The 143,677-nt window shown below is 44.1% G+C and overlaps 5 protein-coding genes across 19 annotated transcripts in view; 3 read left to right on the forward strand and 2 right to left on the reverse strand.

Moving 5' to 3' along the window:
- The first annotated feature begins 2,408 nt into the window (after nucleotides 1–2,408).
- IL4 (interleukin 4) lies at nucleotides 2,409–11,426 on the forward strand. Of its 2 annotated transcripts, XM_010359988.2 has the most exons (4): nucleotides 2,409–2,767; nucleotides 3,040–3,087; nucleotides 8,614–8,790; nucleotides 11,234–11,423. In XM_010359988.2, the coding sequence occupies exons 1-4, from the start codon at nucleotides 2,633–2,635 to the stop codon at nucleotides 11,333–11,335; spliced, it is 462 nt and encodes a 153-aa protein (XP_010358290.1). In that variant the 5' UTR covers nucleotides 2,409–2,632; the 3' UTR covers nucleotides 11,336–11,423. The 2 variants fall into 2 exon arrangements, with proteins under 2 accessions (XP_010358290.1, XP_010358291.1); XM_010359989.2 differs by lacking the exon at nucleotides 3,040–3,087 and having other exon boundaries at nucleotides 11,234–11,426.
- Nucleotides 8,195–65,390, reverse strand: KIF3A (kinesin family member 3A). 8 transcript variants are annotated; one of them, XM_010359984.2, is made up of 19 exons: nucleotides 65,166–65,390; nucleotides 61,982–62,255; nucleotides 53,423–53,567; nucleotides 53,197–53,281; nucleotides 49,576–49,681; nucleotides 45,689–45,828; nucleotides 45,091–45,288; nucleotides 44,600–44,774; nucleotides 39,516–39,614; nucleotides 37,472–37,543; nucleotides 35,037–35,045; nucleotides 32,036–32,192; nucleotides 31,454–31,634; nucleotides 31,128–31,238; nucleotides 30,654–30,779; nucleotides 29,166–29,219; nucleotides 28,745–28,813; nucleotides 27,726–27,850; nucleotides 23,585–24,286 (listed from the first exon to the last, which is right to left on the reverse strand). In XM_010359984.2, the coding sequence occupies exons 1-19, from the start codon at nucleotides 65,169–65,171 to the stop codon at nucleotides 24,238–24,240; spliced, it is 2,181 nt and encodes a 726-aa protein (XP_010358286.1). In that variant the 5' UTR covers nucleotides 65,172–65,390; the 3' UTR covers nucleotides 23,585–24,237. The 8 variants fall into 8 exon arrangements, with proteins under 8 accessions (XP_030783407.1, XP_030783410.1, XP_030783412.1 ...); XM_030927547.1 differs by lacking the exons at nucleotides 23,585–24,286; nucleotides 37,472–37,543 and adding an exon at nucleotides 8,195–8,524; XM_030927552.1 differs by lacking the exons at nucleotides 23,585–24,286; nucleotides 37,472–37,543 and adding an exon at nucleotides 15,945–16,526.
- An 8,982-nt stretch (nucleotides 65,391–74,372) lies between these two features.
- On the forward strand, nucleotides 74,373–78,998 carry CCNI2 (cyclin I family member 2). Its single transcript, XM_030927035.1, has 4 exons — nucleotides 74,373–74,954; nucleotides 75,371–75,502; nucleotides 76,383–76,457; nucleotides 78,205–78,998. The coding sequence occupies exons 1-4, from the start codon at nucleotides 74,526–74,528 to the stop codon at nucleotides 78,415–78,417; spliced, it is 849 nt and encodes a 282-aa protein (XP_030782895.1). The 5' UTR covers nucleotides 74,373–74,525; the 3' UTR covers nucleotides 78,418–78,998.
- SEPTIN8 (septin 8) lies at nucleotides 78,165–105,545 on the reverse strand. Of its 7 annotated transcripts, none has more exons than XM_030927029.1 (10): nucleotides 104,857–105,545; nucleotides 93,328–93,448; nucleotides 92,145–92,340; nucleotides 91,626–91,806; nucleotides 90,397–90,558; nucleotides 89,713–89,809; nucleotides 89,366–89,534; nucleotides 89,046–89,178; nucleotides 88,712–88,902; nucleotides 78,165–79,532 (listed from the first exon to the last, which is right to left on the reverse strand). In XM_030927029.1, exons 1-10 carry the CDS (start codon nucleotides 104,884–104,886, stop codon nucleotides 79,367–79,369), a joined length of 1,446 nt encoding a protein of 481 aa, XP_030782889.1. In that variant the 5' UTR covers nucleotides 104,887–105,545; the 3' UTR covers nucleotides 78,165–79,366. The 7 variants fall into 7 exon arrangements, with proteins under 7 accessions (XP_030782889.1, XP_030782888.1, XP_030782887.1 ...); XM_030927028.1 differs by having other exon boundaries at nucleotides 78,165–79,529; nucleotides 91,626–91,812; XM_030927027.1 differs by having other exon boundaries at nucleotides 91,626–91,812; nucleotides 104,857–105,544.
- A 36,590-nt stretch (nucleotides 105,546–142,135) lies between these two features.
- SOWAHA (sosondowah ankyrin repeat domain family member A) overlaps nucleotides 142,136–143,677 on the forward strand; it is a 1,995-nt gene continuing 453 nt past the window's right edge. The window contains exon 1 of the mRNA XM_010359981.2: nucleotides 142,136–143,677. This exon is cut by the window's right edge and continues 453 nt beyond it. Within this exon, the coding sequence (XP_010358283.1) occupies nucleotides 142,428–143,677 (1,250 nt within the window). The 5' untranslated portion in view covers nucleotides 142,136–142,427.

Consider the following 143,677-nt stretch of genomic DNA (forward strand, 5'->3'; position numbering starts at 1 on the left):
GTACAACATGGTGATAACAGTTGATAACAATGTCTTGTATACTTAAAAATCATGAAGAGGGGCCAGGCGCAGTGGCTCACCCTTGTAATCCCAGCACTTTGGGAGGCCGAGGCGGGTAGATCACCTGAGGTCAGGAGTTCGAGACCAGCCTGGCCAACATGGTGAAACCCTGTCTCTATTAAAAATACAAAAATTAGCTGGGTGTGTTGGCAGGCACCTGTAATCCCAGCTACTCGGGAGGCTGAGGCAGGAGAATCGCTCGAACCCAGGAGGCAGAGGTTGCAGTGAGCCGAGATTGCGCCATTACACTCCAGTCTGGGCAACAGAGTGAAACTCCATCTCAAAATAAATAAATACATAAATCACAAAGAGAGTAGATTTTAAATGTTCTTACCAACAATAAATATGTGAAGTACTGTATAATTAGCTTGATGTAGCAATTCCATAACATATGCACATTTTAAAACATTGTATCATACAGCTTAAATATATAGGCAATATTTATTTGTCAATTTAATAATAATAGTGAGGGAAGAAAAGATCCAAAACAGAGGCAAAACCTTGTCCAGGCATGGTGGTTCACGCCTATAATCCCAGCACTTTGGGAGGCTGAGGTGAGTGGATCATTTTGAGGCCAGGAGTTTGACACCATCCTGCCCAACATGGTGAAAACCGGTCTCTACGAAAAAAGAAAAAAAAAAATACAGATATTGGCCAGGCGTGGTGGCATATGCCTGTAATCCCAGCTACTTGGGAAGCTGAGGCTGGAGGATGCCTTGAGCCCAGGAGTTCAAGGCTGCAGTAAGCTATGATCACCACTGCACTCCAGCCTGGGTGACAGAGTGTGGGGGCCCAGGGAGTGGGGGGGGTCGGGGGGGGTGGAAGAGAGGCAAAACCTTAGCAACACACATTTTTAGATGATCCTCCAGAAGAAAGTCATAGGGAGGCCCAGGCACAGTGGCTCATGCCTGTAATCCCAGCACTTTGGGAGACCGAGGCGGGCGGATCACAAGGTCAGGAGATCGAGACCACCCTGGCTAACACGGTGAAACCCCATCTCTACTAAAAATACAAAAAATTAGCCGGGCTTGGTGGCGGGCGCCTGTAGTCCCAGCAACTCGGGAGGCTGAGGCAGGAGAACCGTGTGAACCCGGGAGGCGGAGCTTGGAGTGAGCCGAGATCGCACCACTGCACTTCAGCCTGGGTGACAGAGCGAGACTCTGTCTCAAAAAAAAAAAAAAAAAGGAAATTCATAGTGAAAAGAAGGTCAGAGACCAAGGGAAGGGAAGGTTCCGGGAGAAAAGCAGGGGGCAGGCAGGGCCCAATAATCCTGCTGCCCATGAGCCCTTACTGGGAGGCTAGGTGGGCTGTGCACAGGGCCCAGGCACCTGAGTGAATGGCGGGGTCCTTACGTTCATGGCTGGGGTGAGGCAATGAGCACCTTATTGTGTCCACATGAATTCAATAAAAAACAAGCAGAGCGGGTGGTGGGGCACTGACAAGGAGAGCTGATTTGTAGGTTGGTAAGACTGTAGCTCTTTTTCCTAATTAGCTGAGGATGTGTTTAGGTTCCATTCAAAAAGTGGGCATTCCTGGCCAGGCATGGTGGCTCACACCTGTAATCTCAGAGCTTGGGGAGACCGAGGTAGGAGGATCACTTGAGCCCAGGAATTTGAGATGAGCCTAGGCAACATAGTGAGACTCTTATCTCTACCAAAAAATAAAAATAAAAATTAGCCAGGCATGGTGCGGTGGCACGCACCTGCTACTCAAGGGGCTGAGGTGGGAGGATCACTTGAGCCTGGGAGGTCAAGGCTGCAGTGAGCCCTGATCACAACACTGCATTCCAGCCTGGGTGACAAAGTGAGACCCTGTCTCAGAAAAAAAAAAAAAAAAAAAGTTATTCCTGAAACCTCAGAATAGACTTACCTTGCCAAGGGCTTCCTTATGGGTAAGGACCTTATGGACCTGCTGGGACCCAAACTAGGCCTCACCTGATGTGACCTGTCCTTCTCTAAACACCTAAACTTGGAAGAACATTGTGCCCCAGTGCTGGGGCAGGAGAGTCTGCCTGTTATTCTCCCTCTACGCAGAGAAAGAGCCCCAGATCAGCTTTTCCACGACAGGACAGTTTCCAAGATGCCACCTGTACTTGGAAGAAGCCAGGTTAAAATATTTTTCAAGTCAAACTTTCTTGATATTACTCTATCTTTCCCCAGGAGGACTGCATTACAACAAATTCGGACACCTGTGGCCTCTCCCTTCTATGCAAAGCAAAAAGCCAGCAGCAGCCCCAAGCTGATAAGATTAATCTAAAGAGCAAATTATGGTGTAATTTCCTATGCTGAAACTTTGTAGTTAATTTTTTTAAAAGGTTTCATTTTCCTATTGGTCTGATTTCACAGGAACATTTTACCTGTTTGTGAGGCATTTTTTCTCCTGGAAGAGAGGTGCTGATTGGCCCCAAGTGACTGACAATCTGGTGTAACGAAAATTTCCAATGTAAACTCATTTTCCCTCGGTTTCAGCAATTTTAAATCTATATATAGAGATATCTCTGTCAGCATTGCATCGTTAGCTTCTCCTGATAAACTAATTGTCTCACATTGTCACTGCAAATTGACACCTATTAATGGGTCTCACCTCCCAACTGCTTCCCCCTCTGTTCTTCCTGCTAGCATGTGCCGGCAACTTTGTCCACGGACACAACTGCCATAACGCCTTACGGGAGATCATCGAAACTTTGAACAGCCTCACAGAGCAGAAGGTGAGTACCTATCTGGCGCCATCTCTCCAGATGTTCTGGTGATGCTGTCAGTATTTCTAGGCCATGAAAACGTTAACAGTTGCTAGAGAAGTTGGAACTGGTGGTTGGTGACAGCCCAGGGCACACAGCGAGGCTTCCCCTGCCACTCTTTTTTCTGAGGGTTTGTAGGAAGTTTCCTCAGTTGGAGGGAGTGAGAGATGCTCATCAAGGACTGCTCTGTCCAGTTGGAGGTTAACTCTGTCTCTTGCTCTCTCGTTTCTGCCTGGACCAAGACTCTGTGCACCGAGTTGACCGTAACGGACATCCTTGCTGCCTCCAAGGTAAGAAGCCGTCCCACGTTCTGTTTTAGCAAATGGGGAGATCCATCCCCAAGTGTCTGAATAAGAAACTTGTCTACTGGAAAACGAGCGGGCCCAAATTAACTCTAAGGTGTTAGATGTTTTCAAAGAACGAGAAGTCTGATTTTTACTCTTAAGCATGTTTTGGTCTTTCTGGTTTCACTTGATTTAGAAGATGTGTAATAGAAAGCTTACATGCTATAGTCCTGACTCAGATCCTGGTCAAAGAAAAGCCCTCTTGGGTTTTACTTAGCTTTGGCATAGTGCCTGGAACGTAGGAGGCACTCAATAAATGCCTGTTGAATGGGAGAATTTTTCTGGCCCATACATTTCTGAAAAACCAAATACTCTCACAGAAACATATTGAGATGACAGGTTGAGGGAGCTTTCATTTTGTCTAAGAGACTTCCTATGGCAACAGAAAAGGTATCACCAGAGCCCCTCCTCTTCCACAGCCTGGCCACCTAACAGCCCTCTGGGTTCCAGGGCTGGCGGTCCAGGGCCCCTCAGCTTGCTCTGGTGGGCCGAATTCCCCTCCAGCTCGGTCCGGAACCATCGTGCTGGGCAGCATCCAGCACATCCCTGCTTCCGGCTGCCGGGGCACCTCGCCTCTCTGCCACCTGTGCTGCCTCACCCCCACCCCTCTATCTGTAGTGGGAGGAGATAGATTTGACAGCTGATAGTGCATTTTCTCTGACAAACACATGACTACAGCCATATCAATAGTTTTGTGCATTTCAGTTCCTGTTTTCATGGAAACACACGGCTGAGAATGAAAGCCCCAAAGCCTCAATTTCACAGTGGTCTCCTAACTACTGCTTTCCATGCAAACTAGGGGGATGATTTGGCCAGGAGTGAAGCCCTGTGTGTTGGGCAGGGTCACACCCTGGCACCCAGGCCATAGAACAGGGCCCATCCTGCTTCATGAGGGAAACTGCTCTTCGGGCCTTTATCTGGACTATCTCATTTCATTAAAGGTTATCCCAGGAGTTCAATACAGGATGATATTCCTGAAGGGCAAATCCACACTTTGTTTTTTTTTTTCTTTTGAGATAGGGTCTTGCTCTGTCACCCAGGCTAGAGTGCAGTGGTGCGATTTCAGCTCAGAGCAGCCTCCACCTCCCAGGCTCAAGCTATCCTCCCACCTCAGCCTCCCAAGTAACTGGGATGACAGGTCTGTGCCACCACGCCTGGCTAATTTTTGTATTTTTGTTGTAGAGATGGGGTCTTGCCATTTCATTTTGTCCAGGCTTATCTCGAACTTCTGAGCTCAAGCAATCCATCCGCCTCGGCCTCCCAAAGTGCTGGGATTAGCCACTGCACCTGGACAACAGTTTATGTGTGTGTGTATGGGGGTGTGTATATACACACATATATATATATATGTATATACACACACAAATTTTCTAAGCCCTTCCAACCGAGATGGCTCCTACTAGAAGCCAAGAGTCCACTGGGTTGAGCACTGGGTCTCTGGAGGCCTGTGGCACTGCTGAGAAGGCTCTAACAAAGCCAAGGGAAGGACCACCTCACTAGAAGCCAGGCCTGGAGGAAGGGTGAGGGTTGAGGGCCTGGAGGTGAGACTGCCTATGGTTTTAGACCCAGCTCTGCCACTGACTAGCTGTGTGGCTGGCCTTCGGCACATCTTCACACCTCTCTGCACCTCAGTTTCCACATGTGAAGATACGAAAGTGATTCTGAAGGTGATTGCAAGGTTGATTGGAATCCAGTTCTTGAGTTAGTGGAAAGTGTTATTGTGAGATGATATAACCCTGATTAAAAGCAAGGACACGTTGCAGAGAAGCGATGATTCTAAGAAGGAGGTGCCCAGGTTGGAAAGGATCAAACCCTCCAGGATGCCAAGCCTGGGGCTATCCATCTGGGCTGTTTCTGGAAGACCTCCAGGCACAGGCCAGGACACCACTGCCCTCCTGTCCTTAACTCCCCTCTTCACTCAGTCCTCACTCACCTCCCTCTCACACACACAGACATCTAGAACAATCCCCACTGCCTGCCTTTACTCTTACCTGTCTCATTTGCCTTCCCCGAACTTCATCCTCCTGGAGTTCTCAATCTCACTCTTCTACTCTTTTCTTCCCCTCGAAGATTCAGCACTGCTTACTTACATGTTAAGATATTTCAGAACAGTGAAATGTTGCTATTTTCAAAAACCTACACAGGTGGTATGCAGAGGGAAAGGTACTTCTTTGTGTTCCCAAAGAAAACATCTTTCCAAAATCCAGCCTATTGATTTTATTTATTTGGGGGAACAAGAATGTTCGTATCTCTAAGTTGGGTAGCATTCTACTCTTGGCAGTTGCTGGAAAGAAGGCACTGATCTAGGTCCTGGGCTTCATAGGTTACACCTGTTGGGGTGTCTATGAAGTCAAGGCTGTCTGAGGAATAGCAAAGTGGGAAGAAGCAAGCTGGCTGGTCGATGAAGGGTTTCTTGGGTGGACGAGTAGATGGAGCTATTTCCTACTTACCAAAGAGAGCTAAAGTTCATAATTCTACAGAGAGTTCCATAATGAACCTCAAATATCTCTGTTTTTTGAAGGAGTTTCTCATATAAAGCACCAGCTGACTACCCTGGGCAGGACGGGAGATAATGAATGCGGTGCCAGTCAGGCTGGATTTGTATGGTCCTCAAGTGAGGTTGGTCAAGAACCAAGTTAGAACTCTCACAGAGTCACTGCCACAGAAGAAATCTCCCAAGTGGCTGTTTCCTGACATTCCCGGGAGGGACAGACTTCCTTCTCAGTCACTCCCTAAGCAGTTCTCAATGGTGAGGTCAGCCAGGCTGTCAAAGTGCACTCCCTGAGCCACTGGCAGACACACTCAGCAGCCGGAGCTAGACAGGCAGGTGGAAGGAGTCCGGGGTCACGGCAGGGACGGAGTGTCGCCCCCTCGCTGTGATACTAGAGCAACTAAAACGTAAAGGCCTCGCACTAAAGCTGCCCTTAGGCTGTATTCTTTTAAAATTTTTCCATTTAATGCAGACTCTTTTCAATTCTTATTTTATCCTTGTTTCCTTTAGAAAGTCCTTTGAAAAATATCTTCAGAGGATTTTTTCCTATACTATGTGGCCATATATGGGTCAAAATTAAGTTTAATTTCCAGGTTCCAAGCCAGCATTTCAGAAAAATCTCACCAAGGTTTGTGGGAAAAGAAGCAAAGGTTTTTCGGCCTTCTTGAATCTCACTGTTCCCTCTGCAGCAGCGTTCCCTCTGCAGCAGCATGCATGTCTGCCCACCTCCAGACACTCAGGTAGCATCTGCCGCCCCCCACCAGCTCCTGTGTCCCTCCACCTCGACTCGCCCACAAAGCCCAGAGAGGTCTGTTTCTTGGCTCCAAGAGCCCAAAAATACTGACACACTCTTATATTTCCAACTAGAATCAGGAACCAGGAGTGACTCTCAGTCAGTTCATTAAGTAAATGTCTTTCCAACCGCTCTGCCCATGGGACGTCACACCCCACAAAGGAAAGGGGAAGCTTCCGTAGCCTGGGATTCTGGTGCCTCAATCTGGGTCTAGATCTTCCTGAAAAAAACGTTAAAATATGAACTGCATTCCTAGAATTTAGCCTATATAAATAAGAGATGAACACAAAGATTTATATAGTTTACTCACTGCCACTTATTTACAGAAACAAAAAGCTGCTGTAAATAAGGCAAATTACAATTGTAAAGGGGCCTGACAAATGACAGCACCACTATGCAATGCGTTTCTATGCAGCTCTCAAACCCATGTTCTCAAATACCACTGAAGGGCTTAGGAAATGCTTATAGTATATATAAAGAGTAAAAAAGTTACAAAACAGTATCAACAGTTGATCCCTATTTTAAAAAGTGTTTTTTAAAGTGTGATGATATTTACCAAAATATTAACAGCAGTAGTTACCTCTGGCTGATGGGATGAGTGAATGTACTTTTGTTGAATATATATTACTTTTTTTTTTTTTTTTTTTTTGAGACGGAGTCTCGCTCTGTCGCCCAGGCTGGAGTGCAGTGGTGCAATCTTGGCTCACTGCAAGCTCCGCATCCCGGGCTCCCGCCATTCTCCTGCCTCAGCCTCCCGAGTAGCTGGGACTACAGGCGCCGCCACCTCACCCGGCTAGTTTTTTTTTTTTTGTATTTTTCTTAGTAGAGACGGGGTTTCACCGTGTTAGCCAGGATGGTCTCGATCTCCTGACCTCGTGATCCGCCCGTCTCGGCCTCCCAAAGTGCTGGGATTACAGGCTTGAGCCACCGCGCCCGGCCGAATATATATTACCTTTATAGTAAATACATGTTACCTTGATCATCAGAAAAAAAAATGTAACTATAAGAACTTGAAAGTTGCTTGGACAGTGCTGCTGATAGAAATCCCTGAGGATCTTGTCACTGTTCTGATTCAGAGGGTCTGGGTGGGGCATGGGTGGTCTGAGATTCTGTATTTCTAAGAAGCTCCCAGTGATGTCCATGCTTCTGGTCATGGACCACACTTTGAGTAGCAAGGGACCAGAGCATGTCAGGGAAGAGGCTGGGGATAGCTTTATCTGAACTGGATAAAGGAACTAGGCTCAAGCTAAGAACCCTCTCCAAGTTCTGCATCTTTGTTCTTCACTGAAAAATGAGAGGACAGACCAGTTCAGACCTAGACAAAATCCCTCTCCTGGGTTCCCAATGACTTGTCTCCCTGCGTGTCCATTCCCTTCTCTAAGGTTAAGGGCCCCAGGAAGAGCCATGTGGTCAGACCCTCACAGTTGCCAGCATTCCAGGGAGATTCTCACTCCACACCATTTGGGGCCAAAAGGCCCCTTACAGAAACTCTGCCCAATGCTCAGCTCAATGGCACCTGCTCCCAGAGCCTCTCCCGATCTCCCAGGACACCTATCCCCAATCTGTACACTTATATCTTGCTGCCTGGGGTAATGTCTTAGCTCCTCACTTGGACCATGTGCTGCTCTCATCTCCCACGGGGAGGGCCAAACGGATAGTGCTGCCCAAAGCAGCAGAGTCCAGGCCAAAGGATGTGAACTCATTTATTCAACAGGTATGCAGGATTTCCAGGGAAAGCTGCATTTTAAAACCTTTGGGAACGAGAGCAGAACCTGACTGAGAGCTCATGTGGGCACTGTCCATAGCAGAATAGCTCGTGGGATATAGAGATACGAACGCGGAACGTGGGCTGTAGCGACAGATGGTCCTGGATTCTAGTCCCCACTGTGCCCTTTCCTTGTGGGGTGGCTTTATTCAGGTACCCTTTCAGCAAAATCCTCCGAGAGAAAGGAAACTGGGAGGTTCTGGGGAGACGGCTGCTGCGTTTGCAATTGGGAGAGGTTGTTGACAGAGGTTTATGTCTGTGGCAAGCAGCCTTCCTTCAGTGGAATACTTGAAGACAGGTCTGTAGTTGAGCAAACTCACCTCCGTTTGTCCCCCTGGAAAGAAGAAATCAAGAGGAAAAAATCTCTCTCCCATCCTCCAAATGGAGCTGGCACATGGCTATCTGTGGCATTTGTCTTTCCAGAACACAACTGAGAAGGAAACCTTCTGCAGGGCTGCGACTGTGCTCCGGCAGTTCTACAGCCACCATGAGAAGGACACTCGCTGCCTGGGTGCGACTGCACAGCAGTTCCACAGGCACAAGCAGCTGATCCGATTCCTGAAACGGCTGGACAGGAACCTCTGGGGCCTGGCAGGCTTGGTAAGCTGCACTGTATTCCTAGCAAGCTGGCAGCTTGGCTCCTGGTGGACAGCAGCCTCACTTCTAAACACTCCTCCTTAGGAGCTGCAGCACCCTTGGTCAACCCATTCATTCATTCACTCATTCACTAAGTATTTGCTGAAGTTCCATAAGTGCTGGGTGCGGTTCTAGGTGCTGAGGACGTGTCACTAAAGACACGCAGGCCAAGTCCCTGTTCTCGTGGAATGTTCTAGTGGGAGAGTTAGAAAAACAAACATGTAAAATGATGCCCAGTAGTGATACATGCTACAAAGAAAAACACAGGAATAAAGAACATAAGGGTCATGGGGGAGGGGCTGACTTAGGAGCTGGTGACATTATCTGAGCAGATATTTGAATTAAGTGAGGGAGCAGGCCACATGACTAACTGGGGAGAGGCCATTCCAGGCAGAAGGAGGAGCTATGCAAAGGCCTTAGGATGGAAATGAACTTCCTGTATTCAAAGACCAGTAGGAAGGCCAGTGTGGCTGGATCACAGTGAGTGAGGGGGAGTTTCTAGGACAGCAGATCACACAAGGCCTTGAGATTCCACCACGAGTATGGCAGGGAACACCTGCAGAGCTTTGGGCAGGGCAAAGACTGTACGATCTGATTTACGTGATTTAAAAGGGTCAGTCTGGCTACTGTGTGGTAAATAGGCTGAAAGGGGGAAGCATAGAAGCAAGATGGTCTGTTGGGAGGCTACCACAGTAAACCAGGCTAGAGATGATGGTGGCATGGACAGGATGGGAACAGTGAATAGATTTGGGATATGACTAAAAATAAAACCAGGATTTGCTGACAGATCAGTTGTAAGGGGTAAGATACAGGGGAGGAAAGGATGACCTCTTCGTTCCTGCCTAAACCCCTCTGGCGATGGTTAGTACTGTTTACAGAGAGATGGAAGACTAGGGGCAAGGCAGGGCTGGAGGTTAAGCAGAAGATCAAGAGTTCAATTTTGTACATTGTACATGTAAGGTGGCTGTTGGACAGCCAAATGAAGGTGTTGAGAAGATGGTTAGAAAAGTCTGGAACTTAGGGGAGAGGTCAGAACTTGCAGTACAAAAAGGAGAGTCCTTAGATAGATGCTATTGAAAGTCTGAATGACAGAAAGGGAGAGATCAAAGGACTGAGCCTGAGATCAACACATGGAGGTCAGGAGAGGAGGATCCAGTAAAGGGGCCTGAGGAGTAGACCAGTAAGGCAGGAGAACACTGGAGAGTGGGCAGTATCCCAGGAGGCCGGTGAGGACACTCACAGAGGGAGGGTCGACTGTTTCAAATGTACTGAAAGGTCAGGTCAGGTGAGGACTGAGAAAGGCCCCTGGGTTTGACTGACGGAGGTCATGGGTGAGGCTGATGTAAATGGAGAAGCAGGAAGGAAAGTCCAGCTGGAATGGGCTTACCGAGGATGGGGCAGTGACAGAAGCCAAAGAAGGAACAGTGAGGGCAGAATACTCTTTGAAGGTGTTTAGCTATAAGGCTGCAGAGAAACTGAACCATGGCTGCAGGGCGGTTATGGAGTGAGGGAAGCTCTTTTAAGGTGGAGGGTATACCCAGCATGCTAATGCACCTGGGGGAACGGTCTGGTGGAGTAGGGAGAACTGAAGAGAGGAGAAAGAGGAGGAATCATTAGAGGGCAGAAGTCCTTGTGGCCCAGAGCGGATGTTATCTAATATCGAGTGGAGGAATTAATTGGCTTTAGAAGAGAACAAGGACATGTATCCCTTCTTTGGGCCTATCACCTTGTAGACAATGGGATAGGTCATGGGATAGGAACTTGGCACAACACATATTCTCTTTTAATTCTCTCCATTATCTTATGAAGCAGGCAAGTAGGCAAACAATTGTCCCGACTTTACAAAATAAACTGAAGCTTTTATAAATTAAGTAGTATGTTCTCAGCAATACAATAAATAAATGGTAGAGCTGAGATTCAAACTGAAGCAGTGGCCTGGGGGTAGCATCTGGAATCCTTCCCACCTTTAGGGCTGCTGTGCTGCAGTGCTGCTGTTTAATGACAGAAGGGCCACATGACTGAATCTCTCTCAGCAGTCCAGGCAGCCATGCAGAAGGCCCAGTAGAGCACGGGCAGGTCTGAGTGAGCACCTTCTAGTTCCACCCTCTGAGCAAGCACCTAGCTGTGACACACCTCTCCAGAGACTGCACTCCCCGCCGCCCTGCCTACCCCAAAAGCAGATAGGTTATGGTATACAGTAACCATTTCTAGAAGTGTAAGTAGTAATGCACCCAAAACAGGCAAAACCTGCTGGCCTAGTGATAGAGACTCCCCCCAGTCAGGCTAGACTGGAGGCCTTGGTTTGGTAAGTGTTCAGGTGGCAAGTGCCAAAGTAGGCTTGATCAAGTAGACAGGCAGGCAAGACAAATGCTTAACAATGCAAGCTAATTAAATGTTTCTTTTGTAGAACTCCTGTCCTGTGAAGGAAGCCAGCCAGAGTACGTTGGAAGACTTCTTGGAAAGGCTAAAGACGATCATGAAAGAGAAATATTCAAAGTGTCGGAGCTGAATATTTTAATTTATGAGTTTTTAATAGCTTTATTTTTAAAATATTTATATATTTATAACTCATCATAAAATAAAGTATATATAGAATCTAACAGCAATGGCATTTAAGGTATTGGCTATGTTTACTCGACAAACAAAATCATGGTTTGCAACTGTTAGGGAAATCAATTTAATTTACCAAGAAACTATAAATGCTGTGGGAGCAAAACAGGAAAGACCACTTCCCCCTCAAGGAGTTCCCTCTCGAGTTAGGGATATAACGCACAAGATAATTAAAGAATACAAGGCCACACAAGATGTAAATAAGACACTGTGGGTCCATGAGTGCTACGGATTACCATATATTTCTGAACAGAAAAGGTATCAACTGGATGTCTAAAATGTTCTTCCCCCATTGGCACAAGGATTGTTACACTGGGTCTACAGAAGAAAAGAAGTAATCCTCAGTACACCACATGGCTCTACAGTGAATGATATTTAAAGTCGTAATAATGTAAATTATCTTGACTCTCAAGTCTTAGAACCAACCAATAGACAAAGCACAGAAGACGTGATGATGATTAGAGAACAGACTATAAATCGCTATCCACGGAACAATATAAGAGCTATAGCTGGAAAAGGCTGGGAGGTGAAAGCAGAAGAAAAGAAAGAGAGGTGGGCACTGCTATCTCCAGCTTGCAAGGAGAAGGGGGAGTTAAATAACACTGTCTACGGTGGATGGAACAAGAACACAAGGTTTAGGGATTTATCAGAATGACAAAGGTAATAGAAGAATGAAAAATAATTTACTATAAAAATTTGGAAGAGGTAGAATAAATTAGGTAAATTCTCTTTCTTCAATAGGGAAATAAATATATGATATCTAACATTGATAAAGCAAAAAAACAGTTGGTAAAAATGGTCATAGATTGACAGTTGTTGCAGCTGGGGATGTGTACAGGGGGTTGATTATACTATTCTGCTTTTATACATAATTGAAAGTTTTCATAACAAAAAGAAGAAAAAATAATAATGAATGAATCAAGAAATCTTTGGAATTATAATGATAGTCATGGAAAAACTAAAAACAAAAAGGAAGATGGTTTGCTGGGAATGGGACTTGGACTAAGGAGGGGTGAAACAGGGCTGGAGACTTTTGGCTTTCCATTGTAAGTGTGTGTGTGTGTTACCACGTGCATAAATGAAGTTTTTTCATTAAAAAAGAAATAACATTTAAAAGACAGTAAGTGTTGGTGAAAACGCAGAAAAATTGGAGCCCTCCTACATTGCTGGAGTGATTGAAAAATGGTGTAGTCACTTTGGAAAACAATTGGCAGTTCCTCAAAAGGATAAAGTAGTTTATGACCCAGCAATTCCAATCCTAGGTATATACCCAAGGGAACTAGGAACACATGTCCACACAAAAACCTCTCCACAAATGTTCATAGCAACATTATTCATAATAGCAAAAAAGTAGAAGTGGCTGGGCACAGTGGCTCATGCCTGTAATCCCAGCACTTTGGGAGGCCAAGGCGGGAGGATCACCTGAGGCCAGGAGTTCAAGACCAGCCTGGGCAACATGGAAAAACCCTGTCTCTACAAAAAACTAGCTTAGCATGGTGGCACATGCCTGTAGTCCCAGCTGCTGGAGAGGCTGAGGCGGGAGGATGGCTCACGCCTGGGAGGTTGAGGCTACAATGAGCTATGACTGCACCACTATACACCAGCCTGGGCAACAGAAGAAGACTCTGTCTCAAAGAAAAAAAAAAAAGTAGAAGCAACCAAAATGTCAATCAACTGATGGATAAACAAAATGTGGCATATCCATACAATGCAATATTATTTGTCAATAAAAAGAAACAAAGTACTGACACAGGCCACAACTCAGATGAACCTTGGAAACAGTATGTGATGGGAAAGAAACCGAATGTGGAAGACCACGTATGGTATGATTCTACTAACACGAATTATTCAGAACAGGAGAATGAATCCATGGAGGCAAAAATAGAATATTGATTGCTACAGGCTGTGGGCAGGGGGCGGGTGTGGAGGCAAGGGGAGTGACTGATAATGGGGGTGGGGTTTCTTTCAGGGGTGATGAAAATATTCTGATATTAGATAATGGTGATGGTTGCACAATTCTATGAATACACTAAAAACCACTGAATCGTACACTTTAAAAGGATAAAGTTGGTAGTAGGTGAATTCTATCTCAATAAAGCTGTCATTTAAAAAAAATTAAAAGGGGAAAAAACCCAAGCATCATCAAAACTTGCCTTTTGAAGACTGGTTCTCTGCAAGAATATGGATCTAGTAACAGTGATTGAGCACTCTCTTTTCATCCTCGCTTACAGAGATGTGACAGAATTAATACGAGTACTAAAATTACACCAAAACATGTAACATCTTTTTAACCCTTTCAAAATAAGGGAACAAATCAAAAGCTTCAAGTCTCACCCTGACCACAGCCAGTTTCACCCTGCCCACATAAAATACCAGCATGCCAAGGGCAGTAAGTAGCTATGAGAGTCATGGAGGCTTCTCAGGCCAATCAGAGAAGACATATATTGTAAATTTTAATTTCCTTTCTTCTTTGATTGAGGTTCATTTGCATTCAATGGCTAATGTGAGCTGTAGTCTGCCACAGGATATGGGTAGTGGGTTACAGTTTGTATATGAGGACAGGATGGTAAAGGAAAGTAGGAAGATTTAGAACAGGCCATGGAAAGGACACATGCTGACTCTAGGCAGGTCTGTCGCCACATAAGCTTCATTAGGCAAGATGCAACTCACATTCCCATTTACTCCCAGTCAGGCAGTCCTGGACTCTGGATGCAAACACGCAACAACAACAATCCTTTGAATTTCCGAAGAGAATGAGAACACAAATTGAGGCGGATACTTATAAAAACAGTGGGTGAAAAACCTTCAGGATTAAGTGAAAGTTAAGATGCTTGTCATGTGAGCACATTTATATAGCAAACTCAGCCACAGCCCGTGCCTGCTTCATGGGACACGCCTTTTGTCTGCGTGTGGAATATGACATCCACAGCAAGACTGAACCTTTCCCTCCTGGCTATCAATCAGCTACCTCTACCTTTTGCCAATGAATAAACTATCTGTAACTGGCATCTAGGGCGTAATAATTATTTATTGGATAAATGAATCAAAAAATGATTCAGCTCAAATCTATGGCTTTTATTGAAACATTGTTGGGCTACAGTTACAAAGGGTCACCTCTGTTACAAATGCCACAGGGGCTCTGCTTGTTGCTGTCCATGTCATTGACCCTGCTCTTGGTTTTTCTCTGCCCTCCTCCACATAACCTCAGGGTGCCCACATCATCTAAGGATGGGAACTTCAAGGCTAAGTACAACACAGAGCTTTCTTATGAAGCTAGGCACAGACTGGCCTATGACACACAGGGCTGGCTTCTCAGTTCCTAGCAGCTTCCACTAGGAGCAAAGCAGGCACTTTCTCTAGTCTTGGAGCTGATTTCTAGATTTAATTTATTAGCTCAAGTTGAAGTTCCATTCCCAGGTGGAGTACTAAAATCCCCAGTTAGCTGTCATGCCCAGTGTTTCCTCAACTGGGCTTTTGCCCTAAGTACCCAGACACCCTCTCCTTGGCTCTCTAAAGTGCCTTTTTTTTTTTTTTTTTTTTTTAAATGAGACAGTCTTGCTTTGTCACCCAGGCTGGAGTGCAGTGGGGAGATCTTGGCTCACTGCAATCTCCACCTCCCAGCTTCAAGCAATTCTGCCTCAGCCTCCTGAGTAGCTGGGATTACAGGTGCCTGCCACCATGCCTGGCTCATTTTTTTGTATTATTAGTAGAGATGTGGTTTCACTGTGTTGACCAGGCTGGTCTTGAACTCCTGAGCTCAGGTGATCCACCCACCTCGGCCTCCCAAAGTGCTGAGATTACAGGCATGAGCCACCGCACCCAGCCTAAAGTGGCTACTTCTAATCCAACCTGTCAACTTCTTCCTACTCCAACTTTCAGTCTCTAAGCTGTCTACTCCTTCTAGTTTCTGATTAGCCAGTTAAGCCAAAAAAAATTTGTTTTGATGTTTTGTCTGCTCACCGCACACCCAGGCAACGTGAATAAGGGGACACATTTGCTCCCTCAGTTTATACCAATCAGGAGTGCAGGCAGAACAGCTGAGAAGAGAGGGCGGTTACTCCTCTGGCTGATGACCCTTTCCACCTCCGGGACACAGGTGTGTATAACATCTGTTCTCCCAACCACCATCCGTGACTTGCTCCCTCTAATCCTTCACAATCTCTCCAGCAGTTGTTTCTCTCTTTTCTTTTTTCTCTTTTTTTTCTTTTTGAGATGGAATCTCACTGTCACCAGGCTGGAGTGCAGTGGCGTGATCTTGGCTCCCTGCAACCTCTGCCTCCCAGGTTTAAGTGATCCTCCTGTCTCAGCCTCCTGAGTAGCTGGGACTACGAGTGCATGCCACCACACCCAGCTATTTTTTCTGTATTTTTAGTAGAGACGGGGTTTCACCATGTTGGCCAGGATGGTCTTGATCTCTTGACCTCATGATCCACCAGCCTCAGCCTCCCAAAGTGCCAGGATTACAGGCGTGAGCCACCGTGCCTGGTCCAGAAGTTGTTTTTCTAAAACACAAATAGGCCGGGTGCATAGTTTGAGTAACCTATGATTGTGACACTACACTCCAACCTGGGTGACAGAGTGAGACCCTGTCTCTAAAAATAAAAAACAAAACAGGCTACCTGGTGAGTAGCATAACTCATGGTGGGGTAGAAATCAAGGCCAACATAGTATTTCTGTAATGACTCTGCTGCTTTTAGGTTGGGTTAGGCAATATCCTCTTGCTAAGATTAGTATCGACTCTGAGAAACACTTTATTCAGTTGTAAAGTCCCAGTTAAATTCCTTTGCACAACTGGAGAAATAAAGCCTTTGATTAAAAACTAAAATTTCCCCAGCCCTCTAAAAAGGGATGGGGGAGGGGAGCAGGTGGAGAGGAATGTGTGATCTGTCATATTCTTTAGTCAGAGCCATAAACGTGTTTGGGTAAGACAATCTGATGTTCTGATAACGTTGATAAAAGTCACTTGAAGATTGGGTCACAGGAAGCCCAAGATAAATGCTGAGAGGAAACAGGTTCTTTTTGAAGTAGCCTCTTCGTAATCATTTTCCCACACATTCGTTCAACTTCCGAAAAAGGACTGAATACCTGATCTGCTTTGCAAATGAAACAGTTTAAGAAAGAGAAATTGAGATAATAATTAATAAATGTGTTTGGAAGGCTCCTCCAGCTTGCTTTAAGTTCAGGCTGTGGCTTCAGAACTGTGTTAACTTCTCCTATAAAGGCACAGGCTAACGCTGGTCTTTCGTGATTTTTACTCTACCTTGTTTTAAAAATGGATTCAAAGTGATTTATTGGAAAAGATTAAGACAGAAAATAACATTATTAGGATGAAAGAAGAAAGGGAGTAGGAGGAAATGATGATCCAGAGAAAAATAAGACTATAAGCAGGTCATCAGATATTATAGTCCTATCAGCGAAAGCACAGTGGAAAATGCATATTTTACCTCACTCTTTTTATACATACAGGGAGAAAATAGTCTGATATAATTATCTGGTACTTAGCTTTAAAAGAAAGTTTTCTTGGCCGGGTGCGGTGGCTCAAGCCTGTAATCCCAGCACTTTGGGAGGCCGAGACGGGCGGATCACGAGGTCAGGAGATCGAGACCATCCTGGCTAACACGGTGAAACCCCGTCTCTACTAAAAAAAATACAAAAAGCTAGCCGGGCGAGGTGGCGGGCATCTGTAGTCCCAGCTACTCGGGAGGCTGAGGCAGGAGAATGGCGTAAACCCGGGAGGCGGAGCGTGCAGTGAGCTGAGATCCGGCCACTGCACTCCAGCCCAGGCGACAGAGCAAGACTCCGTCTCAAAAAAAAAAAAAAAAAAAAAAAAAAAAAAAAAAAAAAGTTTTTTCTTGAGAGTCTTCACAAGATGATAGGATGGACAATGTCTTCAGCAGCATCCCGACAACACAGGCAGTAACAGGTTTTGTAAGGCAGTGGCTCAATGGTATTGCTTGATGAAACTGGATACCATAGCTCCAGAACTCAATTGGAGAAGAGGGGCAAAGGGGGCAAAGGCAGCGCAATTTATTATCTTGTACATGCCAGGGCAGGCCTTTAATTCTGTCTTCATGTTCTACACACAGGTGAGAGTTTTACATAAGCTGGAAGTGGTGGAGAGGAAGACCCCTGGAACGGCCAGAGGAGTTTCCGCCCCTACAAAAAACACATTTTTAAAAAGTCACTTGACGCCAGGTGCAGTGGCTCACGCCTGTTATTCCAGCGCTTTGGGAAGCCGAGGTGGACAGATCACGAGGTCAGGAGTCCAAAACCAGCCTGGCCAATATGGTGAAACCCCATCTCTACTGAAAATACAGAATTAGCCGGGCGTGGTGGTGCGTCTGTAATACCAGCTACTTGGGAGGCTGAGGCAGGAGAATCGCTTGAACTTGGGAGGCGGTGGTTGCAGTGAGCTGAGATTGCGCCACTGCACTCCAGCCTGGGTGACAGAGTGAGACTCTGTCTCAAAAAATAAGAAGTAAAAATAAAAAATTAGCCAGGTATGGGGGCATGCACCTAGTTACTCAGGAGGCTGAAGCAGAAGGATTACTTGAGCCCAGGAGTTGAACACACCACTGCACTCAAGCCTGGGCAATAGAGCAAAACCCTGTCTTTAAAAACAAAGTCATTTGAGACACAAAATTACGGCTAGATAGGTCTAGTGTTTTTACAGCACTGTAGAATGACTATTCAAATAGCTAGAAAATACTGAGTATTCACAACACAAGCAAATAATGTCTGAGAAGATGTACATACTAACTACCCTGATCTGATCATCATATATTGTATCAAAACATCACAATGTACCTCATAATATAATTATGTGTCAATTAAAAAATAAAAATTTTAGGCCGGGCGAGGTGGCTCACGCCTGTAATCCCAGCACTTTGGGAGGCCGAGGCAGGTGGATCACGAGGTCAGGAGATCAAGACCATCTTGGCTAACACCGTAAAACCCCGTCTCAACTAAAAATACAAAAAAATTAGCCAGGCATGGTGGTGGGTACCTATGGTCCCAGCTACTCGGGAGGCTGAGGCAGAAGAATGGCATGAACCCAGGAGACGGAGCTTGCAGTGAGCCGAGATCGCACCACTGCACTCTAGCCTGGGTGACAGAGCAAGACTCTGTCTAAAAAAAAAAAAAAAAAAAATTTAAGTCCTTTGAAACTTGTTGACAAATCAAAATTTCTTGTTTTCTACTTTGAATTTCTTAAGCCTGCCAATCACAGTGCCTGGTAAACAATGTTTGTCAAAAGAACATGATTAACAAAACCTCAATTGTTACTGGGTTGGAGATACTTTAAGCTTCTGAATGAGATCATGGCACTGTTACCACTAAGTAATGGTACCTTTCATAGAATACATTCTACATACACACTTCCTTAAGTTAAGACCTGAGAATTGGTTTCTGTTCTCAAACACCTAATGAAAAGGATAACAAAACTCAGAAGCATTTTTGGGGCCAGGCATGGTGGCTCACACCTGTAATCCCAGCACTTTGGGAGGCCAAGGTGGGTGGATCACCTGAGGTTGGGAGTTCGAGCCCAGCCTGACCAACATGGAGAAACACTGTCTCCACTAAAAATACAAAATTAGCCAGGCATGACGGCGCATGCCTATAGTCCCAACTACTCTGAAGGGTGAGGCAGGAGAATCACTTGAACCTGGGGGGCGGAGGTTGCAGTGAGCTGAGATCGTGCCATTGCACTCCAGCGTGGGCAACAAGAGCAAAACTCCATCTCAAAAAAAAAAAAAAAAAGGTGTTTTTGGTGAAAAATACATTTTATCAATGAGAAGAAGTGTATTTAAAAACGTTTGTCCAGCTGGGCACAGTGGCTCAGGCCTGTAATCCCAGCACTTTAGGAGGCTGAGGTGGGTGGATCGCCTGAGGTCAGGAGTTCGAGACCAGCCTTAACAACATGGTGAAATTTCATCTTTACTAAAAATACAAAATTAGCTGGGTGTGGTGGTGCATGCCTGTAAACCCAGCTACTCAGGAGGTTGAGGCAGGAGAATCGCTTGAATCCGGGAGGTGGAGGTTGCAATGAGCTAAGACTGTGCCATTGCACTCCAGCCTGGGCAACAAGAGTGGAACTCTGTCTCAAAAACTAAACTAAACTAAACTAAACTAAAATTAAATTAAATTAAAAGAACATATTTCTCTAAGGAATCAACCTAAATGTCCATCAATGACAGACTGGATGAAGAAAATGTGGTACATATACACCATGGAATATTATGCAGCCATAAAAAAGAATGAGATCATGTCTTTTGTGGGAACATGGATAGAGCTAGAGGCTATTACCCTTAGCAAACTAACACAGGAACGGAAAACCAAATACTGCATGTTGTCACTTATAAGTGGGAGCTAAATGATAAGATCTTATGAACATGAAGAAGGAAACAACAGACACTGGGGTCTACTTGAGGGGAGAGGATGAGAGGAGGGAGAAGAGCAGAAAAGATAACTATTGGGTATCGGGCTTAATACCTGGGTGATGAAATAATCTGCACAACAAAATCCCATGACATGTGTTTATCTATGTAACAAACCTTCACATGTACTGCCAAACCTAAAAGTTTAAAGAAGTAAATAGCATCTCTCCCAGATTTGCTTCATGATTTCTGCTTAAAAGACCCAAAACATTAAGCATTTCTGGGTGTGAAATTACACAGGCCTCTTTTAACCACAAATTGAGATGCCAAGCACAAAGAACATGCTCATTAATATCAGGGTGGAAGTAAACACAAAGATAGTTGAGAAAAGCAGCAGATCACTACTACAGGCATTAGGTAAAAGATTTTTATTCTTATTTAACCATGCTGCATGTATACATACAATATCAATATATACAACTTGAACAAATATAATTTATACATAAAATACAATGAAAGCGTGGCTCTTGAAACTAATGCAACCAACTGTACAATTTGTAATTCTGGCCAGTATACAGTATTATAGTAATGCTACTTAAGTTATTCATTATTTAAATTAGACTGCAGTATAAGTTCAAAGGCACTAGAAACATCTATGTTTTCTTCTAGTATTTTTAAGAACAAAAAATAAAAACAAACAAATCTATACACTAGGGAATTGGGCAGACATTGGTATACTTAAATGTAAACGTTACCCATTCCTTAATTCACAGCCCTGTAGGAAAGAAGAAGACTTTCCTTAAGAGTGAAGGGGAAGGATATTAAAATCAGACTAAAAAGAAACAAAACAAAAAACAACCAAAAACCATAATCATAGTTTTAAAAACATGTTACAGAGGAAGTAGCACCACCCCCTCCCCCAAAACAACCTTAAATGTTTGCTGCAAAAAGAAAAAAACAACAACAACAACAACAAAAACAACTCCCTTTCTCCAGAAAGGAAATGAAATGGCTTGTCAAATGGATTCTATTCATGGGGCAAACATGGAGATGCAACCCTCCCCTTGATTACTCATCTCATGCTTTATAAGAATCTAAACACAAATAGGAAACACTATGATAATTTTAACATCCTATTAGTATACGTAATTGTAAGGATTATTAAAGAAGATGCTATAAACCAATAATTCTACCAATGCTCCTTTTAATAAATAAATGTTACTTTTTAAATTAAAGGGAAAAGAGAATACCCATTCAATAACCTATTTATATGTATGTGCCACTCATTTTAAATCTGCATATTTATTTCAAAAAATGAGCAAGTATGTTCATCTATATTGTCTCATGAAATTAACACTGACCGTACAAAATATTTCATTTATGGACAAAGACACAGTAAATGTGAGGAAACTATAGAATTGCTATGACTGGAGCTAAATGAATAGCTCTGAAGTCAGTGTCCCATATTTGCATATAGATATTCAGACCAGGCTTGAGGCCAGGTGTGGTGGCTCACACCTGTAATCCCAGCACTTTGGGAGGCTGAGGCGGGTAGATCACAAGGTCAGCAGTTCGAGACCAGCCTGGCCAACATGGTGAAACCTGGTCTCTACTAAAAAAATACAAAAATTAGCAGGGCGTGGTGGTGCCCGCCTATAATCCCAGCTACTCAGGAGGCTAAGGCAGGAGAATCACTTGAACTCAGGAGGCGGAGGTTGCAATGAGCCAAGATCGCGCCACTGCACTCCAGCCTGGGCGACAGAGTGAGACTCTGTCTCAAAAAAAAAAAAAAAAATTCAGGCCAGGCTTAAATATCAAATTTTTGGTATTTCTGAGATGGATATTTAATGTCCATCTGGTATAATCAGTTTTAACATAATGTTTTTTTAAAAAACCTGCTATAGTAGGTGGGGTGTGGTGGCTCAAGGCCTATAATCACGCCTGTAATCCCAGCACTTTGGGAGGCTGAGGCAGGTAGATCACTTAAGCTCTAGGAGTTAGAGACCAGCCTGGGCAACATGGCAAAACCCCCTCTCTACAAAAAAATACAAACATTAGCCAAGCATGGAGGCATACAGCTGTAGTTCCAGCAACTCAGGAGGCTGAAGAGACAGAGGTTGCAGTGAGCCGAGATCATCCCACTGCACTCCAGCCTAGGTAATAGAGCAAGACTCTGTCTCCAAACAAACACCCCTGCTATAGTAGCCTGCTTTAAGAAATTCTCAATTGACTTTCTATAGATCGGCTTTTTATTTAGACTTTTTATAGATTTCTTTTTATTATTATGGTAGGGTAGGATAGAAAAAATATCTAACATACTGGCTTAAATTTCCATGTTTTAAAGCTTGATTTAAAAGTTACTCCTTTCCTATTAACTGAATTGTAAAGGTTAGAAACATGAACTTTTAAAAAGAAGCATTTTTTTTTTAAACTGGTAAAATTAAGACATCTTTAGAGTAATTACTAACAGAGTTAAATGTGTATCATCAAAAACATTTTATAATTACCAAAATATTCTGATTACACAAAGCTTTTACAAGACACATATTTACCTCAACTCTTCACAGTATTTAAACAATGCCCCACAGAGTTAAGTAATAAACTTCTAGCTATCTTACATACCACAAATAAATGCTGCCAGTGAAATGCAATTCTAATCACCTAGAAAATGTTCACCACACACAGAACATTCAGTATTCCAATTATGGAATGGACTTTAAATTTATGGATACATTTTTATTACCACCTCACCAGTACTCCACCTTCACTCACCCCTAATCTATACACAGCTTTGTCATTTAAACTAGGATTTAACAAAACTTATTAAAATAACATTAATTTAATAAATACTTAACTTATAAAGTCTCAAAATATTTTCAACCAATGTGTTTCAGGGCTGATTACATAATTTTGAAAACCACAAAACATGTATTAAGTGGTTTAGGAGTAGCATAACTTTACTTTTATTTTATTTTTATTTTTTGAGGTGGAGTCTTGCCCTATCACCCAGGCTGGAGTGCAGTGATGCCATCTTGGCTCACTGCAACCTCTGCCTCCCAGGTTCAAGTGATTCTCCTGCCTCAGTCTCCCAAGTAGCTGGGATTACAGGCGTGTGTCACCACACCCAGCTAATTATTGTATTTGTACTAGAGACAGGGTTTCATCATGTTGGCCAGGCTGGTCTCGAACTCCTGACCTCAAGTGATCCACCTGCCTCAGCCTCCCAAAGTGCTGGGATTATAGGCGTGAGCCACTGTGCCCAGCCAGGAGTAGCATAACTTTAAAAAAAAAATAAAAATTTCATAAGCAGCCAACAACAGAAAAAAATAATTCTATTACAGCTTACTTTACTATGAAATCAACATAGTTTTTATTTGTAGAGGAATATGGTCTAACTGGATTACTCAATAGAAGAAATTCAGAAAATAATATTTTATTTTTAAAACAGAAAAACAAAATAAAAAGTGTTTTAAAGGCAAAGTATTTAAAAGATATTTTTCTTGCTTAGCTGTATTTTCTGGAAAATGGAGACCCTTCTCAACTGGGAGATATAAAGTAATTCCCACCAAAATTTAGAACTCAAAGAAAAGCATCCGTAAGTTACACTTCAGAGTGAATTTTTAAAAATACACATGCAGGCAAAGATAACTGAACAGTACTTAGCTTCTTAATTCTCTGCAACAGTAGATCCTTTATATTTACGTACAATTCAATATTTCAAGAGAACATGAAACCAGAACATAAGATGTATTTGATTTGAACTCAAACTGGCAAAAAAAAGTTAGGAAAGGTTCAGATGAAACATTTTCAACTTTTTAAAAAACATGTATACTCGCAAAGATTGTTAAATTATAAAATTTTCTACAGAACATCAATAAGATCAGTCATCTCATACTTAAAATGCAACAAATGTTAGACATTAGAATGTGTTTAAACAGGCTGGATGGGTTAGTGTTAGGACGGAATCATTTCTTAGATGTACAGTCCAAACATTCATATATAACAGTGTAACATAGGACAATCTGATCTGCTTCTTTCTATGTGCAAAACAGGACACAGTTTTTTTTTTCTATTTTGAAATTCTAGTTACCTAAATATACAGTAGTTGGATAAATAACTAATCGATTTACACACACATCTAAACTGTAACTCTCTATAGTATGAACTGCTCCCCCAACTTCCCTGCACAGTACAATTGAAGAGCAGTAGTACGACAATTTGAACAATCACCAGTTGTACAATTTTAATGTTATATTAATATATGTAGACTAAAAGTTATTACGCAAATTATTATTTCCAGTCTTATTCATTGATCTACAGTTTCCATCAACTGAAATTATAGAGAAGTCTTCACTGTTTTAATTAAAGATTTTGTACAGGCATGAGAATATCACTAATTTTTATTCTGACTTTAAGTCTGTAACATTTACTGTAGTAAAGAGTCAATTACAGTTTCAGGCTTTGCAGAACGCTTTCTGTTTGGAGAAGAAAAAAAGCAAGCATGAATGCTTTCCTAAAAGACTGAAATGCAAACATTTTACATTATATAGAAAATATGGGGTGGCCTGTATAGAGTCTGGAAACAAGCCAAAATTTGACACATTTGACCATGGTTTAAGTGTTCAGTTAATGCTCACCTTTTCAGGCTACAGGAAGCTGACTTAGAGTAAATGCAAGAAGATGGCAGCCCACTCCATTATGCCAGATAGTGAGGGATAGGACAGGTGAGATAATTTCCAAGACTGGACTAGGTCATGTGGCCAGGCCAAGTGAGCTGCATGCTTGCCAGATTTGAACCCCCTGATTATCTCTTCTGAGGTACTCGAAAGGTACAAGTGCATTCAGAGGAAATCAGAAACAAATCATCTCAGGCAACACCTCACAGATGCGTATGTAGGGACTTACAGAAATGCTACATTAATGTATTATATTTATTGTAATTTTGACCAACCCATCTAACTATGTGTTTCTAATGAGGAACATCACATTGAACATATCACATAATGTAATATAACATCAATAAACCATTTAATGCATGTATTCATCCATGTTTATGGCTATCATTTTCTTAGGGTTTCCATGGTTATAGCAGGCCAATTCTAGTAAACAGAGATGGTGAGTTTGGCTCATATAATATTGGGCTACACGATCTTTTTAATGTTAAACTAAAAAAATGACATATCTTAAAATGGGTGTTCTGGAAAATGTATTCAAATATCTTATCATATTATTTATTCGTTTGCTTTAGGGTCCGTATAGTTAAAAAAAAAAAAAGTAAAACCGAGAGATCTCAAGTAAATAATTCCAATTTCTGGCTCTTCCTTAGAAAAGAGAAGATCCAGGCCAAGCACGGTGGCTCATGCCTGTAATCCTAACACTTTGGGAGGCTGAGGTGGGCAGATCACCTGAAGTCAGGGGTTCGAGACCAGCCTGGCCAACATGGCAAAACCCCATCTCTAGTAAAAATACTGAAATTAGCCGGGTGCAGTGGCAGGTGCCAGTAATCCCAGCTACTCAGGGCACTCCAGCCTGGCAACAGAGTGAGACTGCATCTCAAAAAAAAAAAATGAAAAGAGAAGATCCAGAAACAATGAGCCCTCTATTTCCATAGATAACTAGGAAGCCACTCACTTAAGACAGGACTGCTCACCACTGCCAATTTTTCTCCTACGCTGAGGACAAATGTCTTACCAATTATCATCACACTTGCATTGTCATTTTATTAAAAATGGAAAAGTAGGCCGGGCGCGGTGGCTCAAGCCTGTAATCCCAGCACTTTGGGAGGCCGAGACGGGCAGATCACGAGGTCAGGAGATCAAGACCATCCTGGCTAACACGGTGAAACCCCGTCTCTACTAAAAAATACAAAAAACTAGCTGGGCGAGGTGGCAGGCGCCTGTAGTCCCAGCTACTCGGGAGGCTGAGGCAGGAGAATGGCATAAACCCGGGAGGCGGAGCTTGCAGTGAGCTGAGAACCGGCCACTGCACTCCAGCCTGAGCGACAGAGCGAGACTCCGTCTCAAAAAAAAAAAAAAAAAAAAAAAAAGGAAAAGTAAAAGATACATCTAAAGGGACTCGTGTTTCTTAGAACTGATTTGCAGGCCGGGCGCGGTGGCTCAAGTCTGTAATCCCAGCAGTTTGGGAGACCGAGACGGGTGGATCACGAGGTCAGGAGATGAAGACCATCCTGGCTAACACGGTGAAACCCCGTCTCTACTAAAAAAAATACAAAAAACTAGCCGGGCGTGGTGGCGGGCGCCTGTTGTCTCAGCTACTTGGGAGGCTGAGGCAGGAGAATGGCTTAAACCCGGGAGGCAGAGCGTGCAGTGAGCTGAGATCCGGCCACTGCACTCCAGCCCGGGCGACAGAGCGAGACTCCGTCTCAAAAAAAAAAAAAAAAAAAAAAAAAAGAACTGATTTGCTTCACTCATAATATGCATGGCATGTGTTGGTATAGGAAAGTTTTTAACCCCTCACCTAAACGCTAAAGAATGTAAACATTTGTACATTTTTAATATTCAACTGTTTGCCCAACCCTGAGTTCAACCTTCCCAAATCTGTGTTAAGTCATGTCTATGAGATTATGTAACACAAAAATATCAAAACCATACAACTTCATCCCACATGTAACTTGTTCCCTACTCAAAGTAGGGAACAAAGCAGCTTATTATTTTCTACATTTCAGGAGCCCCAGAGTCTTAAAATCAGCTTAAATAAACTGAACAGTCCTTGATGTAGGAAAGGGAAAGGAAAAAATAAGCTCCAGCCCAGGACTCCCATATCCTGATTTCCCTGAGCTTATGTGATGATACATGCAGGCTACCCAACAGTCAAAACCAGTGCCCAAAGGAGAGGGGAAAATGTCCAAGGAAGTTCTCCTTAGCTGGTGACTGAGGAAATCAAGGTTCTTGGGGTACTGTGACAGAAAAATTAACCAGCTGAATATAATACCTTGGGAGACCAAACAGGCAAATTAATTAGCATTGCATAAGAAGAATTAGTCTAAGAATTAAGGAATTAAACCCATTATACATTTTGGAAATAATAGAGTGCATTAAAAACAAATTCTATTTTTTTTTATTTTTTATTTTATTTTATTTTATTTTTTTTGAGACAGAGTCTGGCTCTGTCACCCAGGCTGGAGTGCAGTGGCCGGATCTCAGCTCACTGCAAGCTCTGCCTCCCGGGTTCACGCCATTCTCCTGCCTCAGCCTCCTGAGTAGCTGGGACTACAGGCGCCCGCCACCTCGCCCAGCTAGTTTTTTGTATTTTTTTTAGTAGAGATGGGGTTTCACCGTGTTAGCCAGGATGGTCTCGATCTCCTGACCTCGTTATCCACCCGTCTCGGCCTCCCAAAGTGCTGGGATTACAGGCTTGAGCCACCACGCCCAGCAAAAATAAATTCTATTACTCAGTAACCTAAGAAGTTGGAAGACCTTAATTCTTTGGCCAGATTTTATTTACTCAAATTCTAATACACAAGGAATTTGATTTTTTTTTTTTTTTTTTTTTTGAGATCAAGTCTTGCTCTGCCACCCAGGCTGAAGTTCAGTGGCATGATCTTGGCTAACTACAACCTAGATTCAAGTGATTCTCCTGCCTCAGCCTTCCGAGTAGCTGGGATTACAGGCACGAGCCACCATGCCTGGTTAATTTTTGTATTTTTAGTAGAGACGGGGGTTTCACCATGTTAGCCAGGCTGGTCTCAAATTCCTGACCTCAAATGATCTGCCTGCCTCGGCCTCCCAAAGTGCTGGGATTACAGGCCACCGCACCTGGCCGGGAATTTGATTTTTAATAAATCAGCTAAAATATGTATTATGTTTTAACTAAATAAATGTTAACTTCCTGTACATGTATCTAATTAGAATACCTCAATGCCTTCATTACATCAGATTCAAGGACAGTCCTTACCTTCTCCCTGTCTTTGGCCTTGCTTTCCCCTTTGAAGTTCGTGGTCTTTCTAGTTTCATCAAAGACTGACGTAGACTCTCCTCAGTATAGGCAAGATACACATGAGAAAGGTCCACTTCAAAGGGCTAAAAGAAACAAACAAAAAGCACTCTTAAGGGAAAGAGTTAAGCCAGATTTGAGGGAAGATTTAAAATATTGAATAAACTCCTCAAAAAAACCTGCAGAAACTAAAACCAAAGAAATGTCTAATGACATCATCTTCTAATTCCGGTATCTAAAACGTACTCACCAAATGTTGGTGAGTAAGAAGCCCTGACACACTATAAATTTCCTTCCACACAAAGAAAAACTGCTGCTGTTTTTCTTAAAGCTGCTCCCTCTTCTTTTTTTTGAGACAGAGTCTCGCTCTGTCGCTCAGGCTGGAGTGCAGTGGCGCAATCTCAGCTCACTGCAAGCTCCGACTCCCGGGTTCACGCCATTCTCCTTCCTCAGCCTCCAGAGTAGCTGGGACTACAGGCGCCCGCCACTATGCCCGGCTAATTTTTTTTGTATTTTTTTAGTAGAGATGGGGTTTCACCATGTTAGCCAGGATGGTCTCGATCTCCTGACCTTGTGATCCACCCGCCTCGGTCTCCCAAAGTGCTGGGATCACAGGCATGAGCCACCGCGCCCGGCCTGCTCCCTCCTCTTCTTGACCTATGACTAGAACTAGCTTTGAAGAGAAAGAAAGACACATTCTAGTCTCTACCCATAACCCTACGACCCAGAGTGGTAGTGAAAAGAGGACTCCAAAGAGTGACTCCATGCCCTCTTATGGTGGGAACAAGCCTGAAATCAAGACTGATGGTAAACAGAACGGTCCTCCTCATCACCCCATCCTAGAGCCTTTATTCCCAAAAGATCAGCCCGTTTTTCAGCGCAGCTGATTAACACATATCAGGTTGATAATACAATTTAATGACTCATATTCCTATAAAGAAACAACTGTAGTTTTGTGTTTTTTAAAGAAGTACTCTTACATCTTTCTCCTTTTTATCAGGTACTGGGGTTTGCTTCCTCATGTTATTTCCTGTATAGGCAACACATTTCTCAAAAAAAGAAAAGGGGGAGAGAGAGAAATGTCTTAATTAGTAATCAATACTGTGAGTTAGGCAACTAACTGAGAAATCCTAATATTACACTAGTAAAATATGATTTGAATGCTGGAGCAGAAAGGGCCCCAGAGGTCACTTAGTCCCACATAGCCCCTGACCCTGACCATTTCCACCCAGACCATGATCTGTATGTTACAATTAATTACACAGAATTAGAAAAATATTTTATCTGCCCTACTGGATTCTCATCTGATTCATCCACTGGACCACGTTCCTCCCTGTTGTAGCCAGTACAATATCTAGACCATAGGAAGTACTCTCATGAAAGAATTAAGGTAATACTCACTAGCTGCCATTCTCCTATGTCTTCATTCCAATGGACATAGTTTTCAATCATTTCCTTTTAAAAGGGTGAAAGAAAGCCTATTTTTAATATTTAATAACATTTAAAATATTGAAGTCATAAAACTAAAATCTTAATAACATTGAGTAATAAAAGTCTCAAAACATTATATACTGATATAACCTTTTTATAAATTCTAAAATATATATTTCTTAGGAATGGATGTAGATGCAATAAAACTAAACAAAAATGAAAAAATAACAGAATGAGAAACTCTGGAATCAAGATAATGATTACCTTGGGTTGGAAGAGGCAAAGGAATGAAATAAGGGAGGGGGAAACTGTTTGGTTAGAAGTAGGTTATTACCAGGGTCCTAGCTTTTGTTTTGGGTGATGAGTTCATTACAACATTACAAAAATAACTAAATAAAAGCAGGCCATCCAAGGACCAATAAGGAGAATAGACCATGGACCCAGGATTAATTCCATGTACCTAAGGTCCAAAAAAAAAAGACTAAGACTTATTTTCAGACAAATTTCTTAAAGTTGTATTGAGATTCAAAACAGATTTTTAAAAAAATTGGCCAGGCATGGTGGTTCACACCTAGTAATCCCAACACTTTGGGAAGCCAAAACGAGCAGATCACCTGAGATCAGGAATTCAAGACCAGCCTGGCCAACATGGCTAAACCCCATCTCTACTAAATATACAAAAATTAGCTGGGTGTGGTGGTGCACACCTGTAATCCCAGCTACTCAGGAGGCTAAGGCATGAGAATCGCTTGAACCCTGGAGGCAAAGGTTGCAGTGAGCCAAGATCGCACCACTGTACTCCAGCCTAGGCAACAGGGTGACTCTGTCTCCCTGACAAAAAAAAAAAAAAAAAAAAAAAAAATCATAATGTTAAAGTTTACCAAAATGTACTGGAAAGACAAATTTTGGATTAAAAAAAAATAGAGGCTGAGATTTTAAAATTATACTAGTACTAAGAATTAGCATCCATCTGGAGATGAATGATGGTGCAGGTTGCACAACAATGTGAATGTCCTAAATGCCATTGAACTGCACACTTAAAATAGCTAAGATGGTAAATTTCATGTTATCTACATTTTACCACATACACACACACACACAAAAGAATCAGCATCCACAGCAGGGAGAAAAAGGTAGCATAGGGGTTCCATTTATTCTTACTTGTACGATACTGGGCGCTGAATGTAGGAATGGGACTTACACCTTGATTCTGATTGCATATACATGAATCTGAGTTCATCTAAAAGGCTAAAAAATTCTCAATGAGATCCTTAGATACTCAAACACAGATTATGTATTAAGAAAAGTTAACAACTAAAGTGAAAAGTGATGGCATTTGTTCAAAATATTGTACATTCAATAACTGAAGTATTCAGTATTTACCATCAATTAAATTAGAAATCCTTGTTCCTTAACCCCAGTCAAGTGACTATCTGGGGCAGAGAACTTCCTTTTTACCTGATAATCCCGAGGTATAAAGTTATCAATAATAAGCATCTGAAGTCGAAGCTCCCGGCTAAGTTGCCGAATATTCTCCAGTAGGCCTTCAATTTCCCTCTGATGCTCTTGTTGAAGATCAGCCATCTACCAGAAAATCCATAAAAATATTATGAACAAACAAGACTTTAACTACAAAACAGCACCATCTCACATAGGACGCTTGTGTAAGAGACCTTGTGAGAGCTTACCTAGTTCTTTTATAAAAGTGATAAACAGCGTGACACTATCAGCATCTATTCTACACTATTCGTTAAGGTTGAAAAGAAACAACTTAGTCTAATAGATAAAATTTAAAATTGCACATAAAGGATAAATATTTTATTTCTTTTAAATTATAAGCTCACATTATGATTACTTATAAATTCTTAATCAAACAACTCCTTTTTAAAGAATTCAGAACTGCATTAGTAAGTAATTTCTAAGAGAACCAACCTCTGATTTTGCAGCCATCAGCATAGTCCAAACTTTCTTTAACTTCTTGGTCTTTCCCTGTGCTTCCTCTTGCAAGCTGGTATATTTTTCTTCAATATCCAAGCGTTCTTGCTATGACAAAAATTAGTAAACTTCAGAATTTTCTTTGTAAAATCAAATATCTAATTCTTTAACAAATGACATAAATGATCTTAGCAACTCTGATCTTCAAAGCAATCCATAAACATGCTTTAAAATTTCAATACGATTATAGATATTTAGCTTTCCACTAGAAAAGTTAAATCTCTCCGGCAAAATACCGAACTAAAAACAGAAAGTCACCTTACCTCTTTTTCCTCAAGTTCTCTCCGAAGTTGCTCTGCTCTTTTCCTCCTTTCTTCCAGTTCCATGTTAGATTCTTCAAGAAGTTTCTCTTGTTCCTCAGCTTTGGCCAACAAATCAACCCCACCAACAATTACCTTCTTTTCCAGGGCAGATAATTTTTCCAGCAAAGACTGATGCTCTTGTCTGTTGATTAGAATGAGGATACTCTATATTCACGGATCATCTATTATTCTACTAATATCATTTCCCAAAATTTAACAAAAATTTGGATATACAATTTCAAAATACAAATATAATTATGTAACATCTCTATCAAATTATACAACTGTGTAGTATCAATTTCTAATTTAAAGTGTAACTCATTCTAATTCATTGATATGTTCTCCTATCACGCGGAAATAAAATAATCAAAACAGATCTAGTTTTTAGAAATACACTATATACAATAGACCCTTCTATCCAAAAATAGTTACACTGGAGACAAAAATGAAGCTTTTAATTACTATTCAATTTTCCTATTTTATATATCCTATGAAAAAACAGAAATTTAAATCATGAATTCATCTCAATCCAATAATACTCACTGGGCTTTAAGAAGATCTTTTTCTCGTTTCTCTAATTCAGCTCTAGCCTTGTTTCTTTCTTCTTCTTCCATGTCGAGCTTTGTTTCCAGTGCTTTTCTCTCCTCATCAATTTTTGCTTGCATTTCAATCATCTTGTCTGGGGATACTTTCTTTTTTCCTATTTGAATCATTTAATTCCAACAATCACTAAAATGAGTCAATGTTTCAGACTTATATAAATTACCTCCTTCAATGTAGAAATGCCTACACTCCTCAATAATACAAAACCAATTATCAATATTTTAAGGAAATCAAACCAATAATACCATGCATTTCCATTTATTATGTTCCTAGAAGAACTTTATAACTCATTACTAAATTCAAACTGTTGTCCAATTGTACAATGATAACTAAGAACAAAAGTAAAAGAGAAGCAAAATAGATGAGCTAAGTAATAGGAAAAGAAAGATTAACAGGAAAGCCAAATTTAAAAAAAAAATTTATGTCCCCAGATAACAAATACAGGTTTAAAAAAAAGCAACATGATTCTTCAGTTACTTTTTCTTGATAACCAAGTACAAAATCAAGCGACTCCTTAAAATATCTTTCCCAATTTCACATAAAACAAGTGAATAAAAGCCATATATAGGTATAAAACGCACAGATAAAAATATCAAGCAGAATTTATATCAAGTAGTTTTAATATATTTTTCAGAGTTTTTCTAAAATTTTTGTTAAATAACATTAAAGTATTTTATTTCACAGCATACTTTCAAAGGAAAAAATTCTATGCTATGTAATTATGTAACAGTTACATACACAGTAATTAACCAAGCATTTCACTCCTCAGCTGAGCTGTCAAGATATATCATCATACACTAAAGGAACAACTAAAATAGCTTGCTATTATGTCAAACTCAAGACTCGAAGACTCCCTAAGTCAGAGTAACCATGCCAAGTGTCAAATGTAAGTAGAAATGCTACCAAATAATAAAGCTGGAATACGGCTTCCAATTGATTATTTTTGCTAATAATGTCTAATAAAGTATTTTACATACATGTAATAGGTGCTCAAAGAAAGTTTATTAATGAATTTCAAAATCATAAAATCCAAATAAAAAAAGAGAAAATAAAACTAGCTTATTAAACTGGTTATGAAACTGAATCAAAGACAATTCATTTCTGGTCATACAGTTTCTTAGAAATATACATTCCTTCAGAAAACCAATAAAATTTTTCATAGAATTGGTCTGAGGCTCTCCTAGAACCTTTCTGTCATTCTTAACTTCCTTCCCAAAGAACTACAGAAGAAGAGGGTAAATCATAAGAGTTTATAAATTGTTAATGTCTCCACCCAAAAGCTAACCCCCCACCACCTAACAAGGTAAAAGAACTGAAAAACAATTATGATGGAGATATATAACTGAGTATATTCTTTCAGGAACTATGAAATGAAGAATCATTAATAGGCTTTAACTCTTCAGGACAAAATTATGTAAAAAACTCAAGGGTTCAAAATACATTACTTCTGTAGAACTCTAAGTCCAAAGCAAACCTAAGGCACGAGACAAATGAAACAAAAGAGTAAATAAAAGCACTGATCCAAATTCATGCTTTGGTGTGGTGTGATTAATTGCATTCCAAAAGTCAGGATGTAGACTGATTCTATTTACTGTCTTGTTTGGCACCATCATCCGTATTGAATCTTACGAATTAGCTATTAAAAAATAACTTTAAAATAATTTAACTACTATTCCCATAGTACTTCCCATTAGTTATACTATGTCTTAGAAATTTGAAGCTACAAAGTATCAGTTCAGGTATATAGTAAGTATACACATTTTAAAAAGTGTAACTTGCTTTCCACCTCAGAATTATAAGTATTTAAAGACAAAATGGGACATACATTAAGATAAAAATAATAAATGCATGAAGACAGTGATGCTAACAGTATAGAGGAAATGATCTAATCAACTTATGAACAGTAGTATGTACAGGCTTCAAGGGTTCTAATTGTTTTAATAGTTAAAAACAGTTTCAAAACCCATTAAGAAGCAGTAAAATAAAAAGATTTTTTTAATAAAAAGATTTTATATGTAGAAATACAAAGACACATAACTGTTCATGAATTAATACATTACATTAGTAATTTAAAACCTTTCAGGTATGTTTCCAAACTGATACTTTAGTAGTAAAAGTCTTATTGTGGTCTTGTAACACTTTCATAAAGACAATCAAAGAGATATAGCCAGGGTTAGTTTCAAAAGCCTAATATTTAAGTAACATATTACTTTAGCCAGAATCACTCTGATAAATCATTGTATTTCTTCACAAATAATATTTTAAGCTAAATGTGAATATGAATATGTACTAACTCTCCTAACCAGGTATTTAAAAATGTGACATCACTAAAAGTCAGTTTTACATGTATTTTTTAAAAGACTTTTTTTTAAAAAAAACCTTATTAAACAAACCAAACAAAAAAGAAATCTATTTCTAACAATGCATGATAAAATTCAGCACAAAATTTCAGGCAAATAAATATTTTTAAAACTTAATGCCATAAACAGTATTTAATTAAACCAGACATAAGTAGCAACATTTTTTTATTGCCCTTTGCCATGTGCTCTAATATTGTGAAGGTAAACTGGCCAGGGTAAGTTAAAGGGGAAGAACTTCAGGGCAGTCCTAACTGAATTAATTTCATTTTTATTACATAAGCACCCACGGCATAACCAGGCATCTGATTCTTGGCTTTTTTAAAAAAGGAGAAAAATGTTTGAATGTGAACTAATTTACACTTGTATTTCCAAAATTTGGCTTAACGGGTGTTTAAGGATTTAGGAAAAAAAATGAAGTTATTTTTAAAAGCTAAAGTTGAAAGATTGTTAAAAATACAAAAGACAGATACTTACCTGGCAAAAAAAACTATTAAATTTTAAAAATTTAATGTATTTAAATAACATAGTTCTTTATAGGATAAATAATTGTACCATGTGGAGTGCAAATCAATCACACCAACCTGCTTGATCTTGCAATAAGAAGTAGTAAGCAAATCGCAGACAGGAAGCATATGCACAGAGATGAGGAGGAAAAAAAGGAAAACATTATTTCTCTTGTAAAACAAAGAAAAATACATAACAGCATTCAAGTGTAGAAGTAAAAATCAAATCGTTACCAAAACTGAAATAGAGCCCATGTAAAAAGAAAGCATATTCAACATAATGAGAGATGTCATTTAAGGAAGAATATTAAAGTTAACTTAGTCTTAGATTATAACTCAAGCCAATCTCAAGAGCTCACACTGATTCCCCAAGTCCTGCAAAGGTCACAATTCAACACCATGTGATTATGCTAACAGTAGACACAAAATTAGGAACCTGCTAAGATCTGGGAAGTAATCTAAAAGAGCAAAACAGAAAATTAAGCCAATTTTAACAACTAGTATGTTTAAAGTGACAAAATTCACACTGTCCATATCAAAAATGTCCCAATTCAATATTTCTTTTTGTATATGGATCTATTACAGGCATGCTTCACTTTAAGAAAATCTAACACAAAAACCTGAACCAAACAGATAAATTAGATTACAGTAATTTCCCGATTATTTGATTAACAGAAAGGTCTAATGAAGAATTTTTAAAGACAGCAAGTTCTCCCAATACATCCGATTTCCCAACCAGATTAAGGGCTTTTTTTTTTTTTTTCCAGAAAATAAAATTATTACGTAAAATGAAGTACACCTGTACAGTAACAAACTTACATTCCTTCTATTGGTAGACTGCTAAGGGTAATTATAAACAATGATTCTATAGGAGTCAGTGTCAATGATTCAAGCAAGAAACACCTTTTAAAAAGGCCATTCAGATATTTAAAAGGGAGGGTACACACAATTTACACACAGCAACCACATGCTAAGACAACCACCTCTCCACTTTACCAACACGCCCACATTACAACAAAAAAATTATGTGCTAGATATGCAAATAGGAATTAAAACTTCTTAAACAAAGTACAACTCATTTCATAATATACTTTCATATAACTACTCTTTAATAATTAAGTTTTAAAACAGAAAACTAAATTGCAATGCCTCCCACTCAAATATTTTCTCATATTTCACAGTTTATTATACAAAGTAATACCTCTATGTGGTTTCTAATGCAATTCCAAATATTTTACAAATTATCCTTTGAAATGAATTGTTTTGGTAACTTGCCTATGAATTGTCAATAGAGAAAGAAATTTCTAATATTTTTGGAATTCTTCTTCTAGAAAGCTAAAAGCATAAGAACAACAAGCAATTATTTTTGTCATTCGTTTTGAAAGGGTAAGTATACAGATAATGCTTTAAAAGACAGTAAGCTGCAGGCTGGTACAAGAAAGCAACACTACTCCCCTTTCTTCTGAAAATAAAATATAAATAAATTAAGTAATACTTTTCAACTTAATTAAACTAGGTTTTAACAAAAGCCTTTAAGTTTGAAATAAGTCTAGATGGATCCTGCATAAACTTCTCGTGATTCTGCATTCGCTAATCATACCTTAGAAAATTTCTTAAAATCAGCTGGGCGCGGTGGCTCAGGCCTGTAATCCCAGTACTTTGGGAGGCCGAGGCGGGCAAATCACGAGGTCAGGAGGTCAAGACCATCCTGGCTAACATGGTGAAACCCCGTCTCTACTAAAAATACAAAAAGGAGCCAGGTGTGGTGGCAGGTGCCTGTGGTCCTAGCTACTCAGGAGGCTGAGGCAGGAGAATGGTGTGAACCCGGGGGGCAGAGCTTGCAGTGAGCCAAGACTGCACCACTGTACTCCAGCCTAGGCAACAGAGGGAGACTCCGTCTCAAAAAAAAAAAAAAAAATTTTCTTAAAATCTATCAGGTAATTTAGAAATATGGATAAATGTCCATTTGAAACAAAACGCTATTCATTTTTACTTGCTTCAAGCTTTACATTTTTCTTTATTTGGGAGCCTTTAATCTTAAGCTACCAATAAGAATAGGACACCAAAGTGTAAAAACTTGCAACTTTACGACATGTTATAATGGGCATTGGTGTACTTCAAATATAATTTGTACTTTTAGATATATAAGATTTGATGTTACACGTCCATTATTCTGAGCAGGATTAGAAATGGGTCATGAAGCCTAAAAAAGAACCATAAGAATTATTCTTTTATACAGCTTACTAGCTCTCTTTACATTATCTCAATTGCAAAAGCATGAATCTCTCTTCCATTGTCTCAAACATAAGCTAAAGCATATGTTTTAACAATTATGATTAACTGGAAGCAATGAAAGGGGGAGGAGGAATCATCACATGCTTTGTTCTACTGAGGAATCCAACATGTATTCTTCAGGTAATGTCAGGGAGTGGTGCAGCAGCATTGCTCAAATGAAGCCCATGGGTTATGGAAAAGCCAAAGCTCTGTTAGAGAATATAAGAGCTACCACTCACTAGGCAAGAACTTATCCAGAGGTTTCTCTATGACAGAACATGTGGAGTCTGAACTACTGCTGCTGCTACTGCCTGGAAAACAAAGAAATGAGCCCAACGGGAACCAAAGAAAGAGGAAACAAGAAAATGAACACATACACAGAGAAAAATTCAGTTTTGAGAAAAAAAATTTTAAAGGACAATCAAGCTCTGTATTAAAGAACCAAAATTTACTTTCCTAAAAAACCAGTCTTGGTAGTTTATCCAATATTCTCTACTTTACAAAGCCATACAGAGGAATTAGAAAGTGTACTGCTTTAAGCAACTACTGTCGGCAAATTATACTGGTCACCTAAAGCCTAATCATTCAAAGGGTTGAAATGAGAAGAATAAAAAATAAATAAGTCATTTGGTGAGATTTTAGTCTATTGAAACTGTTTAGGTTGATAAGCTAGAGGAATGGAGTTTTAAAACTTAAAGTCATACGAAATATTATAGGAGTGATATATTAGCCTTCATAATAGGTTGGTCTGTCTCCACTTTCAGTCTCTCCCCACCAAAATATCAAACTATCAAATATGTTTAAGGTTGAATAGCAAAACTTTCAAAAGGCTCATTGAAAATTTTTAAATTTCTAAGCCTGGAAGGAAGATATATTACTGTTAAATATTTTAACATATTAAACAGTGGCATTTTTCTTTTTAATTTTATTTTTAACAAATCTGTTATCAGCTTCTGCTTTGAAAATAATCTACTCTGTGAAAAACTAGGTGTGAACAAAAAAAATTTCTCTAAGTCAGACAAACATTTTCTGCAGAAGGACAGATAAGTGTTTGAGACTCTACAGGCCATACAGCTTCGTGCGAAAGCAGCCATAGAGCATAGGTAAATAAATGAGCATGGCTGTTTCAATAAAATTTTATTTACAAAAACAGGTGGTCAGCTGGATTTAGCCAGCAGATATTTTGCCAAATTTTGCTATAAATCATTATTTTTCTGTCTTTTGAAGTTACAAAATCTTTACATAGTTTTTAAATTTGGGACTTCTAATCGAGCAGTGATGGGTTTATTTTCAGCACGATCATTTTAGTAAGACAAACAAAATATGCACCAGCTTGAAAACAATGACCACATTAATGGAAGAGAGTTCTGAAATAAATATTTATGGTAAAAAGGTTTGAAATGTAGGCCATTATGTCTATTTCATTTGCATATTATCTATATTCTTATCATAATAAACAGTCTTAATTCACACTTGGCAACAAATCCTCCAACAAGGTGAGAATGAGAATACATTTTATAAAGAAAAAGAACTAAATTTAAAAATGGAATTCCTCATACAAATTTACTATTTAAAAATTCAGTGACTTTTAAAGACTAATCTTGTTTGCAGAAAAACTCCACATTATCCTAATTTCCTTAAAAAACTTAGGTTTCAGCCAGGCATGGTGGCTCACTCCTGTAATCCTAGCACTTTGGGAGAACGAGGCAGACAGATCACGAGGTCAGGAGATTAAGACCAGCCTGGCCAACACGGTGAAACCCTGTCTTTACTAAAAATACAAAAAATTAGCCGGGCGTGGTGGCATGAGCCTGTAGTCCCAGCTACTCGGGAGGCTGAGGCAGGAGAATCGCTTGAACCCAGGAGGTGGAGGTTGCAGTGAGCCGAGATCACGCCACTGCACTCCAGCCTGGGCGACAAATGAGACTCTGTCTCAAAACAAACAAACAAAAAAACTTAGGTTCCTAACACAGATATAAGTCCCTACATAAAACTAAAACCCACAGGAAATTTTAAAATGGCATACCCACTATTATAGAGTCTTACAATTCTAAATTCTAAAAAACAGAACATATTTTCAAAGTCAGCTATAAACGGATCAATACAGGAGAATAAATGCAAAGTTAACCAGGTAAATGGCATACACCTTCTAATTGTTATAATAACAACTAGATAATTGTTATCTAATATATTAAACAGATAACGGCAAAATAAAAGTCATGCACTCTACCATCTTGTGAAACCACCTAATTTCTACAAATTAGAATACTAATCAGAACTTACCCCTTCTTTTTTTCCTTTTCTCTCCATCTTCTCCAATCTCACCCTCTTCATCATCATCTTCCTCTGACCCACTGATATCAGAGCCTGATATTTCTTCTCCTTGGACAGAAATTTAATAGGATGTTTTTTATCCTGTACCAAGTCATTAGCTATTTAGGATATACCTATATCAACTTTCTTCCTTAGGTTTTTGTTACTGCAAACAACAAATTTAAATACTATTTAAATGCTCCTAGAGAGTATAACAGATATGCCAATCTCAGACATAGATAAGATGTACAAAAAGACTTTATTTTTAAAGTCTCTAAAGAGAAATTAAATTCTGACCCAATTAAAATTTCAAATCATTCTGGCTAGGCAAGGTGGCACACACCTGTAATCCCAGCACTTTAGGAAGCTGAGGCAGGCAGATCACTTGAGGCCAAGAGTTTGAGATCAGCCTGGTCAACATGGCAAAACCCCATCTCTACTAAAAATACAAAAATTAGCTGGCCGTGGTTGGCGCACCTGTAATCCCTGCTACTTGGGAGGCTGAGGCAGGAGAATCACTTGAACCTGGGAGGCAGAGGTTTCAGTGAGCCAAGATGGTGCCACTGCACTCCAGCCTCGACAACAGAGTGAGACTCTGCCTCAAAAAAATAAATAAATAAAAATATTCAAATCATTTAGTTATGTATAATTTTAAATATATACATAAATTATGTGATAGAGTTACTAATTCAGTCTTTTTTTTTTTTTTTTTTTTTTGAGACGGAGTCTTGCTCTGTCACCCAGGCTGGAGTGCAGTGGCCGGATCTCAGCTCACTGCAAGCTCCACCTCCCGGGTTCACGCCATTCTCCTGCCTCAGCCTCCCGAGTAGCTGGGACTACAGGCGCCCGCCACCTCGCCCGGCTAGTTTTTTGTATTTTTAGTAGAGACGGGGTTTCACCGTGTTAGCCAGGATAGTCTCGATCTCCTGACCTCGTGATCCGCCCGTCTCGGCCTCCCAAAGTGCTGGGATTACAGGCTTGAGCCACCGCGCCCGGCCTACTAATTCAGTCTTTAAAAATGTGATCACTTTTGAGGGGCAATTTCTTCTAAAACAGCTTCCTGTGTAAGATTTCAAGAAAGTCACTCAATCTGTATTTTTAAGAGACACAGAACTGTCACGTAACAGTGATCCCACTATTAGGACTGTATCACAAGATATTTTCAAAAAACGAAATGCTTATTTGCACAAAGATAGTGCTAACTACTCATTAACTTAAAGATAAAAAACAATAAAAAAGGAATGATTAAGCCAAGAAAACAGATCAGCACTGTATCATCTTCACATTAGCTATTTTTAAATGCCACTGTTTACATATGAAATGTCTAACAAAATAAAAGAGGAGAAAAAAGTAAAATATACCCTAATCACAACCAGGTAATAATTGTACCTGTAAGTACAAGATGGAAAGGAACACAGAGTATTGGAAGAAGGAATCACTGAAAAATATTTTGTTCTTTGGGCTTAGAAACAATGACATCTTGATAGTAATGAGCATAGCTAGTGCCCAAAACTGGGTTTCTAAATACCACTCTCCTATTAAAGGGACCAGAGAGAAGTTAATGATTTTAAGGTTGGGCAAGGAAGACACAAGATAAACCTTTTGTAGTGCCAAAAAGTAACCAAATGCTCAAAACAACTGAAGAGCACATGCTGAAAGAATACAGGAACTACTCTGAAGGATTTCCTAATAGCCAAAGCTGGGACAATTCAAGAAACAAAATAAACAATGATAATACTGGATTATAATCCATGATCTAAGTAAGATAAATACTTGAATAAATAAATAAATGGGAATGAAGGGGCTGTTCTTCCTCACAATAGAATCCTAAACACTAACCAAGAAGAAATGATGAGAACAGAAAATAACATCAAGCAAATGCCACAGGATTATTGTTGCAGGCAAGAACTATTGATGAATACTAAAAATAGTAGGAGAAAGTATGACAAGAAACAGGACCTTTGCAGTCTCAAAGTATCCCCAGTGAGATATTATTAATTACAAATGGAAAAAAAACAAAACAATAGATTTGCAGTTGAGAAACTTTGCAGGGTCATTATAAAAGAAAAGTAGACAAGCCCAAATTAATGAACATTCAACAAATATATGACCAGTACTCTTCAAAAATGTCAAGATCAAGAAAGACCGGGGAATTATAAGAGACTGAAGAACAAGTATGCTAGACATCGTCATTAAGAAGGCATGACAGGGCCGGGCGTGGTGGCTCATGCCTGTAGTCCCAGCACTTTCAGAGGCCGAGGCGGGCAGATCATGAGGTCTGAGGATAAAGAACATCCTGGCAAACATGGTGAAACCCTGTCTGTACTAAAAATACAAAAATTAGCTGGGCATGGTGGCACATGCCTGTACTCCCAGCTACTCAGGAGGCTGAGGCAGGAGAATCACTTGAACAGGGAGGCAGAGGTTGCAGTGAGCTGAGATTGCGCCACTGCATTCCAGCCTGGCGACAGACAAGACTCTGTCTCAAAAAAAAAAAAAAAAGAATGAAAGAAAGCATGTCAAATAAATGCAATGTGTGATCGTGGATTGTATCCTGGACCAGGAAAAAAAAGGCACTGGAAGGAAAACTGGCCAAATTTGAATAAAGTCCACAGATTAGTAAGACTGTATCAATGTAAATTTCCTGGTTTCAATAACTGTTGTATGCTTATATAAGATGTTAACATGAGGTGAAGCTGGGTAAAGGGTAGATAGGAACTCTCCATATCATGTTTGCAAGTTGTATTTAAGCCTAAAATAATTTTTAAGTTTAAAAATTATTCTTTTAATGCTATGCTTTTTTATTGTTGATATTATCAACTCCATTAACCAGATTATAAAAAGAAATGTCATAAGAGCAAAAATAAAGTGAAATGTATTAAAAACAGTATTATCATAGAATCCAGCAATTCCATTGCTGGGTACATACCCAAAAAATGGTAAAACAAGAATCTGAACAGGTATTTGTATACCCACGTTCATAGCAGCATTATTCACAAAAGCCAAAAGGTGGAAGGAACCAACTGTCCATTGGTGGGTGAATGGGTAACAAAATGTAGTATATACACAATGGAATATTATTCAGAATTAAAAAGAAGTCCTAACACATGCTACAACACAGATGACCCTTGAAGGCATTATACTAAATGAAATAAGCCAGTCACAAAAAGACAAATGCTGTGTGATTCCACTTTCTTTTTTTTTTTTTTTTTTTGAGATGGGAGTCTCACTCTGCCACTCAGGCTGGAATGCAGTGGCATGATCTCGGCTCACTGCCACCTCCACCTTCCAGGTTCAAGTGATCCTCCTGCTTCAGCCTCCCAAGTAGCTGAGATTACAGGCGAGAGCTACCACGCCCAGCTAATTTTTGTATTTTCAGTAGAGATGGGGTTTCTCTATGTTGGCCAGGCTGGTCTCAAACTCCTGACCTCAAGTGATCCACCCGCCTCGGCCTCTCAAAGTGCTGGGATTACAGGCGTGAGCCACTGCGCCCTGCCAATTCCACTTTCATAAGATACCCAGAGCAGTCAAATTCACAGACAAAGCTGAATGGTTTTTGGCCAGGATCTAGGGGAAGGGAGGAATGGATAGATACTGTTTAACGAGTACAAAGTTTCAATTTTGCAAGAAGAAAACTGGAGACGGATAACTGCAGAACGATGTGAACATAACACCACAGAAACGTAGACTTAAATGTGATTAAAATGGTAAACTTTATGTTGTGCAAGTTTTGCCACAATTTTTTAAAAAGGAAAAAATGCAGGCACTTGCTATAATATGGATGAACCTTCAATGTTCTGTTAAGTGAAATAAGCCAGTCACAAGAAGACACTCTGATTTTACTTATATGAGGTACCTAGAATAGTCAAATTTATAGAGACAGAAAGTAGAATAGTGGTTACCAGAGACTAGGGGGAGAAGAGAATAGGAAGTTACTACTTAATGGGCACAGCGTTTCTGTTTGGGATGATGAAAAAGTTCTAGAAATGAAGAGTGGTGACAGTTGCACAACAATGTGAATATACTTGATGCCATTAACTGTACACTTAACAATGGTTAAAATGATAAATTTTATGTCATGTATATTTTACCACAACAAAAAAATGTAAAACATAAATTCAGCAAAATAAAAGTATGCACTCACCATTAACATCGCTAAGAAATTAAAAATCTTTAAAACATACTGGCTATAAATACCACCTAGTGGTCACATTTAAAATACCAAATTTCATTATCTAACAGTTCTCTTACTGCTTTTCCTCAATAACTTTACTTGTTTACTAAATAAGTACCTTCTCTAAACGTTTGTGGTGCTGGCATCTCTGAATTTCACCTCTGATCTAGTCAGTCTCCTCACAGATTACAAAGGTGCTTTGAAACCAAAGCCCTCTGTTTACCTGGTTCGCGAAGGAGCTCTGTACCTATCAGAAAGGATCTGTTTCTTCCATTAAGGTGCAAGGAATCACTGAGCACTTAATGCCTGGGAAGCATCTCACTCTCATAAATAAGATCTTCAAATTTTCCAACTTTCTAGCATCATGATGTTAGAAAAAAATTTCCAAAATAGAATCTCATGTTCAAATTTAGGTATGAAAGGATATTGTAAAGGTGACCTCATGCAATGCATTTTTCCTTATAGCAAACTTGGTTTACTCACGACTGTCTAACATCTTTCTTTATCTCAAACAATAGTGAGCTCATATTGACTGCAATGCCAGAATTCTGGTCATTTTCACCTAAATACATACATGGCAGAATTTGCTCTTATCCAGAGACAAATAAACACTCATTCTTTAACAAGTGGTCATATGAAATCTATAAAACATCATGGGAATGTTTAAAAACCATATACACAAATATTATGTAATTTTACTTAAGCTTAATATGAAAATGCAAAAGTATATAAGTACCAAGTCACTTTCCAGAAATATTCATTTAACTACCAATGTTAGAGGCTCAAAAAAGGTTTAATAGAGGGCTTTTGTTACAACACTTAGTGGTTCAACAACATATTTTTAGCCAACATAAAGATTAATATTTTGAGAAAAAGTTACCTTCTTCAAGTTTCTTTTTCAGTTCTTCTATTTCTTTCTGGAACTGACGCAGCAAAGCATCTTTTGGATCTTCATTAATTCTAGCTTTATTTTTAATATTCTTAGCACGATTGGCATACCGTAATGTACTGATCGTTTCATCATAATTGTAATCTGCTGGCCCAATATTTGCACACTATTGAATTAGAAATATCAAACAAATCATTTTACACTTGACACAGTTAAAATTAACACTACCATTACAAATACGTCAAAAGCTGTTTAAAGCACATATGCATCCTTGGCCTTCTTGAAAATAAGAGTGACAACCACATGGGTTTCCAAACGACACTATTATGGGCTAATACACATGCGTATACCACAGAAAGGACAACCACAAGTCAAAAAAAGGAAAATGATCAAGTTTAAAAAATGTGATACATATCAATTATTGGCATAAATTAGAATCTTAAATTTGCCTGATGTTAACGATATCACCAATTGAGTCTTACCATCATGGTTTTTGAATTTCCTCCTAAGGAATCCTGAAGAAGACGAGTCAATTTAGAGTTACGATAAGGCACGTGAGTGCTTTTTCCATCAACCAAGGCAGAAATTACATTACCAAGGGTGGAAAGTGAAAGATTGATTTTTGTAGCTTCCTTTAGGCGCTGTCCAGTAGCTCCAGTTTTTGCCTGCCTTTCTGAACCCTAGCAAAAACAGAGATGAAAGTAAAGCTAAAATGTTTGAAAAAACAGAATATTCTTCCCAAGGTTTTATTAAAAAGTAATGCAACAGTAAAAACCCTGATATGATGCCTGAATTCACTTCAAAATAATATAGGAAGGGAAGAAGTGGGTGAGAGTACATGAAACAAGATTAGCCATGAACTAATTGTTGGAGTTGGGTGATCAGTGTATGGGGGATCACTATACTATTCTACCTACTTTCATTTACATTTAAAATGTTCCATAGTAAATAATAAACATACACAAGTAACAACTTAAAAATCATATGTAAATTATACCTTTTCACTTCAATTTTAATTCATTTATAAAATAAATGGATCACAAGAAAGAGTTATTCCTTAAGCAGCGTCTTGTTACTTACAGCAAGATCTACAAGATGGAGCTTCCCCATCCTGACATGCATGTTACCATCAATGCCTTTTTCACTGCATTCTATAGTAATTGTAAAGATGGCATGGGAACGGGAACTATGTTCATTCATATTAGTTGCACCAACAGAACCTTTAATAAATAAAGGAAATCCTTAAAAAGTGTGACAGAGAGTACCTTTAAAATAAATTAAACATCCCGAACAGTTTAAAATACTTAATTTTATCACAATCAAAAGCCAGAGAGCATCGCTAAACCCATAAAGGCATGAGTGTGTACTCAGCCATTACAGGAAATTTATCTTGTACTTTGTTGATAACAAACGAATTTGTAAGTTTCTCATATTAAAGATGTAACTTTAGCAAAAAATAATTTCAATCCCAAGTAATACTGCCTAAAAAATAACTAATTTACACCCAAAATAACCACATTAAGTAATTGGAAAAAGTATTGCTGATTTAGCTGTCTAAAGAGAATTACGCATGTTGGTGTACTGTAGGAAGTAAAAAATAATAATAATAAAGGGAATTTTAGCTGGGCGGGAATTTTAGCTGGGCGAGAATTTTAGCTACTTGGGAGGCTGAGGCACAAGAATCACTTGAATCCGAAAGGTGGAGGTTGCAGTAAGCTGAGATTGCACCACTGCACTCCAGCTTGGGTGATAGAGTAAGACTTTGTGTCAAAAAAAAAAAAAAAAAAAAGAATTATGTTCTGGGCATATAAACCACAGGAACACTTGCATGTATATGTTAGATAATACAACAATATTCAGTGCAGCATTAAAAAAAGGTAGATCTAAAGACATGGAAAAATGTCCATAACATATAAATTAAAAATAAAAGCAAGTTAGAAAGGAATACATAATCCTAATTCTGTAAAAAAAAAAAAAAAAAAAAAATCCATTCAAAATATGCAAAGTATTTGCATATGTGTAAATATATGAACATATTGTGTAAACAAAAACCATGTTTTTTTACAATAGACCTGTATTAGTTTTTTTCTTAAATTCCAAAGTACTTTAAAAGCATTGTTAATTTTACTCAGTGCCAAAATTATCTTCCTACTATACATTCATGCAGAACTTTTCTATGCAAGCTTTGATTTTAGAATTCAAACATTAAAGGGGTAGTCTTTAATGAAGAGACCAAAAGCTCCCACTACCTACCTGAGAATTAAATTAATTTCATTCTATGAATGAAATCTTGTGTTAACAATTTTTAATTAAATAACCAATAATTAACATATTTCTGGTATTTAAATTTTTTTAATAAAAGCATACAGAAAGCATAAAGTGAAAACTCCTGACATTCCTTTTCCCCAATTTTATTTCTCCTTCCCTAAAGGTAACCACTACTATGTCCTTTCATTTTGTATTTTATATACACACATGTAGACACAAACACACACACAGTGCCCAAATACATATATGGTTTAACAATTTTTCACATATAAATAAATAAATAAATAAATAAATTTTCACATATAAATAAATAAAAAGGCAGTACATACACACTGTTCTACAATTTGCTTTTTTCCCCCACTGACAAACGTACCTTGAAATTCTTCCAGGTCTGTACAGGCACATTTAACTGATTGGGGTTTTTTTGTTGTTTTGTTTGAGACAGGGTCTCATTCTGTCACCCAGGTTGGAGTGCAGTGGCGTGATCTCAGCTCACTACAACCTCCACCTCTCAGGTTCAAGTGATCCTCCAGCCTCAGCCTCCTGAGTAGCTGAGATTACAGGCGCGCACCACCACGCCCAGTTAATTTTTGTATTTTTAGTAGAGACAGGGTTTCACCAGGTTGGCCAGGCTGGTCTCAAACTCCTGGCCTCAAGTGATCCACGCACCTCGGCCATGCACAGTGCTAGGATTATAGGCATGAGCCACCGCGCCCAGCCTGTTTTTTTTCTTGTTTTTTTTGAGACAGAGTCTTCCTCTGTTGCCCAGGCTGGAGTTCAGTGGTGCTACCTTGGCTCACTGCAACCTCTGCCTCCCAGGTTCAAGTGATTCTCCTGCCTCAGCATCCCAAGTAGCTTGGATTATGGGCATAAGCCACCATGTCTGGCTGATTTTTTTGTATTTTTAGTAGAGACAGGGTTTCTGTATGTTGCCCAGGCTGGTCTCAAACTCCTGAGCTCAGGAAATCTGCCCACCTTGGCCTCCCAGAGTGCTGGGATTACAGGCATGAGCCACCTCACCCAGCCTAACTCATCGTTTTTAACAGCTTTATTACAGTCTATGGTATTTTTGTGCCATCATTTACATAATCAGTGTTTTGTTGACGGTTATTTAGATTGTTACATCTGAAAATATCTTCCAGAATATGTCTAAAATTAGAAACACAGAGTCAAAAGGAATGTATTTTAAAATGTCAACAGATACTGTTAACATTGCCCTTCAAACAGGCTGCACCAATTTATATTCTATCCTCAGTGCCCATTTTTTCAAAGTCTCACCAACCTACATATCCTTCATCCAATCTGATGGGTGAAACATCTCTCTCTCTCTCTCTCTCTCATTTTAGCATTTTCCTGATTACTTATGAAGTTAAACAGCCTTTCACATACTTACTGCTGTGTTTAGTTCTTCTACAAATAAAATACATATTTTTCGCTAATTTTTCTATTAAGATTTGTCTTTTTCTATTAATTGGTTCATAAGAATGTAATTGATTTTTGAAGTTTTTTTGTTTGATTTCCTTGGGTTTGACAGATCTATGGTCAAGTCATAGAAACTTATAAAAATTTTTCATTTCCTATTTCTCATCTTCTACCTCTAATCTTTTTTTTTTTTTTTGGTTGCTGTGTTGCCCAAGTTGGAGTGCAGTGGCACGATCTCAGCTCACTGCAACTTCTGCCTCCCTGGTTAAAACGATTCTCCTGCCACAGCCTCCCGAGTAACTGGGATTACAGGCACCCACCACCACTCCCAGCTAATTTTTGTATTTTTAGTAGAGATGTTTCACCATGTTGGCCAGGCTGGTCTTAAACAAGTGATCCACCCACGTCAGCCTCCCAAAGTGCTGGGATTACAGGCATAAGCCACCGTGCCCGGCCTTTTCACCTCTAATTTCTAATTGCTATTAGCTGCATCACCAGTACTAGGTTTGAGGCATCTGTATAACATTGCTGAAGCTTCTTACTCTTTAGACTAAAAACTTGACACAATTACTAAAAAGAACATAATATTTTAATTTAAATTTTGTTTTGCTTGTCAACAAAAGGGAAGCATTATAATGCCTACTTAATGCAGACTACTGGCCTAGGTTTTTTGGGTTTCTTCCAGGTAGGTTTCTTGAGGACAGAGGCTCCCTATTGCCCAGGCTGGTCTCAAACCCCTGACCTCAAATGATCCTCCCAGTTCAGCCTCCCGAGTTGCTGGAATCACAGGCATGAGCCACCGTGCGTGGCTATAGCTTAGGTGTGATCACACACTCTACCACTTAGTAGTTATAGTACTTAGACAAGTTACTTAAACTAAGTCTCACTTTCTTCATTCATAAAGAATTTAATATCTTCATAGTCTCCCGTGAGGACTAAGAGAGCATTCTTATAAAGCACTTAGCACAACACTCTCCACTAAGAGCTCAATAAACATTACCAGTTTTACTATTATAGCTACCAAGAGACAGCTGTATAAGAGTTGCATAGATTGGCACTACTAAAAAGAAACAAAATTTTGCTTGGCATGGAAAATGATTTGTGCTATCTTTCATTCATATATGCTCTCTACATGGAAAATAATCAAAGTGGAATGGTTTTCAAGAAACCTAAAAATTCCAGTCTCTACAGGGCAAAGTGCCATACCAAATTTGCTTCTAAACCAGCCTACTCAACACACAGATGCTTAATCACAATTACACGTATACTATACTTACGATTTTTGTGGCCTAGCGTCATAATTCTATCCATATCATCAGCATTATTTACCACATAAGCTGATAAATCTTTGATATAAACTCCCACATCAGGTCTTTCTTTAACCTAAAAAAAAAATTAAGACTTCATACTATATCAATAACTATCCCACAGTTATTTATTGAGGATCTCCTATGTGTTGGACACTCTACTAGACAGGGGGGATATAGCAATGAGTAAGATAGACACTGTTCCTACACGCATGGAGATGTCAGTCTATAGAAAAAACATACAAATGAATAAGTACACACAAAAATTATTTTATTTCAATTGTGATGACATGAAGAAAAATAAAGAAAAAGTACAGAACACTAAGCTAGTTAAGGAGATAGGATAAAATTCCCCAAGATGATGTTTAAGCTAAAATTTCTTTAAATAAAAAGGAGGTAGACAGTCAATTGAGGTAGGAGAAGAGAAAACGTGCAAGAACCCTGAAATAAGAAAAAAGTAGGCAGTTAACAACTAACCGAAAAAGACAATGTGGTTGGAGAGAGCAGGAAACAGGGAAAAACAGGTGAGGCATCTGGTTATATAGGAAGGCAGAGACAAGTTTAGAGTAGTTTTTGGTCTTTATGGTAAGAATAATTTGGAGAATTTCAAGCAACTGAGGGAAATACTCAGATCTACGGTATCAATGTTAAAATAGGATCTTTCTGTGAATTACCTTATAAGAATTTTTAACCAAATTTGAAAAAGATATTTAGGATGGATTTACCTAAAATACAAGTGGCGTTGTATAAACAAAATTCACTTTGAAGGTACAGAGTCACCTCTACAAACCAACAGAATGAAAAGTGAAACTGAGGCAGAAGTCTGTGGCTGCCAGTGGGAAAAACCATTCCACAGGTAGGAAAACCTCATAGACATCAAAGACAAACGAAAATGTGATAAACAATTCCAGGAGAAAAAGTTATAAGCGCACTCAACATTCCAGTTGTTGATTTTCAATGTTGTGTGTGTGTGTGTGTGTGTGTGCGCGCGCACCTTTTATAACAATTGATAAGATACATTTACAAATTAGGAAAAATCCTTTATCTGTCATGGGATATAAATTAAGCCCTAATTTTATTAGTAGTAAAAAAAAAAAAAAGTGTGATGATCTCTATAAACCAGTGGATTTCACACCTTGCTCTGAAAAGCCCTAGAGGGTCCACAGTGGCACTGAGGAGGCCACTGTAGGAGTTCAGGGGTCTTCAGTCCCAGAGAAGTTCTAAAGAGAAGGGCACTTTCATGAATTTTACACATTGAGCTTCCACATAAGGTCTGGTTTGATGAAAGTGTTTAAATGCTTTACACCTTTTAAAAGGTTTGAAAACTACTGGTCTATATCAATGCTTCTCAAAAAATCTGTGATAAGGGATGTATATATTTGTAATATGATAATTTTGTAAAATACAAAAATTATGCACTTGGATGCCATGGCAATGTCAAATTGCTATGAAAGTTTTTAAGCAACTACTCTCAGTTTTTGTATTCATTCTCACTGCAGACTGAAAACAGACATTCTTCAAAGTGACATCTGTCTGCAGACTAGTGGTCTTTTCCAATCACTATATGATACTAATTCAAAATTTGATTAATAAGTGTATTCAACTAATAACTGATTAAATATGAAAGATGAAGAAAGAAAATATAATTCCAAATCTGTGAAAGTTAAAAAACTGGATGGAAATGCTACCAAAGAATTTTTATCATAAAAAACATAGAAATTCAATATCTATGACAAACACAGTTTATAACAATGGATCACAATGGAAGCAGTTACCCTCTTGTCCTAGAATGTTTTAGAAATTTGCGTAAGAGTTTCTGGTTCACTTGAGGACACTGTAGTATTGACAGGCAGGGACCAGGGATACTAAATATCCTGAAATAAGTGGGACAGTCTCACCCAGTGAAGAACTGTCCCGCACAATTCTGAATGTCCTACCAGATATTCACATGGTAAAAAAAAAAAACTACTTATAATTATTTGAGTCTAGACCCAGATAATTATATCTGAGTCTGTCATACGTAACTTTATTTCACATATAAAGACAAAGTGCTTTTCCATATAGCAATAATATGAGAACACAGAAAAACTGAGGAAAGAATTGTACTTTATTTTGCTCCAAACTCTACCAAGAGCTAGTCACTATTTTAAAAGACCATGTCATTGACAATAACACCAATCAAGGGGTTTAGATCAACAATACAACATACCTGTCGACACTGCATTTGTAGCTGTTACAATTTTGATTCTATATGCCTCTATTTTATTATGTCATCAAGTGTGGTCACATCTAAGCATTTACATACCTAAATACTAGCATTTATTTTTAATTACTTGTAGTCTCCTTTATATTACGGTAGGTAGTATATCAATTTTTTTTAAAGTACGTGTATACGTAGATTTTATTAATGTCACTTATGAATTTTATTTCAGGACAGTCAAAAAAGCATTACAAAATGTACGTTATTTAGAAAGAAGCCCTGGGTCTAACAGAGTTGAGAATCATTGACAAGAATCTTCCTGAGAATAAATCTGATCTATAATTACTGGTACAAAAATGGCAATGTTCTTTCCAAATGATTTTTTCCTAGAATTTGCATAAGACAACAAATTTTTTAGGACATGAAAGCACAGAATTAATCACAACTAAAGTTGAAAACTAGCAACAAAGAATTTGTTTCTATATTTGCTATATAAATGGTATCAGAGAATAAGGCTTCATGAAGGTCCAACAAGCACAAACAATCCTTAACACTATAATACATTGCTCCAAAAACTCAGTTTATGCAGTCAACTCAAAAAGAAAAAAAAAGCTAATATTTATTATTTTATGTCAGGCATTGATTTAAACACTTTGATCTGTTAGCGTTGGTAATAATCCTATGAAGTAGATACCATTATTATTTCCATTTTTATGGCCAAACCAAGGCTCACAGATATTAAGTAACTTGCTTAAGATCAGAGCCAGAATTCAAGCTAAGACGGTAGACTGCTACAACCACCTTCTTAATCCTAGATGATACTGCCATTCACTTGCTATGTGACCTTGAGCAAGTCAAGAAACTCCTCTAAATTTCAGTTTCCACATCACTGAAATCGAACTGCTGGGAAGATTAAATGAAATTAATTATTTACTACTACCAACAACCATCAATTACTGCAATGAATGCCTATATCACATTACAAGAGCTCAGCAACGCTGGCTGCTGTTCTACACATGCTCTATACTATTCTACAACGGCAGCTACTGCTGTTCTACATGTTACTGTACATATGTTATTCTCCTCTATTTTACTGGTGATGCAATCCAACTAAAATTCCAGTATTAACCTTTTCCTTGCTGTATGTCTCACATCTTAAAGTACTGAAGTATGCAGCAATATCAAATTTATCAATCATTTACCACCTGACTCAGCAATCCTGCTTCAGTAATTTATCCCCAGATATGTCTGCAGATGTATGACATTATATATGTACTAGGTTATTTAAAATATAAAAAGCAACTTCTGTTTAAAAAAAGAAGGGGGACCTTAATTTAGTAAACATTCTATTGCTTTGGAAAAAGTACTCCACCAATTTCAATTATCCTTACCTCTAACCTTTGTGTCTGATCCTTGCCCAAAAGGTCACGAACTTCTTCATTATATATTTCCAAATAAGACACTCGAACCAAAAATCTATAAATAAAACATCATTTTTAAAAAGTCAAGGAGAGTGGAATAAGAGCCATTTTAAAACATGTTTATAAAATTTATACCTATGTGCCTTTTCTGTGTTTGTACTTTTCAATACTAGAAAATAAAAGAATTCCCTTTTACCTTGTATCACCCTCTGCTTTTGCAATATGACCAAATATGTGAGCAAATGAATTGGGAATTATTCCTCTAAGTTCAGGAACAGCTCGAACACCTTCCATGGTAAAAGTTTTGCCTGTTCCAGTTTGTCCATATGCAAAAATAGTCCCTGAAAATGATGAAGAGAACCAGTTACTTCTTAAAGTCTAATGCTACAGAACAATATCTCTTAAAATTAATTCCTTTGACACTGTGACATAATTTCTTCCCTGGATTCAAAATTTATTCTCGCACAAGTTTCACCTTTATTATCAACAATTACACTGTGTATTCTGTACCCCATGCACAAAGCACTGTTACAGCACCAGAGTCAATGAGAAATATTCCTAATAATTAATAAAAAGCACCCCAAGCCCTAAATGCAAAAATCTTCCAATATATCTAATTATGAGACATTTCTTATCATGTATATATAAAGTACTTATTGTGGACATTAAACTGGAGAAGGTAGTATAAGCACAGGAAAAGAATACAGGCTCTAGAGCGGAAAGACCTGTCTCAAATCACATCTGCAACTTTTTAGCCACTGACCTTGGACAAGTTATCTACCCAGAGACTGTCTCCTCAACGGTAAAATGGGGATAAGAAAACTCGCCACTGATAGTAAATCAACGGTAAAATGAGGATAAGAAAACTCGCCATTGATAGTAAGAACCAAATGAGACAATTTCCTTCAAGTAACCAACACAATATCTCACAGAAAGTACCAGTAAAATGATAGCTTTTTTTCTTAGTCCTAAAATAAATGTGTTTTTAAACAATTGTTTTAAAGGAACAACTGTAAGAAACAGAGTTAACAAAAAGATGACAATACAATTTATTACAGGTAATTACAGATAAAATCTCAACTTTCTAAATACCTAAATTCATTCATTCAACAAATATGTACCACACCTGAGTTTGGCATTGTGCTAGGCACTAGAGACAGAGTGACCAAGACAAACACAATCCTTAATCTTATGATGTGTATAATCTTGGGTTTATCATGATAATGAGTATTCAGAATGAGAAACACGGAGTTCAAGATGGGAGTCAGGGACATCAACTGGGCAGAGGAATTGTAGTGGGAAAAAGGAGAGGGGGTCAGGGAGGACTTTCCAGAAGAGGTAAGGTTTAGATCTGAAATACAAGAAAGAATCAGATAGGAATAGTGTGGACAGTAAGAGGCAAGAAAAAGAACGGAAATTTTGAGGACTGAAATGAGACCAGAATGGAAGAAACAGAGATGGAAAGGGAAGGTGGATGCAGGCAGAGCTACAGAAACTGACAATGCCATAATCATACAGTGTAATAAGGACCATATTAAACTTTTTAGACCTTATCCTAAAAGCAACAGGAAGCCATAGAATGATTTTTCAATCAGAGGAGTGACATCATGATCACTATGGCTATATTGTGGATGAAAAATTGGAGAAAAGCAAGGGTAGATATGGGGAAACAGAGAGCTGGAGTAGTTGGCCAGGACACAGTATAGTAAGAGAAGATAGCCTTGGATGTGATGGCATATATGAAAATGGTTCCTCAACTATTACTACTCTATTCAGTTAACCTCAACTTTTCTCAGACTTTTTTTTGTGAAAATAACCATAACACTTTTCAGACTTTTCTGTGAAAATAAATGAATCATACCAGAAGCCATTTTTTACACACGGGAACAAAAAAGTCTCAATTTTTTCAAACTGACTAAATATTTCAAACTCTGCTATTAGGAATATAACACTACACTCAAAGAAGTGGAAAATATCATGAACTCATAGACTGCATTTCAGAATAGACACATTAAATTATTAAATAAAAAATAAGCTTTATAAGGACAACATAAGCTGTCACTTACTGATAATTTGCTATGTCCTAGGTCATGTACTTTACTTTTTTTTTTCTTTTTTTTTTTAAGAGATGAGGTCTTGCCCTGTCACTCAGACTAGAGTGCAGTGGCACAATCACAGCTCACTGCAACCTCAAACTCCTGGGCTCAAGAGAATCCTCCTGCCTCAGCCTCCTGAGTAGCTGGGTTACAGCTGTACCTCCCAGTTATGTTTGCATTCTTATTTAACTTTCATCCCAATCCTAAGAGATAGGCACTATTTATTATTATTAATATTATTTAAAAATAATAAACAATGGCCAGGTGGGGTGGCTCATGCCTATAATCCCAAAACTTTGGGAGGCCAAGGAGGGCGGATCACTTGAGGTCAGGAGTTTGAGACCAGCCTGGCCAACATGGTGAATCCCCACCTCTACTAAAAATACAAAAATTAGCCAGGTGTGGTGGCGCACGCCTGCAGTCCCAGCTACTTGGGAAGGTGAAACACAAGAACTGCTTGAACCTGGGAGGCGAAGGCTGCAGTGAGCCAAGATTGCACCATTGCACTCCAGCCAGCACCACTGCACTCTAGCCAGGGCGACAGAGTGAGACTCTATCTCAAAAAATACAATAAATAAATAAATAAAAACAATAAAGTATATTCTGGGCTGGGTGCCGTGGCTCATGCTACAGTCCCAGCACTTTGAGAGGCTGAGGTGGGAGAATCACCCGAGCCCAGGAGTTCAAGACTAGCCTAGGCAACCCAGTGAGACCCCATCTCTACAAAAAATTTTAAAAATTAGCCAGGCGTGCATAAAAACGAACGAAATAATGGCACTGGCAGCAACCCGGATGGGACTACAAACTATTATTCTAAGTGAAGTAACTCAGGAATGGAAAACCAAACATCGTATATTCTCACTTACAAGTGGGAGCTAAGCTAGGAGGATGTAAAGGCGTAAGAATGATACAATGGACTTTAGGAACTCAGGGGAAAGAGTGGGAGGGGGGTGAGAGATAAAAGACTACACACTGGGTACAGTGTACACTGCTTGGGTGATGGGTGCACCAAATCTCAGAAATAACCACTAAAGAGCTTATTCATGTAACTACACACCCCCTGTTCCCCAAAAACTTAATTGAAATTAAAACTAAATTAAAAAAAAAAATTAGCCAGGCACGGTGGGATGCGCCTGTAGTCTCAGCTACTGGGAAGGCTGAAGCGAAAGAATCACTTGAATCCAGGAGGTTGAGGCTGCAATGAGTCATGACAGTGCCACTGCACTCCAGCCTGGGTGACAGGGTGAGACCTTGTCTTGAAAAAAAACAAAAACAAACAAAAAACAACAACAAAAAGAAAAACTATATTCTGGGTCATAAAACAAGTCTTAATAAATTTAAAAAGATTCAAGGCACATAAAGTTGCTCTCTAACTAAACCAAGATTAAGTTAGAAATCAATAACCGAAATCTCTAGAGAATCTAAAAATATTTGGAAACTAACACATTTCTAAATAATCCAGGATCAAAGAAGAAATCAGGAGGTAAAATAGTATTTTGAACTACATGAAAATGAAAACACAGTATGTCAAAATCTGTGGGATGACACTAAAACAGCACTCAGTGGCAATCTATAGCATTAAACTCCCATATTAGGAAAAAAGGTCTCAAAACAATGGCCTCAGCTTCCACTTTAAGTAGAAAGAAAAGAGGAAAGTAAGCCCAAAGTAAGTAAGAGAAAAAAAAAATAAAGATCAGAGCAGAAATAGATGAAATAGGAAACATAAAAACAAAAAGAAAATTAATAAAACCAAAAGCTGGTTCTCTGAGAAGACTGGTAAGATTGATAAACCTCTAGTCAGACTAATCAGGAAAGAAAAGACATAAGTTACCAATATCAAGAATGAGAAAAGTTATACCAGTATGTTCAACATACTACAAGAATAATAAGGGAATAGTATAAAGAACTTTTTGCCAATGAATTTGACAACTTAGATGAAACAGACTAATTCTATGAAAGACAAGCTATCAAACCTCACTTAAGAAAAAATTGACCAGGCACGGTGGCTCCCGCCTGTAATCCCAGCACTCTGGGAGGCCAAGGCAGGCGGATCACCTGAGGTCAGTAGTTTGAGACCAGCCTGACCAACATGGTGAAGCCTGTCCCTACTAAAAATACAAAAATTAGCCAGGCATGGTGGCGTGTGCCTGTAATCCCAGCTACCCAGGTGGCTGAGACAGGAGGAGAATCTCTGGAACCTGGGGAAGCAGAGGCTGCAGTGAGCCGAGACTGTGCCACTGCACTCCAGCCTGGGCAACAGAGCAAGACTCTGTCTCAAAAAAAAAAAAGAAAAAATAGATAACCTGGCCGGGCATGGTAGCTCATGCCTGTAATCCCAGTGCCTTGCGAGGCTGAGATGGGAGGACTGGTTGAGTCCAGGAGTTCAAGACCAGCTTAGGAAACATAGTTTCTTATCTCTACCAAAAAAAAACAAAAATTAAAATTAGCTGGGCATGGTGTGGTGGCACACACATATAGTCCCACCTACTCAGGGAGCTGAAGTGGGAGGATTGCTTGAGCCGGGAGGTAGAGGCTACAGGGAGCCATGATCACACCACTGCACTCCAGCCTGGGCGATAGAGACCCTGTTTCAAGAAAAATAATAATAATAATAGAAAAAATTAGCCAGGCATGGCAGCACACACCTGTAGTCTCAGTTATTGGGGAGGCTGAGGTGGGAGGATTGCTTAAGCCCAGGAAGTCGAGGTTGCAGTGAGCTGTGATTGTGCCACTGTACTCCAGCCTGGGTAACAGAGTGAGACCCTGACTAAAAAAGGAAAAGAAAAAATACATAATCTGAATAGTCTTATGTCTATTAAACAATTGAATCAATAGTCGAAAACCTTCCCACAAAGAAAATTTCAAGCCCAGATGGCTTCACTGATGAATTCTACCAAACATTTAAGAAATAATACCACTTCTAAACAAATTATTCTAGAAAACTGAAAAGGGGATACTTTCTAACTCATTCTATGAAACTAGCATTATCACAATACCCAAACCAGAAAAAGGCATTAGAAGAAAACTACATACTTGCATCCCTTATGAACATGGATGCCAAAATTTGTTTAATTTAGCAAATAAATCTAACAATATATGAACAGAACAATGCATCATAACCAAGTAGCAAAGCTAGTTTCACATTCAAAAATCAATCAATCTCATTTACCATATTAACAAACCTTTAAAAAAAAGATTATTTCAATAGGTGCAGAAAAAAATGATATTCGACAAAATATACAATATACAATCCAAAAACTCTCAGCAAACTAAGAACAGAAGGGAACTTCCTCAAACTTACAAAGGGTATCTGTTAAAATCTACAGACATCATCATACTGGTGAAAGAATGAATGCACTTTCCCTAAGATCAGGAACAAGACCAAAGTGTCCACCCTCACCATTTCTAGTCAACATTTACTGGAGGTTCTAGTCTCCAGGTGCTATCAGGAAACAAAAATAAATTTAAGGAGATTGGAAAGGACAAGGTAAAAACTGTCTTTACTTGCAAACGACATTTTTTTTTTTTTGAGACAGAGTCTTGCTCTGTCGCCCAGGCTGGAATGCAGTGGTGCGATCTCGGCTCACTGCAAGCCCCGCCTCCTGGGTTCACGCCATTCTCCTGCCTCAGCCTCCCAAGTAGCTGGTACTACAGGCGCCCGCCACCACAGCCGGCTAACTTTTTGTATTTTGTTTAGTAGAGATGGGGTTTTACCGTGTTAGCCAGGATGGTCTCAATCTCCTGACCTCGTGATCCTCCTGCCTCGGCCTCCCAAAGTGCTGGGATTACAGGCGTGAGCCACCGCGCCCAGCCCTTTTTTGTTTGTTTGTTTTGAGAGAGTCTCGCCCTGTCACCCAGGCTGGAGTGCAGTGACACGATCTCGGTTCACTGCAACCTCCGCCTCCAGGGTTCAAGTGATTCTCCTGTCCCAGCCTCCCAAGTAGCTGGGATTACAGGTGCGTGCCACCATGCCTGGCTAATTTTTTTAATTTTTAGTAGAGACAGGGTTTCACCATGTTGGTCAGGCTGGTTTTGAACTCCTGACCTCGTGATCCGCCTGACTTGGCCTCCAGTGTGCTGGGATTACAGGTGTGAGCCACTGTGCCTGTCCAACATATTCTTACATGGAGAAAATCCTACAAAATTTACAAAATATCCAAAACATAAAAAAACTACTAGAATTAATAAGCAAGTTTAGCAAAGTTGCAGGATACCAGGTCAATATACAAAAATCAACTGTGGGTACTAAGAAGGCAGTCATCAAAAAGACAATAACAAGTGCTGGCACAGATGTGAAGAAATCAGAAACCTCACACGTTGCTGATGGGAAGAGAAAATGGTGTAGCTACTGTAGAAAAGTTTGGCAGCTCCTCAAAACGTTAAAGAGTTACCATGTGACCCAGTAATTCCACTCTTAGGTATATACCCAAGAGAAACTAAACATACTTTCACACAAAAATCTGTAAAAGAATGTTCAAAGTAACATTATCTGTAATAGCTGAAAAGTAGAAACAACAAATGTTCAACTAATAAATGGATAAACAAAATATGATATATCTATACAATATTATTCAGACATAAAAAGTAATGAATTGCTGGCCGTGTGCAGTGGCTCACGCCTGTAATCTCAGCACTTTGGGAGGCCGAGGCGGGTGGATCACAAAGTCAGGAGTTCGAGACCAGCCTGGCCAATATGGTGAAACCCGCCATCTCTACTAAAAATACAAAAATTAGCTGGGCATGGTGGCGGGCAGGCACCTGTAGCCCCAGCTACTCGGGAGGCTGAGGCAGGAGAATCACTTGAACCCAGGAGGCAGAGGTTGCAGTGAGCCAAGATCGCACCACTGCAATCCAGCTTGGGTGACAGAGCAAGACTCCATCTCAAAAAAAAAAAAAAAAAAAAAAGGCCGGGCGCGGTGGCTCACGCCTATAATCCCAGCACTTTGGGAGGCCAAGGTGGGCAGATCACGAGGTCAGGAGATCGAGACCATTCTGGCTAACACTGTGAAACCCCATCTCTACTAAAAACACAAAAAATTAGCCGGGCGTGTTGGCGGGCACCTGTAGTCCCAGCTACTTGGGAGGCTGATGCAGGAGAATGGCGTGAGCCCAGGAGGTGGAGATTGTGCCACTGTACTCCAGCCTGGGCGACAGAGTGAGACTTCGTCTCAAAAAAAAAAAAAAAAAGGAAGGAATTGCTGATATATGTTTATATGTTACAATACGGATGAAGCTTGAAAACACTGTAAGTGAAATAAGTTATTCACAAAAGGCCACATAGCATATAACTCCACTTACAGAAAATGTCTAGAACAGGCAAACTCATAGAATAGATATAGACAGTAAATTAGTAGTTGCTGGGTTGGGGGAAGGGAGGTGGTAATGGATTGGGAGTGACTGCTAATGGATGCAGGGTTTCTTTTTGGAGTGATAGAAATGTTCTGGAAACAGACAGTGGTGACAGCTGCACAACACTGTAAATGAACTAAAAACCTATGAACTGTAAAATGTAAAATGGTTAAAATCATAAATTTGATATTTGAATTTATCGCAAAAGCTATCTAAAGAAATCAATTTCATGTCTATATATTAGTAACGTACAATCCAAAATTGAAATTATGAAAGCAATCCTATTCACAATAACATCAAAAAAATACTTAGGAATAAATTAATCAAAACAAGTACAAGACTTGTACACTAAAAGCTACAAAATACAGATGAGAGAAATTAAGACATAAATAAATGGAGAGAAGCTGGACATGGTAGCTGACATGTGAAATCACAGTGCTTTGAAAGGCCTCAGTAGGAGATTGCTTGAGCCTAGGAGTTCGAGACCTGACTGAGCAACACAGCAAGACCCAGTTTTTACAAAAACAAAAAAATTAGCCAAGTGTGGTGGTGCACAGCTGTAGTTCTCGTTACTCAGGAGGCAGAAGGGAGAGGATAGCTTCAGCCCAGGAGTTCAAGGCTGCAGTAAGCTATGACCGCACCACTGTACTCCAGCCTGGGCAACAGAGCAAGACCCTGTCCATAATTAATTAATGTTTCAACGTTTTAAATGGAGAGAAGTATCATGTTCATGGACTGATATTTTATCGCAAAAGCTATCTAAAGAAATCAATTTCATCTCTACATATTAGTAACGTACAATCCAAAATTGAAATTATGAAAGCAATCCTATTCACAATAACATCAAAAAAATACTTAGGAACAAATTAATCAAAACAAGTACAAGACTTGTACACTAAAAGCTACAAAATACAGATGAGAGAAATTAAGATATAAATAAATGGAGAGAAGTTGTCAGAATGACAATTCAACACAATCCCTATGAAAATCCTAGTAGGATAAACTTCAACAACATTATTTGATGTGAAAGAAAACAGATAAACAAGGTGACATATTATATGACATTTCAAGAAAAGGCAAAATTATAGTGACAGAAAGCAGATCAATAGTTGCTTGGGGATGGGTCTGCAAATGGACATAAAGGAACTTTTGGGGATGACAATGGTGTTCTAAAGCTGGATTGTGATGATGGTTTCATAACTGTATACATTTACTACACTCATCAAACTGCACAGTTGCAATAGGTGAATTTATGGCACGTTAATTATGTCTCAATAAGGGTGTTTTTAAAAAAGTAAATATTCACTTACCATTGTAGCCTTCAAGTACAGAATCAATAATAGGTCTTGCAGTTAAGTTATAAACATCAAGTTGTTTACTCTCTGGTCCAAAAACAGTATCAAAAGTAAATGTCTTTGGAGGTTCATTGGAAGAATCAGTCTTATGTACAGTGATAGTTCCCCTCATCTCATCCACGCTGACAGCCTGTTTGTAGCACATTGATTTCTCTCTCTCATTGAGGGGCCGGCACCTAACAACAACCTTCACATTATCGCAGCTTTCTGGCTTCTCTGATTTATTGATCTGTTGGAGATAATATTTACAAATAATGAAAAGAACATTTATTTTTACCCTCAACAGATTAAATGTATAAATTTTAAAAGGCTACTTTGCCACCTCAGTGCCCCGCACACATTAAACACTTTGTATTTGTTAAATGCAATTAAAGATCTTACATATAGGTGAAAAGTTTATTAAAAGATATAAAAAGGAACAAAGTTTCTTTTAAAACATAAAAGGGAGAGAAAATCTAGTTTACATTTGTGGCAAAGGCTGTACAAGGAGAAACTGAACCAGTATATTCTATATTGTCTTTCTGCCCAAAAGTCTCTGACCCAGCGTTTCCTGCCTGTAGAAAAACACATGTGACTATGGTTAACAACTTTAACTCAAGAATATAGTAGGACCTCTGTTTCCCCCTGAGACTTTAGTTTTATTCCCTATCATGCATCTGTAAAATGGTTTTTATTATGTAATATATCCATACATGCCTTCTCTACAGAAGACAACAATAAGATAAAAACAGAAATCAAAGTCTAATGGCAAAGAAAAATGCCTTATATTACCCAACCTTATGAGCATTTGTGCATGTAAAGTTTCCATTTCTGAATGTTTTTTTTCTTATTTTTGAGACAGAGTCTCACTCTGTCACCCAGGCTGGAGTGCAGTGGCATGATCTCGGCTCCCTGCAATCTCTGCCTCCCAGGCTCAAGTGATTCTGCTGCCTCAGCCTCCCCAGCAGCTGGGATTACAGGCGTCCATCACCACGCCCAGCTAATTTTTGTATTTTTAGTAGAGATGAGGTTTCATTCTGTTGGCCAGGCTGGTCTCAAACTCCTGACCTCAAGTGATCCACCCACCTTGGCCTCCCAAAGTGCTGAGATTACAAGCGTGAGCCACCGCACTCAGCTATTTCTGAAATTTTATGATTAAGAAAATATAATGAAACACAATTCTATTATTGAAGTGAAAAGGACAGTTTAGTTGAACAGATACTTGTTAAAGTCCTACTGTTTCAGATTCTCTTCTAAGCATTAAAGAGAAACAAATACAAGCCATTGTCATTGACTTGGACATTGTCACTGACAAGTAACAGATTATATCAGTACAATACACTTCTATCTATCTCTACCTTCATCACACTAGTCTAAATCACCATCATCTTGGCCGCAGATTACTGCCTCCTAACTATATTCCTGAATCTAATTAGATTGCCCTACTGCCTATTCTCCAAATAGCAGTTAGTGTCAACACAAATCTAATCATGTCACTCTCCTACTTAAAAATTCTTCAGTGGTTTCCCATAGATCTCAGGACAAAAACCAGAATCCTTAAGGTGGTCTGTAAGGTCTGGCTTCCACCCATGTCTGCTTCTCTGGGCTTATTTCACAAGATATTCTGCCTGGCTTATCCATGCCACAGCCACATTGAGCTTCTTGGCCTTTTATTGTCACCAGGCTCCTCACCACCGGCCTACCATGTGCTGTTTCTTCTACCTAGAACCATCTTCAGTGGCCTCTTCATTTAGCTAACATCTACTTATCCTTCAGAACTCAACAGCCACTTCACCTGGGAAAACTTCCTGACTAGGTCAAATACTCTTATAGGCTCAGAGAGCACCCTGCTCTCCCCTTCCTGGACACAAATTTTACTTTTGCTTGTTCCTTATTTGATTAATGTCTTTCTGTCTACACCGGAGGTTGCAAACATGTAGTCAAGAGGCTCAATTCAGCCCACACATTTCTTTTGTTCGGTTCATAGTATTTAAAGACCTTCTGAATTAGTTGCTAAAATTAAGAAATTTCACAAAAATAATTTCTAAAGCCTCTTCTTGGGAGGAAAAAAAAATGACCTGTTATCATCTGCAGACCATCATTCTTACATGGCAATACTTTCCAATTCACCAGAATCTACTTCTCTCTATTGTAGGACATCCACCCACTTCATTCATTAAGGTTTTGTGTCTTATTTCTGTAAATATGTATGATTTTCACCTCTGCCCAAGAAGGCAAGCCTCTCTCTTTCCAAGTTCAAGAACCTGACTGGTTTTGCTCAATGTTGTATTTTCAGGGCCTAGCACGTGGTTGGTGCCCAATATTTATTGAATTAAAAACTTGAAAGCAGTGAACAGGTACAAATATAGAGCGTTTAACCTTAAATGTCAAGCACTGTCCTTCCAGTCTCCTGTGCATTATTTCACGCGGATAACAACCCCATGAGGTAAAGTTTACTTGGGAACTAAGCACCCAGATAGATTAAATAATTATGCCAGGCTTCACAACCACTAAATAAGCGGCCATGGCTCAATTTTCCTCCATGACCCCTAACAAGGGGTCTTACAAGGCCCCATTATTAAGTTCACGATAACAATCTGTGAAATCCTGGAAGATAAACGTAACACCGCCACACACACAAAGACACCTACAGGTTTCATTCTGCATCATAAGCTAAAGCGCCACAAGAGAAATGACAGCTCCAGGCTAGGAGAGTCGGAGTCTGGGGCTCGGAATAGGGGCAGGCAGCCTTCGCTCCGCTGCCTCCCTGAGCTTGCTCCGAGGCGCAAAGGCCTCACGACGTGTGGAGCATCCAGAGACCCTCCGTGGCCACCCCTAAGCGCCCCGCTCAGCAGGCAGGGCTGCGAGCCAGAGAGCATCCTCCAGCACAGCGCCTTTTTGATAAGCGGCGCAGGCCCCACGGGATGCAGCAGCGACCAGGGCGGCAGGGCCTGCTCCCAGGTCCCTCTCGAGGCCGGCCGGACGTCCGCGGCCCCGGGGCTGACTAGCCAGGCTCTCCAACCACCTCCACCGCACTGCCGAGGCTGCCCCGCCCCACCCAGGCCGCCAGCCTGCTCCGCGCCTCCATGGCAACGGCCGCGCCCCCGGGCCAGGCCGCGAGGATGAGAAGAAACCCCAGAAGCGAAGCGATTCTCCTCACCGGCATCTTGGCTCCCTCCCGTGCCCGGCGGACGTCCCCGCCCGGGGTGCAGCGCAACGACACCGGGTGCGCAGAAAGGCCGGCCAGAGACTATCGAAGCACCTCGTTAGCGCTCTCGAGACTGCGGCTTCCCGGGCGAGAGCGCCCAGTGCGCAGCCGCATTCCGAGCTCGCCCCGCCCCAAGCCCAGTCTCAGACTCTCACGGCCCTTGAATTACGCCTGCGCGTCGGCTTTCCGAGTCCATCTCCTAAGACTCCAGACAGAGGCCGCGCGTGCGCATGCTGCCATTCTGCTGCGCTAGAAATGCGGCCCGCATTGACGCTGAGATAACCTGGCAGCCCCGGAATGGGAGGAGTAGCAGCTCTTAGGCCCGTCTGCTGGCCCTTGCAATACCCAAATGTTAAAATCAGTAATAGCAATTGTACATTTTCTCTCATCCGAAGAGTTAAAGACCTCACCTACGTGACCTCGCTTGATTGCTAACTTCCTCATGACCTGTCTTACCATTAGAAAGTGAGCTCTTAAGGAGGTTGTTTAGTATTTTCACATGTATCTCCAGAGCCTACACAGAGCCTGGCACAGAGTGGGATTTTTATACGTGTTGGTCAAAGAACCAATGATCCGTCCATCCTCTTTCCAGTCCACTTGAATGTGTAATGGGCATTTCAAGTTAGTCATGTCCAGAATTGAAATATTGATCTCCCGTCAATTGCCCCACTACCCCACTCCACCCCCATTAAAAAATTAAAAAGGGCTCCCTCTCATCCTTCTCAGACTTTCTTCGTCACAATATGTGGGAGCTTAATTCCGACAACTGCTCAGGTCAAAACTGCAAGCTCTTTCATGTGTATGAATATTCTATCTTTAAATACAGCCTGTTGTATCTGTCTTCGTAGTGGAACCTTTTGGCCACTTCTCCCACCACCATCGTCTCTCACATGCATTACTACAATCGCTCACAACTGGTTTCCTTGATTGTGTCCTTGTCCCCTTTCTGGACAAGAGCCAGAGTGCTGGTGCTAAAACATGAATCAGTTCTTCTCTTTTCTCTGCTCAAAACCCTCCATTGATTTGCCATCTTACAAAGCTAAAGCCACAAGCCCTACAATCCTCCCTCTTGCTTCTTCTGCACCAGCCCCACCTGGCCTCCTTGCATCATCCAACATTCCCGTCGTGCTTCCATCTTAGCATGCAAGGGCTGTGAGCTTGCAGTAGGAACTGATGAAAATAATGGTAAAGCATTTTACATAGTGCCAGTGTACTGTTCTACATGCTTTCTTTTTTTAATTCATTTAATCCACACAATAACCTTTTGAAATAGATACTATTTATTATTATTTTACAGATAAAGTAATTGCGGCACAGGACTATTAAATAACTTTTCCAAGGTCATACATACAAACAATGACAGAGTCCAGGTCCAAACCCAGGCAGCCTAGAAAGCTCTTTCCCTAAATAACCACCTGACCCACTCACCTCCTCCAGAAAGTCTTTGTTCACATAATCCCAGTGAACCCGAATATGATTTCCTTATTTAAAATTCCAACCTTCAGCCCCAACTCTTCTTTTTTTCCCTCCCTACTTTATATTTCTCCATAGTACCTATCACCATTCAATATTTTATATATGTACACACATACAAGCTTTACTGAGATATTTACACACCATACCATACAATTCACCGATTTAAATTGTACAAGTCAATAGTTCCTACTATATATGGAGTTGTGCAACCATAACCTAGAACATTTTTATCATTTCAAAAAGACACTCTACACTCATAAGCCACTCCCCCTTGCTCTCTGCAACCCTCCTCCTACCCCACTGCCAATATCCCAGACCTAGACAACCCATCAATCTACTTTCTATCTCTATGGATTTGCCTATTCTGGACATTTCATATAAATGAAATTATACAATATGCAACCTTTTGTGAGTAACTTCTTTCACTTACAATGTTTTCAAACTTTATCCCTATTGTAGCATATATCAGCAATTTGTTACTTTTTATGGCTGAATAATATTCCATTGTATGGCTATAACATGTTTTTTACCTATTTGTCATTGATGGATATTTGGTTTATTTCTACCTTTTGCCTATTATGAATAATGCTGCTACAAGTTTTTGTATGAACCTATGTTTTCCTTCCTCTTGGTTACATATCTAGAAGTAGAATTGCTGATCATTTGGTAATGCTAATGTTTAACATTTCGAGGAACTGCCAAGTTGTCTTCCACAGTAGTGCACCATTTTAAATTCCCACCAGTAACATGTAAGGTTTACAATTTCTCTACATCCTTGCCAACACTCACTTTTGTGTAAAGTAGTATCTTGCTGGAGTTTTTATTTATTTTCATTTCCCTGATCATAATGATGTTGAGCATTTTTTTCATGTGCTTTTGCAATTTGTATAACTTCTTTGAAGAAATGTTCATTCAAATCCTTTGACCATTTTATTTGTCTTTTCATTATTAAGTTGTAAGAGTTCTCTGTATATTCTGAATGCAAAGCCCTTTTCAAGTATATGACATGCAAATATTTTCCCCCATTCTGTGGGTTTTCTTTTTACTTTATTGATATCGTCCTTTGAAGCACAAAAGTTTTAAATTTTGATCAAGTCCAATTTATGTATTTTTTCTTTTGTCACTATGCTTTTGGTACATATGTAAGAAACCATTTCCTAACCCAAGATCATGAAGATTTACCTAGAGTTTTATAGTTTTAGCTATCACATTCAGGTCTATAATCTATTTTGTGGGGGGGGGGGGGTTGTTGTTTGTTTTTTTTGTTGTTGTTGTTTTTTGTTTTTTGTTTATGAGACAGAGTCTTATTCTGTCACCCAAGCTGGAGAGCAGTGGCGCGATCTCAGCTCACGGCAACCTCTGCCTCCCGGGTTCAAGCGATTCTCCTGCCTCAGCCTCCTGAGTAGCTGGGATTACAGGCATGAGCCACCACAGCAGGCTAATTTTGTATTTTTGTAGAGATGATTTCTCCATGTTGGTCAGTCTGGTCTCAAACTCCCGACCACAGGTGATCCACCTACCTCAGCCTCCCAAAGTGCTCGGATTACAGGCATGAGCCACCGTGCCTGGCCCTATTTTGAGTTATTATTTGTATACAGTGTGATGGAGGCATTCAAATTCATTCTTCTGTATGTGAATATTCAGCTGTCCCAGAACCATTTGCTGAAAAGACTATTCTTGTCTATAGCCATATCACCCTGAATGAGCCTGATCTTGTCTGAAAAAACTATTCTTTACCCCATTGAACTGGCACCTTTGTTAAACTGATCATTAATGCAAGCATTGGTTTCTAGACCCTCAATTCTAGTCCATTGATGCATAGTCCATCCTAATATCAATACCACACTGTCTTGACGACTTTATGTTTGTAGTAAGTTTTGAAATTAGGTAGGGTGGGGCCTCCAACTTTCTTCTTTTTCAAGATTGTCTTGGCCGTTTTGAATCCCTTGAATTTCCTTAAGAATTTCAGGAACACTTTGTCGATATCTGCAAAAAGACAGCTGGAATTTTAACAGGGATTATGCAAAATATATAGATTAAATTGGAGAGTATTGCCATTTTAAGACTTTTAAGTCTTCCTACCCATGAACACAGAATGTCTTTCCATTTATTTAGGTTTTCTTTAATTTAGTGATGTTTTATAGTTTTCAATGTATACATTTTACATTTTTTGATTATATTAATATTTTTCCCAAATATTTTATTTTTTGTTTGTTTGTTTTTTGAGATGGAGTCTCAATCTGTGGCCCAGGCTGGAGTGCAATGGCACAATCTCGGCTCACTGTAACCTCCACCTCCCTGCCGAGTTCAAGCGATTCTCCTGCCTCATCCTCCCGAGTAGCTGGGATTACAGGCACGTGCCACCATATCCGGCTAATTTTTGTAACAAATATTTTATTATTTTTATGCTGTTGTAAATGAAACTGTTTTTTAAATTTCATTTTCAGATTATTCATTATAGTGTACAGAAATAAAATTGACTTTTATAGTACAGTGATCTTGTACTCTGCAACTTTCCTAAACTTTTTTTTTAGTGGATTCCTTAAGATTTTCTATATACAAAATCATATCATCTGCAAATAAAGACGATATGATTTCTTTCCAACCTGGATGTTTTTTCTTTCTTTTTCTTAGCTAATTGCCCTGGCTAGACTCTCCTGTACATTGTTGAACAGAACTGGTGAACACAGACATTCTTGTCTTATTGACGATTTCAGGTGGAAAGCATTTGATCATTTACTATTAAGTCTGATGTTATCTGCAGGTTTTTCATAAATGCGCTTTACACCGGAAAATTTTCTAGTTTGTGGAGTTTTTTTATTATGAAAAAGTGTGTGATTTTGTCAGATGCTTTTTCTGATAAAATGTGTTTATGTCCTTTATCAGATACATATTGATTTTTAGATGTTAAAACCAACCTTGTTTTCTGTTCTGGCTCTCTCTCTCTCTCTCTCTCTCTCTCTCTCTCTCTCTCTCTCTCTCTCTCTCTCTCTCTCTCTCTCAGTTAGAGCATCAGGGTGATACTTGCCTTGCAGAAGAAGCTGAGGATAGGGAGCAAGTTCTTCTTAGAAGGGCAGTAATTTCATCACAAAGATCCCACCTTCATGACGTCTGAGAGCCCCAATTTCCTCCCAAAGGTCTCATCTCCAAATACTGTCACATTGCAGTTTAGGGTTTCAAAATATGAATTTGCAACAGGGTGTGATAGTTCAGTACTGTAATCCCAGCACTTTGGGAGGCTAAGACGGGAGGATCACTTGAGGTTAGGAGTTCAAGACCAGCCTGGCCAACATGGCTAAACCCCATCTCTACTGAAAATACAAAAATTAGCCGGTCGTGGCGGCACGTGCCTGTAGACCCAACTACTCGAGAGGCTGAGGCAGGAGACTCTCTTGAACACAAGAAGTTGAACTTTCAGTGAGCCGAGATGGCATCACTGCACTCCAGCTTAGACAACAGAACGAGACTCTGTCTCAAAAACAAAAAATATGAATTTGGGAGGGACACAAACATTCAGTCCATTACACAGCCCTAGCAGACTTAATACAATTGTTTAGCCCATTCACATTTAACATTATTATTGATAATATTAGATGTAAGTATCCCATTTTGCTTTTTGTTTTCCCTTCTTTCCTCCCTCTTTTCCTTCCTTCCTTCCTTCCTTCCTTCCTTCCTTCCTTCCTTCCTTCCTCCCCTCCTTCTTTCCTTCCTTCTCTCCCTGCCTCCCTCCCTCCCTCCTTTCTTCCTTCCTTTCTTGAGATGGGATCTCACTCTGTCACCCAGGCTGGAGTGCAATGATACAAACATGGCTCACTGCAGCCTCAACTTCATGGGCTCAAGCCATCCTCCTGCCTCAGCCTCCTAAGTGGCTGGGCCCACAGGCGTGAGCCACCATGCCCTGATTTTTTTTTTTTTTTTTGATAGAGATGGGATCTCTCTATGCTGCCCAGGCTGGTATCAAACACCTGGGCTCAAGCAGTCCTCCCTCCTCGGCCTCCCAAAGTGCTAGGATTGCAGGCGTGAGCCACCATGCCCAGCCTGCTTTTTGTTTTTTAATCCCAGCTACTCAGGAGGCTGCAGCAGGAGAATCGCTTGAACCCAGGAGGCAGAGGTTGCAGTGATCCAAGATCGCGCCACAGAACTCCAGCCTGGGCAACAGAGCAAGACTTTGTCTCAAACAAACAAACAAAAAAGGCTGGGCACGGTGGATCACACCTGTAATCCCAACACTTTGGGAGGCCAAGGCAGGCATATCACAAGGTCAGGAGTCTGAGACCAGCTTGGCCAATATGGTGAAACCCCGTCCCTACCAAAAATACAAAAATTAGCTGGGCATGGTGACGGGCACCTGGAGTCCCAGCTACTTGGGAGGCTGAGGCAGGAGAATTGCTTGAACCCGGGAGGCAGAGGTTGCAGTGACTGCACTCCAGCCTGGGTGGCAGAGCAAGACTCCGTCTCAAAAAAAAAAAAAAAAAAAAAAAAAAAAAAAAAAAAAAAAGCTCTAGGGCTTCCGATATAGATCTTATCAGAATCTATAATACTTCTGATTTATAATAATTGAATTCCAGTGACATATATAAATGTAACTCCTGGCTGGGCCCAGTGGCTCACGCCTGTAATCCCAGCACTTTAGGAGGCCGAGGTGGGCGGATCACCTGAGGTCGGGAGTTCGAGACCAGCCTGACCAACATGGAGAAACCCCGTCTCTATTAAAAAATACAAAAATTAGCTGGGCATGGTGGCATATGCCTGTAATCCCAGCTACTAGGGAGACTGAGGCAGGAGAATCGCTTGAACCTGGGAAGCGGAGGTTGTGGTGAGCCGAGATCGCGCCATTGCACTCCAGCCTGGGCAACAAGAGTGAAACTCCGTCTCAAAAAAAGAAAAAAAAAAAGAAAAGAAAAAAATGTAACTCCCATATACCTCTGTTCCCTCCTCCTCTTTTTGTGCTATTGTTATACAGATTATACTTACATATGTTATAAACCAAACAATACTTTGTTATAACTTTGTTATAAAATTTTAAGTATTTTAAATCTTCTAAAGTAGCCGAGAGAAGAAAACAGAGCCAAGTTTGTATTTATAGAGTTTGTAATATTAATCCTCTTATTGACTATTTCTTGTTCTCTTCCTTGTTTCCTGTGGATTCAAGCTACCATTTAGTGTTATTAGCATTTTATATGATTCAGTTTTCTCTCCTTTCTTAGTGCATACAAATCATACTTTTTTTAAAACTTTTTTTGCTGGTTGTCCTACAGTTTGCAATATACATTTATAACTAATTCAAGTCCACTTTCAAGTAACATTATACTGCTTTCCAGGCAGCGCAGGTACCTTACAACAAAGTATTCTTAATTCTTCCCTTCCATGCCTGGTATCATTGTCGTCATTCATTTAACTTATCCATAACCTATAATCATCAAATACATTATTATGATTTTGAATAAATGATTATTAGATCAATTAGGAATAAGAAAAACAAAAGTTTTATTTTACTTTCACTTATTCCTTAACGTTCGTTCTTCATGTAGCTCGAAATTTATGACCTACATCATTTTCCTTCTCTCTGAAAGATTTCTTTTAACATTTCTTGCAAAGCAGGTCTACTGGTGAGAAATTCCTTCAGTTTTGTTTGTGAAAGCTCGCTCTTTCTTTCTTTCCTTCCTTTTTTTCTTTCCTTTTTTTGAGATGGAGTCTCCCTCTGTCACCCAGGCTGGAGTGCAGTGGCATGATCTCAGTTTACTGCAACCTCCACCTCTTGGATTCAAGTGATTCTTGTGCCTCAGCCTCCAGAATAGCTTCTTTTGAGATTTTTTTTTTAATCTTGATTTTCTGCAGGTTTTTTAAAAATTTTATTTTAGATTCTGGCATATCGCGTGATACTGAGATTTGAGGTATGAATGATCCTGTCACCCAGGTACTGAGCACAGTACTCCATAGTTATTTAACCCTTGTCCCCTCCCTCCCTCCCTGCTCCGGTAGCCTCCAGTGTCTACTATTGCCATCTTTACATTCATGTGTACTCACTTACAAGTGAGAACATGTAGTATATGATTTTCTGTTCCTGGGTTAATTTGCTTGGGATAATAGCTTCCAACTACATCCATGTTTGCTGCAAAGGACATGATTTCATTCTTTTTGATGGCTACATAGTATTCTATGTTGTATACGTACCACATTTTCTTTATCCAGTCCACCACTGAAGGACACCTAGGTTGACTCCGTGTCTTTGCTACTGTGACAAGTACTGTGATGAACATGCAAATATATGTGTCTTTATGGTAGAACAATTTATTTTCCTTTTGGGAATATACCCAGTAAAGGGACTGCTGGGTTGAATAGTACTGTCTTAAGTTGCTTGAGAAATCTCCAAACTGCTTTCCACAGTGACTGAATTAATTTGCATTACCACTAGCAGTGTATGAGCATTCCCTTTTCTTCTCTGCAGCCTCACCAGCATCTGTTGTTTTTTGACTTTTTAATAGTAGCCATTCTGATTGGTGTGAGATGCATTACTCTGATGATTAGTGATGTGGAGCATTTTTTCATGTTTGTTGACCGCTTGTATATCTTCCTTTGAGAAGTCTGTTCATGTCTTTTTGCCTGTTTTTTGATGGGGTTGTTTTTTTCTTGTTTAATTAAGTTCCTTACAGATTCTGGATATTACGACCTTTGTCAAATGCATAATTTGCTAACACTTTTCTCCCATTCTGCAGGTTGTCTGCTGACTCTGTTGATAGTTTCTTTTGATTTTCTACAGTTTAAATAGAAATGTCTAGCTGTAGTTCTTGGCATTTATCTTGCTTAATGTTCTCAGAGCTTCCTAGATTGTGGTTTGGTGTTTGGCATTAATTTGGGAATATTCATTCTCAGTCGTTATTGTTCCACATATTTCTTCTGTTCCTCTCTTTCTTGTCCTTCTGGTATTCCCATATATTTTTAATATGCATTTAATGTAATGAATTTTTTAAACAAAATATAACTTAGGACCCAGGCATGGTGGTCTCAGCTACTTGGGAGGCTGAAGTTGAGGGTAGCTTGAGCCCAGGAGTTTGAGGTTGTAGTGTGCTGTGATCACACCTGAGAATAGCCACGGCACTCCAGCCTGGGCAACATAGCAAGACCCACTCCTAAAATTTATGTGTGTATATATATACATATATATGATTTGTATGATTTTCCTTATTATACGTTTATAGCTATATATGTATGTATAGATACATAAACAAATATTATATATATATATGAATGAATGAATCACCTTGTGAGGGAAGTATTATCACTTTTTTTTTTTTTTTTTTTGGAGAAGAGGTAGCCAAGGCTCTGAGAGGTCACGACACATGCATGAGGTCACACAGCGCGTCTGGAATTCCATTTCAAGCCTGTCTGAGGAGGGCGCTCTCGCTGTTCCTTTGCCTGGTCTTATGTCCCCAAGCGTGTAATATGAGGTAAGACCCAGGGTCTGCGGCCGAGAGTCCCGGCCTAAGGCGAGCGCAGTCTCCAGCCGCCCCACCCGCGCAGGGAGCACGGCCGGCAGGGTGGAGGAGGCGTGCGGTAGGCAGCAGCGGGGATGGAGGGAAAGGTGGGGGTCCGCCACCCGCCTGTGCGCGCCCAGTCCTGCCGCGTCCTGGGTGCGCGCCGCGCACCTGCGGGGCGAGTGCCCAGGAAGCACGGCCGGGTGCGCGAGGGGTAGCTCCACCGGGAGCGTTGTGGGTGGGGCCCGCAGAGCCCGCCTCCCCACCTCCCCCGGCGGCGCCCCAGGCTGCAGTGTTCGGGGCGCTGGGTTATAAAATGCCGGGTTAAGCAGCGACTCAGACTTAGGATCCCGCTCACGACATGGCCTCGGGTGCTCGGTTCCCGCCGCAGCCGTCGAGCTCAGAGGTCAGGGCAGTCCAGAGCCCAGACGGGCGTCCAGGCGCCGGTCTGGAGGAAGCAGCCCTGGGCGTTCCTCTCCCGCCGTCTCCGGGGGAGGCCCCTCTGCCTCCGAGCACCCGGAGCAGGTGCCCTGGGACCAGCCAGCCCGGAGCGGCTTCCCTCCACGCGGCGTCCGCGACAGTCCCCCTGCGGCCCCAGCGCAATACGGCGACGGCCGGGAGAACCGCAGACCCGGTCCCCGCCGCCGCCCCAGAGCAAGCTCCGCGGCCTGCTCCACAGTCCCTCAAGCCGCGCAACCTGGAAGGCGTCCTTGACGAGCGCCGGCTGCTCTGCCACTTGCAGCTGGCCCAAGACCGCGAGGCGCGCCTGTGGCGGGGCGGCAAACCCCAGGTACCCGTCCCTGCAGTGTGGCCCTCCTTGCGCGCACACGGCAGGCGGATGTGGCCTCCACCTGCACCAGCGCTCCGGAGTTCTGCACCTGGAGGCCGGGCGCTTCCGCAGGTGTGGCCCCTCAAGAGAGGCAAGAGGCTAGACCCACCAGCTTCTCTCTAAGAGGGCGTCTTGATAGCAGGGCCTTCGGAAGAGGGCCTGTTTGAATCAAGGAACTCGGCCTACGACGAAAAGCGGGCGCGCGGGCTGGGGGTGATGGGTGAGCCGCTGCGCCAGCGGGGCGCTTACTCCCAGCGGGCCTGCAGGGGAAGGGACTTCTCACTGCCCGCCGGCACCTTAAGCAGGAGGCTCCTGCTGCTGGGGGACCAGGAGTGGCCGCTAACGACTTTCCTCGCCCCACCTGCTCTTCTTCCTAGCGGGATGAAATCTGCAATGCCTTCGAGTCAGTCGTGCTGTGGCTCCTGCGGCTTCAGAACATCTTTTACTTCTCCCAGTCCACTTTTAACCTGGCCCTCACCATCTTCAGCCGCCTCCTGATTTCAGTGAAGGTAGGGAGGCCTCTGAGGGACGGTGGCAGATGGTGAAAGAAGAAACTAACCTTTGCTCCCCATTCCTGCGTGAGAGGTGAGGGGTTCCAGATGCTTAAACCAAGGTGTATAAACTAACTTGCTTCCAGTGGTAGAGCTGGTTTTGGAACCTCTCCACATCCTACACTGGCTGTCTCAGGGTCATGTGGACATCAGGGTCGGGGCTTGGGGAGCGTGAGAGGAAGTAGCTGGGAAAGGGCTTCCTGTGGAATGAGGTAGGATGTGCTTGTCTCGACTTGTCGAGGGCAGCTTGAGGCTAGGATGAGACTGGGTTCCCTGAGAAGGTGCCGTATTTCCCACCTCCAGTCAGTCCCGAAATGAAGGAATACTGCCCAGTCATCTGCAGTTCTGAAATCAGGAGCATCCTCATTGGTCAGATCTAAAAATGGCACTAGCATTCTGTCTTGTGGAGAAATGGAGCCTTTTAAAAATGGAAAAAAGCTTATTAAAACAAACGGCTGGGCGCAATGGCTCATGCCTGTAATCCCAGCACTTTGGGAGGTCAAAGGGGTGGGGTGGGGGGGAAATCACCTGAAGTCAGGAGTTCGAGACCAGCCTGGCCAATATGGCGAAACCCTATCTCTACTAAAAATACAAAAATTAGCCAGGCGTGGTGGCCCGTGCCTGTAGTCCTAGCTACTCAGGAGGCTGGGGCAGGACAATCGCTCAAAATCAGGAGGTGGAGGTTGCAGTGAGCCAAGATCATGCCATTGCACTCCAGTCTGAGCAACAGAGTGAGACTCCATCTCAAAAAAGTATATTAAAAAAAACAAACACAGATGCTTTTCCGTTTGTTTCTGGCATTCATATTCTGCTCAAATGTGTTTGTTCCATACCACAGGTAAAAGAGAAATACCTACATTGCGCCACAATTACTTCCTTGAGGCTTGCTGCAAAAGTTAATGAAGAACAGGAGGTATGCATCCTTGGAAGTCCACACTGGGCTGCACTTCAGGTATAGGGGTGTATTATTGGAGGACTCCAGTTTCATGATAGGTTTGTGCCCTTCACGTATGGTGGATGTTTTGGAAAAGTCACCAACTTGCCAGCATCTCTGCTGTCCCTTCCATCGGCTTGTCAGACTTTGAGACCCCACAAATGAACAAGTAGAACAGCTGAACTGTCCTGGCCCACCAAACCTAGAGACCTGAACTCTTGACAGATACATATGGCCTCACTGGTTGATACCAGATGCTACCTCTCTCTAAACAGGGGCATCTGCTGTTGAGCAAGGAAAAAGGCCTCCCAAACCATGTGACTTAACATCCACCCCAAGCAATTATGTCTAAGAAAGCTGCCTGAGACTTGAGGACTTGGCTGTGTCAATGAAGCTGGTCTTTGGGAACTCTGGGACCCCTGAGAGGGACAGGAGGGCCATGTGCTGGGGGTAAAGTACAAGGGCCCATGAGTGCTTCAGGCATGCCTGAATGGCTGAATTTCACTGTGCCATCTGTTCAGGAGGAGATCATCTCCTAATATCCTTTCCAAACTTTCCTACCTCCCTCCAACTTTTCCCATTTTGGGGATGGTGAAATCACTGCCATTGCCGCAGGGGTCACCCTTAGCTGATCTCTGGGTCTGATGAGGCAGGGAAGAAGTTGTGTGTCCAGTTCCAAACCTTCAATAAAGATGTTTTAAGGCCGGGCGCGGTGGCTCAAGCCTGTAATCCCAGCACTTTGGGAGGCCGAGACGGGCGGATCACGAGGTCAGGAGATCGAGACCATCCTGGCTAACACGGTGAAACCCCGTCTCTACTAAAAATACAAAAACTAGCCGGGCGAGGTGACAGGCGCCTGTAGTCCCAGCTACTTGGGAGGCTGAGGCAGGAGAATGGCGTAAACCCGGGAGGCAGAGCTTGCAGTGAGCTGAGATCAGGCCACTGCACTCCAGCCCGGGCGACAGAGCGAGACTCCGCCTCAAAAAAAAAAAAAAAAAAAAAAAAAATGTTTTAAACTCCTGTTTATTAGAATAGAATTAATGCCCAAGTTGCTTTTGTCCAACTAAAAATCAAGTGACCCTTTTTCTGGATGTTATAGTAATACTTCTGTCCATCTAAAAACATAGGATCAAACCTTTAATATACTTGGTACTTGAATGTTTACTCATAGACAAGTCTTATTAGTCCCTCTGTGGGAAAAGCCATAGATTTGCCAGAACTGAACCACCTTCAATCAAGGTTGAAGGAAGTTTGCAGTTGTGATGCTGAAAAACCCATATGAGGTTTTATCAATGTGTCTGTCTGGTACAGACTAGGAAGCTCAAAAGCACAGTTTTTTTCTGTATGCCCAGTACCCATGGTAGGGATCAGGAATAGGGATAGGCAGAACCCATGGCTCCTGGAAAGCTTTGGGTGAGTTCTTGCAGCTGAACAGGGGAGATGGACAGCCCCAGCCTCCAAAGCACTGTTGGGTATGAGCTAGTATGCAGTTGGGGGATCAAGACCTGGTTTCAGAGGGGGACCATGTAATATTCAATACATAACCACCTGAGGATTTGACAGATAGCGAAGATCTGGTTTAGTATTTCTTTCAGAAGCATTTTCTGTGGCAGGCCACAGGAAGACAACTCCACTAAGGTCATGAATGCCCAGTCCCCATGGATAAGAAAACAAAAGCTACTATGACATGATGTAGGGCTTTGGCCTCTTTATTTTCTTTTTACAGTTTATTCCACAAGTAAAAGACTTTATAAAGCACTATGGCTCTGACTATTCCCCGAATGAGCTGCTAAGGATGGAGCTGGCTATTCTGGACAGACTGCACTGGGACCTTTATATTGGGACGCCGCTGGACTTCTTGACTATAGTGAGTAAGGAGGCGTTTACAGAGTCTACCCTAAACTCGTTTGTGCCTTTGGAACAGCTGTTTACAACATAGGACGGCAAAGCACAGGCATGTACACGCCCTTGCACATGCACCACAGTGAGGTGACCCACAAGGCTCATGACATACGGGAGAGTGAAAAGGTATCTTAAATCCAACACAGTTCCACCAGACTCCCACTTCTAAAGGACATTAAATTAACTTTACAAAGATTTTTAGACGGCACTATTATGGTTTCTCTTTTAAATACACACTGCAAAAATATTTAACTTTCCATTCTATGAATACTGTACATAAATATCTGTCTGCTTTTGCTACACTTTACACACATTCACTTAGCTGTCTTTAGTCACCTACACACAATCCTTATTGAGGCTTTAGACCATATTGATCTGGCACTTAAAAAAATATCATACATTAGTTTGTATTTGTTTTAGTTGGGGGAATGATGGTCATCCTTAAGGATATGATTCTGTTAGTAAGGCAAAATTATGCAATGTGGAAATCTCATGGGGTTTTGGTTTGTTATGAAGCATGAAGATTAAATTACTAAGGGCTGTTTCATTATGAAAACTGGCCACTGTTGCCAAGTTGCAGAGTTTCTTATGATAAGCAGATACAAGTAACTTTTCTGCCAGCTTGGTCTTGAATAGTATGTTTCTATTTTTCAGAATGGAAACATTGTCATCTAGGTACTTTCCACTGATAACAATGACGTCACAAAGCAGACTCTTCTTTTTTTTTTTTTTTTTTTGTCTCTGGGGTGGAAGCTCAGCTTGGCCACAGAGTGGGCATTAAGCCTCAAGCCCCTTACGGAGCCATGGATAGGAATGAAAAGGTTTGGGCAACATTTGATGTTCCCTGATGGAAATTCAAATTGTTTGCACTTCTGGTCATTGATATATGAAAAGTATGGGGTTTTCTGTTCTAACATTAAAAACCATGGTCTCCAGTTCCATGCCCTGGTGGTCCTGAGCTGGCCCCATGTGTTGGAGCTGCTGCCTCAGAGGAATCCTTCCCTCCACGTCGCATCCCTGACCAGGCAGCTGCAGCACTGTATGGCCGGCCACCAGCTGCTGCAGTTCAAGGGCTCCACACTGGCCTTGGTCATCATCACCTTAGAGCTGGAGAGGCTCATGCCCGGTTGGTGTGCTCCTATATCTGATCTGCTAAAGAAAGCACAGGTAGACATCAACTTTGCCCCACACCAGGCTCTGTGTTTTGCCCCTTTAGCTGATGCACTCTGACCCCAAAGGGGTACCCTTTCCCCTTGTGGCCTCTGGAAAATGTTCTGGCCATAACCCTGGAAAGAGTCTGCCCAAAGGCTAGGCTTTCCACACTTGGCCATGCTGTATGCACTTGAGATAGGACATGTGTTCTCCTCACTGGACCAATGGGAGTGGTCTCTTGAGAGTGCTAGAATCTTTATCTCAATGGGAGCCCTTGTAGCCAAGAGGACTGGGGGTCAGGGGGATGTCTGGCTTAGGAGGAAGCAACCCTGAGCTTAATACTGGGGAGCATAAATTTTAAACTCCTTCACCTCTCCTTTGTACGAGTGTGTGGTACCAGGTACACGGGTACCATGAGGCAAGCATTCTCGGGGCACAAGGAGGAGGGGGGTGTGTCAGAATCCCTCAGAACAGATAGGTTAGGATGGAATGCATGGTTAAACTAACGACAACTTTACTGAGGTTGGAAATGGATGTCCCTGAGATGGCAGGATTAGTGGTCCTTAGTTGGGTGGTTGGACCTTCCTGAACTTGCTTCATGCTAACATTTTGGCACTCAATTGCCAATTTCTTAGAATGTATGATGGTTCTGCTTGAAGATGGCCACTCTATTCTAATATAGGTTGGTGATATGCAGTACAGCTGCTGCAAGGAACTTGTAACGCAGCAACTGAGAAGTTTTCAGTCATCATCCTGCACAGACAACTTTATGTCACCTGCCAACCAGCCGCTCTGCCTCCACCCTGGGGCCTTCAGAGCATAATGTGAAAACTCCTTGCTTGGACTACCATGAGTTCTTTGGCTTGTTATTAATCCTGTAAAAAGGGAAGGTGGCTCTGGAAGAGCAACTGAGAAAAAGTTCCCAACTAAGCCCTTGGAAAAAAAATAAAGTGAGGAGGGAAAGGCAGGCTGGGGTCAGTAGAGATCAGGGTGGTCTCATAGACTATGGCCCTGCCTTCCCTTTTTCTCCCCTGGGCCTGAAGCCAGGGAGTATGAATGAATGTTCAAATGGCAGCTTGCTTTTCCTTCCTTCTCCAGCAAGAGTTGGCATTGGCCCCTGAGAGCACTGGAATATGAGACCAAGAGGCAGGCCTGGCTCAGGGCTGAAGGGTTGGGGCTAGTTCTGACCAGTTCTTGCTGCTCTACCTGCCAGAGCTGGCCAGGTCCTTCCAACTTCCCAGGCTTATCCCAAACATATATACGGTGCTTCCAGTCCCAACTACCCTGCCTGCAACTCCTAACATGGGACAGTCTCTGCAGACACATTTACCTGACCATGGCCATGACTTATGTCTTCTTTTTACAAGGACTGGATTATAAAGTATGCTTTGTTTAATGTAACTTGAGCAAGCTTTAGATATATCTTTCCTTTGTTACTCTTAAGCAAAGTGTTTTCAGTTATTAGTTTAACTAGAGGGATTTTGTGCTAATGAATGGGTATTATAGGCAAACACCTGTGATGGAAGGCACAGCTCTGAGTGCTTTGTTGGGATGAGCAGGTTCTGAGGCCAAGCCTGCTCCAACCACAGTGCTGCCAGGAGGAGGAGCCAGCTGCTTCTCTCAAGCTGTGCTACCACAGAGCCATTCTCTGAGCAGGGGAGTGCAGCTGACACAGATGCCAGCTGGGGCTGTGTAAGTTGTGTTGGGGACATGAATGACTGAGCTACACATTCAGAGGTGGTTTGTGAAGTCTTCCACTCTGAACTATGGTGGCTGTGTGTGTGTGTGTGTGTGTGTGTGTGTGTGTGTGTGTAAATGTGCCAAGCCATGGTGTGGGAAGGGAATGATTTACTAGGTGCAAAGTGGTCAAGGGCTAGATATACCATAATTGTCTATATTATAGAGTTAGTATACATCTCTATTTTTTCTTAACACACTTTTGCTTGCTGGAGCTTTTGTTAAAATTAAACTTTAATTGCTTCCAATCCTGTATGAATCTTATTTTGAGCTACCATGCATTTAGGCTTGTGAGAGTCAGATATATTTGGAACACTATCTCCTAGGTCATATCAAGAACTCTCCTCTAGTCCAGAACCCATCTTACAGATGGAGATGCTGAGGCCATGCTGCTCACAGCTTCCAGTGGTGGCCGTGAGTGCCCTCTGCCTCCTTCCAGTGTAAGTGGGACCACAGTGCATAAGGCAGGAGGACATCCCGAGGGCCCATACCAGCTTGGGTGTCCCGGGCTTTGGGGAACTGCTGGAAGACATCTGCTGCTTAACCAGGTGGCTCTGGATGTGAGCTAGATTCCGAGAGCTGATCCAACTCAACCTCTTGGAGAAAGCAGAGGGTAGACCTGTGAGTCCCAGGACTGGGATAAGAGACAACCTTCTGCTCTGACTTTCTGTAAATGATAGAACTCTTCTATAGGGAAGCTCACTTTTGTATTGCCAAAGTCCCACTTGTGGATTTTAAAAAGTCTTATCTGCTTTTCAAGCTTGCCTTGAGGCCCCAGATCCCATCCTATTTCCCTCTAATATTCTTTTCTGACATTAGGAACTCCTATCCCACCTCAACGCAGAGATTGGGAAACACTTCTCAGGGAGAAATATGGATACAATCCATTTTCCTTTTTGACCCCACCTATAGAAAGGCAGGGATTGGTGAAGAAAATGGAGATGGAAAAAGCTCAGAGGCAGATGCTATGGCAGAAAGAAAGGTAGGTGGGCTCAGGGAGGAACAGGGAGGAAGAACAGGGCAGGGAGGGGGCATCATAGACCTGTCTTAAACTTGTCCAAACAGTACTTCCCTGAAATGAATGAGCCAAGTCATTTGATGATGTTTCCACCACCTAGGAGACCCTCCTCCCTCTGGCTTCCTGGAAAGTCTCTGTCCTTCAAAGGTTGGTGAATACTTTGCCTCCCTGCTGCCTGCCTTCCCAAAAGTAGAGCTGAGCTATGCCTGCATTAGGGATGTGTTCACACCACTCTTCCTGCAGGGATCCCCATTTTCTCATTTTGGTCTTCCCAAATCTACCTAGTGCTCAATGGAGAAAGCTCCTTAAAAAAGAAACCCACGTACTTTTTACCACCTGTCAACCACCAGTCTGCCCTTCCTCAGCCAAACTTTTGCCTGTCCCCTAGGGCTATCTACCTCTAAAAAACAGTCTCAGGTCCACCAGCCCACATCATCAGGCTGTGTACTTTAACCTGGCCACACTTCCACTACTCTTCCATCATTCTATTGAGATGCCAAGGAGCAGCTGTAGCTCAGGAATTAAGGGTGCAGATTACCAGCATTCAAATCTCAACTCCAGTTACTTGCCGTGTAACCTTGGGTAATTAATTACTTAAACCTCTGTGTTTCAGCTATAAAATGGGGATGAATGGTCCCTAATCATAGGATTAGGATGAGGATTAGAGGAGTTAATGCATGTAATGTGGTTCCGAGCAGTTCTGACACTCAAATATTAGCAGTCCCATGGGAAGCCTTTTTGCTAAGGAGGAACGCTCCTCGAGGGCAGGTGCCCCTTTTCTCATGTCCTGCACCCAGTTGTCCAATAAAGATTCGTGGACCACAGACTGCACCTTTACCTTTCTGTGACTTTCCTGTGACTCTTCTCTCCATCCCCCACCTATCCAAGAGCCTTTCACAGATGCCTGTAGCAGGGTTTCCTATTAAAACAATTCCTACAGAAGTAGATCAACCTCCACAAAATTCAAAGAACAGACAAGCTGTATTTTACCACAGTTGTAGCAGATTAATGGGCTCAGGAAACTTGTTAAATCAGAAAAGCTACTGCCCAAAAAAGACACCACAAAAACTCAAAATAAATGCAAAATTTAATGAAAAAAATGAGTACAAAGTGAATGGAAAAGAACAAAAACAGGAGTAAATGAATTAACACGTGAAGCAATTTTAGAAAAGCATGTTAACATAACAGACTAGCAAGCCACACTCGGGCCTCGTATCCATGAGCCCCACTTAACAGGGAGCCCACATTTAGACATACACAAACATATATGCAGTCAGTATGCACAATTACAAACCACCTAGATCAGTTTACCCACAACTAGAAAGACCAAATATTCCCATTGGCCTGGGACAGGTCTGGTTTATGCCTATTGATCTGGTGTAATTAATAGCATCCCCTTTCTCTCTCAATAGTCCTAGTTTGGACAACAAATTATATGGTGATTCTTCTACCCCAAACAAACATGGTTTATGAAAGACATGATAGTAAATGCCAACATGATCCTGTAAGACAGCCCTATTAATGCCAACAAATAACAATGGGAAAAAGAAGGGTAAATGAGACCCTGCAGACAGGGTCACATTCTATGAGAGCTAACTTATTAAACAGTGGCAAGTTTTAAGCTCACTTTATGCACCGTTTAATTTGGTCTCAGCTAAAGATAACAAAATTCCAGACAAACAGCAGGTGGAGAGGTGCAGTGAGGCTTGCTAGAGGGACCTGTGGAAGCAGCTCAGACTTGAGAAAACGGAAGTCTGTCAAGTGTCCCTGAAGATACCGGGAAGGCTTAGGCCCACAGGCAGGCAGCCAGCCACGAGTATGGCCTTTCAGTATACCCGGGATGCAACCCGCGGGCCACAATGGACGAATGGCCAAATCTGCACACTCCAGAGCCCCAGGTTGGCCCATGAACCAGGAATTCTCATTTCTTATGTGTCCAATGAACCTGCTGGGTCACCAGGCCTCATCTTCAGAAATATGTTAGCTGAGAGAGGCTATCTTAAAGGTCATGCTCTGACCCAACTGCATACTTTCAGACATAAAATTACCCTAGAGATGAGCCACTGGCAACCCACATTTGCCCTGGATATATGCCAGTTTACCTTTTCAGATACCCTCACTGAAGCATCAGTTTTCAGTTGCAACCAGATGGGGACTTATTGTGAAGCTAATGAACCCTAATCTTCAGGGCCCCTTCCAAGACCCTGTACCTAATTTTATATTAACATTGTTTTTCTTAAAGAAGTCTGTCTAAATAATTCAAGCTTTCAGCCCCACAACATTTAGATCCACCCCGGTCATAGCATAAAAACTTGGAGAATTGTCACTAGAACCTGCTCTGCTGCTGGAGCATGGAGCCCCTCATAGGTAAAGGCTGCCTCTTCCTGGCCGTGCCTCAGTGGACGTACACAGCTCACCCCTCCGCCTCTCCCTGAGCAGAACATCATCTCAGGAAGGCAGGAGGAAGCCAGGACTTGGTCCTGGAAATCAATAATGCAAGCCAGGCAAAAAGGGGGAAATGGCCATGAGAAAGAAGACAGGGGCATGAAAAGCAAACTACCAACTCCACAATAAATTAGCACGGCTTCCTGAGGCTTCCAGCCAGGGAGTATGCTAGACTGTGAGCTCCTTGAGGGGAGCATTGTGCATTCCTCTGGGTAGCTCCAGGCCCAGCACAGTGCTTCAACATTAAAACTATCCTTCCTTTCGTCTAATCATTTTCCATCTCCCATTTTACCAGGCCATATTCTCAACACTGACATTCTCGGTGGCTTGTAAACCAACAGGAGCATAGAAGAATCAAAGCTGCTAGTACTTCCTTAAAATGTTCCCCTTTAGAGTGCAGTTGAAGGGGAAAGCTCCTTTGCTGCTCACTTTTCCCCTCATTGTCTGTATACGTCAGACACCTTCATCTCTTCACCCTGTGACCCAGCCAGGAAAGAAGCAATGACTTTGAGGTAACAACCTTTTTCCCACTGAGTACTCTTTGCATTTGGAATATGCAGGATTTGCTTGGGAGTCTTACTTGGAGTCAAACACTTAACACACATACGGAGTTGGTCCCTGTTTACAGGTAGCACCTCTGGGGCATAGACAACTGCTTTGGGCTGCTGTTCCATTTACATTCACAGTAAAAACACTGGACATGGTCTTGTTCATGTTCCAATTCCATCCACAAAGAAATGCCAAACACTGTCATTACAGGAAGTTTATTACCCAGCTCTCCCTGTATATATGATAGGCGTACTTTATACATAAGAAAGGTTTAGCGGTATTTTTAGTTTTTAAAAATCAGGAAATCTGTGTTACTTATGAAAATAATGGGAGAGGATATTATTTGTCTTGATGCTGGTGCCAAAATAAATATTTAGAAGTGTTTTAAAGTTATTAAAATTAAGCTCTAGGTTAGAAAAATTAAAATGAGGGGAACTGGGCGAATTTTGCAGCATGTATACCAGACCACGCAGCTGCACCTAGGGCACCACGTGAGTTGCCATCTCCACGCTGAACAATTAGGCCTAGCATCCCGGCTGGGGCCTTCGCTGGAGTGGCACAACAGCTCCGTCAGGGAATAGTGACACTGTAAATGGAAGACCAGCCACTGGCTCTGAAAAAAATAAACCTCGTCAGTTTTGGATTCCAGCATTCCTGGCTTTTACGTGTTTGCATAGAGAGGGGTGGCCCGCCAGGCCTGGGGCAGCCTGGGGCCGGGGTCGGGTAGGGGAAAGCAAAGCTGTAAACACTGGAGTCTGTACCGGCTCCCAGTCCGTCCTCACACCATGTTATGGGAGAAGGGTCACAAGGTGTAACTCAAGCAACTTAACACATGAAAGTCTAAAGTCCACTCTTGACATGTAAGTCTGTGCGTGCGTTAACTGAAAAATAAAAATAAAACAAACAAAACAAAAATAGACACATTAAAAGATATGCAGACCAAATCAAACAGAAGCAAAAGACAGCAAGATGGACACTGCGAAAGGGCAGTCAGTTTGGCATTTGTGACGAGCAAAGCAGAGAATTCACTTCTGTTTGTGGCGTCCCAGGCTGAGGGTCAAGATCTGATTCGGAAGTAATTTTGCAAAAAACTTGGATTCAAATTTAAAGAGTAAGTATAACCAATCAAAACCACTCAAATAGTCATGAAAAACACCCCTGCCCCCATTCCAAAAATGCACTCCCGACTCACACTAGTCCCTTGACCAGGGCGGCAGGAAGAAGCATTCCCAGTCACCCCACCTACCCCACTCCTGGCCTCCGTAGGGTCGTCATGGGAAGAGAGTTTTCTCTCCCAGGGACCAAACTGACTGAAGCTTTCTAGCAGGTCCAGAAAACAGGAAAGACCTGTTTTCCAGGCCCAGGCCTAGAGAACATATCATGGAGCCCTGGCCGCACGGGAAAAGCAGGAGACCAGACACTAGTGACAAGCCCCCACCCCAAGGCTGTGCTGGTGTCCTTTCAGCCTGCCCGCACCCACCTTCACTGGCTCTCACACCCTGAGCTGGCCACAGGCCCTTGTCTGTAGTTTCTGAGTGGTTTCTCCACAGCTTATTTCCTAGGGAGTCCTGGCTATCTTTTCTTTAACAAGATGGCAGGAAGCAGAGCAAAGTCACTTTGGGTGCCAGCACCTGGGTCATAGACTTCCACCCCCTCCCAGGAAAATCCTGATTTCTGAGCTGCCAGCTTGCAATCTACACAGGTTCCAACTCGCAGAGCCCCAACGCTCACCAAGCCGAAAGATGGGCGTGGGAGTGGGGCTGGAAGCAAATGCAGAGCAGAGGGGAAATTCATGGCTGAGGGGAGTGTGGGGCTGGGGTCCTCCCTGGGGACAGGTAGGGGCACATCTGTCCCAGCACTGTCAGCTGGGGTAGGGCCACCAGGCATCGGGATGAGGGAAACTACAAAATGGAAGAGGGTCTGTCCTGAAGCAGAGGACAGACCTTAGGACTGAGAATTGGCAACCAGTTCTGAAATGCCTGGTTCTGTCCCCGTTTCCTCCAGCAAGAAGTCCTTTGAGTTTTTTTTTCCTTCGTATGTGTGTGCCTCTGTACATGTGTGTACTGTGTGCTGGTAGATATGTGCCTGAGACTGTGTATGTGAGATGGGACAGGAGAGAAGGACAGTGTGTGTCACATGTGTATGCACATGTGGTTAGGAAATGCCATATTGGGGGTGGGGCGGGGGCAGGGCTAACACCAGAAGCAACAGCCCAGGGCCACAGCTAACTATGCATTTCATGGCCCTAATGGCTAGGCTTCACTGCCACCAAGGAAGGAAGGGCCAGCACATATACACCCCCAAATATCCCAGGAGGAAATGGATCCCAAGAATGAGGGCCAGGATGGGTTCACCTGCTTAGTTCCTAGGTTGGTAAGAGAAAGATGGTACCCAAGATAGGCCAGGGCAGGGAGAAGGAGGGATGTATGGAATCCCCATAATGTGACGTGGCATGGTTGTGAATGAGATGGGTGGGCGAGGGAGAGCCCCAGAAGCCAGAACATCTGGACTCCAGCTAAGGGTGTGGAAACAGGCTATGAAGATCGCCAGGGAGAAGTGACTCAGAGTTGTCCCCACCTGGCCACTCCGTTGACTGCACTCCTGGTGCTGGGAAAGGCCTCCCTGCCATCCAGTCTTTCTCTCCTGTCTGCACTCTGCAGGAACAACTCCAGCCTCTACTTGAGGGGCAGCTCCTCTCCCCAAAAGAAACCACAGAGGCCCTGTGGGAAGCTGCTTTCTTCCCTTTAGCGCTGCGGACCCTTCAGAACAGCTGTGTGGTGACCACAGTGTCCAGGAGGCTGGTGTTGGCTGGCGCAAGTGCCCACGGTTCTCCGTCACCACCTGGCAGCCAATATGGGCCCCACACCACTGCCCCACAGACTGAGGAGGGATGCGCCACAGCTGTCCAAGCAGAAACCACTGCAGCTTTTGGAATCTGGTCAGCTGGAGATGCTGACATTCCCAGGTCCTGTCCCTCCTCTGGCCTGAAAGACCATTCCCAGCATTCCCAGAGCCCTGCAGCTCTGCCCTTTCCGGGCTGCTCCTCGCCCCTGCAGCCCCACCTTCACTACGCTGCAGCAGGGCCACAGCTGCCAAGGGGGCTACAGGAGAGCGAATGGGTAAGCAAGAAATGGTGGGGGCGGGGGGGGGGGGAAGAGACGGAAGGGGGAAGAGGAGGAGAGAAAAAGGCAGAGGGAGGGGTAGCACAAGATTGCCTGTGCAAGCAAGAGTGCATGACTATGAGAGCGATCCAGATCGCGAGACACTGGATCACTACTGAAGGAAAAAGAAAGGCAACCAAGAAAGCTGGGGAGAGAGCCACTGAAGATGAGGGAAAACAAAACAGGAAAGGGACAAGAGAGGGCGGGAGAAGAGCAAGAAGGGAGGTGAGGGACAAGAACGAAAGCAAGAGCCGTGGCCTGCCACCTACTTCTTCTTGTCCTTGTCCTTCCTCAGGGGCTGCTGCGAAGTGGCATGCAAGGCCTGCAACTGCAGGGCCTCCACCGCAGCCTTCCGGCGATTGAAGGCATTGGTCTCCTCCTCCAGTTCCCGGCGTTTTTCCTCCACCTTGCGCTTCTCCTCCTGGTGGACCCGCTTCAGGTGCTCAAACTTCTCATGGAGCTGGCAGCAGAAAGGGGGCAGAAGATGGGGGGAGCAAGAAGAGGAGGGCTTGAGCCTGGGCCAGGAAGGCACCCCCACCTCTACCCTCAGCCAGGCCTTCCCTCCCTCAGCATCCCCACCCCAGCCCCCAGCCTGGCACATACCTCCCTTTCCTTCTCCTTCAGCTCCAGCTCTGTCTCCTTCACTTTGTTGACAAACATCTGTCTCATCTCTTCCTCCTTCCTCTGCAGCTCACTCAGGAATTCCTTCCTCTTGGCCTCATATGTCTCTTGTAGGCTGTGGAGACCCACAGAAGAGAGGCCAAGGATGGGATATGGAGGAATGGGGTAGGGCAGAGCCAGAGAGGTAGAATCATGTGGGCACGAGGGGTAAGAGGATGGTGGGGTCCCCCAGGGAACAGATGCCAGGATGGTGTGTCTGGCCACAGCTGTGAAAACAGGCTCACTCTGGCTCAGGCTGTCACCTGAAGGGCTGGCTGTCACCATCGCTGTCCTGAAAGCCCATCTCCTCCAACTTGCAGCGCCGGTAGAGCTCATAGTGCCGGCTGTGGGTCTGCTCGCGGAGGTCTTCCATGTTCACCCGGATCAACATTTCCCGCAGCTTCACGAAGTCGCAGTGATTCTCATTCTCCACTGAAAGCAGGGGGCCGGTGGGGTATCAGGCAGGCATGCAGGCGGGCAGACTCCAGAGTCAGGGTGGGCACACAGGTGCGCATGAGGAAGAAACAGCACAGGGTACTACAGGCAGCAGGGCAGGCCAGGGGACACTGTTCTACCCCGAGCTGGGGATGCACTTCCCATCCACACTCACCCTGCACCACTCCCCAGGGGTACTGCCGCGCTCGGACCAGCTTGTTCCCCACCTTCACCTCCTCGGTGCTGCCCACTACGGCGAAGGGCAGATGTGCCTGGAAAGGGGCCCAGGTATGCGTAAGCCCGGAGTTGACACAGGCTAATGGCAGACTCTCCCTCCCTGCCCTTGGGTCCTAGGGAGGGGCAGCCAGACCTGAACAAAGGCTCCAGGCCCAGATGCTTGCTTCCTGGCTCTCTTCTTGAGAAATGTCCCAGAACTCCAAACAGGGGAGTGGGCTGAACCCTCAACCCCCTCCCTGGTGCTCCTGATTCTCCAGGCTGTTCTTTCAGCCCTCAGGCCTCCCAGGGGCCATTAGAGCTCCCTGAAAGGACCTGTGAGCCTGGCTCCCTTCCAGGTTCCCAAACCCTTAAGCCTGCTCAACTCCTTCCATTTCCAGGCTCCTCCATGAGTCCAGATCTTATGACACCCAAACCTGGGGTCCCCAGTGTAGGCCCACTATCAGATTCCTCCTGTCCCCTGCCCACAGATGTAGGACTGGCCAGCTCCAGATGCCCACCCTTCTGTCCTGGAGAAGCTAAGGCTGGAATCCTGGGGAACAAAAGTCTCCTGGGGCTGTGTCAGATCTGTGCCGGCTCCTCGCCCTCTGGCCCCAGGGCACTGAGGCCCTCGCCCAACGCTCACATTCATGACTGCGTTAATCTCTGCAACAGCCTCGTCATCCGTCGGAAACTGGTAGATCTGGACCCCGTTGCTGACCAGCTCGCCCATGATCTTGATCTTGAACTTGTGGAGCTCGCTCTTGGAGATGGTGTCAGCCTTGGCGATGATGGGAATAATGTTCACCTGACAGGATCGGGGAGAGGACAGCAGGCTGGTTGGCTCTTTTGAGCAATGGTTCCCATGCCATGCCCAGGATATGGCTAGCCATGCCCAGGCCATATCCCCGGGCAGGGGGAAGGAGGCCAGAGAGCTGGAGCCACTCCCACAGGCAGCCATGGTGCAAACCCAGCCACCTGTGGCCATTCTGATGGGTTTCAACAATTGTCTGCAGTGCTTCTTACAGCCCTGGTTCCCCCAAATCACCATCCAGCCCCAAAACTGGTCCCCCTAGGCATACCCAGCTTTGACCCAGAATCCTCTGAAGGTCCTAATTGGCCTGGAGCCTGACAGAAGGAGTGGTCGGGGGCTGTGCTCCCCACTAAGCAGGTAAAAGGACCCATCAGCAGTAGCCATAAGAAGATCCCAAAATCTCCCACACCCAGGCTATCCCGTTTTTCACAATAAAAATGAACTCCTGAAATGGGAAGGCAGTCGCGTGAGAGCTGACAAGGGCTGTGGGGCCACATGCCCTTCAAAATGCACAGCTCTTCTAGCCCTTCCCATACAGCTGCCTCCCTTCTCTACCCCTATAGTACCCACCCCTCATTCACATCCCAATTCTGGGCCTTAACTCTCCTCTCCCTGATGGGCTCAGAAAGAACTAAAGCACACTTATATCAGGGAGGAAGGGGGAAGTGAAGGGAGGAGCTAGAAATTAGGAATTGAGAGATAGAAAATGATCAGAGAACAGGCTGAGATGGGAAAGGAGGTTCCCTGGGGTGAAGGGCAACAAACACTATTGGGAGCGGGAGGGGCAGCAGGACTGACAATGACAGTGATTCAGCTGCAAGCAAGGGGCTCAAGGTCAGACCCAGGGCACAGGACTCTGGAGAAAGAGCCCAGAGCAATGGGAGCCACTGGAGCAGGAGGGACAGACGCAAGACAGAGAGAGGACCAAGCCAATAGGGGGCCATCCACAAGCCCCCGACGAGGTCCCTGAGGACCATGGTGGACAGGCATGAGGCAGCCACCCACATCGCATCGCAGCAGAAGACTATGGAGCCTGTGACAGCGGGTGGGGACAGGGATACCTTGCTGTCTAGTTTCTTCATGGTCACCAGATCCAGGGACTTCAGGGAGTGCCCCGTGGGCGTGATGAAGTAGAGGCAAACGTGGATCCTTGTGTCATGGTAGTCAAAGAGTGAGCGGCGGATCTTCAGCTCCTCCTGCAGATAATTTTCAAACTGCGCATCGATGTAGTCAACTATGGGCCTGTAACTACAGACAGCTCCATCACCCAGGAGGCTGCCAGCTGAGATCAGGGGCTTGGGGCTTGGGGGGCTCAGGGCTCGGGGCCAAGCCAGGCTGCCCCCTGGCCTTTTCTTTCTGGGAACAGCTTCTGCCCGAGGATCCCTGACTGGATACAGGCAGCTGACCCCTTCTCCAGACACCTAAAGGAATAACTGGTCTGTTGGTGACCACAGAGCCTCAGATACTCCCCAAGAGGCACTCCCTGGCCCCCTGCAGTGTGAGGGCTGGGCTACCGGTATGGGGACCAATGTAGGTGGGGTGGGAAGAGGCTGGGTGGGGCCACCCTTCCCGCCTCTTGCCTCTCATCCTTATTGATCTGATCCCCAAAGCCCACGGCATCCACAATGGTCAGCTTGAGCTGCACGTTGCTCTCCTGGAGGTCGTAGGTCTGGGGCCGCAGGCGCACGCATGCCTCATGGTGACTGGCTTCCTCAGTCTCGAAGGTCGTGTTGAAGAGCGTGTTCATCAGTGTGGATTTGCCAATGCCGGTCTCCCCTGGGCGGTGAGGACAGGAGGGGAACAAGTGGGTGTCACAGGCTGGAACTGGGGCTGTCCTTGGCTGGTGGCTAGGCCAGGCAGGGCTCAGGCATCCATGGCCCCTGGACAAGAGAAAGGGGCAGGCCGCCCACCCCCATCCCTCATCACCCCCATTCCCCAGGAACTATCTTTTCCTGTGGCCTCAGAAATAACCTGTGGAAGGAAGAGCCAAAAGGTGGACTTGGACAGAAGACATAGCTGTGTGTGATGTGTGATGTGTTCCCTCAAGGAGCAGGGAAGAGGCAGAGCCGTGCAGCTGGGTAGACACCACTGCAGACCCAGTCACCTTACACATAACCTGCTGTACACAACACCCTTCCCAGGACCAGGGTGGTCACGGGACCAGGGGGGCCAGGGTCTAAAGCCACCAGTGGCTCAACCCATGCACCCTAGACAGCCCTAGCTCCACATGGCTTTAGCTGGGGGAACTCAGGATGGGCCACTTCCCGAAGGGCACCTGCAGAGGGACCAGCAGAGCACTTTGTGCCCTTCTGGGACTCCCAGGGAACCTCTGAGAGCCTCTCTGCTTGGGGCTGTATTTGTTCATATGAGTGCCGGAGCACTTACCACAGGATATGGTGATGAGGGGCAGAGCTGTTTACCATAACGTCCTTGACACAGGGTAGGAAACAGTAAATGAATACATGTTTTTTAAATGAACAAACAAATGAATAAATGAACCTAAATCTCTGTGATAAACACCCACAGTTTACAAACCACTTTCATGTGCCCGATCCAGTAACTTCCTGACAACGCTGTGCCAGGCCCTGGCTCTAACTCCATCCTTGACCTTGGCAGAGACACCAACCAAATCCTCATCCTGACACCCCCAAAGTTTCACTCTGCCTGGGAAGCCCCCTTGTAGCTCAACAGGGGGCCAGAAGTACCCCCTCTCCCAGGAGGTTCTCACCCACCCTCTGTCTAAGGCCAGGCCCTGACACTCACCCACACAGAGGATGTTGAAGCTGAAGCCCTGAGTGACCGACTTGCTGACCAGCTGGTCGGGGAGGCTGTCGAAACCCACATGGCCGCCCAGGGAGAGGCTCCGGGGCTCTGGCTCTGCATTCTGCCAAGAGAGAAATAAAACAAGACATGAGCCCACTGGAGAAGAAAGGTCAAGGCTGCGGGGGTGGGCGCTAAATCTGAGTTAAAACAGCGAAGCAGCCCCGCCCGATGTCTGAATTCTCAACAAATCTCAGACACACCCTGAGTACACCCAAGCCAAGTTTCCCAAGCCAGCTCCAGGCCAAGTTTCCCCAGAGGGAGCCCGATGCCCCCAGGGGGAAAGGCCCTTCCACTCTGTGACTTTGCTCCACCTGGGATGGCCAGGGATGCCTGGCCTGAGGGCTCCATCTCTCCTGGTGTAGGTGGCCCCAGGGGCTGTGGCTGCTACCCATAAGGGCCCACCTGTTTTCCTACTCAGCAGGAGGCCCCAGATGCTCCCAGAGGCCCAGATTACAAAGTGCATCTGTTCCTGCAGCCAGCTCTGAGGAGACGGGGGATGCTGCCCCTGCCTAGTCCTCCCAGACCCTCCCACTGAGGCAGGACTCAAGCAGAGGCAGGTCTGGTCTGACCCCCTCACACGCGTGATCCCTCAGAGGGGCTTCCTCTAACAGCTGGGCTCGTGGCCCTCCATGCTCACTGCTGCTCCTCACACACCCACATGTGGGACTCATGCATGGATCCTGCTAAAGGAGCCGGCCCTCACACAGACAACCCCCCACTGGGGCTCAGGGGTGGGTTCCAGAGGGATCGAGACTCTGAGGCCTCCTCCCTTCTGCCTCAGTGGTGTTCTCTAGAGATCCCCAGCTCCTGGCTCCTGATTCCTGCCACCATCCCACCCCTATCTCAGTCCTGGTTGTCTAGACAGAAGGTTCCAGGTGAGAATGTGGAGGCCTGGCCTTAGCAGAGAGCTGGGCGGCAGGCCCCGAGTGAGCTGGGGCCACTGGAGCTGGCCCAGCGCTCTATAAAAGGAAACCACAAGGACCTAAAGCAGAGGGTCATGGTCACACTCCATCTTGTGTGGCTGGTTTCTCTGACTCCCTGGAATGGGGTAAAATGCTGCCTGAGGGAAGGTTCCCAGGCTCAGCCCCTCTGGAGGGCAGACCTTAGACAGCTCCACGTTGCGCAGAATCCTGCCTCCTCCATTCCTGAGCCCCACTGCCCTGAGACAGTTGGAAAGAGGAAGGAAAGGAAAGGAAGGAGAGAAGGAGAGGAAAGGGCAGCGGATTCAGAGTCTCTCCTGCCCATAGCTACGGGGCGGGGAAGCAGGTCCAGCTGAGGACAGCCCAGGAGATAGGGCCAGTGGCAGATGTAGATACAGGCTCAGGGTCAGGAATGGACGGGTGGCCCTGGCTCCTGCCCTGCAAAGGCATCTCTTCAGCACCCGAGCAGCTGACCTTCACCACAGCCCACTGCCTTGGCCTGAACCCCTCTGGCCATCCTTCCCTCCCAACCAGAGAACCATGGCACTCAAAGCCAACTTTCTCCACAATTAATGTCCACCTCCCCACGGCAGCCTCGCATCAGTGACTCCCAAGTGTGGGTGCTGGCAACCTAGACCCCACATGGCCTCTCTGGGCAGTTGTACCATCCCCTCAAACAAGTCAGGGCTAACCCTAAACCTGCTCTCTCCCATTCAACGGAGCCTCTTTTCTTATAGCTGACCCTTTCTCCCCATCACCTAGCCCCAAAGCATCATGTCCCAATCTCCCCACTCAAGCCCAGGTCTCCTTAGGGCTGCAAACGTAATTGGACAAGGAGGTCCCAAAGGCAGCTTCCTCTCATTGGTGCCCACATAAAAGTAGTTAATGAAGCCTAGGAGGTGCTGGGCCAGGTCCAAACCCTTTAGCATGGCGTTCCAGGCCTTCCTCACTGGCCTGGTTCCAGCCCAGCTGGTAACTCTGAGCTCCCCTTTCAAACTCTACCCCTCCCCTGGGCTCTACAGCTTACTCTACCTTTTCCTTGGCACCCACTCTCACCTGGCCCCCAAGCACTTACATTCCAGACCCCTCACTTGGCAGTTATCCTGTTTCCTAGTACTACTGGTTATCCTTTTTTAATGCATATTGATTCTCTACCTATTCTATAAGCTTCTTGATGTTGGCTCCTTGAGGTTGGGGAGGTCAGGTTTTCTATTCTTCCCTCCCTCCCATTATTATGCCCAACATGCTGGACAGCTCTACCATTTACAAGTTACTGAACATGGCCTCCAACTGCTATGGCATCGGGGCACCTGCCCACCTTACACAAGGCTTCATTATTTAGTCTCTGTTCCACCTCCTTATGGCAGCTTGAGGATCAAATGGAGGACACAACAGTTAGTCTAGAGCTTTTTTCTTTACAGGCAAGACTGAAAATCTCCAAACTTTAAGGCGTGCTGTGCTTGCAGAGAAGGCTATGTGTTTATTCATCCTCTTCTTCCAAGGGGTGACACAATCAGGATGCAATCCAACATCCTGTAGTCTGCCGCCAAACCACCAAGTCAGCTGTGTCTGGAAACCACACACACATACACACACACACACACACACACACACACACACACACACACACACACACGGCCGCAGAGCACTTACTGAGAAGCAGAGGCCATTCCATTCCTGTTTTCCCCCACTTTCTTAGAGGTCTAGGCTCCAGAGGCTAAGTGCAGCACTGGGGATTGTTGGGGCGGGTCTCACATAAACTACCTATCCATGCATAGCAACTGCAGAGTGGCCTCCCCTCACACAGCTCGACTCTTTCTGTGGAAGTGTGGGGTACAGGGAGGTCATCATCCTTAAGTTGTTGCCCAGACTATACTCTGTTATTGCAGGGGCCACACATCTGGGGCAATATCTGTTTAGGAGCCCCAGGGAACAGTCAGGGAGGATGCATGTACACACATGTACACACACAGAATGGCCACTGGCTCTGATGGAGACAGTGTTGTTACCTTGTCCCAGGAGACTGATCTGACCTCCAGGCTTTACCAAGGGGTAACTCTCAATAATGCCAACTCCCTGATCATAGATTTGGCATTGACATGTGATCTAAGTTGCAATAATTGCTCCAGAGTGCCTGCCCCAGGCATCTCTACCAACTTGAGTGGGGTTACAACCTAGGAGGAACCAGCAGCCTCTGAAGGACCTCCTGCACATCTCAGCTACCATGACTCAGAAATAAAGTCAGGTCTCCCAGTGGCTACCAGAACTGCAATTTGGTGGGTAAGACCACAGCTCCAACTCCTGGGGTGGGAGCCCATCAGCATGATCCCATGATTGGTGCAGGTACAGGCAAGTGACACAGGTTGAGCCTTTATGACCATCTTGAAACCATTAGGGGAGCTAGCCTAAGGCTTCAGTCCACTCACAGGATGGCAGAGCCAAGAAAATCACAGAGAAGAGAGGAAGCCAGTGTCTGCCCTATCTCTGCGCTTTTCCCCTTACCCCGGCCATATCCTCTTTATCACTGAGGCTAGTGGACTGGTATCATCTATTACTTGCAACTGAAACATCTTCAGTGCCATAGGATCCAAAGTAAAACTCTTTGGATGCAGAGGAACAAGGAGAAAGCAAGGAAAGCCAGGAAAGGAGGGACAGTGTAGAAGGTAAAACAGCTCAGTGTTCACAACCAAAGGAAGGAATGGATGTCTGAGATGATACCAACACCTCACTGAGGACCACCATATGTGAACTAAGCCAAGTGATTTACACCCAGGCTCTCACTTAGTCCTTTCTCACTGTGGATGACAGACTCCACGATTATCCCCATTTTACAGGGGAGGAAACTGAAGCACACAGAAGCTAGGGAACTAACCAGGGCAGAGCAGGGACCTAAGAGTAGACCAAGCTCTTGTCCCAAACCACTCTGCTACACTGCCTCCCCTGTTCTTAGCAGGCTCCCAATTCATTCATTCAGTCACTCAACACACACTCACTGGACATGTCTGCTGTGTGCCAGGAACTGGGATGGCTGCCAATGAAAAGATGAGGACATCAGATCCTTGACCTCAGAGGGCTAAGCCTAAGCTCAAATGCCTTTAGAAGCCAGGCAGGTAACATATATAGGTGAAGGGCAACAGCACCCTAATAACAATGGCAACAACAACAGACATAACTAACATGTATTGCATGCTTGCTATGCGCAACTCTAATCTCATGTAGTCCACACTTCGGCCCTATGACATAGGCCATAGCAGCCTCCCCATTGTCCAGATGAGACAATAGAGGCATCAAGAGAGTGTGTAATTTGCCCAAGACCACACTGCTCAGGAGAGCAAAGCCAGGATCTGAATGGAGACAACATGACTGTGAAACCCACGCTTCTAGTCACATCACTCTCTGCCTGCTGGATGAAAGACAGCAGCTAATTCAGCTAAGTGTGGGGGCTCCCGAGGAGAGGTGGGAATGGCGGAGAACTGGAGAGCCTGTGCTTATGCTCAATCCATGGTGGCCGCAGTTCCACAACTCGAGCCAACTGTGGGAAAGCAGGTATAGTGTTGCCAAATCTTCCCATTTTTAAAGAGAACCCAAAAATCTCTCTCTATATATATATACATATATTTTTTTTTTTTTTTTTTTGAGACAGAGTTTGGCTCTGTCACCCAGGCTGGAGTGGTGTGATCTCAGCTCACTGTAACCTCCGCCTCCCAGGTACAAGCAATTCTCATGCCTCAGACTCCCCAGTAGCTGGGATTATAGGCACACAGCCACCACGCCCGGCTGATGTTTATATTTTTAGTAGAGACGGGGTTTCACTATGTTGGCCAGGTCGGTCTTGAACTCCTGACCTCAGGTGATCCACCCGCCTTGGCCTCCCAAAGTGCTGGGATTACAGGTGTGAGCCACCATGCCTGGCCCAGAAATCTATATTTGTATGTGAAATTCTATAATTTTTAAAGATTGACAACCAATACAAACTGAGAATACCATGAGGGCCCAAAACAACATGTCAGTGGGCTAGTGTGGGCCAAAGGCCTGCCGGTCTGTAAGCCGGCTCTGGTGGGAGTGAGCTGGAAGGACCCTGCAGCCGGGCTCCATTCTCAGGTCAGGAAGCCCCATGGCAGACTGCTCTGTCGGGAGGAGTCTTCAGGCAGGACAACTTAACTTGGACCCCAGAGAGAGGTGGACCCAAAGCCTCTCGCTCATTCCACACACCTAGCTCCCTGAGGTGCTCACACGGGTGAGTGTTCTACATGTCTTCAAAGTCCCAGGATAGAGAGAGTTGGCTCTCTGTAGAGCTCTGAGCTCTACATATGCAATGAGAAACTCCATGGGGCCATTATTCCCTCTCTAATCACTAACAAGCTTTTGGCTCCTGAGCCAGGCCCCAGGCTTCTGTGTCATCATTTCTTTGGCACATCAAAGACGACAACCAAAATAATAACTTCTCAGGCCGGCTGCGTGCCTCCATGCCCAGCCGTTCCAAGACAAAGTGGAGAACAGCATTTTGTTATGCAGCCCAGTGGATAACTAGGACGCCCTTTTCCTGATCAGGAAATGCTCTGTCTGAGCCTCCTAGAGCAGCCTTCATCACCAGCCAAGAGGAACTGCCCCTTTTACCAAGAAACAAGGTGGGATCTGGGAAGAAACTGCATCTCATGGTTGCCCACACACAAAAACAGGTTTTTTATCCAGAAGGAACTGGAAATCTATTGAATGTCTAAACCAACAGAGCCAGGGAAGCTGTGGGTGAATAGAGACGCCTGTGATCCAAACCCCCAAACTAGGCTGACTGTTGCAGTGGGAGTAGAAAGAATACCCCACCATAGGTGGATTAGCTACTGAATAATGAACAAAGAACAGCCCCCAGACCCCAGGCCTTCCAGAGTTCTCCAGTGCCTTGGACTTTGGATGCTTTTCTTCCTCTGGGTTCCCATGCCTAACACCCACTCACCAGTGTACCCAGTCAGGCAGACAGGAAGCCCACTCCCCAGGGGAGCTCCAGCCCTGGGGATGGCCCTATTAAGTAACTGAGCAATGGACCCAGGAGTCAATGGACCACTGGGAGCCTTCTCCACCCATGTTCCTGGCACAAACTATGCTAGCCCTGGCTCCAGCTCCTTCCAGCAGCCTGGGCCTTAAATAACCAGAGCAGAGGCCTCTAGCCAGAACCCATGGTCGCGGTCATAAGCACAACTGTCCTTGAGCCTGAGAGGAATCCTAGGAATTTTCCCAGGAAAGGCTTCGGCTCTGGTCCCAGGATTCCACAGCAAGCCTCTAAGCCCAGGTCAGAGGTTACGGGAAATAACCAAGGAGACATATGTGGGAGGGTGGGGGTGGGATGCTGCTACCCCGGGCCAGGAAGGAAGAATAGAGGTAGGATATACCTGTCCCAAATCACAAGGACACCTGGGAGCCAAAGCATCTTTCTCCTACAGTGGCAACAGAAAACTTGAGAGAAGATTTAAGCAAGGATCACCCTCCATGGTCCCAACATGACGGCAGTCAAGGTAACAGGGAGATGGCAGCTGGACTGCCAATCATCCTCACAAGGCCAGTCCTACTGCACCCATCCTGGGAAGAGAAGGAACTTTGGGAGCAAAACCATCCCCTGACCCTAATACTCCATTCTCTCTGCTTCTCTGTCTCACTAAGAGGCACTGTCTTTCCTTTCTGCATACAACCAGCCAGGCTGGAGCTTATTAATTTGGGATAGTATGTTTCACACTTTTCCCATCAAAATCAGACTTCCAGGAAACTAAGAGCACAGTTACTGGTAGCTGGGCCAGTACTCGCCACCCCAAACCCCAGGCCTAGGACAGACACATTCTTGGTCTTTATTGTGCTGCCTGAGAGGGAGTGGTCTATCCCACCACAGAGATGGGGAAGGCGCTCTGGGCTGCAGAATGTACTAGAACTCCAGGCATTCATATTTTCTTACTTAGCTCAGGCACTCCAGCGGCAGCCACCACTGCCTTGTAACAGGGAAAGCCACGAGTGGTCTGGATATCACTGGCAGGAGAAGGCAGTCTCTGTTTCACAGCAAATGAAACCCCTTGGAGGGAGAAAGTGGGCAGCAAAGGTGCCCCGCCTTCCGTCCAACCCCAGGATGGATGCCAGTGGGAAAGGGACAGAGGAATGCATAGGCACCAACATGGGTTGGCGGAGGTATGGGGGTGGCACTGCTATACTTCTCTGCTGCTTGTCCATTCACTCCAACACCAGGCAGAATGTCAGGTTTGTACCCAGGCCCAAGAGCCAGGTCTGACAAGTGGGCTTGGGTCCATACCCACAGCCCCTTCTGAACCCCAGGCATCAGGCAGCCCAAGCCCTGGAGCCCCCTCAGAAAACAGCCAGCCACCTGCCAGTAGACATGGGCCCCTGTACCTTCCTCTGCTGGTTCTGTCCCTCTAATTTGACCTCTAGGATAGGGAACACCTGAAAGCCATGTGTCCTGATGAGAATATCTAATTTGCCCCAAGAACATATAGGGCAACTGCACGCAAAGCCAAGATGCCCCCTGCCCTGTCCTCCACTGCCTCTTCCCAGCCCCAGTTCTTACAGGAGCTCTGAAGTTTCAAATGGCTCCAAAAGAAGCCAACAGAGTGCCCCAGCTCTACCACCAGGGCATGGAGACCTTGGGAGGGTGTCTCTTCCCCAGTCAGATGTGTCTCCCTCCTGCCTGCATAGCTCCGCATCTGGTTGTCTGGCAAAACTTTTGCCTTGGGGGCCATGCCTGGGGATCCTGAAACTCAAGCTGGCAGCACAGAGGCAGGAAGGCTGGGGAGGCTACAAGGGACACACAGAGGCCAGCTGGCCCTCAGGCCCTTTGCTCTATCATCCTACAGCTGCTCGCCTCTGGTAACTGGACTTGAGCCACAGAGACATTCGTGGTAGTTACTGCCCCAAATATAAGATATGCTTCCACCTAGCCCATCCGAGGGCTCAAAACGCAAAGATATCCACCCTCTCTGTCATCACAGGTGTTGGAATTTGGATCTTGTTCCCCCTACCTTTACTGGCCAATGACCAAAGTCTGCATCCTCACCCAACCTTGGGCTGTTAGCATCAACAAGATAATGTGCTCAAAGCACCCACTGCCCTCCCTGCCATCCAAGGTTTTTGACACAAGTCAGACCCTTGGTTCCCAGGCTCCATCCAGTCTCCCTCCTCCTTGGCCCTGAGCTCATCTTCTCATTGCCATCCTCTCTGTTCCTATCATGGTCAGTCTTTTAGCATGTGCTCCCTGGGCTGCCAATGCTTCCCATCAGCCCTGCAGTTGTGACCCACTGCCCAAACAGACCTTCCCAAGGTGGGCACACACAGCACGGTCTGATGCCCAAGACGGAGGGAGGGCAGGCAGACTCACCTCCTGGGGGAAAGGGCAGAGCTACGGCTCTGCAGGTGGTGCTCACATTGTGCCCTGAGAGCTGCACGGGCATCTCTTGCTCAGCTCCCATTTCTGTTCGGCATGGCTCAGCAAGGAGGCTACTGGCCGTTTTTACAAGACGGGGAGATACCCCTCTGACAGAGACCTTGAGCCCCACTTGGATGAGGGCTCTCAATTCCTGCTTCAGGGGAGACTAGGTTCTCCCTGGAGAGCCCGCTTCTTGGGGGAGTATCAAGATTGAGGGGGTGACAACGGAAGTGACAGATGGTGCTGGGGATAAAGCAGAGATGGGGGTAAGTGACTGGCTGGGAAGAATGCCAATGTGAGGCTGCGTGCTGCACGTTTCTTCCTCTCCCCCTCAGCTTCACTTTCCCCAAGCCCTAAAGGGTCGCTCACCACGGGGTCTGAACCTGTGAGATTCTGGCAGGAGAAAATACCGGAGCTGGCCCTCAGGGAAGGAAGGGCTGAGCCCCAGAGTCAAGATTCCAGTTAGGAGGAGGGGCACAGCAAGAGTAGACAGGAGTCTGGTTGTCCAAGGAGGGCAAGGGGCAACACACCCTCCCCAGAGGGCTGCTCCACACACCCACACACAGGGGATGCCCACCCTCACCCCAATACTGATCTAGGGTGGAGCAGAGCCTAGTCAGGATGCCAAGGCTGTTAGCCTGTGGTGTGCACACCATGCTATGTGAGGACATAGGAACCCAGCACACATCCATCTCAAAGTACAACTCTGTATGCTGTTTAAGCTCCAGGTCAGGACAATTCTCAGGACTGCAGGGCTAGTCTGACCAATGAGCTGGCCAGAGGGACAGTGTAGACCTGTCATGGCTCCATCACATCCCGGGGCTTGCAAGACACCTCAGCATATTTCCAAACATGCCACGGACTGCAATTAACCCTCCATAAACTCTTTGAGGAACCAGTGTGGCTCTGCCCATTTTACAGCAAGATAAAGGCAGAAATGATTTTCCCAAGATGACAAGCCAGGAGGGGTGAATGGAGTCCAGACTTAAATTCAGGCCAAACTCCACCCAAGGTCTCCACCCAAATCCAACCCTATCCAAGTCCTCCCAGAAGGCTGACAGCCCAAAGTGCAGAGGGTGTGGAAGGTGTCCATCCCTCCAGCTGAAGCTGGCATAGCAACCAAGGCCCTGCGCTCAGGCTCTATGCCCGTGCCTGAGTCAGTACCCTCTCTGTGCCCTGGCCACCCTGCAGCTAATACCCAAACTCCTCACAGGAATGGTCTGAGAGCAAACACTGGACCCCAGGGGAAGGCTTGTCCAGCCCACAGCCTGGCCTCTCAGCTAACCCTCTGAGGACCATCTCTGGATGAGCAGAGATGGAAGCCCTACGGAGAGTGCCATGAACAGGGCAGATACATCCTCTGCTCCCTTCTTACATAGGGCGCCAGCCCTCACATCCACGTGGACAATAGGTAGCATATATTATTCAATGTGTCCTTATCATGTGCCAGACACAGCTCTAAGTACCGCCCCTGGATTCTCTTGTTGAATCCTCACAGTACCCCTATGAGGGAGGTAATATTTCTATCCCATTATACACATGAGAGCACCAAGGGGTTAAATAACCTGCCCAAGGTCACATGGCCAACAAGGAGTGTCTAGGATTCCTATCAAGCTGTCTGATTCTGGTTTCTCTACATACCTCTCCCACCTGCAAGATCAACTGTTAAACCTCTGGCCACGGACAAGACCCAGACATAACTTTCTGGTCAGCTGGGCACAGAAAATGCACACAAACACACAAGCAGAGATGCCCAGGCACTCACGGGTCTCTTGGCCTCCAGTTAATCAGTAGGTCTGTTAGGATTCAGGCACTGCCCTCCTCCGGTACATAAATTCCAATTTATAATAAGGGGCGAAGTGAATCTCTGAGTAGCCCAGCCTCTGAATCTGTTCCTCACGTATTTAAACTTACTTAACTGACATACGGCCCCCCTCCCCAATAAGAATAAAACACCCAAGTCTAGAAATTATGAAACCAAGAGCTCCTGCTTTAGTCATGCACATTTCCAAAGTAGCCTAAGAAATGTATTTTCAGATTAAAGGGAAAATTTACATATATAAATTCGGATGACAGTATTTATAGCATTAATTACATAAGTTCTGGCTCCCTTATTTAGCCCCAGAACCAATTCGTTATCGTTCACATATTCGGAGTTCCCCCCTCCCTCCAACAGCCCCGGGCCTCCCTTCTCCTCCTCCTCTTTCTCCCCCTCCTCCCCCTTCCAGCCGACCAGGGCCTCACATGCTGGCAAGAGGACACAGCTTCCTTCACTGTCACAGCCTAGCCTTCCAGACACACCCAGATCCAGCCTTAAACAGCGGGGGACGTCCAGACACAATCCCCCAAAGGCCTCCCTCCCCCGAGTGAATTATGAAAACCTTGAGTAAGTTGGCTATCGGCAGGTTCGGGCCCAGTGAGACCCCTGCAGGGACCACCAGGGATGTTAACCTTCTGAGGACCTGGACTGGAGCCCAGATAAACGCCCACTGGGCTGAGTCTGGAATCCCTCCAGCTCCTGGCGAATGGCTGCCGCAGACCCGACCACTGAGGCCTGACCTGCCTGGAGTCGCACCCAGGATTCCGGCGTGGGGAGCGGGGCCAGAGAGGAGCTGGGGAGGAAGGAAAAGCAGGCCAAGGGTCTTCAGGACTCAAGTCTGAGTCCTGAGCTCGTGTGGGGGACTCCCTCGGATCCTGGGGGCTCCATCCTCCTCGGCTGTACCTATCCCGCAGCACCTGTGCGGCTAGGACTCTCCCCAAGTGTGCAGAAAGAAACACCCTGGGCGATAGGGTCCGGAGTGTCTCGGACCTCCCCTGCGGGCCCCACGGGCGCCACTCTGTCTTCGCACCTGCCCGGAGCCAGGCGGGTCTTTGCTCCTTCCAGCGAAAGGGGTTTGCCTTGCCTGCGCCCCAGGAAGCGACCCCGACCAGCCGCCCGGCAAGGCAGGCCGCCCGAGGCTTCGAGACCCCCCGCTAGCGCGACCGAGAGCCCACGCCGGGGTCCTCGAGCTGGCCCGGCGTCGAGGCCCGGCAGTGCGGCGCTGACAGCCCGCTTCGCGCCCCCCGCCAGCTGCAGGGCGGCCCCTCCTGCGCCCTGCGCCTCCCGCGCGCACCGCGGCCCAGCTGGGCCCTCACCGAGAAGCGCTCCAGGTCGGTGGCCGCCATGGCGAGCTCCGTACCGGGCGGGCGGGCTGGGACCAGCGCAGGGGCCGCGACGGGGACCAGCCGGCAGCGGGACGCGCTCCGCCCGGGCGGCTGCGGCTGAATGGATCCAATATGGCCACTTCCTGGAAACTCCCCTTGGCGGCGGCGGCGGGAGAAGCCGCGGAGCCGCCCCTGCCCCCGCCCGCGGGACCGGCCTCCCCGCCCGGCCGGGCCACGAGCGCAGCCGGAGCCCCGCCGCTTGGACGGCCGGGGGTCTCCGCGGCGAGGCGGGAGGTGCCAGCTGCGGGGACTGCTGGGACTTGTAGTCCGCGCGTTGGGGAACCGGGACGGCAGTGTCGGGGGGCTCGGGGCCGGTGCCCAGCGGGCCGCTGCGTGTCCCTGGGAGCCTGGGGCAGAGCCGGGGTGGGAGTCTCCTGGGTCTGCGCGCTGAGAAGCCTTTCCCGTGAGGGGGAAGTGGGGCACGGCGTGCGCCCTAGAGGTCTCCCCCACCAAGCCGTCTCCACCCGCTGGAGCCTGCAAACGTGCTGAGACCACCAGCCAGAGTGTGGACGAGCTGCGGGAGGCCCGTCGGATCCGGGAGAGGCCGCAGCAGCCTAGTCTGCGGGGGTCTTGGGCCCCACCTGATGCTCCGGCCGGAGCTAGGGCGGGAACCCGGGCGGGACCCGCGCGTCCGGCCAGGCGGCCTTCCTGGGCAAGGCACTAGCCTTCGGCTCCTTGTGCAACCAACGAGCAGGATGCGCAGTTTAGGCTGGGATTCGTGCAATAGAAAAGCGGAGCTCGGCGGTCAAGGCATCAGATTACAAGTGTCCATCACCCTGCCTGTCCGAAGGGCTTGGGACAACGTCTTAATGGAGCCCCACCATTGTGCGAAGAGGCCGACAGCTCCCAATGGGTGCACGTTCTCTCCGCTAATGTCACTGCTCAAAACGTTCGGAAAATTAACACTTAACGCCAGGGTCGGAGACCTCAGGGGGTTCTGTATCCTTCTTACTGACAATCCATACAAAAGCAGCTCCCAAATCTTCTGAAATCCCGTTTCTTTCTCTTCCCTCTGCCTTTCTCTCTGCTCTCTCTGGGAATATAGCAAGGTTTGCCCCCTACCCCCAACTGGCCTAATCCCAGGTTGGTCCACCCTCCACACACACCCCTCACCCCAGTATGCTGAGAAGCAACCTGACCTGTTTCTCCGACTCAGAAACTTGTGCTGGCTGGAGGTGCCTAAAGACCACGTTTGACTTGGCACACCTGGCTTAAGAGGAGCCCCCGCTCTGCTGTTTGACCCCGTCAGCCTGATTTGGCTTTCCCCTCCTCACTCTCCCAGGCAAAGTGTAGCTTGTCCCCAACGTGAACTGGCTTCCCGCTGGACCTTCCTGACAATGTTTTCATTTTGCTCCTCTCTCTATGCTGCTGTTTCCCATGCTGTATTAAAGTTATCTACAAGGAATAGGGCAGAGCAGTGGTTAGGGAAGCTGGATCTATGGCAAACCTTCCTGGTTGGAATCCTGCTAGCTTTTTAACCTTGGCTAGGCAAGTTACTTAACTATGGCTCCCTTCCCTGGTCCTAAAAAGAGAACAAGTTTAGCACCTATGTTACAGGATTAAATAACATAAGTAAAGGGCTTTAAGTTGTACTTAAAATATAGTGTTAAATAAAATCTCCCTCTCTAGACTATAAGGGCCTTAATGTCAGAGCCCAGAGAGCGTGTAGTCAATACTGAATTGATCATCCTAGATGTTTCTACTGTTGCCTTTTTCTTTTCCTATAACTAACAAGAAATCACGACCAACTGCCATCTGTATGGCAGTTCTGCATTACAACACTCTGGGACTAGCCCTAAATTATCTTTAAAATGGTCTTTTATCTCTAATTGGGAATATTTCAAAACATGTACTTCTCACAGTCCTGGCCAGTGGCTATGAGAAGGAAAAGCTCAGACTACAGGTGACTTCCTTCTCTTGGAATATATTCACTGTACTCTGTAGGAGTAAACGGGAGAATTTCCTCCTATTCCACAATGCTGAAATTTCTTTCTCATTTTATGCTGCTGCTGGTCAGAACTTATAAAAGAGTGAGAATTATCTATGAGGGTTCAAAAGGTGAATATAATGATCGTTTCTCACATGGCAAAGTGTTATTTCTTATGGCAGCATTTCTGAGTGTTTCGTATACACCTAGAAGTGAGTTCATAGATTTTTACCACAAAAAGATTGGTCCCAATGCCAAATAGCTGGGGGATGCTGAGTTCCACACACAGACAGGGTTCTGTAGAAGTCCTCAGAGCTTTTGATAAGCTATATGCATTTTCTGTGCAAAAGAAAGGGGAATATACAGCTCTCCCCACACTTTGTTGCCCCTCGTCTCTACCTTGCATACATACCCAGCACCACACTGAACTTGAACATGACAAGACTTCGCTTCAGGAAATGCTGCCCTCCAGGCCTCTTGCTTGTCTTTTACTTTTGTTACTTTTGTTTATACTTTCTTTTGTCATGTAGAAGTTTAAATTTTTGATGTTGTCAAATGTACTTGTTATTTTATTTATTGTTTTTACTTTGACTTCTAAAAATAAAGACCCTTCCCTAACTTTACAAAGATACAGTGTTTGTGAGAAGAGAATAATTTTTCTTATAAAACTTTTTTTTTAACTCCTTCACGTCTAGGCGATTTGTGTATGTGTATGCCAAACCAGTTGTTTTATCTTTCCCCGCTAATGTACAATGCAAATGGTATCACAGACGACATTTCTGTATGTGTGTGCAGGTCGTGCATCAGTTAGGATGACATTCAGCTGCTTCAACAAGATAGAAATGTCCTCCTTTCTTACGCTGTCCAGGTAGGTAGTCTAGGGCTTATGCGACTCTCTACACACACTTTCTTGTTGTTGCTTGGCCTTATGTGGTCTTGCTCTGATGGTCCAATATGGTGATACCTGCATTTCAGGCAGCAAGAGGCAATGATAGTAATACAGTACAAATAAGCCAACTCTCAGAGGATTCCAGAAGCTGCCATGTGGCACTTCTGCTTACATGCTATTGGCCAGAGCTGGGAAATTGGCTCTTTATTCTGACTATCATGCGCACAGCTAAAAAGTGTATAAAATGGATCGCACCACTGCACTCCAGCCTGGGCAACAGAGCGAGACTCCGTCTCAAAAAAAAAAAAAAAAAAAAAGACAAGCAAGAAAATAATCAGCCATACACCACCAGAATCAGCCACAGATAATTTATTAGCCTTCCACCCCTTTTAAAGAAAAATTGCCTGTTTTTAAGTGATATATGTACATTTTAAATAATTTGAACAATACAGAGAAGTTTAAATTATCCCAATCCCACCACCCAGAAATCACCATCATGAACACTATATTTATATCATTCCAGAAAACTTTCTATGTATATTTACTGATAGGAGGAAAGATAATAGAGATACTTTATAGGAATCTGGGCCATAATACAGATGCTATTTAAATTAAAAGTACTTAATTTTACTTGAATTTAAAGGAAGAAAAAGAAGTTGAAACTGAAGAAAGAGTTGAACTTCAAAGAATGTTTCTTGACCACAAGAGATATTACTCCCTAAAAGATACCTCTGAGGTTAAACAAAAATTGTAAAAAACACTGAGGTTAGAGTTATTTTCTTAAAATGCACATTTCTTGACATATGAGTGTGTGAGTGTGTGTGTTCAGTGTGTTCATTGCTTTGAAAAATTAGCTCTCATGATTCTGTCCATCTCTGACCTGCTTGCTAAGTTTAGTTACATATTATTGTTACATTATCCATGTTTATAATACTCATATTCTGTTCTATAAACGTAACTTCATAGTTAGTTGATAAATATTCTTAATTAAAATGAATTCAATGGTCATCGCTAGTCTTTTTACCAAGGCTTTTTTTCCATTTGCAAGTTATTTATGTTTGTTCATCTCTTAATGGACTAAATTTAATAGTTAAGCTGTTTTTCCACGAAGTATTTTCGATGTTTAAGAGTATCTATCTGTGCCTTGATACTGGAACCATATCTTGGCTGGGTATAATATCGTTGAGTCTCATCTTTCCCGCTGAATGTGGTAGGTTTTGCCTCTTTTACTTCTGGGAAGAAGCCTGAGGCCAGCCTGAATTTTCCTTTATAGGAGACATTTTTTTCTGCTTGAATGCCTGAAGAAATCACTCTTCATCATTTTTTTTTAGTTCAATAACTTAACTAAGACGTCTTAGTAGTAAACATTTCAAATCAAGCTTTTCCGGAATATAGTGTGTTCTTTCAATCTGCAGCTTTAGTTTTGAAATGTACTTGTTTGTTTCTCCATTAAAGGAATTCTCTTTTGGTTCTGTTTCTGGTTTTTCTTCTTCAGGGATCTTAATTAATTTTTGTATCAGATCAGCTTTATCTGTCTTTCATTTCTACTAATTCTAATTGCTTTAATCTCTTTGCCTAGTTTAGTTGCCCTATTTCAGTAATTTGAGTTTCAATAGGGTCCATTCTCTTTCTTGTTAGTTCTAATTTGTCTATAATAACATGTTTTTTGTCCTCAACTTGTGGTCTTTCCACCCCATTCTTGTGTTCTAGCATCCTGTTGTTGAGCCTCCACTTTAATAAATTCATATTCTTAAGTCATTCCATAATGTGAAGCAGTTGCAAAAAATTCCTTAAGTTATTTTAGGGGTGGGGAGGAGCCTCATCTTTCACTCTCTGTTTTCCCCCTTATTTATCGTTCATATCTTGCTGCCATGTGTTTGCATCCATTTCTTTTCTTTCTGGTTTGGTGGCTCTGTCCAGACCTTCTTTACGCCACTGTAACACAGCAGCAGGAAGAAGGACTTACTGACGTCTCCCCACTGTTTAAGACCCTATTTTTCCCTCTGAGCTAAGCAGAAGGATGGGTATTTGGGTTCTCTACACTTTTTGGAAGTCTGGAGGGGAGAGCTGAGCTGAAGCAGCCTGCGGTCTTTGTTGGAATGCCTCAGCATGCTCCTGTCCTGAGAGCCTGTTTAATGTCCTGTACAGGCTCATACCACCTAATTGGGGCTGGAAAGCAGGATGCTATACACCTTTTCCAAGGAAGGGGCAGAACTCAGGGTCAGTTTCCCCATGGGGAGTGTTGTTCTGGAGACTTTATTTCCATCAGCCGAATCAGCTCAGTGGCTCGTGCTCCCTGCTTTCCCATCTCCCCCCAGCATGCTTTTTAATACAGCTCATTCAGAAGAGGAAGAAGACAGGGCATGACTCACATCTGCTTCCTTTCAGATTCAGGAGCCATAGGAAGAATGTTCAGGTTTTGGTCCATTTCTGGGCACTTGGGACAGGATAGGGAGCAGAGACGTGTGGTGCCATTCCTTGCCACTCCAGAATCCTCTACATCTTTCTTTAGATGTCAATTTGGAAGTTTATTGTATTGGTTGTTGATAATAGATTTTAGTCCCTTGTTTTATTTACTTTCTTTGATTTTGTTAGGAATTGAGAAAGAGAAGTTCTGTGGAGAAGCATTCATCCATAATCTGTAAGCAGCAGTGTCCCTACACATTTTTATTTTTAATTTATTTACTTGTGTATTTATTTATTGAGACAGAGTCTTGCTCTGTTGCCCAGGCTGGAGTGCAGTGGCTCGAGCTCGGCTCACTGCAACCTCCGCCTCCCAGATTCAAGCAATTCTTCTGCCTCAGCCTCCCAAGTAGCTGGGATTACAGGCACCCACCACCATGCCCAGCTAATTTTTATATTTTTAGTAGAGATGGGGTTTTACTATGTTGGCCAGGCTGGTCTCGAGCTCCTGATCTCAAGTGATCTGCCTGCCTAGGCCTCCCAAAGTGCTGGGATTACAGGCGTGAGCCACCATGCCTGGCTTTCTGCACATTTTTAAAGCAGCACATGTTACCTCTGGCTTTGAGGTCTGACTTGTCCCAATGACTGCCAAAACAATACAAAACAAGAACAGACTCGAAGAGCCTACTGAATTCCAAAGTCCCGAGATGTCTCAGCTGGCAGGCAAACTCTCCCATTTTGAAAACCAGAATTCTTAAAAGCCAGATTGAGGAATTACAGTCTCACAGTAGTGTTGCCAGGTTGAGGCCTAGATCAAGAGTCCTGGCCTGATGGAAAAGTTAGCCTAGAGAGAAGGCACCATGTTCTTATGCCTGCCAGAAAGATTGACAAGAGTTTGCACTGAGGCTGGGTACAGGGAGCCATGTGGCACAGAAGGAACAGCCAGCAGAAAGCAGCCCTTCCCTGGCCTCTTGGGTTTCTGGCTGTCCTGTGCCTCGGAATTCCACAGTGGACCCTCATGCTGCAGATGGGGACAGGCTTCCTCCCTGCCTTCCACCAAAGCGTTTAACATGGATGTCCTGGAGACAGAGCACCAGGGACACCTTGGAAAGCCCTGGAGATAAGAATCTCTGCCTTTTTTCATAGAAGAGGCACGCCTAGCCCATGAGTGCCTGGGTCCTGAGACACTGAGACAGTCCTGGGTCCAGGGTTCTCAGGGATGCAGCCAGGGTTTTGTGGAGCCTGAATCTTGTGGGATTTGGAAAGCTTTCTTTTAGGAAAAGAATACACTGGTAGGGCATGGTGGCTCACATGTGTAATCCCAGCACTTTGGGATGCCATGGTGGGAGGATTGCTTGAGCCTAGGGGTTCGAGACCAGCCCAGGCAACATAGTGAGACCCCCATCTCTATGAAAAATTAAAAACTTAGCTGGGTGTGGTGGCACAGGCCTGTAGCCACAACTACTTAGGAGGCTGAGGTGGGAGGATCACTTGAGCCCAGGAGGTCTAGGCTGCAGCAAGCTGAGATTTCGCCACTGCACTCCAGCCAGAGTGGCAAAGTGAGACCCTGTCTCAAAAAAAAATTTTGTTTACTTTAAAAGAATACACTGTTTTAAAGACAAAATTAGATATGAAAGTAATTACTTATTTAGAATGAGAAAAGAACAGGACTTAGAAGGGACACGAGCAAGTGAGTGACCTGGAAATGCAAGCCTCAAGTTCCATGAGGTCCAGGGTGCCCTCAGGGAATGGGCCACGGATACTCACAGGTCTCCAGTCCCTGAGTCCACAGAGATCCCTGCAGCAATTCTATGGTCTGGAGCTGCCAGCAGGGGAGCAGATCCCACTCCAAGCCTGGACTGGAGGGCCTAAGGACAGGGCATTGACAGCACCTTTACAAGGAGCTCCACAAAACTTATTCAAAGATTCTGCCCATGGCCTCTCCCAGAACCCTGGGCCTCTCCCAAGTAGAAGCATTCTGCTCTTTTAACGTAGCTGTGGCCAAAATGAATTCTCTGGGCCAGGTGCAGTGGCTCATACCTGTAATCCTAGCACTTTCAGAGGCCAAGGCAGAAAGATGGCTTGAGCCCAGGAGTTCTAGACCAGCCCAGAAAACATAAAGAGATCGCATCTCTACTAAAAATTTTAAAAATTAGCTGGGTGTAGTGGTGCACTCCTGTGGTCACAGCTACTCAAGAAGCTGAGGCAGGAGAATCACTTGAGCCTGAGAGGTTGAAACGGAAGTGAGTTATGATCAAGCCACTGCATTCCAGCCTGGTGACAGAGCGAGACTCCGTCTAAAAAAAAAAAAAAATTATCTGGAAAAAAAATATCAACTGTCCAGTAACCAAACAGCTACAGTCTATAGAAGTGGAGGACTTTAAGATGCTCCCATTACAGAGAGGCCACCCAGCTCATATCAGCATGGTCTCCATTTCTGCAGCGATGAACAGGTGGGACACAAGCAGGTGAGAGGAAGCTCCACATGGTGACACCACTAGGCAGAGATGAGGAAGTTAAAGTGTTTTGCTTTTTTGGAAAAATGTGACCTTCAAAGGGCATGAGGGAAGTGGAGAGAGAGAAAGAATGCTTCACGCTGTTTAAGGCGCTAGAGGAAGCCATCAGGAAAGGAGACAGTTAACTAAGGACAGGCAAATCAGCAAGGCAAGACTTAAAATGAGAGGGGTCTGCAGAGCAATGCTTTTCAAACAGGGTCCAAAGGGGCCACGGGGGACAAAGACTCATCTGGTGGGGCTCTACAACCTCCCCAAACAGTGCCGTTCTGCCTGCTTTATATATAGGGCTTTCATTTCAACAAAGGGTTTTTCTGCAGCAAAAATGAGTCTGAAAAACCACCTCTCTGGGGGAAATGTATTCAGACAGACAAAATGGGTCTGGAAAAGGCTGCTGCTGGGAGGAATCCAGGGAAACCACTGAGTCCAAGTTCAGACAGCTGAGAGATAGAGTTTCACCTAGAACCAAGGGGTTGGCCAGGGAGGTTGGAAGAAAGGATTCAAGGGAGCTAAGAGAAATTACTCGAAGTTGAATTAGAAGTAGAAATGATGGTAAATTCACAATAAAGAAAACACATACCACAAGGCTGAGGCCATCTGACTGGGGAATGAAAATGGAGAAAGCTAAGGACCTGATTAACATACAGAATCCAGTCTAGATGAATTCATGAACAAGAAGCCAAGGCCCAGCCCTCATCTGCTTGGTTCATATCACCGGTTTACTAAATGTTCCTCGCCTGCTGGGGTGGGGAGCAGCGGGGCTGGATTGTGAAGGAGTGGTAACCAGGCAGAAGCCTTTGGGGAAGTGGAAGAATGTTCAAGGGAATACTCTTCCGTTCATAGCAGAACTTCTGCTGCAGGACTTGGGACTTGTTGATCCAGGACCTAGTGTGGTATGGGTTCTGGGACCCCACAGGCAAGATGGTATGGTGGTGAGAATAGTGCCCCCACCACAAGACATCCACTTCCTAATCCCCACAGCCTGTGAATATCTTACCTTACATGGCAAAGGGCACTTTGCAAGTATGGTTGAATTAAGGATTTTAAAATGGAGAGATTATCCCTGATTATTCAGGTGGGCCCAGTGAAATCCCAAGGGCCCTTGAATAGGGCTGTGTTATAATAGGGAAGCAGAAGAGTCAGAGAAGGAGATGTGATGACAGAAGTAGAGATCAGAGTGATGCAGCCACAAGCCAAGGAATTTGGGCAGCTTCTAGAACTGAAAATGGCAAGGAAACAGCTTCTACCCTACAGCCTCCAGAAGAAGCATAGTCCTGCCAATACCCTGATCTCAGCCCAGGAAGACTGTGGGACTGCTGACCTCCAGAACTGTAAGACAATGAATTTGTGCTGTTTTAAGCCACAGCATTTGTGGCAGCAATAGAACCCTAATACAAATGGCACTGTGTCTAAGGGTGTGCTCTCTGAACTCAGCTATCTGAATTCTAATTCCAGGGCCATCACTTGCCAGCTGAGGGACCTCAGGTAACTAAACTTACATTCTGTGCTCAGTTTCCTCATGTGCAAAATTAGGATAATAATAATTTCTACCTCATATGGTTATTGTGAGGATTACATGTGAAGTGATTAAAACTATTTCTGACACAAAGGAAGCTTTTCAATAAATGTTAACTGCTGCTAATATTATTATTATTATAAATTAACATCACAAGATTTATTTCCACCACCCTGCTTTCACCTTCCCAACCCTGGATTCAGAAATGAAGCTTGATCAGAAGATGAAGCACAAGTTCAATGTCACAGCTGTTAAGACTAGGCACCAGTATCCATCATTCACTCTCTCAACAAAGTATTTGTTGAGTGTCTATTATGTGCCAGCCACTGGTTCAGATGCGGAAGACATAGGAAGAGAGGAAAGGGGACAAAGGGCTTCTTCCCGGCATTGCTCTTCCTTTCATCAAGGAAGAAAATATTTCCAGATCCCCCACTAAAAACGCTCCCTGAGATCTCAGTGACCAGAACCGAGTCATTTGACCACACAGAAGATAAAGGATTGCCAAAGGTTGGCCTGGACTAATGGAATATGTGTTGGCTGTATTATTGAGAATATTTAAATTTACTGTAGCAGGCAAAAGAAAAAAAAACAGTAGGCAAAATTCAAAAAACTGTGTTAAGAATAGATAGTAAGTTGGTAACTTGAGAGACATGCTAGACATAGAATACATGAAACATGTGGGTGTCAGCCTTAGATTTAAAAGGATAGAACAAACAAGAGTATTAACTGGAGATAGAAAGGGATGGAAACCCCCAGTTATAAGGCAGGGATCATGCTAATTTCAGATGGACAACTGTCATCCTCAAACTGGTCCCCTTAGAGACCTCCACTTGGATCCCATTCTGGTCCCTCCTGTACTCTTTCCCAGCTGCTTGGTAGGTAAATTATATGCTATGAGTCTAGCCTGATGTATTTGCCCCTAGGCTTCTTTGATAAAGTGTTAGCTCTAGGCACCTTGTTTGCTGAGCCCCTTTGTTCAACCTTAACTCTTGTTTTCTTTTATCTTTCTCACTTTACTTATTTATTTTTTTTTTTCAGGCAGGGTCTCTATTAGTCGCCCAGGCTGGGGTGCAGTGATGTGATCACAGCTCACTGCTGCAGCGTCAACCACCTGGGCTTAATCAATCCTCCTATCTCAGCCTCCCAAGTAGCTGGGACTACAGGTGTGTGGACCAGGCCTAGCTAATTTGTATCTTTTTGGTAGAGACAGAGTTTCACCATGTTGCCCAGGGTAGTCTCTAATTCCTGGGCCCAAGCAGTCCTCCCACCTGGCCTGCCAAAGTGCTGGGATAACAGGTGTGAGCCACCACGCCCAGCTAACTCTTATTTTCTTGTTTTCATAATCACACAGTCAGCGTGGACAGATAATGTGCCACATGGCTCCCATGGTGGTGGGCGGGGAGAGAGAGAGAGAGAGAGAAAGAGAGTTGAGGGGGGTGGATAGAAAGGGATAGTATGTGAACCCTGGAACACAAGATTCAGGCAGTGCGCTCTCTTCACCTTGCTTACCCCATACCCTAACTGGGTTAACCTACCCCACCTCTTTCCCCTAGCTTCTCACTGTACGCTTTAAATTGGATCAATAAACAGGGTGACTTAAGCATCTTCAATTGGTCTGTGAGTCTTTCCGTTCATGATCTCCAGACAGCTTGCCGGATAGGTTACGTGGAAGCTACATTGCATAAAGATAATTTCCCACTAGGGTTGGACACATTGCTATCTGGAAAAACTGGAGTCTGTTAGAAAAGAAAAAGAGAGAATGGCTGTTGGGTAGGTGCCTGAAGGCACAAGAGTTCACTTAGTCTGGCCTTCTGACTCCAGGTCAGGCACGCTGAGTTCATTTTAGATAAAGGAAAGTATCTGTTTTTCTGATGAATTATGGATTTGGGGCCTGTGAAGTCCCGCTTGGAGGGGAGGGGAAGGGCTGGCTCACTTCTCAGGATCCTGCTGGCCCAGGTTATGACTATAGAATTTCCTCAACAATTGAACACTGGGGTCATTTACACAACAAAGATTTACTGAGCACTTACAGTGTGCTATGGGCATGAAGGTAAAGAAGGCATGGATGCTGCCTGCCAGAGTTCAGAATTCAACAGGCAAGCATACATAAAAAGTGTTAATTATAATAATACACAGACCAACTTACCATCCGTTTAAGAAATCTGCCCTCAGTCAAGCAAAATATGCTAAGAATAAGATAAAAGGGCAAAATACCAGCGTTACAAAGCCCAAATCCTGAGCCACCTGGTACCAGCAGCCCACTCTGGTCTCTCACTGCCAACTTTTCCTAGTTCTCCCTTGTTCTCACCAAACTCACCTTGCCTGCCCAGAGTGACATTCCTTTCGTTTTCTGCTGGCCTCCAGAACCCTGTGTCCTGGCCATCCCCTTAGTTCTTGCTCTCCTTGCCTCAGCAATCCTACTGAAGGCATACTGGTGGATACCTGATGGCTCAACCTGGCTCTCACCCTCCCAATGTGTGCGTTGCCCCAGCAAATACTTCGCCCCCAGCCCAGGCTGTCTTGGTGGGACCCAGACCATCACAAATCAGGAAGTACACTGGCCTGGTACCCCCTGCCAGGGATCCAGGGGAGAATGAGAGGAGGGAGATCTTCCCTGGAGATGACATTTGGGCTGAGACTTAAATACTAATTTGGTCTGGTCAGCAGCAGTTTCAAACACAAAAGATGAACCCACCCAAGACAAAGACACTCTCCAGGAATGAAGCCAGGGCCCTGGGGAACTACATGAGCTCTTCCAGGCCACCACTGAGAGAATTACAGCAGGTCAACTCACATTACACGAAACTCATCTGCTTTCTCGGCATGCTCCTGAGCTGCACAGAGTTTCATGAGAAAAAAAAGTGTCACCAGCCCTGATTCCTGACAGCACTACATCCTGATGCTTCCCTGCTCAGCAGGCCTCCTAGAGCTGCCTGGAAATCCTGCACTTGTTCCTGGTCACCATCCTGTCCCTTTTCCACGGCAGCAGCCCCAAATATTAACCACTCTCCCTGACTCCAGCCCCTTCACATTCAGTTGAAGCTTTGACCTTTTTCTTTTTCTTTCCTGAGACAGAGTCTCACTCTGTCGCCTAGACTGGAGGGCAGTGACACGATCTCACCTCACTGCACCCTCTGCCTCCTGGGTTGGAGGAATTTTTCTGCCTCAGCCTCCTGAGTAGCTGGGATTAAAGGCACCTGCCATCATGCTTACCTCATTTTTAGTAGAGATGCTATTTTGCCAAGTTGGCCAGACTGGTCTCAAACCCCTGACCTCAAATGATCCTCCTGCCTCAGCCACCCCAAATGCTAGGATTAGAGGTGTGAGTCACTGAACCCGGCCTTGATCTCTTTTATTACAAAGAAAACCTATTCATTGGGTCAAAAAACATTAAATAAAGACCTACTGTGTGCTGGCACCAGAGGGATCAATTGGGTGTGGTTCTTGCCCTCACAGTATGGTAGGAATTCAGAAAAGTACAGATGGTCATGATACCAGAGCAAGCTGGCTACTGTGTAACTGAAGGCGCTGGGCACTGGCCAGCCTCCGAAGCCCTTCCCCCAGCCCTCACCCAGTCAAGTGCCAGCAGCGCTGCCTGGACAACCTTTCCCTCTGGGCTCCAAGAAGTGCCCAACTCTATCCCGGGGCATTCCGTTTAATCGTCTCAGCGATTTTTTTTTCTTTTTTCCACATCTTAAATATCTCTCTCTCCTCCTTCAGTTACCCTCTTATCTGGCCAACACCATCAAGTATCCTCCATCTAAAAAAGTCTGGAGGCCTCCTCCCCTGACAGGCCCTCCTTATGTCTCCTTCCTTTTTCTGTCCTAATCGAAACAGTTACCTAACTTTCAACTCACTCATGTAAGATGCTTGTCAGTTATCAGTTGACAGTTGTCTTTTGTCTCCACAACTCCAAGGAAACTGTTTTTGTTGAGGCCACCAATGACCTTTTCATCATGGCTTTTTTCTTTTCTTTTTTTTTGTTTTTTTGAGACAGGGTCTCACTCTGTCACCCAGCCTATAGTTTAGTGGGGCAATCATAGCTCACTGCAGCCTCAGCTTCAATCTCCTGACCTCCTAGTCTCAAGCAATCCTCCTACCTCAGCCTCTTGAGTAGCTGGGACCACAGGTGCACGCCACCACATTCAGCTAATTTTTTCAAAGATTTTATAGGCCAGGCACAGTGGCTCACATCTATAATCCTAGCACTTTGGATGGCCAAGGTGGGTGATCCCTTGAGCCCAGGAGTTTGAGACCAGCCTGGGCAATACAGCGAGACCCCACCTCTCTAAAAAAAAAAAAAAGAAAAGAAAAACAGAAAAATTAGCCAGGCATGGTGGCACATACCTGTAGTCCCAGCTACTCGGGAGGCTGAGGTGGGAGGATTGCTTGAACCCAGGAGGCTGAGGTTGCAGTGAGCTAGAATTGCACCACCGCACTCCAGCCTGGGCAACAGAGCAAGACCCTGGCTCAAAAACAAAAACAAAAACAAAAGTCACCTTCTCAGTGAAGGCTTCCCTGCCACCCTATGCTCAACCCTCTCTGCATTTCGTAGCCTTTTTCTTTGCTTTATTTTTTTCTCCTTACCACTTGTCACCTTCTTCTTCTGTTTTTTTTTGTTGTTTTTTTTTGACAGAGTCTTGCTCTGGAGTGCAATGGTACGATCTCGGCTCACTGCAGCCTCCGCCTCCCAGGTTCAAGTGATTCTCCTGCCTCAGCCTCCCGAGTAGCTGGGATTACAGGCGTGCACCACCATGCCCAGCTAATTTGGGTATTTATAGTAGAGACGGAGTTTCGCCATATTGGCCAAGCTGGTCTCGAACTCCTGACCTCAGGTGATCTGCCCACCTTGACCTCCCAACGTGCTGGGATTACAGGTGTGAGCCACCGTGCCCAGCCACCATTTGTCATCTTCTAATGTACCGTGTATTTCATTTATTTATCTTACTTCTGTCTTCCCTACTATATTATCAGCTCCATGAGCACAGGGATTTTGCTGTTTTGCTCACTAATAAATCCCCAGGGCCTAGAACAGTGCCCAGTACTAGCAGGCCCTTGGTAAACATAAGGTAAATGAATGAAGTTGCTGGGTTTATTTAGAAAACCTCATGCATGGACTTTCCTCATCAGTACATACAGCTCTTCCTCATGTGTCCCATAGGGGTGGCCATAGCATAGTTTAGCCCTTCCTTAGATCTTGAAATTCTTTCCTCCCTTGGCTTTCCTGCCTCTCCAGAGGCCCATTCCTTCCTCTTCCGTTTAACGGCTATTCCTTCGCCTGCCTTTTTGGGACTGGGATTCCTCAGGGTTCTTCCTGTCCCTTCTTGCCCTTGCTATACCTTTCCCCTAGATGGGCCACCAACTGAAAGCTCAGGACTCCCCCTGGCTCAAGCCCAGATGTCTCTCTTGAGCTCCAGACCCTCATGGGCAGCTTCCTTTCAGGTGATCCACAAATACCTCTTACCTTAGAAACTTCAACTCGTCCAAACTCAGTTTGTACTTTCTCCTTTTATCTTTCCTATCTTGACAAACAGAAACAGTTTTCTTCTTCTCACAAGACAAAAACTATGCAGTCATCTCTGAATACTCTTTCCCTCATCCATCTGTGAAGGGTCACCAACTCCTGATTGTGCTCTTGGAAACGTCTCCTGAGCCAGGCTCTCTTCTCTCCCCACCCTTCCCCACACTGCCCTCATCCAGGGCGTTTTCATCTCCTGTGGACTCCAGCAATACTTCCTCATCAGTCTCCCTGACATGGATCTCTCCTTTTCATCACCCACATTGCCACCAGGAGCTTCCTAGAAGCTGAGTCAGCCACACATTGACTTCTGGCTGACTACACAGAGCTCCTTCAAATCAGGAGTATAGCCCTGAACAAGGCAGGTGAGATTCTGCCTTCAAGGCACTGAGAGTCTGCAGAGAGGCACTGAGCAAGAAGCTGCAATAGTTGGAGACGTAGTGATGTAGAAAGTAGAGAATGTGATGGAAGTACACGTAAGGGGGGACTTGATCTAGTAGAGGCTCATAGGAGACCCCTTGAAGAAGGGGCACAGACTGCAGCAGGCATTAACCAGGCACAAAGTCTATATGGAATGGGAGGTGGGAAAGGAGAACTATTTCAAGATGAAGGAACAGAATTTGAGAAGATCCCAATGTAAGAGAAAAGGAGACCATTCCAGGAAGTGAGAAGAGCTAAGGGTAGAGGATGAGTGCTGAGAGATAGGCCAGGGCCTCCCAGCTCAGGGTCATCTCCTGTCTTTCCACGATGCCATGACAGACATTGCTAGGAAAACTTCTGAAGTATATTCCTGTTTGCAATAGCGCAGAAAAGAAGAGATCTGAAGATAAAGGATTACAACAGGTTTCTAGGAGATAGAAAGTGGAAAGGTGACTGTTCATGGTTAAAGCAGATTGGATGGAGCTCAGAACCCTCACAGAGGGTCTGTATCCACCCGTTCAGACACCCCTCCCTCTGCACGCAGAGACCACAGATGCCATGGAGACCCGGCAGCAGAAGGGGACTGAACAGAAAGAGGTGAATTAACCGCCCACATATTGAATATTCCCCCTCATATCTCCCCAACCAAGAGTAGATCCGGGTTAATGTTCTTTAATTTATTTATTTGTATTTATTTTGAGACAGAGTCTCTCTCTGTCACCCAGGCTGGAGTGTAGTGGTGCAATTTCAGCTCACTGCAACCACTGCCTCCCAGGCACAAGCAGTCTTCCCACCTCAGCCTCCAAAGTGCTAGGATTATAGGTATGAACCACTGCATCCAGACTGGCCTCACAGTTATTTTTAAGAAACCCACACCTAAACATGCCATGGCGAAATTTCAGAACTGCAAGATAAATAGAAGATCCTAAAAGCTTCCTCAAATGGAAATAAACAAAACAAAAAAAAGGAGGCTGCATACAAGAAAAACAAAAAAGATGCTTGTCAGTTATCAGTTGACAGTTGTCTTTTGTCTCCACAACTCTAAGGAAACTGTTTTTGTTGAGGCCACCAATGACCTCTTCATCATGGCTTTTTTCTTTTCTTTTTTTCTTTTTCTTTTTGTTTTTTTGAGACAGGGTCTCACTCTGTCACCCAGCCTATAGTTTAGTGGGGCAATCATAGCTCACTGCATCCTCACTAAGAATGGCATTAGACTTCTCATTAGTAACATTGGTTACTTAGAAGAAAATGGAGCAATGGTTTAAAAATTCCCAGAGAAAACTATTTTCAACACAAGCTGTCAATTCATAAGGTAGAATAATGAAATATTTGGACATTTTATTTTATTATCTTTTTTTTTTTTTTTTTTTTTTGAGACAAGGTCTCGCTCTGTCTTCCAGGTTGAGTATGCAATGGGGTGATCTTGGCTCACTGCAACCTCCGCCTCCTGGGTTCAAGCGATTCTCCCACCTCAGCCTCCCAAGTAGCTGGGACTATAGACACCTGCCACCACACTCAGCTAATTTTTGTGTTTTTAGTAGAGATGGGATTTTATCATGTTGACCAGGCTGGTCTCAAACTCCTGACCTGATCTGCCCAGCTCGGCCTCCCAAAGTGCTGGGATTACAGGTGTGAGCCACCGCACCCGGCTTGCTCAGACATTTTAAAAGATATAAAGCTTACCTCATGTTTGAGTGTGGGAGAAAAGAAAAATAAGATCCATGAGGTTAAGTAAAAATCCTTAGTTTTCAATTTGATTTAGAAGTTTTGTAGGAGTTAATGATATATCTTATCTTTAAAGAAATGCATTTCTAGCTCAATCTACTGAAAAGGCCTAGAAAAATGATTTACCCAGTAACAATGAGAAACAAATGAGAGCAATGACTATTCCAGGTCTACAGTGGAAAATATAAAAACTAGAAGTGGGACATCTTAAAGTTTCAGATATCAAGGAAGAGTTAAGGCAGAAGGCTTGGAGTCAACTAAAAGATGTTTCCACTGGCAAAAGAAGAGATAAATATTGAGAAAAAAATTTAAAACTCACAGGTTACCTTTGGAAGATGCTAGGGACTTATTATTTTTTAAAATGGTAAATAAAGGGAAAGAATCAAGAATTTATCCTACCTTTCCCATAGGGACTTCGGGATAACTAAATAGCAAATAAGGGGAAATTTCTCTCTAACATAGGAATCTTGCAACTAATAAATGAGTGATAACATAACTAGAATATCACCATGTCATAATCCCTAATAAAACAATGAATCTATTAAAGGACCATCAATGGCTGCTCACATCATAAAAAAGAGAGAAGCAGACATGATGTGCCTCCTTTTGGAAGCACACAATACTACCTATGAAGGTACCCCTAAAATAATATAATGTAATCTGATCAATACTCTAGATTTCATTAACTCACAGGAACTATAGGGGATAAAGGACTATGCCACATGTCACAGCAGGAATGCAATCAGTAAAACCCAGACTCGGCCGGGCGCGGTGGCTCAAGCCTGTAATCCCAGCACTTTGGGAGGCCGAGACGGGCGGATCACGAGGTCAGGAGATCGAGACCATCCTGGCTAATACGGTGAAACCCCGTCTCTACTAAAAAAAATACAAAAAACTAGCCGGGCGACGAGGCGGGCGCCTGTAGTCCCAGCTACTCGGGAGGCTGAGACAGGAGAATGGCGTGAACCCGGGAGGCGGAGCTTGCAGTGAGCTGAGAGCCGGCCACTGCACTCCAACCTGGGCGGCAGAGCAAGACTCCGTCTCAAAAAAAAAAAAAAAAAACCCAGACTCTGGGAAACTTTACAAGACAAAACAAAAAAACCCAATTTCTTTCAACAAATAAACTGCAAGGGAAAAAATAAGATGAAGAAACCATAAATTTAAAACAGACTCAAGAGATATATCAAACAACTGCAATTGGCTCCAATTAACACAAGCAAATGTTTATATATATTATGGAAATTTGAGCACTGATCAGCTATTTGATGACATTAAGAAATCACTGAGAATTTTTAGGTATGTTAATGGTATTTTAATTATGTTTTTTATAAGAGTCTGTATCTTTCTGGGACATATATTTAAATATTTTCTGGTGATATGATATCTGGGAGAAAAAATAATCTGGGAGAGGTGAGCAGTGGCTAGGAATGTGGATGAAATAAGGTTGGCTGAGAGTTGATAATTATTGGAGTGGTGGATAAATATATAAGGGTTCATTATGGTATTATTTTATCTCCTTTTATAGATGTTTGAAATTCTCTTTTTTTTCTTTTCTTTTTTTTTTTTTTGAGACGGAGTCTTACTCTGTCGCCCAGGCTGGAGTGCAGTGGCCGGATCTCAGCTCACTGCAAGCTCCGCCTCCCGGGTTTACGCCATTCTCCTGCCTCAGCCTCCCGAGTCGCTGGGACTACAGGCGCCTGCCACCTTGCCCGGCTAGTTTTTTGTATTTTTTAGTAGAAACGGGGTTTCACCGTGCTAGCCAGGATGGTCTCGATCTCCTGACCTCGTGATCTGCCCGTCTCGGCCTCCCAAAGTGCTGGGATTACAGGCTTGAGCCACCGCGCCCGGCCCTCTTTTTTTTTTTTTTTTTTTTTTCAAGATAGGGTCTCACTCTGTTGCTCAGGCTGGAGCGCAGTGGCCGATCACAACTTACTGCAGCCTCCATCCCCCAGGCTCAAGCCATCCTTCCATCTCAGCCTCCTGAGTAGCTGGGACCACAGGTACGTGCCACCAAGCCCAGCTAATTGTTTAATTATCTGTAAAGATGAGGTCTCACTATGTTGCCCAGGCTGGTCTCAAACTCCTGGGCTCGGCCAGGTGCGGTGGCTCACACCTGTAATCCCAGCACTTTGGGAGTCTGAGGCAAGCAGATCACTTGAGGTCGGGAGCTCAAGACCAGCCTGACCAACATGGGGAAACCCCATCTCTACTAAAAATACAAAATTAGTCGGATGTGTTGATGCATGCCTGTAATCCCAGCTACTTGGGAGGCTGAGGTGGGAGAATTGCTTGAACGTGGGAGGCAGAGGTTGCAGTGAGCCAAGATCGTGCCATTGCATTCCAGCCTGGGCAACAAGAGCAAAACTCCGTCTAAAAAATAAAAAAAAAAACTCCTGGGCTCAAGAGATCCTCCTGCCTTGGCCTCCCAAAGTGCTGGGATGTGCCTGGCCTGAAGTTTTCTATAACAAAAAGGTTTAAAAAAAAATATTCCATAAGGACCTTTTCTTAAGAAGTTACTTGATAGCATGCTTTAAAGTTACCAAAGAAAAAGAAAAAGAAAAAGACACATCATTCAGAAACAGTGCATCCAACCCAGGAGAACAGTTATAGGAAATCCCAGGAGGAGAGTTGAGAGCTGTGCAGCAAGTCAAGAGAGCAGCCAGCCTAGACTGTCTCCAAAGCTCTTGGAGAGAGGTGAGGAGTTGGGGCAGAGCATTCAACAGAATACATAGTACAACTGATGGCCTGGCAAGTTTATAGAATGCAAAAAAGAAGAAAGGCAATTAATTGCACACCCAGAAAAACAAAATAGACAAGAAAGGCCAAACCCAAACATGAAGCAAACTGAAACACATCACAGAGGTGGCTGCAGTAAACACCAATTTTCTTTTCTTTTCTTTTCTTTGTGTGTTTTTTTTTTTTTTTAGGTTAGAGTCTTGCTCCGTTGCCCAGGCTGGAGTACAGTGGCGCGATCTCAGCTCACTGCAACCTCAGTCTCCCGGGTCCAAGTGATTCTTCTGCCTCAGCCTCCCAAGTAGCTGGGACTGCAGGCGTGCACCGCCATACCCTGCTAATTTTTGTATTTTTAGTAGAGAAGGGGTTTCACCGTGGTGGCCAGGCTGGTCTGGAACTCTTGACCTCAAGTGATCCACCTGCCTCAACCTCCCAAAGTGCTGGGATTACAGGCGTGAGCCACCACACCCAGCCAACACCATTTTTCATGGTTATTACAAAGTTGACTTTTTTTCTTTCAGAATCAACTTAGGAAGAACTTACAGAGGATTTTACTATAGCTAAACGATGTGTAAATGTTATCAAACTCCATGATGTATGCCAAGATATAGTCAAGGAACGGTTGGGTCACAGAAGGTGGATAGGAGGGTAGGAGCTCTAAAGTTTCCATCTTACTAAGTGGCAAGTCAAAAGTTCAAGACTGATGAAGACAGACATTGAGGTTTAAGTATATTTTTTGAAATTTGAGAAGAGACCTGAGGAGGAACCAGGAATCCTCTGGAGAGACAAAGCCAAGCATGATGGCTCATGCCTGTAATCTCAACATTTTGGGAAGCCAAAAGTGGGAAGGTCACTTGAGGCCAGACAAGAGCAGCCTGGACAACATAGCAAGACAGCAGCTCTAAAAATATTTTAAAAATTAGCCAGCTGTCATCGTGTGCGCCTCTACCAGCTACTTGGGAGGCTGAGGCAGGGAAGAAGCACTTGAGCCCAGGAGTTTGAAGTTGCAGCGAGCCTTGATTGCACCACTGCACTCCAGCCTGGATGACAGAGGGAGACCCTTCCCAAAAAAAAAAAAAAAAAAAAAACCCTTATTTGTTAGAGTAGGCTGTCCAAGGTTGATAAATCAACAAACATCAATATAAGTACATAAGTATACTATTAGGGGATATGGAGATCATCACCAGGAGTACTAAAACCCAGAACTGGCCAAAAGAAGTCCTATGGGAGGAAGGCTAGGAGTGGGGATCCCAGTGTCAGGACACTACCACTTTCCATTCCAAGCTCCTCTGTGCATGCATTGTTTTGATCAGAAGCTATATCATAGAGGGCTTTGTGAGCCATTGAAAGTAGCTTACGGAGTTTTACACAGACAGCCAAGTGATATGGTTAAATCTGTTTTCTAAATGGAATGCTCCGGCTGTAAGTAGAAAACAGAGTGTGGAGCCAAGCCAGACTGGGAGCAAGGAGATTGGGTACAATGGGGAGACGGGAGGGAGGACTGCAGCAGATGTCCAGGCTGAGGTGATGATGGTCTGGCATAAGAATGGAGAGAGCAGGAGGGATTCAGGAGGTACTAAAGAGGGGGAAGAAGAATCACAATGGATGCCCAAGTCTCTGCCAGACCCAGATTGGGTGGGTGATGGTGACTTTTTTGAGCTGGAGAACCCTGGGGGAGGGGAAGGAGGGTTAGGGAAGAAGATAACCAGTTCAGTTGGGACATGTTCAGCTTGAGTTATCAAGGATGTGTAAGGCCCTTAATGGTCTGGCACCAACCACCCTCCTCAACCTGTTTCTGCACTCACTCACCCCCCATCCTCATCCCTGGTCTGTTACCCTGTACTTCTCGCTGTTCCACAAACACACTATATGCCTTTGCTTATGCTCCTCTGCCAGGAATGATTTCCTCCCCCATCTCAGCTTGCAGAGCTCCTGGTCTCAGCTTCAAGGTCATATCTTCTCAAAATGCTTTCACACTCTCCCAAGGAAAAGTGCTCATCCTCTGGGTGTCCCAGACAGCTAAAAGATCCCCCATCTATCCTTTACTTTTCTTTTTTTTTTTTTTTTTTTTTTTTGAGACAGTATCTTGCTCTGTCACCCAGGCTGGAGTATAGTGGTACGATCTTGGCTCACTGCAACCTCCGCCTCCCAGGTTCAAGTGATTCTCCTGCCTCAGTCTCCCAAGTAGCTGAGATTACGGGTACATACCATTACACCAGCTAAGTGTTGTATTTTTAATAGAGACAAGGTTTCACCATGTTGGCCAGGCTGGTCTCGAACTCTTGTCCTCAAGTGATCTACCTGCCTCAGCTTCCCAAAGTGCCAGGATTACAGGAGTGAGCCACTGCACCCCCACCAACCCCACTGTCTCTCCATGAGCACATCTTCCCACAGATCTCTGTTTATATATGTATCTTCTCACCAGGAAATGGTTTCACAGAAGACAAGAGCTGCCACCTATTATCCTTTATATTTTGAGTTCTGAACTGGAAGTACTAAGGTGTTTCATCTTGTTTGTCAGCTCTATCAGCTTGGTGATAGCTACCTGGAATACCACATGGAAGATGATTCCAGAAAGATGCAGGCCGTGCAGGGTGGTGGTTGGGTGCCAGAAAGTGCGTGGGTGGAGGAGGAGGCAGGGACCAGGAGTTTTTCAAAGGAACTAACAAGAAACACCCCTCCCAAGGGCTGTAAAAAGCAACTGCTGGGCTGGGTGTGATAGCTCACGCCTGTAACCCCAGAACTCTGGGAGGCTGAGGTGGGTGGATCATCTGAGGTCAGGAGTTCGAGACCAGCCTGACCAATATGGTGAAACCCCATCTCTACTAAAAACACAGGCCGGGCGCGGTGGCTCAAGCCTGTAATCCCAGCACTTTGGGAGGCCGAGACGGGCGGATCACGAGGTCAGGAGATCGAGACCATCCTGGCTAATGCGGTGAAACCCCGTCTCTACTAAAAATACAAAAAACTAGCCGGGCGAGGTGGCGGGCGCCTGTAGTCCCAGCTACTCGGGTGGCTGAGGCAGGAGAATGGCGTGAACCCGGGAGGCGGAGCTTGCAGTGAGCTGAGATCCGGCCACCGCACTCCAGCCTGGATGACAGAGCAAGACTCCGTCTCAAAAAAAAAAAAAAAAAAAAAAACACAAAAAGTTAACCAGGCGTGGTGGCAGGCACCTGTAGTCCCAGCAACTCAGGAGGCTGAGCCGAGAGAATCGCTTAAACCTGGGAGGTGGAGGCTGCAGTGAACCCAGATCATGTCATTGCACTCCAGCCTGGGCAACAAAAGTTAAACTCTGTCTCAAAAAAAAAAAAAAAAAAAAAAGATGACTGCTGGCCTGTCTTATCACATAAAATACCATGTAGAATGAGGAGCCTTCCTTGGAGTCTGAATACCTTTATGCTATAGGGAAGTTTTGCTCCTAAAATGTGATCCACACATCAAGACTCTCCAAATTGCAGCCAAAGTCATAGCTTTAGTTGAGACATGCCCGGGCCAGATCTCCTCACAGCCTCGGGTCATCTGAGTTCAAAGGCCTGAGGAATGCCACTCATATTTCAGGATAGAATCTTCCATTCCAGCAAGATTTGAGTAAACCCACCATTTCCTTCTAACCTTCAGTATTTGTTTTCTGTAGCTGCCATAACAAAATACTGCAAACTGGATAACTTAATACAACAGAAAATTATTCTCTCACAGTTCTAGGGCCAGGAGGTCAAGGTATCAGCAGGGTCTCGGTCCCTCGGAAGGCTCTAGGGGAGAATCCTTCCTCAATTCTTCCGGCATTAGGTGGCTGCAGATGCTCCTGGGTTTTCTTGGCAGCATCGTTCCCATCTCTGCCTCCATCTTCATTTGGCCTTCTCCATTTCTCCCACTGTGTCTTCTCTTTTTCTTTTTGTTTTTTTGTTTTGTTTTTATTTTTGTTTTTGTTTTGAGACAGGGTCTCATTCTGTCACCCAGACTGGAGTGCAGTGGTGCAATCTCAGCTCATGGCAACCTCCACCTCCCAGGCTCAAGCGATTCTCCTGCCTTAGCCTCCTGAGTAGCTGAGATTACAGGCGTGCACCACTACCACCTGGCTAATTATTGTATTTTTAGTAGAGATGGGGTTCCACCATGTGGGCCAGACTGGTCTCCAACTCCTGACCTCAAATAGTCTGCCTGCCTCAGTGTCCCAAAGTACTAGGATTACAAGTGTGAGCCACCGTGCCTGGCCCTCCTCTTCTGTCTCATATAAGACACTTGTCATTGGATTTAGGGCCCGCCTGGATATCTAGAATGTTCTTATCTCCAGATCCTTAATTTAATTACATCTACAAAGATCCTTTCTCCAAATAAGGTCACATTAACAGGTTCTAAGACATAGATATATCTTTAGGGGGCTACCATCTAACTCACTACATCTTCTGAATGGAAAATAACAAATAGGACCTAAGATGGGTTAACTTTGAGACATAAACAGTTTCTCTTAATGGAAGCAAACAATGGTCTTTACAAATTTAGACTGAATAGTGAAAAACTACCACGAAAAAGCAGCAGCAAAAAAGCTCCATCCTAATGAACAACATTAATTTGATTGTTTTTGTCCTCGCTGTCACAGCCACACAGAAGGCTCTGTGCAGACTGTGGTCTTATTGTCTCTCCCCTGGAAAGTTCCTAAGCCCCAGCATGTTGAGCTTTTAGGACACTAGAACATTGTGACATTTTGCCAAAATTTTCCAGTTAAAAAATAGAGGATTATTTTGCCCAGGAAATTCTATCATCATCGCCAATGAAGACAAAGATTGCAGAAGGAAGAAGAGAGGAAGAAACACAGTGCCATGCATAAACAACCAAGCCTCAGCCTCTAGCCTCTTACCACTAAGAAACAAACGCTCAAGAGTTTCTGTTTTAGAGACAGAAACTTATTCTGGGGGAAGCAGAGGCTTTCCTCCTGCTGAGTGCCCCCAGCGTAATCTGTGTTTTGCTGTTGTTGCTGTTCCTTGCTCTTGCTCCAGTCATTTTTATCTGGAACTGAAGTCCTGTAGCTGCCATAATAAATTCCTGCAAACGGAGTGGCTTAAAACAACAGCAACTTACTCTGTTACAGTTATGGAGACCACAGGTCCCCAATCAAGGTGTCAGCAGGGTCCCACTCCCTCTGAGCGCTCTAGGGGAGAATCCTTCCCTGCCTAAAGGTTAGTAGTGGACGTGTTTGTGCTGCTAACTGTGCTATGCTCAATTCCATTCACCAACATCTGGGAAGGTAACAGGTAACCAGGAGTTTACATTCTGAAAAGTTCCAGAAAAACATCCGTCTCCACGGCCCCACTTCTAGCTCCTGAAATCATGAGACTAAAACCACTTCAACCTACTGTAACATATCCAAGGTGTTCACTGACTGTCACCCTAGGATGACAGTCAGGTATGTAGACAGTAACCTTTGGTTCCATTTTGAAAAGGAAAAATCCAAGTGATGAGAATGGTGTTGGTGGCATAATGGTTATAGTGGTGTGCCTAGCTGCCTTCTGATATGATGAGAATATCTGCCATGTGATGAATTGTTACTGTTTTATCATTATCAATAGTTATAGAACATAAGGTATATAGACAGTAACCTGGGACCCCATTCTGAAAAAAAAAAAAAAAAACTCAAAGTGACCAGTCACTACTACATGACAAATTGTTGCCATTTAATCATTATAAATATTTATCAAATATTTAGAGCTATACCCCAACTGATGAGGACACAGAATCTTACTCCTTGGAACTTGGGCCACCTGGGGAATAGGTAGCTGAAAAGAGACCTGTATTCATTCCTGTTTTCATTTAGCATTGCCAATATTTCATTGACGCTTAGTTAGGTACGTAAAATCAGTACTATCAATGACTTCTTCCCCAGACCACACACCCTCAAAGGTAGAGTTCACCTTCCTGTTTCTTGCTCATTGTTCAGTGTCACAAATTATTCCTCCGAAGGCTGTAAATAAAACTCTCCAATATTTACATAGCTGATGGTCTCAAAGTGGCAAGCAAGCAGATCTTCTGAGAATCTCTAGACCTTCTGGCTGCCTACCCATCCTGCTGCCCACCTCATGTCCTGCTGCCTCCACCACACAGACCTAGCTTGACTCCTCCCCGAAACACCTCCCCTCTAGAAAGGAGATTCTCAATCAACACCTGACATTCAGTCTTTTACTACAGCTTACTTCAAATTATTTTAAACTCTCTGTGAATTAGCTCTTAGAATCATTGAACAGGAAACCTGATAAGCTGATGTTTAATGATTTTTTCCTACCTTTAACCAAGTTGCTAAATAGAGGGCAAATTAAGCATGGTATACTCAGCCTGGTGTGGTGACACATGCCTGTAGTGCCAGCTGCTTGAGAGGTTGAGGCCAGAGGATCACTTGAGTCCAGGAGTTCCAAACCCAGCCTGAGCAACATAGTAAGATTCCATCTCTAAAAACAAGCAAACATGGTACACTAGTACAACAAGAGTTGAGGGGATAATTGCGTTATTTCTACCTGTCATCTCTAAAGCCAGGACAAGGTTGTTTCAGTGAGGAATGTTGTTGGTGGATTTCACATTCCCAGACATTTGGTGCTGTAATCTCCAAGCCCATCTGCATGGGTGATATGGTTTGGCTGTGTCCCCACCCAAATCTCTTCTTAAATTTTAGCTCCCAAAATTCCCACATGTCATGGGAGGGACCCCGTGGGAGGTAATTCAATAATGGGGATGTGTCTTTCCTGTGCTGTTTTCATGATTGTGAATTAGTTTCACGAGATCTGATAGTTTTATAAAGGGGTGTTTCCTTGCACAAGTTTCCTCTTGCCTGCCTCCAGGTGAGACATGCCTTTTACCTTCCACCATGATTGTGAGGCCTCCCTAACCACGTGGAACTATAAGTCCACTAAACCTCTTTTTCTTTATAAATTATCCAGTCTTGGGCATGTGTTTATCAGCAGAGTGACAACAGACTAATACAATGGGAAACTGACCTCTGAGTTACTGATTCATCCACCTTGACCAAGGAGGGACTCTATTTCATAACTAAAGAAATGGTTAAAACAGCACTTTGATTTCTGTGGGATCGGTGGTGATATCCCTTTTATCATTTTTTACTGCATCTATTTGATTCTTCTGTCTTTTATTCTTTATTAGTCTTGCTAGCAGTCTATCAATTTTGTTGATTTTTTCAAAAAACCAGCTCCTGGATTCATTGATTTTTTTGAAGGGTTTTTCATGTCTCTATCTTCTTCAGTTCTGCTCTGATCTTAGTTATTTCTTGACTTCTACTAGCTTTCGAATTTGTTTCTTGCTTCTCTAGTTCTTCTAATTGTGATGTTAGGATGTCGATTTTAGATCTTTCCTGCTTTCTCTTGTGGGCATTTAGTGCTATAAATTTCCCTATACACACTGCTTTAAATATGTCCCAGAGATTCTGGTACATTGTGTCTTTGTTCTCATTGGTTTCAAAGAACCTCTTTATTTCTGCCTTCATTTCGTTATTTATCCAGTAGTCATTCGGGAGAAGGTTGTTCAGTTTCCATGTAGTTGTGTGGTTTTGAGTGAGTTTCTTAATCCTGAGTTCTAATTTGATTGCACTGTGGTCTGAGAGACAGTTTGTTGTGATTTCTGTTCTTTTACACTTGCTGAGGACCAGAGGTACAAAGAGGAGCTGGTACCATTCCTTCTGAAACTATTCCAATCAATAGAAAAAGAAGGAATCCTCCCTAACTCATTTTATGAGGCCCAGCATCATCCTGATACCAAAGCCTGGTAGAGACACACACAAAAAAAGAGAATTTTAGACCAATATCCCTGATGAATATCAATGTGAAAATCCTCAATAAAATACTGGCAAACAAAATCCAGGAGCACATTAAAAACTTATCTACCACGATCAAGTCGACTTCATCCCTGGGATTCAAGGCTGGTTCAACATACGCAAATCAATAAACATAATCTATCACATAAACAGAACCAACGACAAAAACCACATGATTATTTCAACAGATGCAGAAAAGGCCTTCAACAAATTCAACAGCCCTTCATGCTAAAAACTCTCAACAAACTAGGTATTGATGGAACGTATCTCAAAATAATAAGAGCTATTTATGAAAAACCCACAGCCAATATCATACTGAATGGGCAAAAACTGGAAGCATTCCCTTTGAAAACTGGCAAAAGACAGGGATGCCCTCTCTAGCCACTCCAATTCAACAAAGTGTTGGAAGTTCTGGCCAGGGCAATCAGGCAAGAGAAAGAAATAAAGGGTATTCAATTATGAAAAGAGGAAGTCAAATTGTCCCTGTTTGCAGATGACATGATTGTGTATTTAGAAAACCCCATCACCTCAGCCCAAAATCTCCCTAAGCTGATAAGCGACTTCAGCAAAGTCTCAGAATACAAAATCAATATGCAGAAATCACCAGAATTCCTATACACCAGTAACAGACAAACAGAGAGCCAAATCATGAGTGAACTCCCATTCACAATCGTTACAAAGAGAATAAAATACCTAGGAATCCAACTTACAAGGGATGTAAGGACCTCTTCAAGGAGAACTACAAACCACTGCTCAACGAAATAAAGGAGGACACAAACAAATGGAAGAACATTCCATGTTCATGGATAGGAAGAATCAACATCGTGAAAATGGCCATACTGCCCAAGGTTATTTATAGATTCAATGCCATCCCCATCAAGCTACCAATGACTTTCTTCACAGAATTGGAAAAAACTACTTTAAAGTTCATACAGAACCAAAAAAGAGCCCACATTGCCAAGACAATCCTAAGCAAAAAGAACAAAGCTGGAGGCATCATGCTACCTGACTTCAAACTATACTGCAAGGCTACAGTAACCAAAACAGCATGGTACTGGTACCAAAACAGACATATAGACCAATGAAACAGAACAGAGGCCTCAGAAGTAACACCACACATCTACAACCATCTGATCTTTGATAAACCTGACAAAAACAAGAAATGGGGAAAGGATTCCCTATTTAATAAATGATGCTGGAAAAACTGGCTAGCCATATCTAGAAAGCTGAAACTGGATCCATTCCTTACACCTTACACAAAAATTAATTCAAGATGGATTAAAGACTTAAATGTTAGACCTAAAACCATAAAAACCCTAGAAGAAAACCTAGGCAATACCATTCAGGTCATAGGCATGGGCAAGGACTTCGTGACTAAAACACCGAAAGCAATGGCAACAAAAACCAAAATAGACAAATGGGATCTAATTTAACAAAAGACCTTCTGCACAGCAAAAGAAACTACCATCAGAGTGAACAGGCAACCTACAGAATGGGGAAAATTTTTGCAATCTACTCATCTGACAAAGGGCTAATATCCAGAATCTACAAAGAACTTAAACAAATTTATAAGAAAAAGAACAAACAACCCCATCAAAAAGTGAGCAAAGGATATGAACAGACACTTCTCAAAAGAAGACATTTATGCACCCAACAGACACATGAAAAAATGCTCATCATCACTGGTCATCAGAGAAATGCAAATCAAAACCACAATGAGATACCAACTCACGTCAGACAGAATGGCAATCATTAAAAAGTCAGGAAACAACAGATGCTGGAGAGGATGTGGAGAAATAGGAACACTTTTACACTGTTGGTGGGACCGTAAACTAGTTCAACCATTGTGGAAGACAGTGTGGCAATTCCTCAAGGATCTAGAGCTAGAAATACCATTTGATCCAGCAATCCCATTAATGAGTATATACCCAAAGGATTATAAATCATGGTACTATAAAGACACATGCACATGTATGTTTATTGTGGCACTATTCACAATAGCAAAGACTAGGAACCAACTCAAATGTCCATCAATGATAGACTGAATTAAGAAAATGTGGCACATATACACCATGGAATACTATGCAGCCATAAAAAAGGATGAGTTCATGTCCTTTGCAGGGACATGGATAAAGCTGGAAGCCATCATTCTGAGCAAACTATCACAAGGACAGAAAACCAAACACTGCATGTCCTCACTCACAGGTGGGAACTGAACAATGAGAACACTTAGACACAGGGAACATCACATACCGGGGTCTGTCGGAGGGTGGGGGCCAGGAGGAGGGATAGCATTAGATTAGTAGAAATACCTAATGTAAATGATGAGTTAATGGGTGCAGCACACCAACATGACACATGTAACAAACCTGCACGTTGTGCACATGTACTCTAGAACTTAAAGTATAAAAACAAAAACAAAAAAACAGCACTTTGAGCCAGTCACATTGACAGATGCCTATCATCTCAGCGACTCAGAAGGCTGAGGCAGGAGGATCACTTCAGCCCAGCAGTTCCAGACAAGCCCAGGCAACATAGCAAGACTCTGTCTCAAACAATAACAACAACAACAACAATAAAAGACCAACATTTTGCAGGCCTCTCAGATTAGGCCCTTCCTCATTCAGACACTGTCCCACATGAAAGAAAAGCTGACCCCAGGGAACACGTATTCTATTTTATGGGATGAAGTGTTGCCCATTAAAAGAAAAAAAAAAAGAAAAAGAAAAACTGACCCCCCAAATGTCCCAGGGGTAGGGGGGCAGGTAGACTCGTTTAAATAAAAACTCAGGCCAGGCACAGTGACTTATGCCTATAATCCGAGCACTTTGGGAGGCCGAGGCAGACGGATCATGAGGTCAGGAGTTCAAGACCATACTGGCCAACACGGTGAAATCCCATCTCTACTAAAATACAAAAAATTAGCCCAGCATGGTGGTACGTGCCTGTAGTCCTAACTACTTGGAGGCTGAGGCAGGAGAATCGCTCGAACCCAGGAGGCAGAGGTTGCAGTGAGCCTAGATTATGCCACTGCATTCCACCCTGGGAACAGAGCAAGACTCCGTCTCTAAAGAACCACAAACAAACAAAAAACACGTCATACCTGAGAATGCAAGGGACTGAACGGGTGACTAAAGATGGGCAGCAAAGGGCACCAACTGCTGGAGATTCATGAAGCCAGGACACAGCTTTCCAAGTCTCTGTGGACCAGGCCTGTGGCTCCCTACTTAGCAACCAAGCAATAGTCTGAGCAATCAGAGAAGCAGCAGCCTGAAAAATGAACCGCAGAGCCAAAAACTCAGTCTACGGTAGAAACATGTGAGCTGACACTTTTACTCAGATTTAGAAATAAAGTTATTTTGACCTTAGAAAGAAGTGGGCTTAACGAGCTGCAGGAATGAGAGAGGCCACTCTTGCTTCCCCTGGACTGGAAGCAAGAACAAAGCACGATTTGTTCAGGAAGTTGTGACCGCAAAAGCTTGATATCTGGGCAAAGTCCCTTTACAGCCACTGCTGGGCAGCCCATCCCCCTCAAGTCCCTGGAGCTCCTGCCTCCTAGGGCCGGAGGAACTCTTCTTTACAGATGATGATGTATTGCTGAGACACCAGAGGGCAGAGGTGGCAGGCTGTGATGGATAAACCCAATGGAAGGAGCCGATTTGCACTGCCGTGGTAGGGGAGAAGACATTCACAAACATTAAGCATTGGCTACAGCTCTTGGTGGAGCCTAGGCATGGGGTTCAGAGGGTAGTGTGGATTAGAATAAGGAATAGAATAGAATAGACTAGAATAGAATAGAAGGCCAGGCGTGATGGCCCACGCCTGTAATCCCAGCACTTTGGGAGGCCAAGGTAGACAGATCACCTGAGGCCAGGAGTTCGAGACCAGCCTGAACAACATGGTGGAAACCCTGTCTCTACTAAAAATACAAAAATACAGTCGGCAGGCACCTGTAATCCCAGCTACTCGGGAGGCTGAGGCATGAGAATCACTTGAACCAAGGAGGCAGAGGTTGCAGTGAGCCAAGATCGTGCCATCACACTCCAGCCTGGGGGACAAGAGCGAGACTTTGTCTCAAAAGTAATAATAATAATATAAATGTAATTATATATTTAATATAAATATAGGCCGGGTGCGGTGGCTCAAGCCTGTAATCCCAGCACTTTGGGAGGCCAAGACGGGCGGATCACGAGGTCAGGAGATCGAAACCATCCTAGCTAACACAGTGAAACCCCGTCTCTACTAAAAAATACAAAAAACTAGCCGGACGAGGTGGCGGGCGCCTGTAGTCCCAGCTACCCGGGAGGCTGAGGCAGGAGAATGGTGTGAACCCGGGAGGCGGAGTTTGCAGTGAGCCAAGATCCGGCCACTGCACTCCAGCCTGGGCAACAGAGCGAGACTCCGCCTCAAAAAAAAAAAATATATATATATATATATATATAGTAACATAGTATAAGATTATGAAATTATTTTATTTTATATTTAAATATTGTAGCTTTAAGAATTACAGAGGGCCTCTGCCCTGATCTGCTTCATATTTAAGATACCAAGATAAGAACAAATAGCCTTCCTATTTCGTCCTCCATGTTCAAGACACATTATGGAATTTTACCTTTGCTATAAATATACATTTTAAATTTGATTTTCCTAATGTTGTGGGCAAACTCCTGGGTCACTGGAAGAATTGATTTTCTGGCCTCACTGGCAGCAGGGCATCAAAACTGAAAAACAGCCTGGGGAACTGGATGTCATTGGCATCCTCACTGTAATGTTTGCTCAACCTATAAACTTATCACTTAACATATTAAAGCAGAGTATGTTCAGAAGCACAAGCATAAATAAAAGTTTAAGTGAGGTATTTGTGAGGAACTTTTCCCTACTTTATTTATTAAACATTCAGAATATCAATTTTAAATAATCAGTGACCTAACTTTGCACAGTAAATGAGCATAGGCAGGTAGCCTGGGGTTCCAGTTTGAGCTCAGCCAATTAACTGTGACCTTGGCCAAATTTCTTTATGTAACTCAGAGCCTGAAGCCTGTTAAGCACTGTCAATAAACTGCTTGTACTAGCAATTCCTGTTCCATCAGTATTTGATCCTTGTCTGTTCTTAGCAATCATGAACCCGCCACTGCGAACTTATAACTGAGACAGTGAAAGGCGTCTGACCTTACCAACTCCATCTTGCCTCCAACCTCCAAGTTGCCTTTGTTCATTCCTGAGCATAGGCCGAGCTAACTTCGGGAGAAACTTCGTTTATAATTTATAGTTTGAAACAAAGACGGTAGCAGCCCTTTCTCAAAATGAACTAGACTGCCTTTGTAGAACTAACAAATTAGCCAAAAGATTAGAAATTATGGTTTAGAAGTCATGCAGCTGGAGGCTGCAAGATTCTAAACCACCCCAAATTGCCCCTGGGGATAACGTCACTATTGTGAAGCCTAAGATCAGTTCTTGACATATTTTGCAGACCCTGAACTTGATGGATCAGCTAGCACCACCCAGACTGGTAAACTGGTTCATCTGGTCTCGTAGCCCCTACCCAGGAACTGACTCAGTGCAAGAGGACAGGTTCAACTCCCTGTGATTTCATCTCTGACCTGACCAACCAGAACTCCCAATTCACTGGCCTCCTACCCACCAAATTATCCTTAAAAACTCCAGTCCCTAAATTCTCAGGGGGACTGATTTGAGTAATAAAAAAAACTCTGGTCTTCTTGCATAACTCTAGCTCTGTGTGAATTACTCTTTCTCCATTGCAATTCCCCTGTCTTGATAAATCGGCTCTGTCTAGGCAGTGGGCAAGGTAAATCCGCTGGGGGGTTACAATCATAGTTAAAATTAGTTCGAACCACATAAATCAATAGTGATCTTTAACAGAGGAGTGCTCTCCCTCATCTCTCTTCTTGGAGACAGGAGATGGTAACAAAAGTCCAAGTTGAGGCTTCACCACCTATGAGATCATGGAAACGACTTTTCAAGGAACACAACAATTGGCCCAGAAAAAGCTAGGAAAATAAAATATAAAAAATAGCTATTGAAATGAAAATTACAACAAAGGGAATATAACTTTAAAAGTGAAAACAAGGCAATATAATGCAAGTTCTGTTTTTGAAGTATCTTTGGCACCCATCCACTGTCCGAGCTTGGTAAGCCCTACCATCTTCCACAGGACCCTGCCACTACCTCTCCAGGGTCCCCTCTTCTGCCCATTCGCCACAAGAGCCTTGACTACAGCAACGTGGGTTATTAGCAACATGCAGTCTAATCCCATGCGTACCAAATGGTGTAGATGATTGTGTACATATCTATGGATGTACAGAGAAAAACTCCTCACAGCATAAACTAAAAAAATCAAGTGGTTCTCTAACATATAATATATTCTTTTTATATTTTAGAAACTATTAAGAACTGGAAAAAACATTATTATTAATTTTATAATCAGAAAATAAAGCCACTTTTTAAAAAGAAGAAAGCAAACTCTCAATGACATTCTACTGCAAACAGGGTAAAGTCCAAACTACAATTTAAGGCCCTTCACCCATCACCCCAGATTACTTTTCCAACATTGTATTTTTCTATATCCCTGGCACACACCCTCAACTTCAAACACACTGGACACTCTTTACCCAGAATTCAGCCTTCACAGTCCCACTTTCTTTTTTGTTGCCCGTCTAGAGTGCAGTGGCACTATCTTGGCTCACTGCAAGCTCCGCCTCCTGGGTCCACACCATTCTCCTGCCTCAGCCTCCCAAGTAGCTAGGCCTACAGGTGCCCGCCACCACATCTGGCTACTTTTTTTGTATTTTTAGTAGAGACGGGGTTTCACCGTGTTAGCCAGGATGCTCTCAATCTCCTGACCTCATGATCCAACCACTTTGGCCTCCCAAAGTGCTGGGATTACTGGCATGAGCCACCGCGCCCGGCCCACAGTCCCACTTTCAAGCTTTCACCTATCCTGTTCTCATAGCCTGCCTCTTGGAGATGCCCCAGTCCTCCCTCTTCCCCATCCTTCCCCACCCCTTCACCCCCAGCCCCCCACTTGCTCTGGTAAGTACCTGGAGCATTCATTTCATTTGGCTATGTCACATAATTAGTTGTATTTAATGTTTTTCTCTTCTCCACTAAGCAGTAAGCGCTTCAAAGGGAGGTTGTGTCTTCTTCCCAGAATATCTGGCTTACAGCCTTGCACCCAAAGATATCCAATAGATATTTGCTGAAATAAATTATTGAGGAATGCAGAGCATGATACACCTGAGGCAGAAGGCTTTACAGGGGTGGGCCTTGAGGTGGGTTTAAAGAATGGGTAAGGTAGGCCAGGCGCAGTGGCTCACGCCTGTAATCCCAGCATCTTGGGAGGCCAAGGTGGGCGGATCATATGAGGTCAGGAGTTTGATACCAGCCTGGTCAACATGGCGAAACTCCATCTCTACTAAAAATAAAAAATTAGCCGGGCGTGGTGGCACATGCCTGTAATCCCAGTTACTTGGGAGGCTGAGGCAGGAGAATCGCTTGAACCTGGGAGGCGGAGGTTGCAGTGAGCCGAGATTGCACCATTGCACTCCAGTTTGGGCAACAAAAGTGAAACTCCATCTCAAAAGAGAAAAAAGAAGAAGGGTGGGGGGGCAAGGCTAGATGGAGTGGCTCACACCCGTAATCTTCGGAGGCTGAGGTGGAAGGCTCACTTGAGGCCAGGAGTTTGAGACAAACTTGGGCAAAATAAAAATTAAAAATTAGCCGGGTGTGATGGTGTTGGGCGTGAAGGTGCGTGCCCTACTAATTCTACTCCTAGGAGGCTATCCTAAGGAATTACCCAGAAAGGTGCACAAAGTCTTGTATATCAACAGCATCATTTATAATAATTAAAAACTAGAAACAATATGAACAATGAAGAATAAGAAAACAAAGTATAATACTACATTTATTTGATGCTATCATTAAAAGTTGTATGTTTTTGAAGACTAGCTATTGTCATTGGGAGGAATGCTCACAATATAAAGTGAAGGGGACATGTTTCAATTGTTTGCATCTTGGGGATAGGGCTGAACTCAGAAATTGCCCCTGGGGACTGGATTGGGGAAAGGGGATCCTTTACATTTTAGTCTTCTCTTTTTGTTTTCAGTAATACTAATAGTAGTGACTATATTACTGCTAATAATTTGAATTATTACTGTAAGCCAAGCATTATGCTAAGTCTTTCGTGTTACTTTTCTCACTTAATCCTCTCAACCATCTGAGCAGGTAAGTACTATTTTCATCATTCCTTTCAGACAAGAAAGCTGAGGCACAGAGAAGTCAAAGCATTTGCCCAAGGTAGAGCCAGAATTCAAGTGTGGAATGTTGACTCCAGAGTCTTGTTTTCTTAGCTACTACAATATGCTGCTTCTGGTTATATATATTTGTAGTACTGCATTTATTTATTATTTATTTATTTATGAGACAGGGTTTGCTCTGTCACCCAGGCTGGAGTGCAGTAGAGCGATCTCAGCTCATTGCAACCTCCACCTCCCAGGTTCAAGCGATTCACCTGCCTCAGCCTCCGGAGTAGCTGGGATTACAGGCGCGTGCCATCACGACCGGCTAATTTTTGTATATTTAAGTAGAGACGGAGTTCACCATGATGGCCACGCTGGTCTTGAACTCCTGACCTCAGGTCATCCGCCCACCTCAGCCTACAAAAGTGCTGGGATTAGAGGTGTGAGCCATCACGCCCGGCCTGCATTTTTAATTAAGGAACTGATTCTACCTCTGCCAGGCAGTTCCCTCAACTAGAAACCTCTTCCCCGTCTACAGAACTCCCTGATCTCCTTCAAGTCTTTGCTTAAATGTCACTTTCACAATGAGTACTATCCTGACTGCCCAGACCAAAATTGCAACCTGCCTCTCATCCATTTTACCCCGCTGTGCTTTTTTCATAGCATTTATTTAGCATATCATATAGTTTTCGAATTCACCATATGCTTCTGTTCTCCTCCAACATATGAGCCCCACTAGGTCACGGGTGTTTAAATCTGTCTTGCTAACTGATGCATCTTAGCAAAAAAAAAAAAGTCCTGGCACAAATACTTATCTGTGCTCAATACTTATCTGTGGAACAAATGAAGGTTTAAAAACATAGCATGACTCCTCATTGCTTTCTTATTTTAAAGCATAAATATACATGCACATATGGGAGAGAGGGAAAGGATATTTCAAAATGTTAATGGTGATTTCAGGTGATATTTTTTCCTTCTTTATGTTTTCCTGTTATGTTTATGTTTCCTGTGGTTTTATACCCCAAATCCTACGTGAAAATGTATTATGTTACCATGAGAAAATTGCTTTTGAAAACGTCTCTCTAAACCTAGAGTAACGTGCATTGTCGCACAGAGTGAATTGGTTTTGCCGTAAATCGCACGAAGCCGTTTTTCTGCATGAAACGCAATTAAAAAAACAAAAAACAAAACTGGAGCGGTATTGACCACCTTTAAAAAACAACAACAACAAAAAAAACAAACAACAACAAAAAAAGGATTGCTGTGAAATCATCACTCGGTGTTTTGCAGTGGTTAAATGTTTATTAAAGGAATAAAAATCCATTCCTCCTTGGCGGACCGCGGCGTCCCTAGGGAACACACCCACCTAGCAACCGGGACCGGAGCTGGAGCGCTGCGCCTTTAATTCCGGGGCGGGAGGGGGCCGGCGGGAATTTCTGCTCCAGTTCCCTCTGCATCGCGGGGGCAGCTGTCACCTGTAAGGCGAGCGCGACACGGGGGATGGAACCCGGCGTCCATTGAACAGAACACAAAGGCAGAAACCTACCCCAAAGGTCGGGGCCCGGCGGGGCGCTGGGGGTGGGCGCTCCCCGCGGCCCCCGGCGCCCTTCGCCCCGAGACGCCCCGGCCCGGTGGCACCGGCGCGACCGAGGTCCAGCTTCGGGGACACGCCCGGCCAGCCGCGGGGAAGGCACCAGGTGAGCGCGGCCGCGCCTACCGGAACCCCGCTCCCGCGCGTCCCGCGGCGACGCGGCGCCCACCCGCCCCGGCAACCAGGAACCCAGGGCCCCACCATGGCTCTGGCCGCCGCCGCCGCCGCTGCGGCCGCCGGGGTGAGCCAGGCAGCGGTGCTGGGCTTCCTGCAGGAGCACGGCGGGAAGGTGCGCAACTCCGAGCTGCTGAGCCGCTTCAAGCCGCTGCTCGATGCGGGCGACCCGCGGGGCCGCGCCGCCCGCAGGGACCGCTTCAAGCAGTTCGTCAACAACGTGGCGGTAGTGAAGGAGCTCGACGGCGTCAAGTTCGTGGTGCTGAGGAAGAAGCCGCGGCCCCCAGAGCCCGAGCCCTTTGACCCCCAGGGAGCAGGGGCCCAGCCGTCGAAGCCCACTGTGGTCTTGCCAGGCGACGCCTCTGCCCCGGAAGCTCCGCCCTTGGTCCCGGTGCCGCGGCCGGTGGAGCCGCCGGGGGACCCGGGTCCGCTAACAGAGACACAGGACACTCCGTGGGGGCCGGCCTCCGAGCCCGCTCAGCCGGCCGGGGAGCGGTCCGCCGACCCACCGCTTCCAGCCCTCGAGCTAGCCCAGGCCACCGAGGGACCCTCCGCAGACGCGGCCCCACCGCCTAGGGCCCCTTCTGAGGCGGCCTCACCCTGCTCTGATCCGCCAGACCCGGAGCCGGGGCCCGGGGCAGCGAAAGGGCCGTCGCAGCAGAAACCCTGTATGCTGCCCGTGCGCTGCGTCCCGGCCCCCGCCACGCTCCGCATCCGGGCGGAGGAGCAGGGCCTGCGCCGGCAGCTGTCGGAGGAGCCGAGCCCGCGGAGCTCTCCTCTGCTGCTGAGGCGGCTGTCGGTGGAAGAGTCCGGTCTGGGCCTCGGCCTGGGCCCGGGCCGCTCCCCGCACCTGAGGCGCCTGTCGCGCGCCGGCCCGCGTCTGCTGAGCCCCGATGCCGAGGAGGTGCCCGCCGCGCCGCCGCCGTCCGCCGTGCCCTTGGAGCCGTCAGAGCACGAGTGGCTCGTGCGGACGGCCGGGGGCCGCTGGACCCACCAGTTGCACGGGCTGCTGCTGCGCGACCGCGGCCTGGCGGCCAAGCGCGACTTCATGTCTGGCTTCACGGCCCTGCATTGGGCCGCCAAGAGCGGCGACGGCGAGATGGCGCTGCAGCTGGTGGAGGTCGCGCGGCGCAGTGGCGCGCCAGTCGACGTGAACGCGCGCTCCCACGGCGGTTACACGCCGCTGCACCTGGCTGCGCTGCACGGCCACGAGGACGCCGCTGTGCTGCTGGTGGTGCGCTTGGGTGCCCAGGTGAACGTGCGTGACCACAGCGGGCG

This window comes from Rhinopithecus roxellana, chromosome 3 (genome assembly GCF_007565055.1).
Source record: "Rhinopithecus roxellana isolate Shanxi Qingling chromosome 3, ASM756505v1, whole genome shotgun sequence".
Taxonomy (NCBI): domain Eukaryota; kingdom Metazoa; phylum Chordata; class Mammalia; order Primates; family Cercopithecidae; genus Rhinopithecus; species Rhinopithecus roxellana.

Bases quoted from the DNA above. Each gene is read 5' to 3' on its own strand.
- IL4 (XM_010359988.2), top strand. From the start codon at position 2,633: ATGGGTCTCACCTCCCAACTGCTTCCCCCTCTGTTCTTCCTGCTAGCA. The intron at 3,088-8,613 runs GTAAGAAGCCGT...TTGTCTTTCCAG, and splicing joins ACATCCTTGCTGCCTCCAAG to AACACAACTGAGAAGGAAAC. The intron at 8,791-11,233 runs GTAAGCTGCACT...TTTCTTTTGTAG, and splicing joins TCTGGGGCCTGGCAGGCTTG to AACTCCTGTCCTGTGAAGGA.
- KIF3A (XM_010359984.2), bottom strand. The intron at 44,775-45,090 runs GTAAGACTCAAT...CTAATTCAATAG, and splicing joins GAAATTCAAAAACCATGATG to TGTGCAAATATTGGGCCAGC. The intron at 31,635-32,035 runs GTGAGTATTATT...TCTAATCAACAG, and splicing joins AAAGATCTTCTTAAAGCCCA to ACAAGAGCATCAGTCTTTGC.
- CCNI2 (XM_030927035.1), top strand. From the start codon at position 74,526: ATGGCCTCGGGTGCTCGGTTCCCGCCGCAGCCGTCGAGCTCAGAGGTC. The intron at 74,955-75,370 runs GTACCCGTCCCT...TCTTCTTCCTAG, and splicing joins GGCGGGGCGGCAAACCCCAG to CGGGATGAAATCTGCAATGC. The intron at 76,458-78,204 runs GTATGCATCCTT...TTCTTTTTACAG, and splicing joins AAGTTAATGAAGAACAGGAG to TTTATTCCACAAGTAAAAGA.
- SEPTIN8 (XM_030927027.1), bottom strand. From the start codon at position 104,886: ATGGCGGCCACCGACCTGGAGCGCTTCTCG. The intron at 89,810-90,396 runs GTGAGCGTTGGG...GCCCCTTTCCAG, and splicing joins AGATTAACGCAGTCATGAAT to GCACATCTGCCCTTCGCCGT. The intron at 89,179-89,365 runs GTGACAGCCTGA...GGGTCTCCACAG, and splicing joins GGTGACAGCCAGCCCTTCAG to CCTACAAGAGACATATGAGG.